Below are 129,744 nucleotides of genomic sequence, written 5' to 3'. Positions count from 1 at the left end.
CGCGGAAGGAACTTCGCCGTTGCGTTTGCTTTCTCTCCGCGCCAGGAATCTCCTCCCCTGGCTCGGACCGCTATTAAATATTAATCAGCCAGTTCGATTACGCGGTTCCTTTTCCCGGTGAATTTAAATCCCGCCTGATATTACCGAGCGATACCCTGTTTGTTCACCACTATCGTGCAGGCGCTGCTAAATCAGAGAGCAAACAATATGAAAGTTACCGCGAAACGATCGCAGCCGCGTACCTATCTTTGATGGTAAACGTTCCCTGTAAGTTCATTTGCTTTAACGCGCGAGCGAATAGAATCTGGCTTACGAACGACGGGAAATGAGGAAGGGGAAGGTAACAGGGTGCATTCAGATTTCGATGCTTTGATGGACACAGATTTCCGAGGCGTCATGTATCGAGGAAACTGGTGGATCAGTTAGTCCTGATTACTGTAAAGGTATGCCGAAGCCAGAGCCGAAGTCTCGGACTTGCAACACCGACCCTTGCCCTGCGAAGTAAGTGTAACTATCATGCGAGAGTACCTATCATAGTTTTATAGAATCGCTGTGCAGGATAAGTAACAGTTTCAAAGTTAGTGGTGCTTTTGCTTCTCTGACATCACACGGGCATTTAAAATATTAGGTGGCGAGTGAGTCAGTGGAGCAAATGCAGCGCCTGCGACAACAACAAGGGATCGAGGCACCGCAAGGTGCAGTGCGTTAGGCCTGCAGCGCGCTTCGGCGAAGACGACGTCCAAGCGAACTTGGACGCGTGCAAAGGTCGCGTGCCAAGGCAGAAGGAAGATTGCATCGGTACGAATACTATTAGCACGCAATGCATTCAGTCGAATCTGGCACATTATTTCTCATCTTCTGTCAGCTACCACATTCCGTGCGAAAGCTGGCCAGCGGTGCTGTGATCAATCGTATCGCGATCATTCCCGGCTCGCTATTCCTCTAAATCTCCAGCTATTTATTTCATAACATTATTTCTACTATCGGACAATGGTTAACGATATTTTTAACACAGCCTCGAGATGGGAAATTTTACTTACAATTAACCTTTTGCCGGTTCTCCGTCATTCTCTTGCCTCCTCCCAACAGGCAAGAGACCGTGCAAGAAGACCTGCCCAAAAAAGGCGCGAAACGTGAACGCGGAGCTCGAGGCCGAAAAGGAAAAGCAGTGGACGTCGGTGGAGGACCAGGCCAAGATGATCGACAGGTTCGTGGATCTGAACCTGGCGCGTTACCTGGAGAAGGCTCACGGGATGTCGCGGGAGGATGACGAGCTGGCAAGTGCGAGCGGCGCGGCGGACTTTCGGCAGCTTCTTCGCGACTGGTCGACCATCGAGGATAAGAAGAAGCGCAGAGACTGCATCCCCGTGAATCTCACCCTGCCGAAGCCAGGCTCGATCGCCGTAGATTCGGTCCCCATCGAGAGTGTCGTCGTGGTGGAAGCTCCCATCATGAACGAAGGTCTCCAGATGAATATTTCGGACAGGGCGTATCAGGAAACCGGGGATGTCGTCCGCGGCGGCCTCGACACCACCCGCGAGAAGGTATATAGGGGTGAGGCTGCTGTCCAAAAGCTGGACGAGATACGCATCAAGAATAAATATACTAACGCGACCTACGTGCCACCTTCCAAAGAAGAGAATTACTCGTACGATCGCCTGAGCAACATCGTGGATGCCGTGGACCAGTGAACATGCACTATTAATTAAGGGGTAGGTCGTCGATTCGTAGATACTTGTAATATGTGCGATAGTTTATAGTTTCTGATTTCTGACAAGATCTCGGGGAGAACTAAAGCGTTGCGTTGTGAACTTTTGTAGGTAGCGTTGAGAAATACAGAGAACTTTGAAGTTGTAGCTCCTTTTATTGGATTTATGTATAGACGAATGTATATTGTTCACGTTGAAGGTATTTACGTATGTATTTAGATCGGGGAGATAAGAAATGAAATCGGCAGCGTACGTAGGCCACATTCGAGTTTGTCTCTTTGCACACTTGGCCGATATTTATCGAGAGATTATCGCGTCTTTAATTGACGTGTCCGTACTCGGATAGTATTTTATTGCGAAATTATGTTACGCCTGTTTGAACAGTGTTGCATAGTTCGCGAGTGCGAATTGCAAGAGCGTGGCGAATCTCGGCGTTCCCGAGCGTGGCATGCGTGCAACAAAAATTTCCTGCCGCCAAGTTCTCTATCTAAAAATTTCAGCAATGCTGTAGCGAATAAGTTCGCTATCGAATAATCGAACCAAGTATTCGACCGAGTATAATGAGTCCAGAGAACGCGCGATTGCAGCTTTCGCAGGAATTCTTATCTATCCTCCACTTTCCACAGTTTCTGATTGTCCGATGTGATAAGTATTTATAATTACTGCATTATATTTCTAGCATCGACACTCGGGCGAAGTTACGAAGTAACTTTGGTTTTGTATTAAAGGAATCGATGTTTGGACGCGATTCCACTATTTTCTTGTATTTTCTGTATGTATCTGACCGCGTCCATTCCGACCAGAGTAAATTTCGTGCTGTTCGCGGGAGGTTGAGGCTGGAAATCTTTCGGGAAGATGAACGCGCCGGTTTCCTCGTTGCGTTCCAAGATAATCGTAAGCGTGAGCTTCTTAACATCTGCCGTGTCAACCACAACTTCACTCTTCTTTATACCGTGGGCTTCCGTTGCCTCCTGGTCGTGTTCCATCAGATCCTCCGACCTCTTTCTGTGGGCGCATCGATCGTCTGTTCCGAATAATCTCTGCACCTCTACGTGGAATCAGAACAGAGTCATTTGACCGTGGAAAGAAGAGAACGTATAGAGATGCGCGTGCTACAGAGTGCATCGGAACAGATAAGTCCAGGATGGTTGATACTTTTGTTGTTCGACTGGCGTGCCAGGACGTCGTCTCGTCTCCTGCGTCCGGTACAGGACTCCCGTTCCGTTGGCTTCGGTCCTTGACAGTAGTTGTCAGCGATAATATCTACATCCTGCTCGGCGTGGCCAACGGGACGTACGCATTTGACCGCTCGTCTCTTCTCGCAGCCAGGTACGCAGGGCGTGCAGCCTTGCCAGTCACCGATCATCCATCTACGATCACCGTTCATCGGTAAATTAAATGATACCTACTCATCGGCGAGCTATCTTAAAGAGTTTCCAGCATTGGAGAGTGTCGCGAAGCATTATGAACGCATCTACGTGTTTGAATAACACGACGTTCGTTGATTTTGCCCGGTGACTCGTGGCACCGTGTCACTGTCGTAATTAAATTTTTTTTTTTAACTATTCACCGTGTCTTATTCACCGCGTTTTCCTCTTAATTAAAAATATCTCTGTAATGAAGATCTCCCGCTGACCTCGGTAGGCAGGGCGCCTGATGACACGGTCTCGCTTCATCCTCAGGTTTGGGGATGTTTCTGCAAAACGTCTCATCCACTAGTCCGGCGACTCTTTCCAGGCAGCGAGGCTTGGAAATCTGTTCACCGGGTCCGCAATTTGCGCTGCACTTTTCCCAGCCGACGTGGCCCCACGAGAATTCCGGCTTACGAGGGCTCTTTTCTTTCAACCCCAACGAATACTTCACCGTCACGTTCTCTTTCGGTAGGACCTGGTGAATGAAATAACTCATTCGGCCAACGGGATTCTGCCGGGCTGGCGGCAGCAGAATTACTTTTCTAAGCTCCGCGTCTGACAATTATGTGTTCGCTGAAAGGGGGATCTGTTCTGGCCAAGAATTTCGCACTTTTGTACTTTGGCCATCGTTAAGAAATCTCCGCGCAAGTTTCCCAGAGGCAGCGCGTTCCCAGGGACTCGATCGAACGTCCCCGAAGCACCATAAATTATCCGGAGCGTTATGTTATGAGGCATACAGCGGTGGAACGGTTCGATGAAACGCGCAGAGAGACCTCCTTAATTAGATTTCAGTAACATTCCCCGAGGCACAGGAGATACCGAGACGTTGCCTAGCGCTGGTTCTAATGAACGGGCGGAAAGTTTTACGACGGCTGTCGCGTAGGTGCGACCAGCCATAATAACAGCTGCCATACGTTTATATCGTAGAGCAATTAGACGACCCGCACGGTTCAGCGAAGAAAGCCCTCTTCATTCCGCTATCCCGACCAAGGTGTCGCACGGGGTAGATAAGAACTGTCCAAGCCTTAGACACCTTGTTTGAGATACCTTATCGATCTGCCAGGCCAGCTAATTAGCGGACTGTGTTCGTTATGTTTACCAATATAAGCAAGTCCCCTGTGACGGGTCCAGGTATGTTGAGAGCCTCCTGACTCGGTCTTATCGTTCCTAGCCACGCCTTCGTGCCCGCCGCGTCGAACATTCCTAAACGATCCCTGAAATAATCGTAGATAATAGCCTCAATCTCTTATTCAGGCTTCTCCTTTGTTCGTGGTATATGGAAATTCTGGCTGATATACGCAAAGGTCTCGCGGTGACATTCGTTACGTGGCTTTTGGTCGGTGCATCACTCTTAGCGACTGATCCATAAATCCTTTTGCAAGTTATACGATTATTAATCATTGATTAAGATACTAGGAACCGTATTTAGAAAGGGAAGAGGGGCGTTTTCCCATTGATCGTTTTAGTTTAATCGACTCAGGCAGGTATTAACGAAATACTGTACCGGGCGCCACGTTTGACAGTGAAAATGCTTAACGTATCACGGAAAGATTAATTTACCCGTCGATTAACGGTTTCCCGTTCCGATTTCGCACCATTATCCTCGACTTCGTGGGCTCGGTTTCTTCCACACGGATGTTCGTGGATCCCATTGGAACGTCTACTATTTTCTGGGGTTCTGTCATTGAAAGTTTTTCCCTCTTAGATTATTAGAACTTTCGCACTGACCGGGACGCGGGGTATCGATACGAGGGATCGCGAATAAGAGATTTATAAGTTGATAGGAAATATCGTCGGGGTTGCAGGGCCAAGAGGACGCTCGAGATTCTTCGGAAACTACCCCGGAAAGTTCTCACACTTTCGAGGGATCTAGTGCTTTTATCCACGTGGAATTTCAAGCTCCCTGGTTTTATTTATCTCGATCGGACCCTAAGCCCTCCGTCGATTTTTTATTGAATCAAACTCCTGGCGTTCTACGACTCGCGAATAAACTGCTCCCTCAACTCATTCTTTCCTTCACCCGCTCAATTAGAAAGTTAAAGCAGAATTTTGAAGTCGTACGTGTGAATTCTCGAGTTTCTAAAGTACCTAAGTAGATTGCACTTTCGTGTTGCGAATAGAAACTAGAATATATTTCCCTTCACTTTACTTTTCGCGTTACTTTTGAAACTCGGACGGCACAGAGGCAGAGTTTTGGGCATCATTCGAATAATCTTCGAATAAAAATTAATTCCAATCAAAATTTATTCGGGCAATGCCCAACTCTGTGCAGAGGAGTTAAAGAAATTGCACTCACGGGACGCCGCCTGGATCGTTATCGTGCCCTCCTTGAGTCTGCAGGACGTGCCATTACCCCTACAGACGCCACATACGTCTTGGACGGCGTTCGACTCCATATTCAGATCGCAAGGTATTTCTCGGCAGACCCCTCCTATGCAAATGTCCCGAATGCCTCTGTAGCAGGTGGTGCCATCGATGACTTTCGGTCTGAGGGAAGCCACTAGCCTGGCTTCGCTCAGGCAATAAAGGGCGCAGGGATCTTCGGAGGCCCTCAGATCTGTTCGCGGTCAATTGTGTCGTTTTAGGGGGCCATCGAGGGATGCTGCGTCAGAGCTTCCGGGGTATATCGACAGATCGTTGGATGGGTAGTTACCCTCTGGCAGATTGTAAGCCGTCCATCGGTGAACTTTCCCGTCTTCCGGGAAGATCCAGTTGTCGAACTCGGCGCACTGCACGTCGCGGAACGATGGCGCGTCCACGTTGCAGGGCTGAACGTGGGGCAAACTTTCGCTAACTTAACGCGTTAGCATTTCGACGTTTCTACTTCTGCTATGTCTACCTACTTTTTTCTTTTATCATTGCAAATGGAAGAATGAGAGGGAAGCGTCGTGGAGGGTGAATGAACTTAGCGTACGTTCTACGATGCGAATGATAAGTGCCGATGGAAGTGCCATTTTAGACGAATGTATAATTTACTACGTTAAGGGTCTCCTTTCGTACAAGAAGCCTGCTATTACTATTGCTAGGTAATGGACGTGACTAACGTTTGTGGCGCAGATTTTATGGCGTTTTCTATCACCGCGACAGTACGCCCCGCCGTTGGACGGCGAAGGACTGATGCATCGTCTGACTGAGAAAGCCGCACCGGAACCGCAGCTTCGGGAGCATCGGCTCCAAGGTGACCAGCCACCCCAACCGCCGTCCACGGCCCCTGGCCGCTCGCCGACCATCAGGCATTTCATTCCGTAACACCACTGCAAAGTTAATTACCGATCAATCCGGCCGGTCTCTTACGATGCCTGGAAATTTCAATTATCAGCGACCTCTCTGTCGCTTTCCATCCCAGCAATATCCCGCCGAATCTTCGGTGTCTCGCGGTCGAATTTATATCTGCGTTATAACAAACGTAACGACATTTACGAGAAATCTGGGGGCAGGCATCTAGAGCTCGCAGTCACGTTTCATAGCGAGGGTAATGAAGTAACAACTTCTTCGTTTTTCCTCCGCACGGCGTTAAGAAGAATCGAGAAGCAACGGTCGCGTGACAGAGTCACGTCCCGGACTCATTTTTACCGGAGCCGAAAAATCAATTTATCGCGAGAAGTACCGGTTGCGGTCGTTTGATCACGCTCTAGCTACGTGACGGGGCGAGGACGAAAATATTTCTCGATAATCGACGAACCCTGTGACGTACGAAGAGCCGCAGGAACGTGATCAGGCGTTCGCAAATGGAGGCGCATCCGCTGGACAGAGGTGTCCACCTTTGTGCCCACCATTGTAGCTTCGCCTTCCACGTAAAGAATCGAAGACGTTACTTATTTTCAGGGTGAAAGGAGAGAAGAGGATCCGGTTCTATTTTTTATTTTTTAAACAGCGTTAGGAGCGGATTCCGTGTAACGAGCGACCTTCTTGCCCTCTTTGGGAACGCGAAACCCTTCGGTTTCAGTGCCGCGGGGGTAGTCCTTGTCCTTGTAACGCGACCTAGCGAAAAATTTAACGATCACCTCTCTGTAAGTCGCGCAGCCCTTGTTCCCTCGCTTCATCGAAGTAGCCTTCTTCTAGCGGCCTACTCCACGATCGCCCGTATCTTCCCGTAATTATTTCCAGCCGTGGGAATGGAACAGGCAAGGGCGTGCTCCGGGAAGCTCGGCGGCTGATAAGGAGCGTGTAGACGGTGCGAGTGGCGCGAAAAACAACCGTTCGCATGTCTCGAGCGCGATGTCTTAATCGCGGAGTGCATTGAAATTCAAACGGTGGAGAGATTTTTATCCTGCGGCGGTTTTATCGCCGGATCCCACTAGACCAGTTTCTTGCAAAAGTCGCGCCGCGAAACGTTCCGTGATGCATTTATAGGGGATTATCGCGTATCTAAAGAATATGTATCATTCCGACGGAGGGACGTATAATTCTTGCGCAATCGTCCACGCCAAGGGAAATAAAGCCTACCCTCAACCCCCCGGCGTTTCAGACCGTTAAACCCTTTTATGCTCAGCGTTACCGAGAAAGCTTCTCGTACTTCCAAGATATGTAAATGCTCGCGTTAACGGCGAGCAGCGGAGATCGCTCGATAAATACGAATTTGAAGAAGAAAGGTGATACTTCTCGCGTGCAATCAGGGAGTCGCCGGTGGAGGATGCAGCTTCCGATTGCAGTATAGTTCAGGAAAATTTCGAACATCGAGGAGGGGTTGATAGATTTGCGATGTTTAGACGATCCGAGGCAAGGTTGCCAGGCATTCTGGTACGCGTTCGCGCGGCTCAGTCCGTTTGGAATTTCATTAGCCGAGGGAAATTCCGCAACAGCGTCGAGATCAGCTCGAGGATACTCGCTAATTAGCCTTTGTATTTTTCTAGGCGATAATTTACCCTGTTCTCCCCGCAACGCGTGCCCTCGGCGGGTGGTTTGCTCGCTGACACGCAACCCTTTCCCGGAATGGCGCACCTCAGGTACTCGCAGCTCTGAAAATGAAACGCGATCGTATTAACGGGGGGATAGTAAGGGGGCCGGTTTCGTGCCGATTGCGATATCGCGAAACGATATCCCGGCTACGGGCGTTCCTTATCTGAGCGATACACGATGCAACGTATACGTATTCCTAAAAGGATAAGGCAGACCTCTGGGTGAAGGTAGAAGGTTGGCCTGCCGTGCGGCAGATGGTGCCTGTTTACGGACGGTCTGTGTCTACTTGCCACGTCTACTTGCTCTGATCGGGACCGAGAACGCCCTAAGTTGCTTTGCAAGCACGACGGAAGCTTAGAGTATCTCCAAACTTATGCCAGATTAGCAGTTGCATCTGAACTTTCAGAATGCGTACAAGGGAACATATCGAACCCACACACGTCGACAAGGGCGGATCCAGAGGAGGGCGATAGGGGCGATCGCCCCCCCCCCCAAGAGTAATAAAATAGAAAAATATTATGACACTGTATATTATTCGGTATAAATAATTAATGTGAATTTAATTATTTAGGTTATAATATCAAATAGAAATATTAAAATATAAATTACAAGCAAATTTTAAATATTGTAAAAGAAGGTTCAAAAATGTACTTAGGTACTTTTACATATTTCGCCCCCTCCAAGAAGGGCTCCTGAATCCGCCACTGCACGTCGATTTTTACGAGACTCTGCGGATTTGCAGAATAGTGAAGAATATTATGACACGTGCTTTTTGTTATCGGCGATCATACATGTTGAAGGGGTGAAAAGAACCCTTAAAGTCGGGGGTCGAAAACATATTTTCTGAATTTTTTTTAAAAACTCAGCAGGGGTTGGATTCGTATTTAAAAAATACACACACTTAAGAAACCAATTTGTCCCACGCCTAATAGTTCCCGAGATATTCCAGAAATTTGTTTTCAACTGCTACTTTAGGAGATGTTTTTACCTCTCACGATGCTACAAATCTGCAGAGTCTTATCAAAACCGGCGATTGGAATAGTTTGGGATCCTTGAAAGAGGCTTTCTTCCTACCGAGCTTAACATCTATTTTCAGATGGAACGCTCGCAAATTTCACACCCTGTAAATTCCTTCCGTTCTCCCCAAGCTGCGTAAACATTTAACAGTAAAAAGAGGGAAGAATAAGTTTGCGTTCGCGCGTGCTACATAATAGCACGTTAAAAGGGAAAGGAGGCACATAATGTTCCTCTCTCGCATCTCAAGCAATTTCACGGTGACGCGTAGTAAAAATGTCGACACACGGCCGTGGAAGTAATTTTTTTACCCGTCAACGTAAACACTGGGACAAATTTAACTAATTCCGTATGCACGGGGGTGCTTAATTAACGCGGCGAAGTCGTCGGACAAAGCTGAAAGTGTTTGCAGCTGCCGCTTTACAGCGGTGGGGCGGGGCGGCGACTCTTACAAATATGAATAACTTAATGGACAAATGGAATGCATTAACGAAACCGCGCCATTCGCTGCGATTACGGGGGAACTTTGTCCCGCGACGGAAAAAAGCGACTCTTTGTTCCGTTCGCGTGCAAATATCGTCGGAAACAATAACGGCCCCTGACTGAACCGTTTATTATGTCCTACGGAAAACAATGGCGCTCGATAAATAAACAAGCCGTCCCTCGAATTTTCATTAAGTTCATTAGCGCCGCGCCCCGGCAGCCTACGTTATCCAGTTTAACTATAAAATTACAGCAGCATGTTTGTCCGCCATCAACGATTACGGGTGACAAAATAACGAGGATGTTCGAGCGGGCCAACAACGATTCGGCTCGCGATGCCGAAGCCGCCCTCTCGTTAAATCTACCAACTGCTGGGCATAGACTCGTCAGCTGTTATAAAACTCGTGAAAATGGTAATTCCGACCCTGCAAGACGGAGATTAACAGGTTGCGGGGGGAGGGGACGCGGCGTAATTCGTTCCCGCAGCTATGTTTATCGGAACGGCGAAATTGTTCGCCCCCCGCGAACGTTTTAATTTTCACCTCTAGCAGGTCCCCGCGAGGGCGCATATTTTCTTCGTCGCTGCGAAATATGACGGAAACATAAAGGATATGGAGCTGCACGTCGGTTGCATGATATTGCGGAGAAAATAAGGCCGAGGATGAGACGCCTGGTGTAATATTCCGGCGAAAATTGCAATAGGATATAAACCAGAGTGTCGCTAGAAAAGTGGTTAGCGCTCAATGCTCAGCTTGCTTACGATTCCCAGCTCGCATTGCCGCGCATCCTGATTGTAATGAAGTCGGCACTGATCATCCCCGTCGTACATCACCCCTGGAAGCAGGTCCGCGGTAGGGATGTCGAAATTTTGGGGTTCGTCTTGCAAGCAGGACCCCAGACCTGCCCTGCAACAAGAACGCATAAGAGGGCCATAAATGGAAGTCGAACGGTTCGAAGGGAAGCGATTAAATTGGACCAGCATTCGTTCCTTTAAAACGAATGAAAGCGAAGGCAATCTAAAGCGGACCTATGGCTATGGATTGCGGTTCCTTACTCGATGTACGATTGCAGAGACTTCCTCGAGCACTTGGACCACCTTTTCGTGACGTAGACGCATCCAGGCTGCATGACTGTGGTCTCGATGTACCCTTTTCCATGGTGAATAATGCCTGGGCAACCGTTTTCCTCCTCGATGTCATGCGACATGCCCAATCTGTGAATGGGGATCGAAGCAGGGCGTTTCAACGCTATTCCGAGGACTTGTAAAACATAAATTCTAGAGAAGGCGTTGTTCGATGTAAACGAGAGAATAATCAAGGTATTACGTGTGCCCGATGTGATGAGCTATGTGGTATCCTGTCTCTAAACCGACGTCCCTGACAACTGCAGCGCCTTTCAGAGGATCGCAAGTGCCAGCGATCGTGGACGTGCCAGTGAAACCACAGAGGCTTGGTGATTCGCAGATATTAGTCCTGACGATTCGATTGATCGTTAAGAATCGTTCGAGGCTCTCTGGGATTCGCGTGATATTGATTCGAGTACAACGTACTTTGCCATCAAAATAGCACAGTCATGGTGGTTGGGGTGGGAATCGTCGCCTGGATTGATCATTCGTTGCCATTCTTGGAAGCGTCTTAGCGTTCTCTCCGCGTCCCCGTTTGTTGCTAGGTCCATCTATCCGATTCAACATTAAGAATATCACTATCAACGAGCAGTCACATAGGAACTATAGAAGCCCATGCTATTCTGAGGCTGGATGTGTCAAGTACTTTTCCCAAATGTGACTTACACTTGGAAATTAACAATTTGATCCTTAACCGGTGACGTGGAGTCTGGAAGAATCCTGCAGAATTATTTCCCCAATAATTTCCTTCTTTTCATTCGCCCTTGTTTTAGAATATGTCGCGCCATGAAGACAACTCTCACAAGGAGAGTATTTTAGGTGTCCGCCTCCGATCATTTTGACTTTTGGATATGTTACACAGGACCGAAAAATAAGAAATACGTGTTTTTTTATTTTTCCCCGTTTTCATATTTGGGGGGTGAAAACTGCGTTCAAAGTTAGGGTTGAAAAATCATTTTTGTGGATTTTTGAAAATCTGGTGAGTCAGTCATATTTCGCCTTCAAAGACACAAAATTCGTCCATTGACACTATTTCCCTATCTCTAATAGTTCTCGAGATATTCCACAAAAATGATTTTTCAACCCTAACTTCGAACGCAGTTTTCACCCCCCAAATATGAAAACGGGGGAAAATAAAAAAACACGTATTTCTTATTTTTCGGTCCTCTATAACATATCTAAAAATCAAAATGATCGGAGGCGGACACCTAAAATACTCTCCTTGTCAGTGGTTTTGAACAGAATATGCAAAAGTGTATTTTCAAATATGGAATAAAGTCGGTAAAAACTCCAGTAGGTATATGTTAAAAATAAATTTAGGTTTGACAATGTGAGATTATAATTAAAGAGGAGTCTGCGAGACACCACGTTATCGTTTATGCCACAAAGTGGGGCGTCACCGGTTGGGGGTTAAAAGAAATTATGAGAAGTCGTGGAAAATACCTCGTCCTCTTGGATTTGCAGTCTTATAACCCTAACAACGCTCAATTCCATCAGCACTCCTAAGCTGACATCGCGCAGCAGACCTGCAGCCTGAAAGAAGATTTACCCCTGTGTCGGGCGTTCAATAATATGAGCGCGGATAAATTGCCTGTCAAGCCTTTGTCTCGAGCAGGAAGCAATGGAAAATGCAGATCGAAGAAAGTGACTACCATATTGAGCAGCGTGAGCGCATAATTCTCCAGGTCGAAGTCGCTGTGACAATCGAGAACGGCTCTGTCGACTACCAGCAGCAGCTCCAGAGCGTAGGAGTTGGCGGGCTGCTCCTTAGGCGACTGCCTTTTCTGCAAACTGAAAGCGCGCTTGGCAATGGTTTCGACCATATTGCCGGTGACATTACAGAGAATCTCGGCGTTCGTTCCGGATTCGTCCGGCCTCTTTTTGTAGACGACGTGCGGGTGCTCCGCTTCTTTGGTGAAGTCGTGACCCGCCAACGGCTCGATCGTGTACCACGATCGTTTCGTTCTAATGTATCCGGCCTGGAGATGAGAACACCGAGATTCCTCTCAGTCAGATTTATCTTACGGTTCGGAGCTGCACGTGATATTTGTTCGGGTCGTTTGAAAGCCTTATCCGGGAGACTGGCTCCCGTAATCGATTTAAAATGTTGCTCCCTTGTTTCCATTTCCGGCGAGGCCTTTCGGGACGCTCCCTCTGGTCTCTCTGTTCGCCCGTCTACCACCATTCCCTACTTGACGGCTCTCGATCGTCGCATTATAGAGTAAAACCGCGAGGAATTTCGAACGTGACGCGTTCGAGCGCTTCGGCGGTCAGAATGCAGTAGCAACGGGACGTTCCTCGGGGTTTCAAACGACTAACCGACGGAAAACGAGAGTGACTTTGTACTAACAAGGCCGTAGCAAGTGGACAGGGCGCTTTTCTCTGACTGACCGCGAACCTGGCCCTGGTAGTGGCACTGGCTATCGCGCATTCGTCGCAATTTTAAATTGTCCAAGAAATCATTGTTTCGCCCACTTCTGCGAGTCACTGGTCCCTCGTGGTCTTCTATAACCGCGCCTGAACAAAGTGCACGCAATTTTCATTAGCTAATCGCTCCGTAGCCTTCTGAAGAATAGTATCAATAGACTGCAGCTTGCGAGAGCAAATTCTTTTACATCCGATTCGTTTGTTTGCCGAAATCTGGGCACCAGGGTATTCGAAGGAGATTCATTACTCGCCTGGAGCAAGGAGTCGACGATTCGGTCGGAGCTCGAGGTGGTGTTCCTCGTGCCCGATTTGCAAACGGTAGTGAACAGCGTCGTCAGGAATTGTATCCGCCTTCGTTCGACCCCCGTAGAAGGAACGCTTGAAGTGATGAGGTATTTGATGCGACACGAACTTTCCATCCGACCCGACTTTCCTCGGCACCACGATTTCGTATCCGCCGGAGAACTCAGCGTCGCGGGTGTAACGCCCTTGAAAAATGAATCGTCGTTATCGGCTCGAGCCCCCAGCCTCTAGTCTCCCAGGGAACGTCTCCAATCGAAGTCGGATTCAATCAATTATTCCAAGAGGAAAGCAATTGTCACCGGAGACAGAATTAAGAAAATCTCGCGTTCCTTTAAGAAAACAACGCTTCTACATTTCTCGGCCCTCGAAGCTTTTCATTCGAGTTGATCGATTCCTTAAGCTCGCCGAGGATCGTTCAAGGTTCGTTCGAAATAAAGGATTTGCTTGAAATTGCTTTGCCGCGTTTCAGGCGACGATGATCGAATGATGCGATAAGTACTTTAAATACGATCAGTTCTTTAGGGGAAAATGATATGCAAATTCAATGCGAGACTGTCGATGACTCTTCGTACGAATTTGCGAAATATGTATTCCGTCGGATTGAAATGAAGCCACGGTCGGAAACTTAACGAGTTTCCTCTGCGTTCCACTTACAGCCGCGCGTTAAAAAATGTTTAATATGCAGTCATTTCTGAACGAGGATCGACTGTGCCTTTTCATTTGGCGAACCACACGAGCCCTACATAACTAGAAGATATTCCTCCTCGCGATACGCGATTTACGCGCCGTTCGCTCGATATATTCCGTCTCCCCGTAATTCCGAAAGAACCCGACCTAGTTTCGCCACCGTGTAACGAAAAATCTTGCACCCCGCTCCGCTAATGAATCCGATTAAGCGCGAAAAGTGCTCTCAGTGGCTTAATTTTCCGATTCCCGGCCACCGCTGGCGACTGGAATTTCGCGATTGCCGTCTCGATATCCTTCGTTCATCAAGAGCGACGCAATATCGAAACAACTCGTTCAGAGTTATTGTTGCGCGACCGCGGGTTTCGCGAGTTCAACGTATAAGGTAAAATATCAATGCGAGCAATCAGCGACATTCGCCACGGAAAGCGTCGAAGAATGCATTCGTATCGCGGCCAAGCAGCAACCTTTTCTTCGCGGACTAACTTCGGAAGCTCGAGTAGCACCGAGTCGCCTTCTTTCGAGAAGTTGCTCGAGGAGGTTCGCGGTGGGAGTCGAACTAGCACAGAGTGTCGAACGAACCCAGAGAACGATGACATTATTGCGGAGCGAGCAGCGCCTTTGACGCGGCAACAAATTCAGCAGCACATTTACGCTTCACGTTGGCTTTTAGAAAAACGGTGCGGACGCCGAGGCGAGGTCTCGGTATCGAGTTAATGCAACTGTTTAGCGGATCACGGTGGCACGCCTCGTTGAAACGCTAATGAGCAGTCGAATCGCGAAATCATTCTTCCCTGGCATCCAGGGCGGGCGTGCTCGTTGCGTATGCAACGCTGGTCGCGTACGCGCAATGTTTCATCGATTATTTAAAAGTCTCCGTTATGCATGCGCGCCGAACGTTTCGCTTTGATGAATCGCAATTAAAACTATCGGGGCGCGCTCGGCCCGTCGTCAATCGACGCGCGACTGTATGCACGACATAACCAAAATTGCGTTGATCGGACTTATGAAATTTCACGTTTCGAGTTCGACGAGGAGCCGTTACCTCTGCACGCGCTGCTGAAGCCTCCGCAATTGAATGAAACTAACAAAGCGAAAAAAATGGAGGAGCGCCCGGTCATCGTTCCTTTTCCTCGGGAATTTCACCGTCAGGGTGAAATAGCTAACCGCCGCCGAAGTAGTTAAAATCGGAAGAAAAGAGGGACAACCGTGTTGGTGGGAAGCTCGCAGCGTATCGATCTCGAAACAAGATAATTCGACCGGATGTTATTTAAATTCTCAACCGCGTTACTTCACGAGGGATCGACTTCCACTACCAGTAGGGGAGGGTGGGGTAAAACGGAACGCTTAACTTTGGAGGGTGATAACTTAAAATCGGGAGGAGAAAAAGACACGAGACTTCAACAGGAGTCTTCAGTGGACCTTAGACTATAAGAAAATCAAAGCCATTGTTAAGGGAGATCTTTGGGAACGACGGAAAATGAAATTTACCGGAGGTATTGACATCTTCGCCTCGCTCAAATGGTGGGGTAAAACGGAACACCCACTTGAAGCCCATGCAAACGTACAAAATCTTCATTTTTACGATTTAAAATGTATTCGTTTATGTTAAAGACTGTAAATATATGTTTTAGGTATAACTGTTACAAATAAAATATAACAAAAATATATGTTATACATATTGGAAAAAATATTTTACTAGATAACATGAAAATTACGGAAAATAATCAAATATGAATATAATATCGTAAAAGAAGGATAGATTGATACAGTTTGTTTATTATTTTATGAACAAAAATCACGTAAAAATGTATCATCTTCCTTTTCAGCACTGATGCAGGCCTCATGGGCCCACCCTTTACATGCAGTCATTTAGTAAACATTTAATATTTACACTTCAGCGCGAGGTAAAGAACTTTTTATATACGTCAAAATGTAGCGTAAGGACTATAGAATCCAACGATGTACTTGCCGTTTTTAATTTTCCAAATCCAAGTACCGAAAAGTGGTCGAAAGTCCAACGCAATATTGAAACGTCGATACCGGAAATTTTTCCAACTCTCTTAATGGAAAAATAACGCGTGCAGGGGTCTACGATCTATCACAAAATTCTATGAGGACCCTTTGGTTCCATGTCACGCGATACCAACTCATTCGCAGCTCTTATCTAACAGAAACATTGGTGTTCCGTTTTACCCCACTTTCCCCTACCTACCGAAATAGAAAACCGATCAGCAAGCTCGCGACCTTTTAATTTTAAATATTCATATTTGTTTGTCCAGCTGGTTTTTAAATACCGCTCTGGGAACGCAAAGAAATCTCAGCTGCACCAGGCTCTTCGTGGGTTCGGGAGAAGGTAATCGCGGTCGAGCGGAACGAAAATTGGACATCGTGCGGTAGAGGCGGAAAGAAAAGCGGAACTCGGTACAATGGTCGCGGGGAATTCTGTTTCTCCTTCTTGCCCGTCGATATTTAATTCCATTTTCAACGTACGACCGTACACGCGGAAGGAAAAAGTTGCTCCTTCGAGCGGCTACAGTGAAAGCCACTCTCCCGGCCTCCGAGGTGACTTACAATGGCCGTTTGATGCAATCTCCTTATCGTAAAGTTCAGATTAAAGCGGTAAAAACTTTTATACCCCCGGCCAGAAACTTCAGATGCTCGCAGCAATTCTTCTCCCGCTTCTTCGTCCACTGTTGCCCCCTTTTTTTTTTCGTCGGCCGGTGCCCTTTGTTTTCACGCTGCCACTGCCGTAAATCCCCGACAATCTGTCAGAGATCTCCTCGAGGTGGGACATAATTACGCACGATACGGACGATTAATTGGGGAAACACCTGGCCGTGCCGCTGCTGCATCGTCGCCCGCGTTATTGCGCTTTTATGCTTGCCGCATCTCGAATTCCAGCTTTTTAGATTTACAGCGACGATACTAGGACGACCCGGCCTTTATTTCCGCGAGATGCTCTCGAACCGAGAGTCGCTCTGCTAACAAATGGAATTCCGCGGGAAAACGCGAGATAAGGCAGCCTTTGTCGAGCGCGCCAGAACTCTGCCGACAGAGTTACGCATTCCGAATTACTCTCCGCGTTTTCAACGCTAAGTATTTTTATCCTGTGATCTCTGAGCACTTGAAAAAATGCAGCGCAGCGTATCCTTTAGTACCTACTTCCCTCTCATTCGCATACAAATGGAGTTTCAATATGTCCGCGCAGACCCCGGGTGGGGATCACGGCACAGAAAACAGTCGACGACAGGAAGTTCGGAGCGGTTTATTCGTTCAGATGTGCTTCGGAGAGCCCGAGGGTGTTCCGCAGAAATAACACCATCCGTCAGAGGACGGGCAAAATATTTGCAATGCCTCGCGATAGAAGAAAAACAGTATAAACGGTGAAGCGCAGGGATGGATCGTTCTGAGGGGCTCGTGTCATTCTCTCGGTCGAAGCCGTGGATGTGTCCGACCGAAAATTCGGGCGGCGAATGGAGAGGGCTCCGTATAGACCGCGCGCGATTGTGTTTTAATTAAAAACAGAGGCTCGGTTTCTAAAAATATTTCTTCACGAGCCATTGCAGGCAGCCGCAGGAGCGAAAGGGAGACTCCGCTGGGCGAGATAAAATTGTCAAACGACGCGGAGGAGAAGTTAATGCGCGCCGTTGCAGCGGCATTGTATCTAGTGCGCGTACGAACTCTTTGTTTTCGCCAGTCGGGTCATTCGTTTGTCCGTAACGGGAGTGTAGCACTCCAGCGGACTGCTGTAGACGATGCACCAATGAAAGTAACGTCGCCTATGCTGCAGATCCAAATCGCTCCTTAACTTTCTCCGGTGCTGCTGCTCCCTCGTCCGTTCCTCTCTTCGTTCCTGCGAACGGACGAAGGAATCACGCGAATCTCAAACGTGTTAGGGTAGGTACTCGTTTCTAATTCACCTGAACAGCGATGCTTTCTTCTCGCAATTCTGTTTTACGCGTGCAATTGCGAAGGAGCAGCTGTAAATACCTGCGGCAATTATCGTGATCATTTCTCTGGAAACGAGAGCTCGATTAATCAGCGCCTGTATTTTTTGGCATAACCACGGACACCCTGGCTCGCCAATCAATCAACACGATTGTCCGCGGTAAAGAGGGAAATTTAATTAACAGGTGGGCATATTTTTCAACGATCGTGTAGCTTCGCGGGCGCGCAAATATGTAGCGTGCTTTCGTTGATAAAAGACCTTAATTAAACGGCGGGAAATGTGCCAAACAAATATCGACGGTATATCGTATTTATTTAAACAACGCACACCAATCTCTTAAAGAATATTCATATTTTTTTTTTGTTTTTTCATTGCTCGTACGAGCGTGTTGCCTGCAGTGGATGTTTGGTTGCTTCTGAATTGTTATTCTTCCCGATATAAATTCCGCTATGAATTAATATGGGTCAGACTGTACGTTTATTCTATTACACAAGGAACGCTGAAAATAATAACGATAGGGACTCGTGCCTAATTACCTCGGGCACATCAAAGGAAGAAGATAGTCGATGGAAGATTCAGAACTTGCACAGACTGCCCCCATAATTGCGGAAGACAGCTGCACTCCGCTGTAGGCTGACATTTCTATCACTGAAAGCTACTCGAACACCCCCTATTCCCCCTAGCATAAATAGAAGTCTGAACAGAGCAGAGTCAGACGTAATCCGCCATAGCGAGCCATTTTAGATGGAAGCTCGGCTCTGCCATCAATTATTCTAAACGAATGAGTCACGCGGACGCGAGAGAAACTTGCGAATTCTTACTTCCTCCCAAAGTACACCCCTTCCTTCCTCCCCCCTCGAACCTTCCACCCCCTGGGGGCGAAGCTTATGACGAGCTTCTTAAGACGGAAAGTATTCGTGAAATGAATCGCGACTGGTGTGGTCGTTCATTCTGTCGAATGGAAGATGCTGGGGCGGAAAAGCGGGCACCCCCGAGTGACAGGGATGGCTAGATCATATGGAAATCCGGGAAGAGCGGAAACGGAACGCCGACAGCCGGAATCACCAGCCGTATCAACCGCCGACTTATTATATTCGGAATAATAATGGGGCCGACGGTTGCATTCGGCCACTGCGTCGGTGCTTTTAGCAATTCAAACTATCGTCTGGTCTTCTTGTTTTCTTCCTGCAGAAGGAAAGCAGAACCAGGGCAGCCAGGCATTTCTACAGGATGTTCGATAAACGTCGTGTCTCCTCTACACGAGAAGACTCTTAGGACCAGCGCCGGGTCGTGGCTAGGGATGGCTTTGTTGCGCAGACTTTAAACGACGATCAGATTTTTATTATTATTAATGTACCTAGCTATACTGTATCAATTTTGTATAGAATTTGAAAGATGTAGGTACGGCAATAATATTACGTTAAACAGTGCACGCTGAAAGTCGAACACCTAAACTTTCATAGGCACCTTATATAAAAAAAATCTTTTTAAATTTTTTTATACAATATAAGGGTAGCTTAATAAATTTCAAAAATATTTATTTCATTACACGTTGTATTTACTTGAGAGAAAAATCTATGAATACAGCTTAATTTTTTCGGCCGATCAAAGTGGAATGACGTCTTAAGTTTCGGCTTGCCGAAGAATTTTGAGCCACTCCGTATTTCAGATAGGAAGGTTCCTCTTCACCGAGAAGAAAGAAACGGGAGAAAATTAGGTCGGGGCTCGGTGTATCCAGCATCCATCTCCGGGTTCCAAGGGTGCTTTATATTTAAAAGATATTCAAGCCAGACTGTTCCGTGAGGAGGTCTCGCAGGATGTCACCGAAAGGAGCAAGCAGGGACGAGAGACACCGGTTGGGAAACAGACGCGTTTCGAGGAGCCCCGCGACCACTCCATTTCCTTCCTTTATTCCTCCTTCCGCGCCCGACTGCCGTTTCCCTGATGAGTCCAACCGACCGGAACTCCACTCGTCGTTGTACTTCCAGAGGAATCTTCGGCTGAAGTTCGAATTCACTTCCGCGTCGAGCAGCGAACCGCCCTCCACCTCCACTCGCCTTTCGCAAACATTATTCCTGTACTCTTTCATTGCAACATGCTCGCATATTTGCCAGACAGGCGCTTGTCTCGCGGACTTAACTCCTGAGGGAGTTCAGTTATTATTCTTCCAAGAAACTACTGGATGCAAAACAATTTCCAGGATAATAGCGCAAAAATCGACGATTCTTATGGAATAGACACTACTTGCTGTCCTGATTTCAGGAGCCAGTGTTTGCCTTCCGCAATTTTCGTCGCACGTTTTGCATTCCGCAATTTACTCGGACCGGCGGGAGCCCGCGAAGATTAGCTCCGTCCGCTAGGGCAACGCTCGAAAGCGTCGTAAAAATCTTGCCACTCGGTGCGAGGGAGGTACAGCGACAGATATCAGGCAAATGAGAATTTACTTTCCTTACGACACCGCGCGACAATGCATAACGCATTTTCGGTGCCAGTTTCGCCGAACCACAAAACGGAGGATTTCATTCAGAATTTCGATTTACAGAGAACCGGAGGGTCTCGACTTCCGGGGAGGGAATGTATTTCTCAGGGGGAGGGAAAAAATTGAGAATCTGCAATGTCAGTGGGACCCGGATGGCGGGACGTCGATGTGGCCGACATTATCATAAACTGCGGATTCAGGACGGCAGGTTTATGAAGATTGAATTAAATTGTAGCTCCTTCGAGGAAATGCCAGTGGGAGAAAGAGGGCGCGCGAAGGAAGAAGGACGGGGTGGCGAAAAGAGACGGAAGGGCAGAGGGTGGGCGAAGAGGAATAGCAATGGGAAGGATGAACTCTCAAGTCCCAGCGATAGTTCTATGAAAATGTTGCAGATATCGGCGACTTATAATTTTCAATATTTCCGAGGGTGCATCACAAGTAGCACTCTGTAGTCCTGTAAATAACATTCACCCTATTACTGCGCCACTCGTGGCGAGCAGTTCTTGGCCGTTGCAGTGATCATGCTTCACCCAAACATTAATATTCAATTGAAATTTGCGTTATTGAGCTTGCATCGGGCGAAACACTCGAGACGGCAATTGAATCGCTGCCGTCACTTACGCTGGCGGAGAAGGTGGTAACACCGAAGCAAGGGAAGCTTCGTTCCGTCCGAGGGAACGCATCCAAAATTGCGGCCTCGTAAATCGGCGTTAGTCTCCGTCGCGTTTAGACGATTCTCTGCACCCACCTAGCCATTATCTCGGCCGTTTCGTGGCGTTAGGTTAAACGAAACCGCTCGATAAGTTCTCCAGGATTTAGCGACGGTGGCAAGTCTCTGCTGGTCTCGTCCTCGGTTCGATCGATTCTCCACGCTCGCGAGTGATTTTCCTGATTATTGGCAATCCGGTGCCTCTTTACGTGGCGTACGTTTCGCTAGCCACCAGTTGGCAGTCGATACAATTCATTTGCAACTTGTTACATCGATAATGGTAATAAATTTGCACCACTTGGAACTTACCCCCGCGGAATATGAAGCAACAGTGATTGTTACCAAGGGGTAATGACACTTTACAGGCCCGAAAGGCAGCCTGATTTTGAGATTTTTTTATGCAAGTATAGGGAATGGGATACAAAATCTGTTTGAAGGGCTTTATTGTGCATACCTTGAAGTATGATTACAATTTTTTACAAATATTTTTAATACAAAATGGCGGCGCCACAGCTCAACAAAAGAAGCTTCTTCTGAAGAACAGTGTTTCGCGACCGGAAAGATTTCTCCTTCAATTTTTTACCTAGAACAAAAAACCGATTTTTTTTTAATCCTATATAAGATTGTCTCGGAAAGTATACGCGGAAATGAAAAAATACTGATTTTTGTAAGAATGGTGCGTGATTGAACAAATCACGGAACTGCCACAACCTCGAAATTATTGAAACATTTTCTTCAATCACGCACCATTCGTACAAAAAACAATATTTTTTAATTGCCTCGTGTCCTTCCCGAGATAATCTTATATAGAACTTAAAAATTGTTGGTTCTTTGTTCTAGGTCAAAAATTGAAGGAATAATCTTTCCGGCCGCGGAACACTGTTTTGCAGCAGAAGTTTCTTTTGTTGAGATGTGGCGCCGCTATTTTGTATTAAAATAATTAAAGAAAAAAAATAAAGCCCTTCAAATAGATTTTGTATATCATTCACTATATACTAGCATAACAAATTCTCAAAATCAGGTTGCTTTTCCGGGCTCTACAGTGTCATTACCCCTTAATGTAGTACATTCTCGCAGCTGCTAAATAATTTGTGTCGCTCGAGTTGCGAGTAAAGTCAAAGTTCGGAATTAATATTCAATCACCTCTCTCTTTTCGATTAACAAACCCTCGGAACGTTGAAAAGCTTCCCTTCCACTCGAACACAATAGAGATCCTCGATCGCTTTAATGGTATTCGCGTTCCTCGACGCTGAAACACCCATCGAAGAATCGAAAAGCAATGCGCATACAGAGCGATCCATGAATGCAAACGTGGATCGTTGCCTGTACGAAAGTGGTTTTAATTACCGGGCCAGCTGTCGCGAGGAAGCGTTCGAGTTGTCCCCCCGCCTGGTCGAGACGAGACCGATCGCGTTGGAAAAAGGGAAAAATTTATTGTACGGATAAACATTCGGTATAGGCGACAAATGTAAATTTCACCGTCAGCTGCAGCTGCGATCGGCGCGAAATAGATCGGTTCCGGCGTCGTTATCGCGGCAAACTCCGCCGACATGGCCGAACGATATCATTTAATATCGGATATCACGCGGCATCGTATCGCGAGTGGCGCGCGTTTACGCGCCCCGCGTTGCGCGCTCCACCGCGCCAAACTTTCCCGAGTGTATCGGTGTCCAGTGTCGTCGTTCCAGCCCCCCGCCGCTGAAAATTAATTTCACGCTCCGAGTGAGAAAAAGAGGATTGATCGGCGCACCGATCGTCGCGGAAGATTAATGACCCGTGCAATCGTACCGACGGTAAATACGTATTTAAGAGAATCAACGATCCATTAAACCGGCAAAAATTCCGCGCAGCTACGCGTGCTCTTCCGATTCCCTTCCTGCGGTCAGCCTTCGATCGAGCATTTCGCATAAAGCCTCCGCCGTATTTCGTCGCGCCACGATGCGAAATTTTATACGATTTACTCGACTTAACAATTGAAATTAACGATTTTCAAAGAACCTCCCCGGCTGCCCGAAGCGCGAGACTAAACGCGTTTACCCGGCTCACGAGCGCCTTTGAAAAGCCTGCGTTTCATTGGCATCGGCACCGAGGAACCTGTAATATCGTAGCGTAACGATTTATTCCCTCGCTCCGCTGGTAATGCGACACGAAAAGCAGGTCGGCATTTTAAACGAACCGCTTTGTACGCGCCGATTAATATTCGATACCGCGCTCGATCGAGTTTCCTTGATTCGCGAAAATCGCGCTTAATATCGCATAAATTTTCCGGGCCCTCAAACGGTTTAAACTTCTCTGCCTACGAAATCCCGCGATGTCGAAATCGATTATAATACGTATCATTAAAGTTTGCAATTTCACCAAAGAGGGGGCAACGCTTTTCTAGATTACCTACATATACCGTAAACTGGGGGAACATTGGCAGGTTTTTCAAACATTTTGTTATATAATTTAAAAGTTAACATGTTTTCATTTGCTTCAAGAATCCTATCATAACATTGCATCTTTTTTGATTGTACTAAAAGTGTCAGAATGCATAAAAATTTTGTCCTTTTCCTTCTTTAATACATGTTAAAAACGTTAGTGTAGCGGGGTAACATTGGCACATCAAATGTAATGCTCGGCGATATACATGGTTACATTATGCGTCACAATAACTTTCTAGTTTCTTAATGTTAGTCAGTTTTTAGTCATTTAGTTAGTTATTTAGTTATGGTTAGGCTTCTAACAGTATTGTACTGCAGTCTCGCCATTTACTTCGCTTGTCTTTATGTATTATTTTCTTCTCTGGATGTGTTAAGTAATAAAGACAAATAATAATAATAATAATAATAATATAGATAGCATTAACGGTTTAAGTTTTACTAATCTGAAGGCAGTAGGATACATTGGCACTTAAATTTATTTATTTTATTTTTTACACCTTAATAGCATTAATAGCATTGCGTATAAATAGCATTAACAGGTTAAGTTTTACTAATCTGACGTAAAACAATATAATTCCGGGGTATGCCAATGTTGCCCCGTGCTGCCAATGTTCCCCCAGTTTACGGTATAACATAAAAACTGGAAATCGATCAGAAAGGCAAAGTGTAATTGGTGTAGCAACTGGGGCGCGTTCTAACCCATTCTGTTTCAAAAGTTTATTTAGATCGAGGGCGATACAAAATGTAAGCGCCGAACCACAAACTGGGGCCTCGAACTGCCGGTCGGCTAACAGGGACCAAATTTTTAATGATTCTCCCGTACCTGTCTCAGTTTATGGCCGTTGTTTCTTGAGCTTTCTACGGCGGTACCTATCCATCGCGGTACAGAATAAAAATATCCTGTCGAACCGCGCCTGCCAGGTAATTCGAATTTTCGCTAACGCGTTCGTTCAGCATTCAGCAGCCCACGGATTCGATAAATAACGCTTCGCGCGGAGCGCGATACGCTCGATGAAATTGCTTTATGCGACGATTCAGCTTCGATCGTTCGCCAACCGCGCGCTTCACGGGACTTTCAATAGCTCGCGCTTTCGCGTGAAACGCGTCTCGTTATAGCGATATATTTACATCATACGAACATTAAAAAAAAAAAGTGAAATATAACGTACCTGCATTTCAGATGAAATGTTACGAAACGTTACGTTTAATTTGCTGCGATTAACAGCCAGCCATTAGTTAGAGATTAAAACGTCCCTTCTGCATGCACGAGATCGTCCATTAATCAGATCGGACTTGATCTATTGTTTCTTCCTTTTCCGCAGCGAACGGATTCGCGGGGGATTGTATGTGGATGAGAAAGTATTGCGAGAAAAGCGACGACGCCGTAGCACAATTGGAGCTGCCAAGCGAGGAAGGCAAGTGACACCACGAACCGCGGAAACTAGTCTCATTTCACTGAAATTTGTACCCCCATTAAAGTTCCCTGGCCCGGCCGTAAGAACTTCGCCCAGGGATTTGCCCGCTTTTTTCCATTCGTTTGCAGTTGTTCGAAAATCGATCTGGCCACTCCATTACGGTGGCCCTTCGGTCAATACGGCCAACCAATTTCAACTTTGACGGATTAAGAGTGTTCCAGAGTAAATCGAAGATCATGGTGAAAGCTTGGGCAAAGCGGCGAAAGAGGGAACCCGGTTAATGGAAGGAAGCACTGTAAAATAGATGGCAAATTGGCTCCGCTTTACAGCCAAACAACGAACCCTCGCAATAGCGATAATCCCTGGTATAATTCAATTCACCGCGGCGATAAAGTTTTCGCCGCTGAGCCAATCGTTTACACGAAACTGCGGCTTCTCGGTTCTCCATTCACCCATCGATCGATGACATTACACGTACGCCTCGAATTAACGCGGCTACGTCGTCCTGCTGCGACGAGCGCCCCGGCGATCTTCGTGAGATCGCGGACTCGTGGAATCGCGAATTTTGGAAGAACGGAAAGATGAAAACGTCCGCGTTAAAAAGCTGCAATTCCAGTTTTATCAAGCTCGCCGGGCTGCCGCTGCGTTTAATGTCCCTCTTTATCGTCGCAATGACGGTCAATTAATTCTGCTTGCCGGCAAATTAATAGTTCCCCGCGCTAATTGAGTTTACAAATGGAGCTGGATTCGCTTTCACGGCGACAATGGCTCGCTAGCGAAAAAATTCATTTTCGTTCCCTGAAATTTTCGCCGTAACGATGATATATCTGCTACTGGCGACGCTGTGAAGTTGATGAATCACGTTCGGTGAGCGTGGATCGTGTGAAACATTTGGACCGTTTGAATTAAAAATGAGATAACTGCCTGTCGTTCGTGGTCACATCGCTCTCGCGATGCATTCTCGCTTTTACAACGCGTTTGAGAGTTCGAAAAAGTCAGTCCATAGACTGTCGTGCAGGGAGTTCGGTGACATTCAAGCGGAACACCCTGCGAATATAATGGTAACACCTTACGGACGTTCTCGCCGAAAATTGGCCCTTGTTGATCGCTGCGTTCACTCGCGTAGCCCCCTTTGTTAGGGCGTCGACGAGACACGACGGTCGCGGTGTCCTCGACGATTCCATCGGATGCGTTCGAGCTGGTCGACTCGCACCCTCGGAAAAAAGAGACGCTCTTTGACGTTCGGGGTTGGTCGACACGCGCGGGACTCTTCAGGTTCGTGCGTACCTTCGGATTTTTCCCAACGCGACGTAGGAAGCTCTGTATTCGCGTGGTTGTTGGCCGTACCTCAGGTTTCCGTATCGGGAGGCGAAGTGATTGATGCTGAAGGTGTTTTGCAGCGCGAACCGGGTACCAGGTATTGTGGATAATTACCCTAGCTAGTAAACGTTGTGTAAACACCAGAAGCAGTACGGTTCCCCAACGCTCCTGGCTGCTACCTCTAGCTCTCCCTTTTACGGTCCACTCAGCTTCCGTTCGACTGCTTATTCGCGGTCACGCCGACATCCGATAATCTGCATTTCCTTTATCTTAACCGTGCATAACGCCACGATATACACTAGGTATAAAAAGTTTGCGTACACTAAGGTATGCAGAAGTGTCTGTTTATGAAATTATAGAAATATCCTTGAATTCAGGTTAAAATGTATTTGTAACATGTACATGGTATGTTTACAATTCTAGTAATGTCAAAGTAACAAATTCAAAATGACCAAAGCTTAAATACAAACAATAAAACGAAAAATGTCTCTGCTGTTGTCTTCTTTATTTCTTTGTTCTTTTATACTAATATTTCATCATTACATTTTATTTATTCACATTGCATTGGTGTGTTTGGTTGTTCATTTTGTGAAACGCCGACGATCCTACATATATGTACGCGACAGGAAAGGAGGGAGTCAAGCGTGTCGAAGAAAATCGCCCCAGATCACCTGTCTATTCACCTTCGTACCCTTCTCCTTCCCTGTCGCCTTTTCCTCGCCGCGAACAGTAACTTTGCTCTCTTCAGCTGACGCCCGCGTCGAGTCTACGTATCTGGTCACGTAGGCTCAGGCCCGGCGTCGGCGTCGCGACGCTCCGACGAGTCCTTTTGCGGGACTCGAGACGCTTCACTAATTCCCCGACATCACGTACAGCCGAGTGCTTCTCTCGATTATGTGTCAACGCTACCCTAGCCCTGCGAGCGCGCGCGTCCAATTAGCACGCTTCAGGGGGATTAAGCGTCCTTTGGGTCGCGCTGGCAAAGGATGACCACCCATCTTGAGCTGATATCGATTACACGAGATTGCGAAACACTAGAGCACTGTCCTGACTATTGCTCGCCTCGCGTCCAACGAGATCCAGGGCGGAAATGTTAATAATCGACAGGATGGAGGGTGGTTCGATCGTTGCGAATAAACAAATCAACATAGCTGCCTGATGAGAGGGACGCGGGCGCAGAAATGGTCGCTTCTAACAGCCCGTTTCCAGATGTGATCGCTTATAAACACATCCCGGCCCTATTAATCACGTATTTCAACGGTTGAGTGAGCGCGTTAATTGAATGAATCGATACATCCATTTGCGCGAATTAATCCGGCTGGTACTTCGATAATATGGAATAACGAAGGCATTTTGGATCGCGTCGCGACGGTTCGCTGCATTAAGGATTAACTGCGCGTTATCACAGCTGGCTTGATGATTGTTGGCAGTGTGTCTACCCTAGAATACTATTACCGTCGGTGGTAGGGGAGACCGGGGCAAAGTGACGCGAAAAAAGTTTGAAGTCCAATCAAATTTTTCCCTTTCAATAAAAATGTGTGTAAATAGATTTATAATATAATTTGAACATTACTATTGATAGATGACGAATAGCAATACTTAAAATAAGCTTAAAGTATATTAAAATTCAACTTGAAAAGAAAATGCCAAAACGACCACTTTACCCCATATATGGGGTAAAGTCAGCTACTATCTGGGGTAAAGTGAGCTGAAATAAAATACGAGTTTTAATTAAGGATATAGGTAATTATTAACCCCTTGCGCTGGGATGACCTGTGTAGCACGTCAGTTTCTGTTTTTTTTTTTAACCGTGGTTGTCAAAAACTGTGGCAGATTTTACATTTTTTTGAGAGTAGATTCTGTTCCAGCACGCCGCGTGGTTCCCAGCTAGCTCACAGGCTAGGTTATTGCGCACATCACTCGCGCATCTTTTCTTTGCAGCTCAGTTTACCCCGGTCACTTCGCCCCGAATGTGTACTCGGTGGTAAATTAATTATTTAATAATGTTAGGATTAATGTTTTCTCAAACGCGTGTACATGCCTGTTTATAAGCTTGTTATAAACACGCAGACAAAATTTGGAGTTAAAATAACACATTTAAGACTGATTTGCCCAAAAAGCTAAATTGAAAAGAAAACCAATTGGAAGTCTCTAAAACTTCATTTTTAATTTTTAAAATAAATTTCCATGTTTCGATATCTGAATGTGCACAATTATCATTGTGGTATTTCACCAAAATTTCTAAATATATTCTATTGTTAAAGAATAAATTAAGAAAGCTCATTTTACCCCGAGGTTCACTTCGCCCCGGTCTCCCCTATTGTAGGAATAGATTGCGTAATTCGGGAGGCACGGAGAAAACGCGGACCTCTGGCGATGGGACTCGAACTGCTTCTTTCTATGTAGAATCTTTGCAAAAGTCTAGATCTGCTAAGATTGATCTTCAACTGTCCGCAATATCGTGCTCAGGAGATGAACACTCAAGCAACTCTTTTCACAGTTTCATACGTAGCCGTTTTATAGAGAAACTGCCTCGTCCGCCGACTAATTTCCCAGTATTTTATCGCGCAACCTCTTACAATACTCTGGCATGTTCGCTGCGCTCGTTAAAAGCGGCTATTATTAACATAACGATCAGCACGCAATAACGCCCTCCGATGGTCGCGAATCACCGACGTTAAACGAAGCTTGTTCGGTTATCTAGCACTGGCGGGGTACACGTAAACGGCGGCAAGCTTTCCACGAAGGCAGCGCGGCGCTCCACCCGCGGGGTATGGGAATGTTCCGAGATTCAAGAATTAATGGCCGCTTAGAAGAGCGCCGCGCCGGAGGCACGCAAGGATGCGTGCGCGAAAGCATTTCACACCTGCTTGCGTAAACACAAGAAGCCGGTAGATTCGATTTAATTTGCTGCCGCGTACCTAACGCTAACACGAGATACGTCGCTTCGGCGTGGTGTGCAATAAAATCTGCACCCATTAATAACCCAGGGAAACGAGCTTCGCCCCGCTAAACCCCTACGCGACCCCTTTTTTCTCCGACTTTCTCCTCCGCGGCTACGTCGAACGTATGTAGCGCGGGAAATTTTGCTAACGTGCCGACCAAACGGACGACCGCGGTTTTCCCCCTTAAACCGCCTTCTTTATTTGCCCATGAACTACCAAACGGTTATCGTGAGGATCGTGAACAACGGAAGCGTGTTGGATACGTCTCCTTCCCCTCGCGCACCCTTGTTTTCCTCGCGTATTGCGATTTTTTTTGTCTTTCTCTCGACACCGTTTTTACGTTTCCTCCCTCGCCCAATGGCTCTTACTAAGTAGCACCGTAAACTTCTTGGCGCATACCCTCTGCTACCGATGTTATTTTCAAAACTCCAAGCGCATCGTATTGTGTTCTGTGCTTTGTCAGTTCGCACGTGGCAAACACTTGGTCTGTCAGTCGGGATCTAACACTTTGGGACTAAGAATTTGCAACCGGCGTAGTGGAATAGGGGCTCTTAGACCGAGTCGAGATGACGCTTCTCCAGACTTTACCAACAATAAACAGACGGCAGGACGTCGCTCTGATCGGTTCGGTTTCGCCGAAATCACACTTTCCCTTTCCAGTTATTTTTCGTCGTACAAGCTACGTCAGTTTAAAAAAAATGGGCAATAGTTTAAACCACCTCCTAGTTAAGTCACACCCCCGCAAGGGTTTCGTGGTCTTCGTAGCGCCAGAGAGAACACTTTGTGAAACAGATCAAACAAAACCTCCTTACTGTCAGCATCGACAGAACAGCATACAGCTTTATGAGACATTATGTTAGCAATATTGAAGCACCACCTTGTAAAAGGGGCTGCAAGGTTGAGCTTAAGCAGATGCGGCCAGCGTGACGCCATAAACACCATAAATTGGCATCGGGGTCCTTAGGAGTTTCCCAAAAGGACAAGAGGGGACTTTCCACGGGACGGAAAGTCAGTCGATCACAAACCGGGATTCGAGAAAGACCTTCTCGACTCTACTGATCTTTAACATCGGAATGAATATAAATATATAACGAATAATTTAGAAAGCGAGTTAATACCCTCAATTTTAGGACTCTCTTGCAATTACAATCGCGTAGTATTACAATTATAACTCAACCTTGTCCTTTACTTATTTCAATCAGTAGTGGTTAAAATATATCGTTAATGTTAATTGTTACGCGCTGCAGTGTTTGTGTTTGATTTCATTAAACCTATCACACTGCAATCACCATCATCCAGTGAACTCGTGTGGCGTAAAAAACCGCACGGAGTATGACACTGTGTCGTCGGAGACTTACACCCTCGAAGTATAAAGGCGATATTTTGGCCACAACAACCGATGTTCCCTCTGACCTCGCGGAGATACTTTCTCGAACCGTGGCAGAACGCGCAAACGACAAGAAAAATGATTCCTATCGAAACTCCGTGGTGATTGTTATTGGTGATTTCAATTAGTGTTACGTATCATCTCCTGGTCCAAGCTCCACTCCTGCGACTGGCAAATTCAACAGGGACCCCAATTGCAGAATTCATGAAAAACGAGGAAAGACCCTGTTGCACCTATATTGATTTACACAGCCGTCCAAGTTCCCTTCGTGACTGCCAGCACGGAGTGTTGACGTCGTAAAGCAAGAAATCATGACGGGGCGTAAAGCAGCGCGTATAAAACAGCGAGTCGATCGCGATCGAAGGCACTTGGAAACAGAATTATTGCGCCCCGCGGTTTTCATCGGACTTTGAAACGAGAATCGTTCCGCTGCGTCGAAGTTTCGAGTACGAGTACATAGCGGACTTTTATACCCGTGAAATGCTCGCTTCATTCCTCCTCGTTTATTTATCGTACGTCCTTCTCCCACGCGCGGAACACTAGCCGACTATTGGCGATATTTTCCTCACGCAGCGCCGTCGCGAGTCCCCGCCACCTCGCGTCTCTCGAATTTCGTATTTTAACTTCGAATTGTCTTTCTTCCGAAATGAGATCCGTTGGGAAAAGTGTTGCAAAGAATCCTGATGGGCCAAGTCTCCCGAGAGAGGAGAGACGCGCGACTTTTGCAACGTATAAACAGGATAACGTTTAAAAAAGGAAACCTGTATCCATCTACCGTATTGCCTAAACCTCTCGGTCCGCGAAGCACTAATGAGGGTCAGGAGAGGATGCAGGAACGACTTAGGGGACGCAGGGGGCGCGGAGGAGGACGTCGCGTTGAGAAAACAGAGCAGTTGATCTTGTTGCTGTAGACTGGCACTCGCAGACGACTTCTCCTATCGGCGCGAACCGGCAATTTCCTTTGGAATCTAAAATGCAAGTAACACGGTATGTTTGCCGAAATTACCATCTATCTACATAGAGCCCGACGGAACAACGGGAGAGCAGAGGCAATCGTAGGTGGTGGTACGGCGTGGCATCAACGAGCCGGCCGATCCGAGTTTCGTGTTCCATTACGCCGCGCCGGCAGACCGAACCGTCTATCGGACCCAAAGCTCCGAGGATTTAGATGCGCCTTTGTATATCGGCCGGGAATACGTCGTTATGTCGGAGCGAGTTTACAGTGGGACCGGCTACGTGAGCTGGGTGAAATCAGCCCCTGGCGCGAGTCGATGTCGGCGGAATTTCAGATTCAGTACGGTGGCCGTTCGAACCGAGTCGAGTCGCGTTTTCCTGCGCCACCACCGATACCCATCCCTTCGCAGCCGCCCCTGTGTTATACCGGCCCAGTGTAACAACCGTCGCGCCGCGGAAGGATACGCTTAAACGCATTATAAATACTTGTCGCCTGCCGCTAACCTGATTCATAGATCGCACCTCGGTTACTCAACACCCACGGATATCCGCGCGAGGGAGTTTCTGCTCGGGGGTAAAGCGCGTCGCGCCTTCGGTGGGGCTAAATTTCTGCTTGCCACGGGGAGGTCTCTTAACATTAGAAGCCGAATTCACTGGCTGACGGATCTACGCGTCGCAGATGGAATTAATGCGCGGCAATTCCGCGGAATGTCTGGAATACGCTGGGAATTGCTGCGTCTCAACTTTTCGTTAATACAGACGCTCGCGGTGACGGAGGTAACGCGGTAGTTGCGCCTGTTACACCTTCGAATGCGATATTCAACCTTTACGCGAGAATCCTGCCGATGAAAAAACTTTTACCGCGGCGGCGAGTACCTAATGCCTCTTTAAACTTACCCGCGGAGCAGCCAATTCTGTGATATTCGAACGAAGCTCGATCCCGATGGCGAGCTCGGTAGCCAATAGCGTCAGATTCGCCGTGCAACGGCGACCGTAAAAGATACCGACCTTTGACTTTTCCACCCAGATACATATTCCCAGCGGCTGGCTAAACCCCGGAAAAATTCCACTGTTCCGGATCGATTTGAAATTCAGAAGCGATTGGAGACTGACGTCGGATTGGCCATCCGACCCGGATGCCTTCCGTTATTCGACGGGGAGTTAAAAACACGCCCTTCGTGGACGAGTTGATTAGGTTTTTTTTTCCTCTGCCAGGACGAAGTGCATCACTGCGAGGAGGAATCATCGACGTGGCGTTGCTCCGCGATCTTGATGGCGCAATTGGGATGGGGAGAGTACACCGGTCTCCGGGGACGAACGTGAAATTTTCTTCTTCTCTGTTAAATTGACGTCGACGTTGTTCCTCGAAGCAATGATCCTCGCCTTTCTCTAAAATTGCATCGCCTTTTCCAGATACCCACCAGGAAGATTCGCGTAGCTTGGCGGCGCGCTGTTGGGCGTTTCGTGGACGCGAAATAGCGAAGATTGCTGCGGTCAACGGTGCCAGAAATTATATAGAGCAAGGATCTAGCAGACGGATTACCTCGGCTTATGAAATTGCAATAGATACCTTCTAAAATGTAGGTCTGCGTCAGCTGGCAAGATGTCTCGGCTCCGTGTCTATCACACGCGTATCTCCACGTGGTTGGATATCCTCTGGATTCGTTGCGGTTTAAGAGTCCTGACACTTCGGGGACTCGCCGTCCTGAAATTTACGGAGTGAAGCGTGCGACCGACGTGTTCCCGCAGATGGTAAGATATCGTGACTGAAAATCGATAGCTACGTATCGGTGGAAATGTCAGCCGGCGGAACGCAACGTTAAACGTCGATAGGCTATCTCTACGTTCCGACAAAAATTGCGAATTCGGCAAAGGAATCTGGTCGGCCGTTGATCCCAGCTTTCCAACTTCGCCGCAGCCTCGACTAGAAAGCTCCGTCTATCTATAGCGCGCAAGGCGACAGCGGATCACGTTCGCAGGGACAGTGGCGGAAAAGTGAATCCCAAACATTGAATAGAATACGCACCTAAGACGCGTAGACCAAGGAAATTGAACAAGATCGCTGATAAAGTCTCCTCGAAGAGCCGACTGTTAGCGCAAGGAGACTCTTCCTCTACCGGACAGCCAATATTCAAAGGAGCAATCATCCTTAACTGTTCTCAAACTACCAGCCTTTCGGTTTATCGACTAACCATCGGATTACACGATTCTCTCCGAACATGATAAATGACGGAAGTGGAAAGTTTCCGTCAGTTCCGGCGGCTTTGAAAATTATTCAATACGTGGGGCAAAGGGAGAGAGGCAACGAGGACAAGGGAATGGGATTTAGTTAGTTAAATGGAGAGAAGTGAACTTCATCGTTTATTCCGACAGCAATTACTATAGGGAGCTTCTTTTCTACCGCGAAACAAGGCATTATCAACTACTTCGTTATGTGGCTCATGAAAGACGTGGTTGGAAAGAAAATACAGAGTGCTGCCGTCTCTATAATATCGTAACTCACGCTTAGTTCTACTATTTACTGCAGCGTTATTTATAAAATACCCGGGAAGCTTCTTGTAACTACCGGCGGTGAAGAACAGCTTGAGAACTTTACGTGTATCTTGGCTGACGTAACGTTGTATAAACCGTTATGGGCCGGGGTAAAGGTAAACGAAACTTCCCCATAAATCCTTAATTACCGACGTTTCTTACATTCCGGCGAAATTACTGTAATAAGATGCGAGGGAAATGTAGCTTTCAGAATAACCGCAAGTAAGGAAGATGATAAAGGATGGGAAAGCCGCGGCAGGGCCAGATAAACTTCGCCTCTCCTCGTTTAGTTGTAATCCGTTTAGCAGTGCAAAGATATAAAACCAGCTGCCGAGCGTCTTATGCCCAACCGCATTACCGCCCGCGGTGTACACGAATGCACGAACTCAGATGGAAATTGCAACGGTAGGTATTTAACCGATTATAATACAACGATACTGTATCACACGAATCAGACATCTCTCGACGTGGCTGCTCGCAGAGTTAGCTCCAAACGCATTTGGTATCCGGAACAAAGACCGCAGCAGCGAGGTTTTTCCTTTGCCGAGAGGGGCTTTGGTGACAAAATACGTGGGGGTGTCGTTTGAAGTCGATACATTTGATACAGTTGACGCGCGTACACTCGCGAACATATAGGGTCACGCGCCTCTTCGGATGGCTGGCAGTCGCATCATGAAATATTCAGGATACAAATAGCACGGCGAATCCGATCACGGACGCTCCAGTTAATAAGACACTTCTAAAACTCTGATGCATTTAAATTGGCTCGCCTCTGGACTTAAGCGTTCGATTAAGCACACTTTGCGCGCTCGGGATCGCAATTTTATGAATATCCTTGCATCCGTCGCGAATCGATTGATAGATCGATGTACAAGACTATCGGCCACAATATCGGCAAATATCGTAGTTCCTAGGAATTGAAGCAGAGTTTGCTGAAGTTGACATTTCCTTTCGATACGCTTGTCAGAGTACTTGATAAAATGAAACGGTTATTACTTTCCAAGGTACTCGCGAAGGGTTCAAATATTATATATCTTGTGGGGGTTTAGATACCACTAGCGATATTGCAGGCCGCCACTCTGTACAGGAGAATCTCCGATACGTTTACAGAGACTCAATATTGACGAAATGATACAGGAAACGTTACAGTATAACTTAAATAGGTCATTTTACGAGGGGAGAAAGCAGTCGGTGCAATATTAGTATTTCCGGCGGCTGTATTTCCGCGCTTTCAAACGCATGCTGAGCACTTTTAATTTAACAAGTTCTGCCAGTGTGCACCTTCGTTCTACTGCGGGGGCTTCTGTGCCAGGATTTCCCTGTAAATCTTTGCCATTTCAGGTGCATGGTCGCTTTACGAGACACAAATCGTTGCACCGTAAACCTTCGTCGCTTTTCAACCCATGCTTAATGAAGACGCACCACTGCCACCAAGAAAGAACCTGCTTTAATCCACAAATGATTGCCTCCTCGATACAGAGTGACGCTGATGGCCGGGATTAGGTAGTATCGAGCCCCGACATTTCATTTTCGACCGCTGCTTCTCCTTTTCAAGAGCCGCGCGAAGAGACGAATCTCGTAGCCCTCTTTCGCAACTGCAGCTACCACGTATCGTAGGATTTACCGCGAGGTGATTGAAAGCAAGGTACATTCCTACCATCTTCAGTACCGAAATGAACGCTCGTAGAAATGTCTGCCTTTTATTTCACGCAGAAAGATAGAGGGTGGAGTGAAAGATGGTAGACGAGTAGGGGAGAGCCTGCGCGAAGGGGTAGTCGTTACCTCCTGAAAAAGGAAGCCGGGAATGGGAAAGGGATAAAGCCCTGTCACAATTATGTTCCATCAACAACATAGCTGATAGGGGTTCGAGCAAGTCGGCGTGAAATTGAAATAGGGCCTGCTAACATTCGGCGGGGTCTAGATGCGTCTGTGCTCTGTACACTGGCGCGCGTGTACGTAATAGGTTTAGAAACGAAGCGACTCTTATCTACTAGGCGAGCACATACTGCAGCAAGATAACGGTCTTTCGACTCGGAACGATGTGCATCTACGCTATAACCGAGCTCTACTTAAATACAGAACGTGCTTCGCAGGATTTAATAGGTACGCGAGGCTAACAGATTCCTTGGAGTAAAATAACCCAGTAATAAAAGGCTACGCGGGCCATTAGGGTGGTCCATTTTTCCACACCGTTGCTTTTGTTCCAAACATGCTAACTAACGACGTTGAGCCTAATCCGACAATATTTGGAGGTCGCTAGGATTAATCGTTTTTAGGGAAAGAGTTTCTGTCTGTTTTTCAATTAACCCTTAAACGCCCAGATCCTTGAACCGTTATTTCAAAATTGTGAGACTAATATAATGTTGTATCTTGTTATGTTGAAATGGAAAATATCGATTTTTCTATTTCTTTTTATGATATTCCAGAATAAAATTTTTAAGAGAATGTTTGATTTTCTAACCCGAAAACATTGAAGTCTACCTTACCACCACAAAAACTACGGTTGCTAACAAAAGTTAAATATAAACAGGCGATAGAATTTTACGCGCATTTAAAATGAGCGTTGCACCGGTGCCACACAGGGTTAACAACTCTCCAGCTGACGTCCTTGTAGATTTGGGGGTACTAATTGAAGCCATTTCTATACCTGACATAGAAGCAATATTTGTTACGCTATTAAGGAATAATATACACTTAATTGTGTAAAATAATTACAAACATTAAAATTTTGATTTTCATTAATGCCAGTAGTAGGACAAGATGTTCAACTAATAATATGTATCCTGGGAGCAAATTTTCATTGCAAAATTTAGACACGTTGCCAATTTTGCGTAAGGTGCGGCAACTGTCCCACAATTACCCTAAGGAGAGCACCAAAGAATACAAATAAAAATTTCCATGAGTCCGTGAACCACCCTAGCGAGCCATGCTCGGCCACCGTGGTGTCACATCGTTCTAAATACGAACCCTATGAAACACGCTTTCTCCGATTATTTGCTAATGTTCGTGGATCACCTGCAGTTACTCCACGCAATCCACCTGTTCGTCTCTCAAGCGCATCGTACGTCGGATGTACATAGTGCTTGCATGTGCCGGAGCCTATGAAACGACTTAAGCAATTAGCTCGCTTTCAGATAATCTCGTTTAACGAACAGCACTTATCGCGATCCGCCTGCCCTACGATGATTCGATTCGGAACACGTTCACCCTTTGATCGGTCGCAGCCCTTACTTCGCACGCGTCTGTTTCCCATTCACCTTCTGCATTCGCTTTCCATTTCCCACTTCCACCTACTGTTTCCACAAATTCATCTCCCCTCTTATCTCTCGTCTTCCCTTCCCGCCTATCATACTCTTCAAGCACGGAACGAAAATCCTCGCCCATTCTCACTCTGGCAATACCTCGCCGATGGATCCTCATTGATTTAAGCGCCAGAACTGTTTCCCTGTAAGTGCATTTTCACCTGGCTGCGCTTAGTTTATGTTAGGTAAAAAAGAGAGATCGATTTGAAAGCCTTAGCCCATTTCCTTGTTCTTACTGGTCTCTCCATTTCCGTTCTCCCTCGCGAGACTATTTTCGGTCTCCTCAGCTACCGTCTCTGTTTACCTTTATCTCTCCTCTGTTTATCCCATTTTCTTTCCGCCGTTCTTCGTCTCCCCTTTTCTTCTGCAGGCCCAATCCTCTCCTGTTCCGTCTCAATTTCCGCTACCTCTATTTTCTCTAATTAATTCCCATCTAACCTGTTACCTTCGTCCTTCTATTTACTCTATTCGCCGCTTTCCCACGGGACGGCGTATTTTTCCTCTTCTTTTTTCCTCAACGGCCTGCCGGTATTTTTGTTCAGCCCGGAATGTTTATCGCACTAGCGGGCCCGCGAAATCTATCTCTCTATACTCTACCCAGTTAACTAGCCCTGGCACTTTTCCATTTCAACATTTTTCCAGCTCACGCGCCGTCATCCCGGATTTCGAACTGCTTCCTCGTTTATGATTCCCTTGCACACGGGTCTGTTGTACGAGGCGCGCGAGCTGGCAAACATAAACGAAGAAATCGAGCCTGTTTGAGTTCGGGGTAATAGATACGACACATTTACCTAATGGAAAAGTTTGCGTCGGTTTAGTTCGTGGCGGCATGTGACTTTAAGGCGATGGTTGACGATACTTTGCGAAGCGACGCTGCGCGTTTAAATACTCCTCCCGGGCCGATAAGAGGCGGCTGTCGTTGACTTTGATTGCACTATTATTCTAGCGTCGTAAATGGTCAGCCCGGTGCGAGGGAAAATGGTAATGAGCCGGCCTATAATCGCTCTTATCTTGGGAACGTGTATGCACGCGCGCGTGCGCTCACGCCTGACAGATAGCCCGGCAAGAAGAATCGCCACCTGAAAGAAATTATATTACAGGGTGGGCGGATAAGATGTGGCGACTGTTAAAAATGGCCTCCGCATTATGCCTTTCTGCACTTTTCCTGCAAAAATTCTGACAGCCACGATCACGATCTTACGTCGAGATTTCACCCGTGTCGGGGTATTTATTTGCTAAAAAGAGGCGGTGCAGCGATAAATGTTAAGTAAAGCAGGTTGCGTTTTAACCGAGAGATCGTTTATCAAGAAAGAAACTTCTTGCGGTAAAACTTGAGTTATGAATGTATAAAATATCTCCTCCGTAATATCACTGTATTTTTGTGGAAATGGTCTCGAGGAAACGATGCAAGTATTTGTCTGGGGTTTCACGAGGCAAACGTAGGGGAGACAGGGGCTAGTTGACTAATTCCCTTTAATTGTTGTATTATGTTATAATAATTTATGCTGCGATTCGCGATATTCAAGCATATGAATGACCAGCTTACCATTTAATGTGTCACCGTGGCAAAAACTTGGGTGTTCTATCAGTGAGAATGAAAAATCTAAAAAGGTCGGCGGGAAGTAAATATTTTTCTTTCGACTATTTATGAATTTATACATATTCTTACGCTACGCGCCTACAAGCACGCACCTACGCTACTGCAGTTATCTTCACTGATTCTACTCTCAGCAACGGGACAGGTCGACGCTCGGCTAGTTGCTCGCAGATAGGCGCTAAAAACGGCTCCTTGTGCAGCCCTGATTTAGGGTATTCTATTTTATCCGGTGCGTGGAGGTTTTGTACGTACGACCCTTAACATGTTGACAATGTCGGACAGGGTTACTTGACTAAGCATGGGAATACCACTAAAAATTGCACTTTTTATCATCAAGATGTAGTCGATGCAAAGAGTTTAGCTTTACCTGCTCAAATCCACTTCCCCACCAGAAATCCTTCCAAACTCACCCCTACCAGTTTTACACCCCATCCTCCCTTCAAACTCTCAGGCCTTCCAAATAGACCATAACAAACAAGTAGAAAATAATTACAGTGTCTAACATCGTGATACTTAATAAAAAAAATAACAGTGTGAAGAAGTGAAATTTTTTTTTAAAATTTGTTGGTCGTAGAAATATATATATTTGTGCCTTTCGTATACTATATTGATAGAATTGGCTGCGTATATATACGCCTTTCGCAGGCAAAGGGTTAAAACTGAAAAGTAAATGTCAAGTCAACTAACCCCATAGCCGGGGTTTGTTGACTTATTCGTCTCACTATTCTAAATATAATAAAAACTACGACCTAGAATCAATTAAAGCAATTTTAAAAATTAAGCCTGTATACCGAATGAAATTTGTAAACTTTTGGTGTGCAACGTGTCAAAAAAAAACCAATGGTCTATTTATAAAAATTAGAAATGTTACAAATTAGTCAACTAGCCCCGGTCTCCCCTACTTGGCGTGGAATAATTAAACACTGTGGTTGTAATTGTTTTATTGGTGTCGATTCAGTTGCGTAACATTTTTAACGCTTTTCTCTTTTATATTTAACTTGAATATGCGAGAAACATGGATTCCATGCGGTAAAAGTTAATGTAAATTATACAGAGGCGGTGGGTCTTTGAGCTGAAACGGATCAAAGGTAGCCAAAAGGCAGCGCACGTCCGCCTTTTCACCAGAGTGAAATATCTGCGAGGCATACGAAATATATTTTCCTTCTCTGCGAATAATCTTCCTCTCCCTTTTTTGGTAATCCGGCAAAGAGCAAAGCTAGAGATATTGCCGGCGAAAATATTTAAATAATTATTTTATGTGCCCTCTGCTCAAACATTTCATTCGCTATCTTACGAGGCGCTTTCCTATATTTCAAAGGCGACAGAAACAACATCGAAATTATTAATTCCGGTACACGAAGAGTATCATTTTAAATTCATGGCGAACCACCTAACTAAGTAGTCTATGATTGCTAAAATGTAAAACCGATAACTCGATTTCTATTTCCAACAGCGTTCCGCCCATTCGAGGCTAACGATATCAATTTTCAAGCCTGAAGCGAATAATTTGACAAATAGTGGAAGCGTTGGGAATCAGATCTCTTTCCGTACGTCCACCACTTAACGAGATTATGATATCAGTTTCAGCTTGGATCAGAATACCGTAGAAACTATTCGTTTCATCATTCATTCCCCTTAATCCATGGAGCACTGCTGAAGAAGAAGAAGCTCGCCCCACGCTCCTTTCTTAGGCCCGGTGCAGACGAGCGGTTTGCGACAGTTTGCCGCCGCGAGACGCGCGTGAAATTTTTCTAGCAGTTCACATGAGCGGTTTTGCAACGCCACGATTCGCGTTCTGCGTTTTCTTCTCAGAGGAGCATTTAGTTCTATGTTTATGGATTTGAGAGAGACATTTTCCTGCGTTAAATAAACGCAAAGCGCTCGCGTGAATTGCTTGTTTATAAAACAATGCACTGCTTCACCGCTTCGCGGCAGCGTTCATTCGCGGTGGAGCGGTACGTGCGTTCGTCAAAACGAACGCAAACATGCCGCCTGGTAGCCGCTCAAACGTGCGTCCCGTGTGAACTGCTTCATATAAATCTATGTTCTGCCAAAACGCGGCGGTAAATTGCCCCAAGCCGCGTGTCTGCACCGGGCCTAAAACTGCCTCTGTTTCTGCTGCAAAAATACGCCTGTTCGCTCGTCTTTCTCCCACACATTTAAGAATTCGTCGGTGCTTTTGTTCTCGGACTGCTTGTTCACACCTTTTTTCCCCAGAGATTATGAAGCACCGACGAGAAACCTGACCTTCCACCGCGCGTCCAGCTCTCTTTTCTGCAAGGACCCACACTGTCTGTCCTTGCTCGCGTGTAAGACATCGCGCCTCTTTTTTCTGCAACCGGTTGTTTAAGTTTTTTGCCCATGAGAGAAAAAAAAGCGAACGCCATAACCCTATCCTCGAATCGCTTTTCCTTCCACGCGTGAGTAACTGCCTTGCTCCTTTTCCCACTCACGTATGATTTCGCTCCTCTTTTTTCCAAAGCTAGTTGTTCACACCTTTTTGCCCTCTGCCCCTCGGGCACCGATAAAAGAAGCTCGCTCGAAGCGGTCTCGAAGCTCGCCTCACGCCTGTTTTTCACTCCGCGCACAACTTCCTCGGCCTTTTTCACACGCACCTCAGGTTTCGCTCGTTTTTTTTCTACAACTGCTCGTTCACACTTTTGCGCCTTCGCTCTACGAGGCGCCGACACGAAGCATACACGCCGAGGCTTCCCCTGTTTCTCCTGCGCGCTGGCAACCGTGTCCGTTTCTAACGCGAGTCTCGAGCGAGGATTTTTCTTCTCCTTTAAGACGTGTTACCTAGCACCGACATGCAGGAAATAGGATTTGTGCATTGTGAAAGATAACGGAAGCAGGCGGCGGTTAATGCGATTAGCTGAAATCGCGCCGACGAAATTTTCACTCGGACCGGCCGCGTAAAGGTTTCCAATAAACTCGAAAGGGTAATTGCATTATTTTAATTGGTCGGTTGATCGAAAGTAGATGGTGGAGCGTGTCGATGGTCGGTGGAAAAAGCGGGAAGCTTGCGCGACAAGCGGAACGGAGCGGGGCGCGATCGATCAGAGCGCGAGGCTAATTAAGGGAGCAGGTGAAAAATCGCCGCGTGCATAATGCGCGGGCAACTGCGGCCTCGACAGTTTTCCGGACGTTTTAATAGAGAGCGCTAATTAGAAACCGGATCGCGTTACTTCAAATTACAGCGGAGGCACGCCGAGGATGTTCCGCGAGTGCGGTGGTCAAGCCAATTAACCGTGTCTCTCGATAATTACGATCCACCGGCCGATCAGTCGTTTCATTTGAGCCCGTCCCACGATCAATCAGGCCTCCTCTCTGCTTCCAAGAATCCAAGGACTTTTCTAATTACACGCGTATCCCCGTTTCAAGCCAGCGGTACTTTGTGTCTCGCGTTTCGTAATTCCAAAATTACTCCGCTACCTCCGTCCTTGTTCCGCCGGGCGTCCCAAGTCGTCTAATTTCCAGCGTAACTTTCATTAACGCCCCGCGGGACATCAGCCTGGTCCCCTAATAAATGTTAAATAACTAGAGGATACGTATCGCGGGGCGTTGGGCGACCGTGGCGAAAACAAGCTGAGCACGCTTCGCCCCGTGAAAGCCAACGCGAAAATGTTTGCACGTCGACGACAGCAGAGCGAGCGCAGCTGCTTTCGAAACTTGCGCTCGTAAATGGTCAGCCGAACGACTGCAGCCAGTTCAGCAATAATTGCGCGAGACGGGGAAACGCGTCCTCGACGACAGACGGGGGAGCGTTAATTTCGAATTCTTTTCCTCGACTTTCGCGTCGCGATCGTGACATCAAACATCCGCCAAGTACCGCCTGCTGCCACTCTCCCTTACAATCTTCCATTGTCGGAGCAGACATTTAGGAAGCCTGGGGTGGCAAAAGTGTCACGTCTAACGCGGAGGACCAGGTAAATCAAATATCGCCGAGAGACGTACGCGGGACGTCTACCAGAAGGGGATGGACACCGCGCCCCCGGCGGAGAGGAGAAATTCCAGCGGAGCTGCTGCACGAGCCGGAGGGTACTGGCGCAAAGGGTCTCGCGGCGCTGAAATTACGGGGCTTGTTAATGAAATTTCGCCGTTTCTTCCGGCGTAATGCGGCGCGCGGAAAGAAAATTCCGTAGGAGCTCGTAATGGGTTCTAACGACGATTTTAATCAGTGCAGAAACGAGTAGCTGCGAGGATGGGCCGCGTTTACTCCGCGTACTACGTAAAACGATGGCTGTTAAATGTCCACGCCAAGTTTTATGGTTGACTTGGCGCTAATGCGCCACACTTTGTCGCGGTGTATGCCAGGCGTTAATGGAACCACGGATTAAAGGGGCCATAAATGTTTGTCAGAACCAGCTGCTGCCATTGATAAGTGGTCGAAAGAATTAATCGTTCGGATAAGCAGCTACTGGACAACCCCTTCGCGAGGGCAAATAATTTTTGGCAAGCCTCGTAGAGATTAGGGGAAAGATGGGATAGTTGATCAGCGGGGATACATGATCGCATCAGCTTTTTAATTAATATATTGGTAACTCGTGCCAGCTGTCACGATATCGTGGTGATGTTTGCATTATCGCAACACTTCACGTTGCTGTTTTCTTTTGGGAGCATAGAATAGGGTGGATGCACCACTTGCGGCCAATTTAAGATATTGTACCAGTTTTGGCCACTTCGTAAAAAATATAATATTTTTCCGTTCACCTTTTTCAAACCGAATTCATTGAGGGATACTTGAACAGTGCGTGAGGTGGGATACTTGAACAGCTGAAAATGCCCCAAAAAGAACCATAGAACAGCTAATGAAACAGAAAAATACGGCAAAGAAAATGAGAAGGAAAATCTTTTCTTCGTCATCATCATCTTAATCAGATGATATTTAAGTGAAATGTCTTTTAAGAATTCATTTACGTTGTTTTATGGCATAGATTCTTTCAAGTTTGTTATTCCATAGTTTGCTTTCTTTTTACGATATTCCCTTTATTTCATGTTATCAACGAAGAGAATAAATATCTTTTCGGAATTTAATGTGCTATTTACTCTTATAATTCACTGATCAAGTCTCCCCTTCAGTAGGGGATACTTGTGCATAACATCACTGCCAGAAAACGTTGAAGTTCAGTTAATAAAGTTAGTTTTCAGTTCTCAAATTTGTACAAGTATATTGAGAATACTCTAAGAATCACACCTTACATAATTAAATAAAAACAAAGCAAACCATTATCATTATTTTAATAAAAAAGCAAAACTGTGATCAACTATCCCAATTTTTACCCCTATAGAGATTATACACGATTTGATACTGTATATGAGGCATTGGCAGCAAAAATGGTCTAACCCACGTAGAAAAAAAATTAATTCGACCTTTTTTATACGATAAGTACAGCCTATTGAAATACATTATTGCTGCTAACTCAATTTCGCAGACAAAGTGGGAGTTAGTCCGTGTTTGCTCTCACTGCCTCATATGTAGATCTATATTTGCAATGTTATCCAGTTTTTAATTCCGCTTTTCCGTTCAAACGTTTGATTGCATCCGGCGAAAGGCAAACGTGAAGCATGGATCGTACCAAATCGGGCCGTAGCGTGAAATATTAAACGAGCACGTTCATGTATAAAATAGGTGGATTGAAAAATTTTATCATCCTGGTTACACATTCCCCGCTGCGTTGTTCGTGCATGCTTTAATTTCTACGTAAAACCGAGATCGACTATTTACCAGCGCCCTGATTCGACCCGATGGAAGTTTAATAAAATCGGGGGGATTGCTAGGGGCTGCTAGCTGAGTATTAGAAAGCGCACGGATGGAATGCCTAAAGTCTTTGAAACAGAGCTGGCGGTGAAATGATTAAAGTCGCTTGTTAAATCGCATGTACGTCTGCAGCGTATTACGACGCACGTTGATATGTTATGCGAGTTGCATGAACGAAAACCGCGTTTGCAAACTCTGTGGAACTTGATACCGCTTCCATATCATGTTGCATGCAATTTTCACGTATACCGCGCGATATTCGGAGAGCCCTGGATTTGCAGCCCCTTTCTTGTCCAGAACACAGCGCCAAGCAAATTTATAGGAAATTTTAAAGCCCTCTCGGAAACGAGATACGTCGGCTGGCCACGGAGACCGGGAGAATTACACTGCAAACGATTGCAAGTATTCGGCAGAAGTTCGGGGCGGGGGCCTCGACAAAAAGTGGAAGATCAATTAAATCCAGATAGCAGCGGGAGCAGTGGTTCGAAAAGTATTCGGGGGAACTATCGCAACGGTACAGAGCTAAAATTTCATAGGTCCTCTGGTATTCCGGGAACGGGGAAACTCAGTTTCGCCCACAAACACGATTAACCACGTTGGAAAGGAGCTTTAATGAAAGTTGGCCTCGGTCGATCCTGCTACCCCGATACTTACACGAATTTAATCTACGGAGAGGGCGCTGAATGGGGTTTCAGCGAAGGCTTACCGATACGGTTAAACCAAGGTGGCCTGGGATGATATATCGAATGAGAAACGGTCCCAGCTTGTCCAGGGGACGCATGGACGAAAAGTATACCGACCTCGAAGGGTGAAAAGGACCGAGGGCGGGTCGTTGTACCTCGAGGGAATGGCTGGACCGTTCAACGAGAGGGAAACTTACATCTTATCCCAATAAATCCATCGCCCCTTACATTCGTTTAATCTCGGGAAAAGGTGCAGGTACACGGGCTCGTTTCTAGAGACATTGATTTCTCGATCGAACAGCGCGAATACAATCGTCTTACAACGAACTGGCACGCATTTACCTTCCAGTAACAGTCCGATCTGTTCATGCACATAGTACTTACCCCCAAATTCGAAGCTTCTTTTTTATATATCGCAACTCCTATCAGTCCTTCAAACACGTAACTTGGCAACATATCCTCCAACACTTTCCTTAGTTCAGCTCTACCTTGTTATGGCTTTCCTTCCTGTTCTAGTCAATGTTGTGTCGTGATCAATTTTTATCGGGTTTATTTCAACGGTGTGTTGGCTACTGTTGCTCTTTTCATTTCATTTTATTTTTAGTAATTTTAGTTAACTCTTAGTTTCATATTCTTAAGATTAGGCTTATTAACAGTTTTTACTATCTCTATATGTATTGTATAATCACTTCGTCGGCAGGAGAATTGAATATTACCTTGGGAAACTAATGAAGCTGTAATTGATATGTTTGGCGTGGCTGCAGCTAATGCGATTCCGCGTGGCGTTTTGCAAATACACGACAAATGTAAAAATAGCGGCCCAGAGGGCGGTGGATTTTTATGCGGCGCGTTGCCTACCGTTCATAATCCGTTTGAAGTAACGTCCCAAGCGGCACTACCATAACGCTAATGAATATTCGAATTAAATTTTTTCCTAATTCAGTTTCTCTCGCCCAGCCTACGCGACGTCCGCGTGAGTGCGCGCACTCGCGGTTTTATTATTAATCCCGGTCCGCGCGCACTTGCCTGAATTTCATTATAGACAATACTAAAACCCGCCACGCCTTTTTACATTTTTAATTAACCGCTGCATTTTTCACCGAGCGGCTAACCGCGTGCGTCACTCGATTATAACCTCCTCCTTTTTCCTTCCCCCGTCTTTTTTTCCACGCCGGCCTTTTTCGTTTCGGGAAAAGCCGAGCCCGTGCTATCGGGCGAAACGAGCGAGTTAACGAAACGTTTACGAGAGAGGGGAAAATACGGGGTCCACGAGACGCATCGACTGCGACGAAGAAACTCTCCAGCGATGCTGGTCGTATGCTCCGGACCTCCGGAGCTAATACTTTAAGCTCAAAGTCTTTCTGCAACCGTAGGGACGACGGGCGTGGGATCGAAGTAAAAACTAATGGAGTTTATTGTATGTTATTTATTTACTTGTCCAACTGTTGGCATAACTTTCGATCACGCCTCAAGCACGTCGACACTTTGAAACTTCAATTTCTGAAGATTGCTTCGTGGAATTATTTTCAACATGCCTGTAAGAGTACGTAAGTTAACCAAGGGTGACCACGGAGCATCGGCGGTTCGGTTTATTATCGTCCCAGTGGTAATCGGTAGCAAGAGCCATTTCCGTGGCTCTTCGGGAGGAAATTAGCCGACTGCTTTCGTGTCCCCATGGCTACCCTCTGGAAACGGGTCGCTCTCGTTTTCCGAGTACCGAAAATCGTGCAAGAACGTAATGACGTCTTTTCGAAGGACCAACAACGACCTCGAATTACTCTCGCGGGTGTCGTTGCTGCCACGGAAGGGCCCGGTTCATTCCTTTATTCGCCGAAATGGACGATTACCGGGAATGCTTTGCACGCGAGGTTTGCTGACGGCGCGGCGTGGTAATTAAGCGCCTCTTCGGCCTCCGCTGCCTCCGCCTCGTTATTGTCTTTTATTTCCCTCGGATCGCAGGCTTCTTGGAATATCTCGGGGAGGAGTCAAGGGGGCGGAAGGAGCGTCGCGAGCACAGGCGCAATTATAACTCTCCAGCGAGCAACACTCGTTCGGATAGAACGGATAGGTCTGAGTTTCACGGTTCTGCTTTGACTAATTAGTTGCTATTGGCGATTCGAGGGCCTCCCGAAGAGCTCTGCTCGCAGCCTTCGCGACACCGTAACAATTACCGTGATACGCGTCTATAGAAAAAAGTTAGACACGGGTAGAAATTACGCGAAACTGCGGGCCATTTATTTAGCCATGCCCAGGCTTTTGCGGAACGCTGGCAGATCTATATTTCTCAACGTTACGAAATGTACCGCGGGGCTTTAAACAGCTTGCCAGGAAATGTATCGAGCTACGGGAAGAAGAATCGCGGCGCGATTACGTATTAATCGCGCGAAAACTCGCCACGTCGGCCAGCGCTTTTTATCCCGTTCTTGGATGGCTCGCGGTGGAAGCTAAATAACGCGGCAGTGACTTCCCCGGGCGGAAACGAGGCTGAGAGGCGTATAAAATTAAACGTCTTAACGAACGGCGCGGCCAGCTCTCTTGTTTCTCGCCACGGTGTATTTTCGCAGGGAATCTTACGAGGCCCGTGATAAATGTGAATCGTAAAACAAAGCGAGCGGATCCGGGAGACGTAATTAAGAAGCGAGTAGCATTTCGAGCGTAACGGGAGCGCATCGGACCACATAAATCTGCTTCGCGAATTAAATTGAACTTTACAAATCCATTGTAGCGCGCCAGCGAAGGTTACTTCCATTCAGCAAATTTAACCACGGGATCTCCCCATTTCCTCTCCGCTGGAAGCTCCGCAAACCGGGGCGACGGATTTTTCGCTGAAACTTCAAAGCTATTAATTCCGTTCGCGAAAGAATATATCCTACATCCCCTTGCCTTTCCTCCGCGCAGATTTATGATACGCTCTCCGCTTGGACTCCACGCTTCAAACGTTCCTTGATACACCCAAGTCTGCAATCAGGCGGCTGTAACTCTGGATTTACCCTCCGTTTAGGGAACTAACGCTCGCGTAGTGGAAGCAACTGCTTCCTTAGTTCGCTGCAGTTTGACACCGGGCGCGCATACCTAATAACTGGATATTCGAATTAATCTAGCGTTTCGTAAGCATCGGTTACGCGGCAGTGGATTAACGCGAGGGGTGCATTTTCGTTTCGTCAAAGTACCAGACGCGTTTATCGACCGAGAAGTAATTGAATCGACCGCGGCGCGGCGCTTAATTTCCCAGTTAAATGAAATTTTGTCCGGGTGCTTTGTTCTTGCGGCGAGAGACAAAGCGCCGTCACTACCCTCCGCGCGTCCTCGAGGAACGCGGATGGTCGTTAAAGCTGATTCTCTGTTTAAATTTCGCGTAAGCGTGGGGCGAGAATTTTGTGCTGTATGGTTCGTTGGCCATCGCGAGAGCGGGGGGCTTATTGGTTCGCGACCTCTGCTCCATTAACCTACGAATTTGTCAACATTAAATATTGGATTTTCTTCGTCCCGCTGCTTCATCTATGCCAACGACGAACCCCTCCAGGCATTCCTTTTAACTTCGCAGCAAGCCAAGCGCGCCTCTGGAATCAACCTGCAAGGTAAAGGTACCACTAGTTGACCAATATTCAGGAAAACGTGAGAAATAAGGTTTTTAGAAGTGACGCCCTTTTGACAAAAGTGCAGTTGGATGGAATTTTAAAACACTCGGCAGCATTATTCGTGAAATTTTTCGTGCTAGTTGTGGACGATCGCTTATTTATGTATTATATGTGCTTTAGAAGATAAATGGAAAGTTCAAACTGCAGGTAAGTGACGGTAAAATGACACTTTAACAAGTCTTACTCTTCAAATTATCTTACAATAAGGCATCAGTGTTATGTTTGCTTATGAAAAGTGACTAAATTCTTATTTTTCGTGTGCCTGAGACTGCGTTTCTGATTGCGCTGTTTGAGAAATTTTGATGGTTAGTACTGGAAACAATGTTTCCTTACGTCTCAGACATCTAACGAACATGAAACGATTGATTATGCACAAAATAAAAATAATCTAAAATAATCTAAAATAATCTAAAATAATCTATAATGATCTAAAATAATCTAAAATAATCTAAAATAATCTAAAATAATCTAAAATGATCTAAAATGATCTAAAATGATCTAAAATGATCTAAAATGATCTAAAATGATCTAAAATAATCTAAAATAATCTAAAATAATCTATAATGATCTAAAATGATCTAAAATGATCTAAAATGATCTAAAATGATCTAAAATGATCTAAAATGATCTAAAATAATGTAAAATAATGTAAAATAATGTAAAATAATGTAAAATAATGTAAAATAATGTAAAATAATGTAAAATAATGTAAAATAATGTAAAATAATGTAAAATAATGTAAAATAATGTAAAATAATGTAAAATAATGTAAAATAATGTAAAATAATGTAAAATAATGTAAAATAATGTAAAATAATGTAAAATAATGTAAAATAATGTAAAATAATGTAAAATAATGTAAAATAATATAAAGAAAGTAGCTGATGGCCATATCATGGGCTAGCGAGAACTGTCACGCAGTAAGCAGAGCTATCACGGAGTAACCACAGTATGTCATGACAACTGAATTTTGTATATTTTCAATTAAATACACTTAGTAAATTTCTGATAGCCTGTTATTTGTTTCTCCGATGTCTAACCTATCAATATATCCTAGACTCACTTTCAGAATATGTAAATATTAGCAGTTAAAAGACAAATTCTAAAACCATCACGGACTTACCCGAGTTTACCCTAGTTACTCTTAACTGGCCAACTACTGGTACCTTTACCTTACCTTGCGCGATATTAAAACCGTATCAAAACCGATTCCACGCCCGCAACGGTGTGCTCCGGCATATCACCGGCAGACTACCATTCAAATTCACTTGCAAGGACTACCCCGTTGAAAAAGGAAACGTTAACGTCACGTTTGAATTGACTGTGAGCATCGTCGATGTGGATTCGGCGGTTTAGCAGCTAATTGGGGCGATAGAATTTCAACGAGGGCCGCGGCGCGCGGTTGGTAATGATCAGACGCGTCCACTCGCGAGGGATACTTCTGATACAATGGATACGCTGGTGCGCTGGAACGCTGGGATGCGATGTGTCCATTGAACGGGAACGTGCGTCGGGCCGTACGCGGGCGTACAAATAGCCGCAGACGTCTGCATGCGTCCACTGATTGACCCATTGTATTAACCCTGCGCTAACTGGTGGAATCGACGACGATGTTCGATATGGCCTCCATTGTCACTTGATTCTAATCTTAAAACGTTGGCGAAGTTGCGGATGGCATTGCGGGGGATGAGAGCTGTCTGAAAGCAGCGTCCAATTGCGATCACTCTTTCGTTCGTTAATATCATTTCACAAAGCAGCGCTCGGACGATTCGCCGCCGAAGGGGAATCGCCGCGACGAAACTACAAATTCGAAGTTAATTGACGTTTCAAAGCTGTGAGATAATTAATGCGTCGTCGAACGGGGGCAGCGGGGAGTTGTTATCGCGAAAATAAAAGAATCCCGGAAAATAATTGCGTGGAACACAATCCGCGGGCCTTCCAATTAGAACTTCTTTTGCCACGGCTCTATTTGTTGCCGCCGGAAGTTCCTCTAACTTTTTAATTAAATTTTATTCATTAACGCGAGTGCATAACGGGAATGGGAACTCTGAGCCGGTCGCTGGATAGAACGTAAGATGTCTCCGCAGAAATGCCCGCTTCTATTAAATGCGACTGTGCGCCGGGAATTGGACGTGGCTGGTGGCGATTAATTTTTCAAAATCTCGTCCCGTTTCCACCGTGAAAAGAAGCTTTCATCGAATAATTTAACAGACCCTCTTCCGGCGATGACATTTAAAATATATTTGCCGGGGTAAAATCGCAATCGTTGTCAGCAGCTTTAATCGACGATCGCTTGCATTAGGGTTGCCAGTAAGTTATAATCGGAGAGGAAAGCGGAAATGATTTTATCTCATTAGCGACTTCCACACAACAGCTATATAAAGAAGTTGCAGCATTAACAAATCCGTTCGCACTGTCACCTTTTCCTTTATCCACCCAAGCCTCGCACAGGGCGCGAGATCGTAATCCTCAGAAGAATTTCAGTGGAAATCCTCTCGCTATCCTGCGAGCATTCTGACTCGAGCGTTCCGTAGCCGTGCAATTTTTTTTTTTTTGCAAAAAATGCCAAGACTTTACAAAGGGGGAACAGTCTTTTTTCAATTCTTGCGCGTTTTAATTGAACCATTTAAAAGTTTCCGTACATTACACTCTCCGTCCACGAATGTGCCGGAACGTTCTTGAACTGTTAGCAAGCAAAAAGATCCTGAAACTTTTTAGGCAACTTGTTCGATAAGCTACAAGACAGGTGGCTTTATTTCGCGAGCTTAATGCTGCTGCAGCGTACGTGTAGAAATAAACTCGCTGCTCGGTTGCCCGTTGGTTCAGTGACTTCTTCCCAGCTGCGGCGCTAATTAAAGGATCAGAATATTAAGGAGCCGTCGAATTTCAGCGGCGCCGGCCGGTCGAGTCTATTTTCTCGTATCATTAAGCCGCGAACAAAAAGTGTACACTCGGCTGGGGGGAATGAAAACCGAAAAATGGCGCGGGCGAGGTCGAAAGGGAGCGTCCGAGTGCGCGCCTAGGGCAGGTGAAATCTAACGGAAGATTGAAAAGGGTGACCGGTTCATATTACAAAGCGGAGAACGCGCGAAAAAAAAGTCCCGGCAGCAAAGAGGGGTAATTAGCGTCAGTCGACTCGCGGATTAATTAAAACGTGCTCCTTCAAAATGCAACGTCTACGGGGTAACTTAAAGAGTGGAAAGAAAAGGACGCGGGATGAAAGGGCTGTCTGACTGCCGCGCTTCGCCGCGCCGCGGTTTCCACGAGGAACGTCGCCCAAATGTAATTGAACGGTTCCTGGCGAAAATAGGAGCAGGCACTGGGGTAGCTCAGCTACTTCACAAATTCCTTCGATTAAAAAAAAATACAGCATTTCGTCGAAGGATTTAGAACTCAATTACTCGCTTACGCTCCTAAGGCTGCGTTCTTTTCGCGAAAGAAAAAATGCTCCTTAATGGAGAAACTTTCTCCGTGAGAGTTGAAATTGACAATTTTATTTTAGTAAGGGAATAAAACAATCGAGCTTTCTCGAGGCACTTTTGTGGGGGAGAAATTTTTACTTCATTCGTAGATTGCTTTAGAACAAAATCACTTAGACGTGTTTCCTGAAAGGAAACCGAGGAAAAGGGCCGATTCTTTGAGAAACTTTAAACCCACTGCTACCTCCCGCAGTTAGATATTACCGCGAAACGCTTCGATCAATATTTAATGTCGTTCAGACTTCATTGTCAGGGGAACTTAATGAAAGTGCCAACGACTTAACGAAAGCATGGGGAGGAAAGTGATCAAGGAACCTTATATGGAATTTTCTCTGTTTGTATTCTACAACATGTTCACTGATAAGCATAGAAATTTCGTCGTAAAGATACTTTATTCCTCGCGAGTGATTAAGAAAGGTAACCCTTCGCGTTCGACAGTTCGATTTCGATTCGAGCTTAGACACGGCGAATTGTTATATTTTTTAATTACCCTTGAGATTAACATTGGACAGGGTGGAGTTTCTCTACAACGAGGACACGAGAGTTGTCGCTATAAAGTTTGAATTTCTTAGCTATTTACATTCGTAAAAAAATTCCTTATACGATGTAAACGTGGTGATTAATCATTCTTGTCACTCTCGACATCAACTAACAAGGATAGATAACCGCGAATCGTTTTCTCCTTAGTGGCTACAAGACATCTCACACGTCATTCTTCAGGTTCTATAAAAAATGCTTACAATTAACAGTATTGTATACAGGTGAGTAACATGGATTACAATGAAGTTCTTGTGGCTACGATGATTTGGGTGAAAGACTCGCGTTACGTCCAACATTTGCATTTTGTATTTCACGCGTTTGCTGTCAACAAATCCGACAGGACATCACAAGTGGCGTCTTAGATTCTTATTTAGAAGCTCGATCGGTTTGCTGGCGGCGCTTTAACTTAAGTTTGCTCTTATTATAGACAAAATAAAGGTGGCGATAGTAAGGTGGACAGACGTTTCAGCGTAAATGTAAGTCAGTATCGAATTTCTTGACAACCAATGCATTCTTTTCCACCTGTTACCAATATGTCCCGTTTACATCGAACACTTGCCATTTCCCACACAATATTTGTTGATCAAGATAGTTGCACCATCTGCCTTCGTCTAACCTTTGTGGTCCCTTGGATATAACGAAAACGCGACTGCTACGTGTTTTGCAATGATAACGATAGTTACAGCAACATGTGTAATGAAATGGCTACGCTCCCGCCTCGGCGAACGAAGCGTGTTTCGAAAGCAGCGATACAAAGGTACGGAAAGATTCTCATAAAGAAACTTTATGCCTTTGGTTCACTGTATTGTTAACCTTATTAAGTTTCATAACGAGTTCTTTAAAATTTTGAAGATATTACTGTGCGAAAATCAGAGCGAAGATACTCCTGCAATGTCAGCTATTTTTCATTTAATTCTGAAGCTTTCCAAGCAATTTAATTCTTAAATTATTTAATGAAAACTCAAAAGCATGTGACACAGCGAAATCGCCGTTCTCGTTGAAAGGAAACTGGGAAAAGAAAGTAATTACAGTTCACCGTAATCACGATGGTTTAAAGAGTCCGGCAAAAGGAGGAAAATTAAGTAGTAATCAGTACGAATAGCCCGACACAGGTTTCGAGCGAACCATCTCTCCGTTTCTTTCCTTAATGCTCAGCAACAGCCTTCTCCCTTAACTCGCGGTCATGTTTTTAAGGATTGGTCGTACAGCACACATTTTTACTTCAAGAAGAAAACTCGTTCCGTGGACTTTCGGCGCAGTTGCTCTGCAAACTCTGTCGCGATACCATGATTCTCCCTAGTTTTTAACAGCGCGTTGCACAGAAGCCACCTTTGTACCGCGTGTGTAAATTCCATTGAAACGAGCACGGGCCAATAAATTTCAGCCTACGTGAGCGAAAAGAATTGCGTAAGACCAGATGTTACGTTTTTACGTGACGCTTCTCTTTCTCCAACTTGGACCGTCTGAACTTTGTCGAACAAACCTCGTTAGCACGTGAATGCGTAGCAGAAAATCTTGCGACCTCCACGTATACTTACAGCTGCAATCTCCTTCCACTCAAGCTTTTTCTTCCGAAGTACGAAATCTTTTCCCATTTCCCTGCAATCATGTGTCAGTTCGTGCCTCGAAACTTTCGCGAAATGCTCCGTCTGATATGTGCAGACCGTTGTCGCAAGGCGAAACACTTAGAGCTCCTGATTGTTGCAAATGCTGATTCCTCGGAAGGCGAAATAATTGTTTCCCACCTGTCTCGGTGGATTCTTTGCTCTTTTCTTATAAATTGATTACACGCCGGGAACACGGCAGGCAAGAAGTTGCCTCGGAAGGCGTTGATTCCATTTCCCGCCGATAGAAACAGAATGTAACAAGTTCGCCGCGACACCGAGTCACCTCGGCACTTATTCTCTTCAAGGTTGGACGTATCGAAGCGCCCCGGAACAATGTGAAAGTTTCGACGACGCGGGAAGAAGCAAGTTTATTATTAGAGCCGCCTCGACGACGTTTCTTCGTCCCTGCTCCGTACGTGTTTTTATTTAATTAAGTCTCGATTCGATAGCAGGCGTCCCGCCGTGTAACTCGATTACCGATCCGATCACGGGATTTACGTCGGCTGCGTGCTTCCAATTGCTGTAAAAATAGTCGTTGAAAATAGCTACCCGATCCGCGGGGATGTTTCCGACAATCGACTATGAAACTCCGTTGGCTCGATCGCAGCGATTGTCGCGCTTCTCAACTATTAGTCCCTAGAAAAGGAAACATTTCCACCAACCTACTCGATGGCCTACTCTCGTCAGATTTACAGTGAAACGAACAATCTTACGCTTGCTATGCCGCACGTGTTGTTCAACGCTTAACTGATGACTGAATGGTACACGGCTTGAGGGATTCTAATATGTACGCACAGTGGGGTATTACGTAACATTAAGCAGCTAAAACACAAAGTGTCGATTGCGGAGCGCATGGAAACGATACAGCGAAGAAGTCGTCGAAACGTGCGTTCCGTTGTCCCGAAAAGTGCTCGCGTCACCAGTTAAGTATTTACAACGGTATCGAGAATCGACTCGATTTCTTAAAACTTAAAAAAGAGTCGAACCGATCGATTTCAGGTCGTAGCACTCGAAGAGTTTGTACTTGTGCACGGCTCACGCTCCAACGCTCATTACCGGCTAAATGCTCATCAGGAGAAGCAGAACTAGCGTGAGCAACGTCGAGGACAGTCTGTGCCCGCCACCGTGGTGCATCGCCGCTGGATGTTCTGCAACAAATGTATATTCACGACAATATAAAACATCGTTCCCCTCTGAGATTTCTGTGGTTATTTTTATGATTTTTTGTGAGCGGTTCCGGGTATAAAATTAGATGGGAAAAAAATTGTGGATGTGTCGCTAAATATATAATTGTTAGCCTATTCAAATTGTTGATGAGATTTCGCTGCCCCTTGTTTATTGCTCTTCAAACTACTCGGGAGGAATTGGTGGTGTTTTTCTTTTTGGAAAGGGTGAATCCCTCCGTGATTGATGCGCAGACAACGCGTCAACGTTCCCACTTAGTTCGTGTAATTACGTAAAATTACGCGCGAGCATCGTCCCCTAATACGTCGGGGTATGTAGCGGGTAAATGAAATTTCGGAAACTCCTGAAACTGCTCGGCAAGCCGCGTTGCACCGCACTGCAAACTCTTCCGTGAAGTTTCACGCTTCCTTCGGGGTTGTCGTGCAAAACGGGCCAACTTGCACGCGACCGAAGATTCTATTTCGATTATGCGATTTGCGAGACTCGTTTGCCACGGCATTTGTATGTAGGTCGCCAAGCGACAACGACCCCACTCGAGATTACACGCGCGAAGCATCTTTCGCTGTACCTTCTGCTGATAAATAGAAACCATTACTTTTACATCGAACGGTGGGTCCGTTTCTAGTTACACCGTGGCCCAGTTGCCAGAGTAATCAGGAATAGTTGAAAGTTTCCGTATGAAACGCGATCGCGAGGGATTCAACCGTGGTACCTTTCGCTTCAAAGGAACGAAGGAAGAAAGGGAGGAAGTAGGAGGAGGCGTGGTGGAGAAGTGGAGCAATTGACTGTACTCGTCGGTACATGGAAGGGGTGGTAGCGGTTACTCGGTGAAAAACGGTGGCGCGGCGGGCGAAAATAGGTTGACGAGCGGTCTTGTGTTTTCGTTTACCGTTAACAATGTGAACCCGCACGCTGTTCGAATAAGTGTTGCTCGGCGAGCACGTGTAAAGGCCGGAGTCCCTCTCGATCGCTTTCTGAATGAGCAAGCGGCTTGAAGTGACGGGCCCCTTCTCCGTGACCAGGCTGATGCCACCCCTCGGCGAGTCAAAGTTAATCGCCTGCGGACGAAAGAAGACAGACAGACAGGAGGGCAGAGGGGGCACGGAATGTCGCGTTACACGGCCGTGACGTGACTGGCTGCGAATAAAGGTACTTTGCGGCCAAGTCGAGGGGACCAGTGGTGACGGCAAGTGTCTCTCCTGAACGAGCAAATGCATCGCGGGACAAATCCCTCTAAAACACGTTCCTAGGCTGCGGCCCGTCCGAAGGGAACCCACGGAACTCCCTTGAAAGCTACTTTCCGACTTTCCACCCCCTCGTTTTTACTGAAACGGACACCGAGTGCGCCCGATAGATCCCAGACGCGCTAATATTCTCCTCCCTTCCGTGCTGCGGAAAGACACTTAATCCTTCAACGTGGACGGATCATCCGAAGGGAGTACCGGCAGAGTGGAAAGAAAATAGAAGCTGACTTCCCACGCATTTCCAAATTGCCAGCCGCATTTGCGGTGAGAAACTTCTGTCCACGATAAATCTCGGACACGTCTGGAAGTGCCTCGACCCCCGTTGTCCATCCACGAAGAAGCTCTTCGAGTCTGCTTACCTCGTGATTATGACTCCAAACCATAGCGGACGGTGGCTCGGGAGCATATTTCACCAGGCACGTCAGGTTTATCGTGCTGTCCTTGTTGATGAAGAGATCCGGTCCTCCGGCGATCTCAGTGACCGGCTCTGCGCTCAAAAACAGCCTTTTTGTTAGTCGCGTGTCAAGTAGAGGGCGCAGAATTTGCCCTCGAGTCAGCTTTGATTTATAAAGATCACCCAAGCTTTCGCACAGAGTGTCCATTCTATTAAAGTCGAAGCGAGTGGAGTGGCATTAGCGGAAAGGCTTGCGGTGTCGGTGCTCCGTCCAAGTGAAAGGAGGGAACCGTTGGTTACACAGGAATGCTTGTTTTTGCTCGATCGTGCTCAAATTCAATCTTATTGTTGGGCAGAGCGAGAGGGTTGGCCCGGCGAATAAAATCCAATAACGGCGAACGGGGATCTTTCGATACGATACATCTGATACAGTTCCTTGAAAGCAAGACTTGACCGAGGGAATACCGATCGGATCAATTCTACATGGCTTGGAATTTCCTTCGGAAGAATTCGCGTCGCGTACAATCAACGAAAGGCCGCGCTGCTACGGAACGCGTCCACTTGCTCGGAACTCATGCCGCTCGAAAGGGCGTATCGTTTATTGAACCGTTCTGATGGGGCGTCTCGTGTTTTGCAAGCGTTACGATACGATCCGTACCGAATAGATTCCCCAGCATCGAGCGGTGGAGGTTTCCTCTTAAGCAAACCTTCCGATTAAATATACCAGCGTAGTTGTAGGTACTTACTATTCACCGCTACTCTCCTTTCCCCGGTTTAGCGAAAGACTTTCTGACTTACTATCGTCGAACAGAAATTGGTTGCGCCGCGACGGCAGAAATTCCTGAACGTTCCGAGTGGAGTCCGCATTATCTGACAGCCTGTTTCAGGATTTCCTCAGTTTGCTGACCAACTTGAGGAGTGCCCCTGACAACTCGGAGACCTTCATTTCCTCCCTAGGAATACGGACCCGGGCGGCCGAGAGCACTACAACGTCCACGATGCGACTGCGATCACGCATCGCTGCAGCTCCGCAAAACAGTCGCGTCTTAACTCAATATTGTACCAGCCGCAACCCTGCGCTAGATTACTGTCGCGCGATAACGTAATCTTTCTTTCGTTGAGTCTGCTCGAGACACTTGCAGCCCAGCCGGCAAACCGTTACGCTACTAAAACAAAGCAGAGCGAACAAATTGTGTTTGCGTGAAAAAGAGAAGGATCACTTTGCTCGGGGAGCATCAATTTTGCCGCATGTGCGGCCGCAAGGGTCGGCAACGTAAACGTTTATCGTTGTCCAGCCGGGTACGAGGCAAACATTGACGTTGGTAATAATCTCGCTAGTCCGGTCTTGTTATTCCCGTGACGTTTTGTAGCAAGGAATAACAGGTTTATCCGCGCGACCGTTTACCCGACGTGAGAAAGGAGAAGCGGGACCGCGGGGATTCCTCGAGTTTCTCGAATTCTCTTTGGTCAGTCATGATTTGCTGACCGACCCTGTTCCACCTCCGCTCTATTTTCGCTGGAACTGGCTTAAGGGGGTCCTACATTCTTCGACAAACACGGGGTTCGTTGGCTTTACGACGGTAACATGAATTAATCGTTGTTTTGCGCGGGTTCCATTTCACGGCGCGGTATTCTAAACTAGGAAGCAGCTTTGCGGCTACCTCAGAGACCGAGTAACCCACCTTCTCGTTTTCAATATATTGCTTGGGATTAACGTCTCTTACGATCGCAGAATCTAAGGGTAGGAAAGTTCAGTCTGAAATCGTCAGCTTTTGATCGCGCAAACATCCTCCGTTGATTAAAATGGAAATCGTTCGATTTGTCGCGCAGAACGCTGCAATCGCCGCGTCCAAGTTCTCCGGGTATTCTTTAAGCTTCTCTGGATCAGCTGACGGGCTTCTGCATCTTCCAGTGAACGTAGTGAACGTCGCCCGTTGTCCATTCGAACGGTACTCGACAGCAGCAAGAGATCTTCATTTCCTCTGGAGAAACTCGTCCCTAAGCGGCATCGCGCCCCTTCAACGCCATATTGCTTCTCCTTCGGGAACTTTCAGCGGATCAGAGGGTAAAGGGGATGCTGGATATCGGTATAGTAGACGTTTTACGAGGCACTAGCGGCACCTCGAGAATTCACTCCTCAAGGAATAATCCATCCGTTCCTTAGTAGATGCCTCGAAGGAGATTCGACAGCGTCTGCAGGGGAAACCGATCGATTACACCCAAAGTTCAACGGGACAAATTGACCCAGTGAACTTGCAACGGATTGATCCATCGATCACCGGTCCCTGCTTATCGCGCTGCTATTTCGTGGGCAATCCGATGGAAGTGCGAATTTCGACGGATGTTTGCCTCCTCCGAGTGATTTTCCAGAATAGTCGACCTAATTCTTGCGACAAATAGCAGCTCCAGTAACCGTACGAGCGGCGGCCTAGTAAAGGAAATAACGCATCGAGCAATCTGTAAAAATGGCACCAAAAATGTTTTAAGCCTGTACTGATGATAGGTAATTGTTGCGCTTGGTTTCCTTATCGACGACACTTAATCCCGATAGCCTGGTAGCACTGTCTAACCGAAATCCACAAGGTCCGACTGATTCGGCGAATTAATATCTAACCAAACCATCGATCTCCGTCCCTAATTGATCTCTGCTCGACCTCCTAGCCGCGCCAGGAAATAAATCGAGGACGCACCGGATACGTAACTCGACCGCGACTTGGGCCACAATTGAATCACCGCTGCTCTCCGCTGGAAGCAAAAAAGGCCAACAAGTGGGAGGATAGTAAATCGACGCTTCACGAGGAATAGAATTCCCTTCGACGTTGATACACCGGAATCCTCAGATCTAATCAAGTTGATTCTGCCGCTTTAAAAAGAACGATTCTTGCCTCCCATTCAGACTTCGAGCAAAGTGATTTTCTGCAGCCCCAGTTGCCTTCAAGTTTGTATTACTCTATTTCTATATGGTGAAAAGTCGCTCGAACCGAAGCGAAGGTAATGCACCAGCAATGCCACCACGGAGGCTGTTCAAGTAACAACTTGCATAGCCATTAGAAGAAACAGTTTTTCATTGGAATTCATCGTTACCCCTGGACGTATCATACCGAAGACGCGCCGGGCTGCTCGTATCGAGCGATAAACCGTAATTTGTCAGCGAAGCTTTGGGTACTCGTCCCCCGCCAGAAATTTCCCATGGCGCGCGGCAGGAAATCGTTCAATTTGCCGTGGCGTTTCATCCCGAAACACTTGGACCATCAGTTTCGACGTGACCAGTGGCAACAACACCTCCCGAGCGGAGAGATAAATTATTCCGGAACGTGAAAAGAGGCTGGGATCAATAATGAAGGTTGCCTGTGCAGCACGGGTTAGCGGGGGGACGGTGGAGCGTCGCAAAGCGATTTCCATTGCGGCTGAAAATCGTGACCGGCGTTCGAAAGGACAATAATGCCGGTTGGACTCGCCGGTGTCCTTTCGTCGTGATCGAGGACGTTCACCCGACGGATATACAGGCAGCCGACGGTATTGAGTGTGGCTTAACGTGGGACGAGCTAGGGACAAGCGTGCAACCGGGGCATGCATTATTACCGGCGCGGCCGCCCGAAACCGTTCGAGCTCGTCCCAGACGAGCTCGTCGACGGGGGCCTCGACGCGATGCTTCCAGGAGCTACGGGATCCCATACGTTACGCGCCATATCGTCGGTCAGCTGGTCGTCCCTCTGTCACAGGAGCTGAGCATTCCTCTCACCGATAATAATCTTCGGCGATCCGTCCGCGCCATTAACGATAGAAATTGATTGCGCTCGGATGCGCCCACCTACAGCCATGTGCTTTCGCTCCGGTCTCAGGGCTGACCAAATTTCCGATCCACGCTGGATTTGTCTTCTTTCTTTTCGGCGGAGGACGGTGCTAGACCTCTGCCGAAGATGGGTTCGCGGCATGGACGTCTGGAATATTGCCATTTCTGTGAAACATCTGGACGAATTTTGGCTGAAACAGGACCCGCGGCGCGTGGAGACAGAATTGAGAATGAGTTTCAGTGCTCCGACTATCGGCCTTGTTGCGCGGGGAAAATTTTAATAACCTAGCTGCGGAAATTTCATCGATAATTTATTAGGTTCTGGACAATGCTTTACGGACACTTGTTTCGTAATTTTGCAAGAATGTCTCCTTCGCTGCAATATCGTGGATGTAGTTGCACGGCGAAAAGGATTTTAATAACTGGCAGTTAAGATTTTCATTAGCGATCGCGCTTTGGATAAAGGAACGCTGTACGAATACCTATCTTTGACCAATTTTCGCAAGGATGAACCGGGGCCGTAATTGAATTCTTCGTTAAATTACTTTCAACGACGGACGCGAATAAGCTTCGCGGAGGAAAGAACCCTGCCCTTAACACGTAAGCGGAAAAATTCTCCGCAACGATTGTATTTCATCGCGTCTAATTGAGGGGACTCGTTTTGGGCGAGGTCCGGGATGGCGATAACTTTACGGGGGGATTTGTAGAATTGGCACGTCCTCCTGGCACAGAAGTAATCGCGGGAAAGTTTTTAGAAGCTCCCGACTAAGCAAGAGGAGGGAACTCAGCTCGCGAATCGCGAGTTTTTACTTTCCGACGTTTGAAAATGATTACCTCCTAAGAACAGCGAAGCTCCTTTAAACGCCTGCAAAAGTAAGTAGCAAATTCAGTATTCAACGACAAAGGCGCTCCTTTGATCGCAGCAGAATGGGGAAGTGCTTGAGAAGTGGCAACAACTAATCCAGCAAGTCGTTTCATCCATAAAGAATATCGTTTCCTACGGCAGAATCCATCCTTCCTTTTTCTTTTTCTTCCAAGAGATACCTATGAATATTTCACTGGCTAATATCTTATTAACGGCGCGATAAGACGATGGTTCGTGTTCAACGGATACACGCGATCAGAATGTGTTCTCAAGCATGAACCTGGATGACCGGCCAATGTTCCACGTTACGATGCACTCCGCGGCAAGCGATTCTGCAGTGGCCATAAGGGAACTCCGTCTCAACTGTTCAACAAGAGCCATTCAGACAAAAGAGCACGATAATGGTAAGATGCCCGGTCCAAACACTCGCCTAAGTTTTAGTCTACCGTGAAAGGCTAGGGAAACGTCCACATTCTAATAAGACGCGATCGCTGCGAGCTATTTGGCGTGTGTTACGTGCGCTTACCGAATTCGCTGGGTCCCGGTTCACTGGGAATACTCGCTGGAACATTATCGTTCTGAGATTGCAGGGAGTTTTCTTGCGCACGATTTGAACCGTAATCGAGAAGAAAACTTGGAGGGATGTCAAATGCGAAAGGAAAGACGGCAATCAAATGTGGAGGATATTCGACGACGTACCATCTGCGGGGTAGAAGATGCTGGTCCAAGATTTTACAAGATCCTGCGGGACATGTGAAGATTTCCCCGAGTTGGCATGTTAACGGGCAATCATTTTTCACGCGCGGTTTATTCGCTTGTCACCGTGAATTTTCCGGCCGGGGTATAAAGTTGTGAGGTGATTGCGAACTTTGTGCAGTAAACGGCCCCATACGCGTTGAGATCTGTAGGTATCGATGCGTGTTGCAAGTACCTATCGGTATGGCGCTACAAATCCCAACGGGTGTTTAACTGTCTCGGTATCGACGCATCGATATCAGCCGGTATCGTCGCCTGTATCGATGTCCTGAGGCGTCGATACTTTGAGCATCCGACTGATACGAACATTTACAATTATTGCTTGTTTCTTTGATAATATTTATACGTCTCACGTCGAAGGTTTATTAATTGCGTACGATTGAAAAGTTTGGACATTACGTTTTATTAAATATTTAGTGTGCCAAAGAACAGAAGCCAGAGAACCGATCATACGTGCAGGTATCGATGCAGATCTCGACGCGAATAGAGCCCTTAGGCTCGTTACGCATCGACGCAATATCCACGCTGACAATTTTCACGGTTACTCCCGGCACTTTGGATCCGGCGATCGATTAATTGGAAATATCCGTTTTGTTGGAATGCAGTCGGACAGGCGTTTGTCGGCGGTTTGCCGGAGCAAGCCGTAATATGTTTTCGCGACGGATTAATCACAGCCGATACGATAAATTTCCACGAGACACCGTTCGTTCGACCGCGAGTACAATCCTAATGGAAGGGCCGGTAAAAGCCCGCGGTTATTTTCGACCGCGATCGACTAACAACCCCTCCGGATCGTTATTCCCGACCGCGATGACGGAGCAGTTTTATCGTCCGCGATAATCCCGCAAAATAACGTTCCCCAGGCAGCCCGGGGAGCGGCCTGGGCCAGCCAGTCTCCCAGGAACATCGGTGTGCTTACAATAGCAACCCGCCACCATCCTCGGGACATTACTTTCGGCGAATTCTCAATATCACATCCTTTATTTCAGTTAAACCGTCCGGAAAGAGCTTGGCACCCGGCCAGGATTGGAAATCATTCGTCGCCGTATTGAACTAACGAAACTTTATATCATACCCGTATCATCCGCGCCCTCGTTAATCCCTTCTCTGCCCCCCCCCCCGTTCCCCCTCGATTTTATAACGGAGCTGTCCATCCCGGTCAGCACCCTCCTTCTCTCCTTCCAGTCGAATCTCCACCTGGCCGAATCCACCGGCGACGATGAGAGGATTATCGAAACCGGATTAACCGATGCTACCCCAGGAATTGCTTGCCCGCTAGACGTGTAACGATAATCGTCACTCCTCCGCACACACAGCTCCCATCCCTCAACCCGCGCCCTAACCCTTTCAACCTGCGCCCGTTTCCTGTCACGTCCGACGCTATTCGCCCCCTTTCCGCATTGTCCATTTGATCAATCGAACGTCCATGCGACTGGCGGCATAACTTCTGTCTGCTGGAATCAATTTTCGCGCTCGCTCTCTCTCGATCGTGGCCGAACATCGATAACGCGTGCCGTCTGGACCTAGTTTCGCCACCCGGTATGCCTCACGGTTGTTGTTCCACAATTATTCCCGGGTATTCAAAAGGATTGTCCAAGTTCCAGAGTGGGCCGCATCAGCGGCAAATTAGAAAGCGCCGTTACACAGGGTAATTTATTTAAATCCCGTCTTTGATTCCACCGCGTACTTTTGACATCGCTTTAATCCCAGCTGGTTTAGTCGGAGTTGCTTGGCCGAATGTAGCGCCGGCGATGAGAGGATTATCGAAACAGGATTAAGCGATGCTTCCGTAGAAATCATTCCCGCCGCTTGCAGGTATATACATACCTGTTACGGCACCAGATATGCTCGACTACTCCTCAGTCGTTAAAAGCTTTTCCCGTTGCCACCGCGCGCTGCCCGACCCTTTTCAGAGCGCGTGCACGAGCGTCATGGAAATTTACAAACTCCACCGCCGGGACCACTTTAATCCCCGAAGTCGAAAATCTCTAAACTGGCCGGGACCATTGATGCCAGAAACCCGCTCTGTTGCACCGATCGCACCGATTAATATCGCTCTCGATAGTACCGTAGTACGTTTCACAAAAGGGGCATTGTTCCTGCACCACCTACGTGGCTACCTACTCTGTGTTCGGTGCTCAAGTGGAGGAGCCCATAAAGAAGTTGTTCAACGCATGCCACGCAACGCGCAGCAAGTATGTACTATGCCGATCACATGGAATTAATACCGGAGACCCAGCCGGGCGACTGAGAACTGGTGGCGAAAAGAGGTTCGCACGTCGTAGCAATATTGCAAGGGTAATTATTCAGCTAATGGAGCCTCCTCGGGAAAAAGGAGAAGCAGGAAGCCTGCCTGTAGGGAGATCGGTGTATCGTAAGTCGAGCGTGAGCCCCCGCATTTTCGCGAAAATAGCACGTTGCAGCCAAAGCACGAGAGGTAATTACAATAGCACGTTGTAACGCCGAGGTTCGAGTATTGTTATCACGATGATCCGGTCTCCCGTTCTACCTTGTAATTATTCAGCCAGCGTGCTGCACGCCGGCCTATAGTCATTGAAATTAAAGCTTTTTGCATTTTCAACGGCGCCTCGTTAATCCGTCACGATGACGGCTTTTGCGGCGCGTATTAGCAATAAATTGCGCCGAGGCGCGATTTCATCGGGAGCCAAGATTCCCCGGGGGCGAACCCACCCTTTAGAGTCCGACTCGAAACGATTCTCCTCGAATTAATCGCTTTCTACGTTTACACGGACCCTACCTGAACGACGGTCGCTTTGTGGCATTCCAGGGACCATGGAAACCTCTTTGCGTGTGTAGTTTTCGGCTTGTGTGTTTTTTTGGTAACAATCAGAAAATCACCTCGGCTCTATCACGCACCAAAAGACACCCCGTACATTTCTTCCCTTGTTACACGCCGCGCACGAGTAGTCTGAGAAACCGTAGAAGCACTAGGACCTCTGGAGTTAAACGTAATGGTAATAAATCAGACCGAAAACGACTATCGGTCGAGTTCACCGGCGACCCATTCTCGTTACGTTCGAGGGGGGCTTGTAAGCTCTCGGAGAACGAGACCTTCTTTGATAATGGCACGAGCTTTTAACGACTCAGAAGTAACTATCGAGATTTCCGTAATCGTATATTTAACTCTTCTCCTCGTTTCCAAGGAACGCGATGTACTGCTGAAACGTCGGTCTGCTTCGTGAATCTCTTTTCGCGCTATTAATACCAAGAAACCTGATGCCTAAATTACGTGGGAGAGAAATTCTGGAGAGTTTAATTTCGTAATGTGCCTCGACAACGCCTTCCATCAATCTGTCAAATTATTTCCGACCAGACGCGAGCAACCCAGATGGATGACATTTCACCTGTTACGTTTTTCTTTCATCTTAATATATTCAACGAGACGCTCGTGCACTTTCTATTACAGCATCCCTAGGAGCGGATAACCCACGTAGTATGTCGCTTGATAAACCAGTTATCCGATTTGCAGAGGAATCTTTAGCCTGTATTCCCGAAGGGTCTCCAGCACCGCGAGTTCTGTGAGGTGCGAACTAAATGCACGAAAACATTAACAACTCGAGCACGCTGCGTTATTTAGTTTGCCTTGTTCCGCGGCCACGCGCTGGTATATTAATTTATAGCAGGCAGAGATACCGACGCAATTTCCGGGGAAAGACAATTTTACACCAGTTTACGAAGTTTTCCCCACAATTATCGCTCCACTGATTACTTACTGTGGTTCAAGCGCAGCTTGCGCGGTGGGTAACATTCGTTAGAAGATGAATGCATAGACGTCGAACAGGGTTTAGAGGCAAGTATCCTTTGCATCAGTTTTCTTAGAGGATGAAGGACAACTTGACCCAGTATGCGATGGTTGCAAAATTGATTCACAGGGAAAGCACGAAATTGGTTTCGCGTTGGGAACATTGAAAGCCAAAGGTGCCCACAGAGACGTCAAATTTGAATTTACCGCAGAGTTGGACGTCAACCGGTCGATTGCTAGCGTTGATAACTCGTACGATGCAGGCAATGAAAATCCTTTCGACAAATTACATACATACAGTGACTCGCATTAATATTCGCACAGTTTTAAGGACGCAGAATAAGGTCGAGAATCGCTGATTTCGGAAATTTTCGCGATTCTCGACCTTATTCTGCGATCTTTAAACGTTTGTAGCTCGGAGCAACGTTAACCGATTTTGATGAAATTTCAGGCACGTATACAACTTACTGCAATCTAGAAACGGTTTTTTTTTTTTAATTTTCATTACAAGCTCACAAAGAAAAGTATAAAAATCGACCTTTACTATTCTTTTCGCTATTCCAAACAAATACATTTTTTTTTCAAAACAACGAAACGCGTCAATTAGCAAACTAATCCTTCTAGCTTCTCAAAAAAACTCAAGTTGTTTGGACCAATTTTAAAAAAGTTATGCGATTTTAAAAAGTGTGCGAATATTAATGCGAGCCACTGTACGTGGTGTTCGACGTCTCTGCTACACGTGGATAGTTCTATATTGACTCAGAATTTCAACTTGCACAGGCCTAGTTTCGGAAGGCAGTAATCACCTTCAAAGTACCTCACGTTTTGCACACTCGTTCTCTCCACTTCTTCGTAACGCTGATTAATTCGCATGGCAATTCCGATTGACCGAAATGAATACCGAAAAAGTTAGTGGCCAAGAGGATTGACGACGGGCAATAAAGCGAGCCGAAGCTTCGAAAGCAGGGAGAGGGTGAATTACTGGCAGGAAGTAATTCATTTGAGGAAACAGTGTTATCGTGGAAGTGAACGGTGCCGGTAGCGTTTATGGCAAATAATTTCCTGCGGTTGTCTCAAGCTCCGCGCGGTACAGCCGCACCAATTGCGATGCGTACGATAAAAGTAACGCGACGGGCGCTCGTCGAAAGGCTGTAAAAGTAAATGGCGATCGTTTCGGGCAATCGTAGATCCTGCCCCTCGACAAATTTCGCGAAGAGGAAGAGAAACGCAAGTAGTAAGGGAATTTATATAACGAAAAGCGTGTTACGTTCTCCCAGTGTCTAACAGTCTACGGAATTGTTTCATAGGGAACGAAGGGATTACTGCTTCCAGTGAATCTTTTTAACTTGGAAATTAATTTATAAAGCTGGGTAGAAATGTTATTTTCGAATACGGGGGGACCGTGCTCTGGCTTGACAGTCCGGGAATTAACTTTATTCCTGTAATGGAGCTCGGAGGTAAAATGTTTAAATACTCTTTTTTGTTCGCATTAACGGAAAGCGAGTTGGTTTTATGGAATTAAAAGCGGAACGGAGAAGCGAGGGAAGAGTCGAAGTAAATGTCTTGACTCGATTCCGTAAACTGAATTCCAGGGGGGAAGTAGAATGAGCCGCGGGGCTCGAAATCGGACGCCGAGTCACTCGGCAAAATATGTTTACGATCTTCCCGTTGCCCTTTTTCTTTCGCGTAACCTCGTGAACTTACTGTACCGCGGCTGCAAGTCGACGCGACTTCTTGAAGTTCCGATGGTAAACCGAGGCGGAGCAAGTGTTTTCCTCGAGAAACAGGAGGAAGGAAGACTTTAAAGGAGACATCGAAACGAGCCGCCGACGTTTGTTTCTCGCGCGGGCAGGGTGGATTCTAGGGCACAGGAGCAACGGGATACAAGTATTAGGGTCAGAAAGGGACGGTGGAAGGTGGGGGCTCTCGATGTGGTGGTCGTCATGAGAAAGATTCAATTTGTCGCTGCAATTTCACGGGTATCGGGTGCCAAGAATGCCGCTGAAAGCCAGGCAATTGTTTTTCGATTCCCTCTAGTTTGGTTCCTTTATTAGACCGTCGCGTCTTGTCGCGAGAGGAGCCAGTGCCCGGGCGTCCGTCGATTCACCACGAATGAACAATTTCTCGAACGCCTTCTCAGCCTTTCGCGAAGACGGCTGCGACCCTCCGGGCGAACTTGTTGTACCTCCTCGTCTACGTGTACGTGTGTTTGCAGGAAATACGAATCGCCGGTTTTTGTCTTCCAGCGGCGCTGCCTACTTTGCTGTCAACACGGAGCACGTCTTTTCCCTTCTGTTTTCCTTTATCCAGGAGTGCTGCTTTTGTCTCGCCTCTCCAGCCATACAGAGTCTCTCGCAAGATGTGCCAAGTTAACTATGCACTTGCGCTTGGTCTTGACTTTCAGTCTGCACTGGCTTGACAGACGAATCGGAAAGTAATTCTTCATTTAAACGTAACCTTCCTTTAACTCTGAATTTTATTACAAACTTCTTAGTTTTATGGTGTTCTCGTGTTGCACTTAAAATTTGAACTAGGGTATGTTTGTCCACTCCATCAAGCGTTGGCTGCTGGGTTTGATCGATGTTAAGTTCATTTTTTATGCGAGCAGTGTAGTCCGTCATTCGATTCAGCGGCTCAGCCCTACTGATTGATTTGACGGTATACACCAGGGATTTACGTGATCCCAGGCGAAGGTTCCGACGATCTGGCTTAGTGAACTAATTTCTCCGGCGCTCAATAAATCACTCCGGACTAAATCCATCTTCGCTTGAAGTTTATAACTCAAGATGTTTTCATGATAGAAATAAAGTGTAATCTCTTTCCTTTAATATACAGTTACGGCGTGTACATCTTAGATGCTGCTCCCTCCAGTTTCATAAAATCCAAGTTTCTGCAGTTTCGCCCGGTACCAAGTAATCACTTGAAATTCATCGTACCGGAGCATGTACACTTACGATACAATCAGGCTTTCTGGTTTTCAGCACACTACTTGCACGCTGTCCGAAGGATCGGCGAATCCAATTGGATCCAGAGGACCAACGATCGATCAACGTCCACGACCATTACCGGACCCTGGGTAAGCTGGTAACGGTTAAAGCCGCGGGATGGCAGGGAAGAGAAATCAAGTGATTCCTTTGAGTCCTACACAGAACCGGATATCCAGGACTTACGATTAGACTCGTTCCGAGACGAGGAAAAAGGAACGGTCGTCTAGGATTGGCCTCCGAAGGATAACGACGTCAAGGATCGGACAGTGTTTTGCGAAAGCGAGTCACGCACGGAGCCAATTATCACCGAAGCTAATGAAGCTATTGCTCGTGAAAAGAAATGGAAGAAGAGAAATAGCCGGAATCTGCTGCCCCCCGGCCTCCGATATCTCTTCCTGCTCTTCAATCGTTATCTATCAAAGTCCGTTCCCTTTTTACTCCTTCTTTCGACTTCTTCTTCTTCTTCTTCTTCTTCTACTTCGTCTTTTCCTAGCCAGTCTTTAACTATCCAGCGCTTAATTTACCGCGAGGAAAAGAAACATCCAGGGTCTGCCTCTACTTTCGAAGCTCGTTTGAATTCGTCGGTCCACCGGAGCGTACGCGATGCATACGAATTTAAAATTACACTCCCATCAGGAGCAACGTAGCTAGCAAACGGCTTTCCAACCGTATCGAAATCCTGTCAATTTTTCCTCGATTGAACGTTCCCGCGTTGATTTACAATTCCCAAGATCGCCTCGTTTACCCCCGAGGACCGGATCCCTCCAGAAATTTCCGCCTTGCAGAAGCGTATCTCGAACGAGTTGCCATCGTTCGGTCGCTCGAGATGGCTGCTGAAATTGCGTCTACGAATCGAGAACAACCTCGCCATTTACTTCCCAGCCCCTCCATCGATACCCTCGTGCTTTTCCTGATTTACAACTTTTCACCTCGTGCGAACTGCTCGATCGGACTTGAAACTTTAAAGTTGCCGGTCGAGTTCCAGACAAGTCGCGGTAAGAATGATTACAGAGTGACTTTCTTTAAGCGGATTCTACTCCCAGGAAATTGGCTAAACACGATACATCATCGGTCGCGATTTCTGTGCGCTCGGAGCGAAAGCTTTCAGTTTCAATTCGAGCAATCCACTTGCAGCGTAATTTATTGTTCGGGATTTTCGTGAGTTCCAGGAAGAATGTGGCCGCCGCGGTTGGGAAGAAGCTCCGGAAAGCCTGTCCTAACGTATACGCTCGGATATTGGCTGGAAAGTCTCTCGCTCCTCCCTTATTCGACCATACATGTACATCACGGGCGACGCAGCGAAGAAATTGCGCCTCGATTTATAGATTTGTATCTGGTGCACCGCCGCGCCGCTCGGCATATGCAAATGGGAAATTTATACGAACGGTTGCAACCACGACCGTCAGACCGATCATATAATTATCGCGACCAACGTTCTGCAAATATAATAGCCTTACCAGCGAGTCGGAATTTGCAATCGTTAAAGGGTGACTGGGTCTCGTTGTCCCAAGGGGTAGGTTGACTAATTATTAATAACTTTGCACCGATGTTTGCTCTACTGCGGAACGATTTACTGTAGAAAGAAGTCACTTCTACTATGCCATGCATTTATGTCCGACCCCGCGATCTTACGTTTTTTAACAGTTATCAGGGTTTGTCGAAAAATTGACTATGTAAGTAAATATTTTTTCTTAAAGAATTTAATTTGTCACGCTCTATATAGTTACAATAGAATAAATGTTAAGGGACTATTTTAAAGTTTGTTTATTCGACGATCTATTGACATAGTATTTTTCATTATACATAAATAATTGAAGGTTTTATCGATTTTTGAAGTCAAAATGATCGGTCGGGAGTGGTTGACTAATAACGTTAATAAGGTTTAAATTGTTATTTTTTTATTCAGAAAGCGATTTTTATTTTTGGTTTAAATTTTTCTATGTTATAAATACATTATAATTTATGTTTAAGTTGAAAAAAATTCAGTTTATTATTAAAATATGAAAGAAAAGAATTAATATTTTATAATGAAACAACTCTAGTGACATTGTGTTATTTTATTACCACTGAGATAAGTAAGTTACTAATAACATTTTCTTAACTGATTGTACCTATAGTCAACCTACCCCACACTATAAGTCAACCAACCCCGATCATGGGGCTGGTTGACCAGCACGGAAGGTGTTAGAAAAACATTGAAATATCTTAATTGTTGTCACATTGAGTCAACTTTACTAATTTGATCAGACAGCCAAATGTACTAACCGGTTTAATGATATGTCGTCCACGTAATTTATTAAAAATCAAAGACTGAAAAACTGGTCTTCCAGTCCCGGTCTCCCCTACTCGTGCGATACGGCACGATGTTCACTATTCGGGTGACTCTGCAAACCGCTGACCCTCATTTTATCGATTTTTTAAGAACACATTTAAATCCAATGAATCTTTCAAAGTACACGAATGGAGGTAAACCTAGTAAACTTTGGTAGCTTATTCCACCCATTTTCAGGATGAAAGAACGTTTTCTCTGTGTCTGTTGCGCACTTCCCTTTCTTTCTTCTTTTATTTGAAAGTTGAATAGGATCAGCGGGAATTACAGTAATCCCTCTTTATACTAACTTTGGCGTCCGTTCCGTGAAACCTGTATCACATCAGCACAGCGCACGTTAGAGAAACTAATCTGACTCGTAAAAACGGCGCATCGCCTCGTAAAATTCTTCGGTCTAGAATCTAGAACAACGACCGAATAACTGTATCGCCGTCTTCCGAGCAGAATTTCCTCAAAATTAATAGGTCGTTGCGTCAGATACCTTCTACGGTCGAACATTGTTCCCCGTTGATTGCCACCGTGATGTTTATGTCACCGGAAGATTCTATGCCTCCACCCTCGTGCTCTGGCCTTTTCGTCGCTCGATACCCCCCCGGTTACTTGTTCGCGTATAATTGCGCCGGCGGAATAATAACGCGGTTTCCTTTCATGTGGCCGTCGTCGCGTGTGCGATTAAACTGCTGATACCTGCTTCATTGCCGCGATATCTGTTCGGTTATAAACTCTGTCGCGATAACCGCCCCCTAAACTGCGATATCCGCGTAATTTCACTCGCGACACCTCTCGCGAGTCGTTCGTTCGCGTTTTAACGCGAAAGCCCCGGCCCTCCCCTCGGCTTTCCGCCTGTTAGCTCCACTCGCGTCGCAGTGTACACTTTTTTCTCTATGCCCGTAATATCGTGTCGATTCATGAGTCTGCATGTTTCGCTGGGCGAGGTTTTGCTACGATGAAGCCGCGCGCGAGCACGGATTTATCGGCACTCGGTTTGCAAGGGGCCGAAGGAACCGTGTGCATGTACAGCACAATGCTTCCTCGGAGGTACGTAGCGGTGGAAAGTGATGGACGACTTACCAACCACGGTGAGGTACAGGGGATGGCCGACGGGTGGAGTGGTGGATATTTGGCACTCATAGATACCGGAGTCCTTTTTCTGAGGATATCGTATCTTCAGCGTCCATTCCTCCGTGTGCGGTGTGTGCAGCGCCTCGAAACGCTGATCGCTCGTGTACGTGTACCTACCTACGGTCAGCAAGTGGATGTCCCGATGCCTCACCCAGGACACCTAACGACAGACAGATAAATAAAGACTAATTTTGTTTAATAATTGCCTGCTACGCGGACAAACACCGGGAACTGGATTCGTTGACTCTTATATCGTACCGGTGCGACTATCAGCTTCTATATCCAGCGTTATTAAGCACGTCGATATTAGGTCCGGCTATTTTTTAGGGCAAAGATAACGGTTGAGTATGGGTCCGAGCATAAACGTATAAAGTACGGGCGCGACCGCGTCCCTGCCCACTGTTTTCATTTTTAAGGGTTGCTCGGACTAACCTAACCCAACCCTATGCCGGCCACTGTGCACGGGAAAGGTAGGTCAGACCGCACTCTGGGGATTAATCGACCCTCTAAAACACAAAAATGATTAGACGCGGGACGATCCGCGACCCACACATCCACCGTCCGTGTGTTACGCGCTATCCGCTGACCGCAATATCGTAAACATCCTGCTCGTATCGGTAAAAAAACACGCTACGAAAACGCGCGCCGGCCTTTCCCGCCGGCAAAAAAAAGCAGCGCCCTTCTAGCCTTCGCTGGCAATATCACGGGCCGGAAAATCTTTTACAATTAAGCGCCGCTTTTAAATTTCCTTCGGAACACCTCTGCCGTTCAAGACGCTTTACGACCGGGACGATGCCGGCGTGAAAAAGTCGTATCCGAAGATAATGCACAGCCCCAAGCACGCTGCATTATGTTACGCTCGACACCTTCGCCGTTAGCTTATTACCTCTCGTACTCCGTTCTTTACAGCATTGGATCATACAACTTTTACTTCCCTTTTTCTCCCTTTCCCGCCGCCCCTCGCGCCCTTGCGCCATTACTTACCACCCTCGAACCCGTTAAGCTTATACGCCGTTCGCCTTCCGTTGATAGAATCCATTGTTTACAGAATCGTTTTATTTCCTATCAACGCTGACGGCTACATTGTTAACGATCCGTATTCGTTCGTATGACATAATGCTTTCAGGGCACCTGGTTTCGCAGGGGTTTCGGGGGTGAGAAGTCACACTTACAGTCGGGCCGGATTATTTCGCGCACGCGTTAAGCAATTTCGGGGCGTTTTCGCTAAATTTTGAAACGGACTTCTCTGCCCGGGCGACACCAGTACTGTCCAGTTAATTCTTCGTTTCTCGCCTGCAATTAGCGCGCCGCGCGACTGTTGCCCGGTTTCCAGCTTGAGAGACCGTTTTAAAGCGAATCGCAGGAACGTCGCTTTCAGCTCGAGAAACTTAATTCCCGGAATAATCGCGTCACCAACTGTACACACGAGCCTCGCGTGACATCTGAGCAATGCTCTCTGATGGATGCCCCGTTTCGCGAGATTTATTACCTGCTATAGGAGCGCGAGCCTGCTCTCCAAGTACGAAAAATGAAATGGGTACTCAGGATTCTGTACCTAGCGTTGTAATAATAACTAGTTAGCAACTACAACAGCATCGATTTCAAGATGATTTCCTTTCATACGGCGGCTAAGCAAATTGGCAAAGTTCCATGGAAAAGCGTGCAAAGCGGCATGTAGGTGTGTACCTAAGGCAAGTTCGGCCAATACGCCAACTTCTCGAGGCCGTTAATTAGAACGGAATCTAATCGATGATCCAGGGGCCGTCATAACAGTTATAACCCACGCGCTGTCCCGTAACGATCGTCTCGCTGCTTGAACGGCAATTTCAATCGTTTTTATCGGGCGTAATTTAACAGATTACACTCCACCGTTCGATCGGCCGCCAAGCAATCATTGCTATTCGCGTTGCGATTCTGGACAATCCAGGCCACCGTCCATTCATTACGTTCGATTCATTTGTATCTCGCGTAATGGCCGATGCAGAAACGATATCGATATCAGTTCTCCTTGCTTTCGAAGTGCAATTCGATCTTTATCTATCAATTCACACGACCGATTAAATAAATAGCTGCGTGAAATCAGCTACTTAACTATTATTTCGCTGACTGTTTGACAGGGAATAAGGCTACTAGGGTAACTGCGGGAGAGATGCCGCACTGGGAGAGACGCCGCACCTTTGGTATTTCAGGGTTATCGGTAATAAAATACAACACTGTCGATTTTATTTGCTTTAGGCTGTTCGTTTAGGTTAGATTAATAAGCGAGAACGTGTTTCCATTATTACGTTTAAAGATTTTGCTATTTTTTTAGGTAAGCCTACCGCACTTTGCCTCAATAGGTATACGTCGAGTTTAGTTTTGCTATCGTAGTAGTTGAAAATTCATAGTTTTTCGTGATATAACTTTTGTAATACGTTAAATTAACTCTGTGGAATATTTATCGGCCAGAATAGGCCATATTCGACATAGCACTTGAGAATACGAAAATGCGGCGTCTCTTCCGGGCGTATTAATATACAATTACGCTATATGGTATCCAAAAGGATGTCTGGGTTAGGTGTTAAATACTGATTCAATACAATTAAAATTTGGTTTTACTTTACAACGTCCTCCTTTTTCAAACGATTTCAGACTAGATTGTCCTCCTTTTTCATTTTTTGTTCCGGTAACCCTAACTAGAATGAATCGAGGCACTCCCGCCCTCTGGAACCACTGATCGCGAGAGCCAGAGCCTTCTTCCCCTCGGATTAACTTCCGAATTCCCCGGTAAAGTATTTGTGTTCCCTCGCGAAACGTCGCGCATAGAAGCCGTCGATTCTGTAGACGGCAAAGGAAACCAATTCTTAAAGCAAACACAATTCGAGATGCGACGGAAGGTGGGAGCACTGCCAGGTAAACTTTTCTTCGCGGAACGTCGCTTTTCGGCCCTCCTAGCCGCTTTCACCCGCCGCCTCTAGACTTTGTGTAATTTCGCCCCACCTCCGCAGCGTCGCGGAAATCTCAATTTTACTCGCGGCATCGCGACATTATACCCGCGAAACGTACGATATCAACGAAACGTATTAGCCAGTACACACGTAGTTGAACGAGCCACCCGCCTGCGCGCATGCTTTGCATAGAGACGAGTTTTCGGATTAAAAATGTAACACACTGCCTGCTGTCTAAACTGCTGGATCCTCAGACAGCAGCTGCTTCTTTTTCTACTTAATCTTGGCAAGCATTCGTGAGGAATAAATTAAGAAATAAAATTCCCACGTTTCTCTTGAATACCACCAAGTGACTTTCATAGTTATTCAACGCACCGCTCGAATCTCAGAGCATGCCTGATAATTGCATAACTAGAACAATCGCCGATTGCTTTTCAACGCGATTAACCCGTAGGGAACCTTGTCGCCCTTCCACAACTTGCAACAAACGGAAGTGTAAACAGGGGGGCTGTCGAAACGTTTCGTTACCATTGCCACGTCAGTAACTTGCGAATTAATCTACGTCGCGAACACTTCTATTGACGTCCTACCTGCTGCATAGTTGCTGCTGCATTTACGTCCTCCAATTCAGCAGGTTTCGATTGTTATTCTTTGAATTGCTCGCGTGCTACCGACACAAATCAGTTGGCTCGATATGCTCGATGTTTGACATCCGCTCTATTGAACGATTCGGTAATACGTGACGCTTTAGGGACCGATTTCTGCCCCTGAAAGTTACGCGCACTTGGACCGTAGTACACGGAGGCGTACTCCTCCGTGGCGTGTTTTACGCGGATCCCCAGTTTCTTTGAATGGCAAGCGTATTGTGCAGATCCCTGCCTGCTAAAGGCAACTATTTGCCGCGAATTTCTCAAAGTTGTAAGCAGCCGATTACAATGATACTCACCGTTCTGTTTCCAAGGTTTTTCACTTTGCAGACGAGCTGAATGGTTTTCCCCACAAGGCCCGTCACGTTCGATGGAACCGTTGTGTCAAAGTAAGGGCCTTTCTCCGGCGTTTGCCATTCTTGCAAAGCACCCGCCTCGAACAGTCGAGTGCTGTGCACGGCTTCCTCTGGAAACAAGAAGCGAACAATCTGTTTGCATCCGCTGGCAAGAGATTCTTTTATGCGGGAATCCGTTTTAAATACGGCGGTGAATTAGCAACGCGATGCGAGCTTTTGTTGCATGCTTCTTATAGAACATTGGCCGGGGAAAGGTCATTAAAATAGAAGGGCCTTTTAATCTATCGCGTTGCTAAAAGCACCGCTCCGTTCTTTTATTCCGTAAGAAAATCTCATTTCCTTTCTCTTTCTCCCCATTTTATCGCACTCTGCAATTATGCGCAACGCGGTAACTAGTACTGCGTAATCTTTGAGCTTGCAAAGAATAATATTCTCACGGTTCACCTTGTACTTTCGGATGCTGTGCTCGAATAAAGCCGGGTCCAGACCTGAATGCGTATACGCTGAGCAGGTTGAGCGCGCACGAATGACGCATGCGGAGGGTCGAAAGTGCCACTGTGTCTTTCTTCGCCAACTTCTGTGCTTAGCTTAGCCCACTCCGCAGTCGTAAAGATGCTGTGATTAGCTAAATAAACTTACAGCTCAACCCTCGGAGTCATCCTGTTTACCAATACAGGGTGATTCTTCAGCGACGCCTGTCAAAGAGGCGCCACCTGGTACCCCGTGGCGAGGACAACCCCCTGCAGTGCTTCACCGAATTTATGGGTTTCGACCCTCGAAACGGTTGGAATACCATTAAAAAGTCAGAAATGTCCAAGAGTCCCGAATTTTTCACCAGATCTTTGCGAGAACGACGTTAATTGATTCCTTATGGTTCGCCAATGAAACTGACACCAAGAACGACGGAATTCGGACCATAATGAGAAATTTCATGAAAAATTGATTTATATCATTTCAAGTTGAATTCGTTGAAAATAGTCTCGTGTGACTTTTTAACACAACAGCGAGTCGCTGGCTGTATGAATTAAGAACAATGCAGGGTGTAGTGGAGAAAAGAAAGACAAATTATTTAGTAAAATAGAGCTTTAAAGTCTATCGTATGGTAATTGCATTATATTGTTAAAAATGTAATTTTTAGATTTCTGATTAACTGTTTATGACAATATTAGCAATGGATTAAATCCATTCACCTTCAATAATTTAGGTCATTAAAATTAATTTCTGTAGGCGGGTTTCGTAAAAATCGCCGAAAGCAGCTAACTTTGAAGATTTGCATTTTTTAAACAATTTCGAATCTGTAAAAATGAGGACTTAACCGTCCCTAATTTCAAATGGGCTACCATATATGTCAATATCATGAAAATCCAAGACATCGAGGATTTTAGAAAAGTATCACATCTGCTTCTATCTTCCACGCTGAACGCAATGCACTCCAAACTCCCTTTGATGTGCGGAAGAAAACATTCACTGCATTCGCGAGTCGGGTCGCATGCGCCGAGTCACCACGAATGACACGTCCACACTAGCGTATGCGTTCACGCTCACCCTTTCTGACGTAGAAGCATGCGGTCCTGGCTACCGTTTCACCCGTCCACATCAGAATATTCGTGCACGCTCAGCCTGCTCAGCGTATACTCATTCAGGTCTGGACCCGGCTTAACGTTGCCAGCAGGCAGCTTTGTTCCACGAAGATATTCATCGGGGTAGAATCGACGACCCTGTTTATTAAAACAAATGCCTAAATAGATTACAGTATCTACATCGGGACACCTTCGCATCGAACTCGACGCTCATTTCGTCAGCCCCTGATTTGGTTGGTGCGTACGAACGCTCCGAAGCGGCAGGAGGGCAAACAGGATGGACGGAAAAAAAGTCAATTACAAGTGTAATCGCGTATTCGTTTGCTCGGGGCACGGGATCCGCGCAATTTATTCGAGCAATTTCGAATCGGACAACGGAGGCGGGGGTCCAGCGATCACTTCAGAACGCATGAATATCCGAATGGTTCTCGCGGAGCGGAGTGGCTCGAAAGTACAGGGTGGAACGGCTGGTGCATAACTATCCTGTTGCCGGTAGTCCTGCACTGCGGCAAATACAATCTCGTTCGCACGAGTGGCCGTAGCGCGTACGTTTACACTGCTGCAACAACCTGCTCCCCACCCTGCGTGACCCCCTACGTGCCCCACGTATGTACCCCAGGCCTTTCGCATTCATTCTACCTCGACAAGGGCCGCGCAAGATACTCGAAGCACTTACGGTGAAAAGGAGCCGTGTTCGGCCGTGCGCGAGCGATATTTTCCATAGCCGTTGAAAACAGAGCCCGCGCCATGCGGACAAGTAGAGTCATGTCAAGAACTGCCGCCTATTGATCTCCCCCTGGCGATCACCCTTTGAAACGTTCAACCTTCCTCGCGAGAGCACGCGATAAAGAAAGAATTCCCGTTACGTGTTGCTGCAAAAAATTTACTCTACCCAAAGCCAGGTCATACGTGCTCCAATGCAACATGTTCGCCGGGAACGTCACACAGCGGAACCAGATCATCCGTTAATGAAGTCGGATACTCGCGAAATACTGAAATTATTCGAGACAGCGGCACGCAAACAGTCGTTAAAACACAGAACTGCGAGACAGATTTTTAAATACACCTTTCCCACTGTTTACCTCCCCGCCAGGGTTCAATTCGCTCCAGCTAGGGTAGATGCACCATTTGTGGCCACTTTAAGGCGAGGTTCCGGTCTAGTGCCCCCCAAAATAGGTGATCTTTAGGAATTAATTCAAGGAAAACTACTATATATAATTTAATGAGACTTTTTGCACTGTATTAAGGATGTCGTAAGTTATAGAAATATATTTTTTGTTTTATAATTAATCATTACAGACGGCACTGGGGAGTCGTTAAAGTCAAGGCGTCAAAAAGTTGATCCAAATCTGTGGGACCTGCATCTCCAAAAGTTATTATCCGATTCGAATGAAACTTGTTTTATTTTGAAGTATATACTTCTTGCTAGGGGGGAAACCAGAAAAAAATGCAAAAATGATATTGTTTTAGAAAACAAACACACTTGAAGTTTGAAATCACATTTTCCCTATATTTTTCGTCCTTTCAACGCCTTGGAAAAATATAAATTTTCAATTTTTTGTTTTTTTCTGGTTTCCCTCATAGCCAGAAGTATATTCTTCCAAGTAAAAAAAAGGTTTCATTCGAATCGGATAATAACTTTTGGAGATACAGGTCCCACCGTTTTGAGAACACTGTTTCGAGAAAAACGCGTTTAAAGCTTTACGTGAGTGCCGAGTGGCCGGGTGTTACCCATGCATTTGCCGCTACTCAAATGCCTATAAATTCGGGAATTTTACGAATTTCAACAAATCCTTTAAACACGCATTCCTAAAAGGTGAACATTCGAAAAACGAAATAAAAAAAAAATCGACTTTTAGACCGGAACCTCCCCCTAAGGTATTGTACCAGTTTTAGCCACTTCTTAAAAAATATAATATTTTTCCGTGTAAGCAATAAATGTAACCTTATATCTCTGGCGGTATACTAAACAAAATAATTATGATGTGAAATTCTCCACATAATAATGATCTGCAAGCAGTTTAAAAGTAAGATAATTATACACATGGCCAAAAACAGTGCAATGGCCACAAACGGTACATCTACCCCAGGTTGTTGCACGAAACCGCTCGGTCGGAACTAACGCGAAATATTTCCAAGCTCCGTGCTCGCGACAGCTTCGGAGATTAGCCGCTTTTCAAACGCCTATAAAGTATCCCTCGCTTCTGACCACGCTGTCGCGATGCACGTCGCCATTCAGGGGAGGAAATATCACTCTCCAGAGAAATTAATGAATCACGAGCTAGCAGAAATCAGCACCGGCCGAAACGCGTTGCAAACCGTACGACGCGCCACATCGTTCACGATTTCTAACCGTTTTGGAAAATTTGTTGAACGATACGAAGCTAGGGGTTCTATTAGTTTCATAATTTCCTCGTATAATAAACCCCTAAGGAAAACCGCGTTACGTATGGGCCGCCCGAATAATTAACGCGCTTAGGCACCGCGATACGTTTCATCCGGGCTCAAAGCGGCAGTTTCGTGAATCAGCATTTGTAGTCGCTAGAGAAATTCCCCCGCCCATAAAGATAGCAAAAGTGAAACGCGTTAATGATAACGCTTTAATCGCCGGGGGGATAGGCGTCTCGTTTCATACGCTACGCGCGTCCCCGTCCCATCAAAGTGTTAATTAACTGTCAGTCCTCCCGAACGCGTCAACTTCCTTTCACGGCATTCATCTTTTCATCGCGTTTCAACATATCCCCCGGTAGGTATTCACTTAATCTACTGTCCTTCAGACGTCAGCGACGATCATTCTTCCAGGGAACGGTAGTGAAGCCCAGAGCTTCCTATGCAAAGAGTCCTTCGATGCCACGCTACGACTTTGTCTACGCAAACTACTCTGCAACTTCTCAAGTTTATCACTTCTCGCAACAAGCGCAGCATCTTCCCGTAAACGCTTAATATGCGTTCGTATGCATCGCGTTTTTCTACACGGGCAAAAAAAGAAAAAAAAGGATGTTTGACTCCCACCTGCGAACGCTTCCACGAAGATAGTCGAAAAGTTACGGACGGATCTGAGGAACGCTCGGAATTTTCCCGCGAGAAAGCATTTCACTGTTTCTACCCGCTCGACTCGTACAGCAGCACGGGAACAAGCGTATTAGGGCAAATTGTCTCTACGAGATACTTGAAATATGTATTTCGGTGGCACTAAGGCGACTGAATATTTCATGAAGAAAAAAAAAAGAAACGAGCGGCGAATGTGACAGCTCGGCGGAGTTAATAGACACCGATGTAAAATATTACGCCGCGTTTGTCTTATCGCGGTTAATCGCGGAATCGGATGAAAAAGTAAATTACCAGGCAGCAGGATTATTCGAGGCAGGCGTATTTATTTTCGAAATTACATCGGGACGTCAGAACCCTCCGCTGATCTCGTCGGTACACATTTATCAGGCTGAAAGGGCTAGGGGGCGAATAAGAGGAAGATATAATGTAGGATCCTCAAAGACATTTACCGTGATAAGCTTGCCAAGGCCTACAGTGGATCGAACAAAGACTCGCAAATTAACCCCTTCAGTTTCCCGGCCGATTCCGCGCTTTTACGACCGCTTGAATTATTTGCGCTGCTTCCGCCCCTTTGAGCTACCGACCAAGTGTCTTAAGTGTTTTCGGCTGTGTTCGCTTATCCCGCGAGCAACTGCTGTCCGCGCGAGCGCAAGGATCCGTGGATCTTCTCTGCCGTACTATCGTTGGAACGCGATGAAAGAGAACCGAGGATTTTCCTTTCGCAGGGAAAAATGTCTGGCTACTTTCGTCCCTACTAAGGGCTCGAAAGAACCCTCTTGATCGCCTTGATCTAGGTTGGCATGTCTCTGCGACGCACAGCTTGACCCATGCGCCGAGAGTATGCTTGGAATGTCGACTATCGGAATTGCCATTAAACGAGCTCCTGATTATTCGAGTAGCAGTCGAATTGTGCCGAATGATCGATCACCCCTATCTCTCGTCCGAATTGACCAATCCAGTTGACCTCCTTCCTTTGTTCCTTAACCGAGCCTGTCGTATCGATAAAGCTGCACAAGTCTGCCACGTACTCTTCGCAACGTCACGCTCGTGTGCGTCGAGCACCGCTCCTTTGTATTTTCGTGAAAAAATGAAAAGTGGCAAGTATTTCGGTGTAATTCGAGGGACTTAACTAGAAATGCCCGGCGTTAAAATTCCCGGGTAACCGAGGGTACGTCGTTCCCTCTGAATTAAGTAGAATGGAATAGCCGGCGAGCATCGTTATTAATGACATATCTCATTTAACAGTTTCAACCGCAAGTAATCCTACGTAAATGAGATGGCCCATAGAAGTTTGAAGGTTTGGTAAGACGGTGCATGGCACTTGGAGGTGTTACCAGGGTGGTCTCTAGAAGTACGTAAGTTGGAAGTGTTAGCGACGGTGGTCCCCAGGACTTGTAACGGCTGCTCGCCTAGCCCGGGGAATTTATAAGGCGGAGAGAACTGCCGGTTTAAATTTTTAAACGGCCAACTTCTTTAGAAGAGAAACTTATGTTTGTTGCAACGTTTATAGACACGGAACGAGTATCTTTCCTAAACCTTATCGAAGATTGCCCACCAGCGATGTAGATTGTAATAGACGGGTAGTAAGACCGCGAAGCGCAATGGATTTAGAACGAACTTAAACCTAGGCGGAGATTCGTCTAGAACCGAATTGCAATTGGATTGGAACTGGACCGGTACTCTAATAAACTAGATACTTAATTGGAAACTAGAGTTGGAATTAAACCGACAGGAAGGATCTCGATCGCCCCCTGCCAAGAGTAACAAAGTAGAAAAATATTATGGCATTGTGTATTATTCTGTATAAATAATTAATGCGAATTTAATTATTTAGGCTCTAGTATCAGATATTAAAATATAAATTGCAAGCGAATTTTAAATCTTGTAAAAGAGGGTTCAAAAATGTACTTATGTACTTTTACATATTTCGCCCCCTCCAAGAGAGGCTCCTGAATCCGCCACTGATGGTTTCACGGATTCAAGCGGAGTATCGAGATACATTTTCACCGTTTCATTTATCAAAGAACAGAGCGCAAGGATCTCGTTGATATGACAATCCGATCAACAAATACAATCTCGAGAGCTTACGCGGCAAATTTCGGGCAAGAAATCCGTGCCGCGTCGCAGTGTACCGTATCGGTGGCCTGCAGGGGCGGAACAAGTGGAAGACGGAACAACAGGCGCGTGATAAATTATTAGCGCGATGGCGGTGCGAAAATCCTTCGCCGTAATAAAAGCGAAATGGTCCACGGAGGGGAAAGAACCGGAAGGGTCCAGTCGGAGCAAACGCGTTTCCCGGCGCAGCCTCCGCGTCGTGAAAAATCGTAGGAGGGAAGCGAGAGCTAAGTGTAATCGAGGGAATAATACCCGGCTGGCCGTTCAAACGACTAGAACTCGCCGGCCGAAGGACGAGCGATGGAAAAAGGAAGTGTCGAATGATGAAAAGTCGAGGCTTTCAGCTGGAACAACCTCGCAAGCAAGATAAACTCCTCGCACTCCCGCCTTCCCGTCGTCAGATCTTCGATGCACGAGCAATTTGACGAAGACACGATATTATTCGCGTTTCATGCTCGCAGGGGCCAACCAGCGCGTTTGGGGATCTCGATACTTTGGATGCAGTTTACGAGGGTCGGTCCTTCCGAAACGACTGACCTAGAAACGAGAGGATGGGCCCCCTTATCGTATGTCCAAGGCTGGACCAACCCGTGATCTACGATCGCGGAAGAAGTCTCGACAGAGCTGCGCGTAAAAATAACCGGGGTATATCGCGTTTTATAGTCGGCGACTTGAAAGTTTCAAGCGAGAGGACGGGAAGCTGCTCGGCCGAGACCCATAAAATTCTAAATCGACTGTCCTTATCGAAAGCTCGACTTATTAAATTCTTCAACAGGTTTTCCGGTATTCCAGTTAATCCATATTGACGGCTACGGAGTCGATTGAAATCAACTGAATTTCAAAGCGATAGCTGCACAGATCTATCTCACTCACCAGTGAATAGAGCCTCGATTTCGACGATAGATATTTTCATGTCCTACGATAAAAGCGTGCCGACGTGTTCCCACAAACCGTTCTTGGCGATATGCAATTTTTAGCAGCTCATCCCTAAGCACTCCCCTCCACGACTGCGGGCACAGAGAACGGAGGCGACGAACATTCGATAATGCATGTATAATCGAGATAACTCGAGCAGATATTGCGAGGAAATTGACAATGTTCGAGTTAGGAGACGAGACGATAGTCGGTGGACGAAATTGGATCGCGAGAGTGTTCGCTTAGCTTGCCGCGCAACTTTTTCATCGTAAAGCTGCACCGTGTATCGCCGTTGTAACCAGGAAATATGGGAAAATGCGCGGCTGGGAAGATGTCTCGGCTTTTAGCGCGTGAACAATATCGCGCGGCGCGACGTTGTAACCGTCCAACCATCCGCTTCGTCCCGAACTTTTATCATTTTTCCTTATTTCGTAAAACTTTCCAGCGCGGAACCGTCTCGCTGGGCGCCAGAAGCCTGTTGCCTCGTTTATTATCATCGCGACGATACCTACGCTTGATGCTGTCGCCTATCAGCGATTCCGCTTGTCGTTCGCGCACACAATTTTCGTTCTCGAAGCAACAGCGACGCGAAGTGTCTAACATCAGACTTCGCTCTTTCCATTGGATGCTTATAAAAATACTGTCGCCCACTGCGCTGCCTTTGTACAAGTCTGAAACGCAGCTGCGAAACATCTAGAATTCAATCCACCCTTCCTTTCAGAAACCCAACGAAAAGCTTTCATTAAACCGCACTCGCCCGCTCCGGCAACCGGCAGTTCCTCAGTTTAATAATGAATTTCAAGGTATGCCGAGTACCAGCTTGCCACCTTAGCTACGACATGACTAATGACTCGTGCGATACCAGGCGTGCATTGATATGTCGCGGGGAGTTAAGAAACTTTAATGAAATTTCATTCGCTGTAGGACAGCGGCGGCCCTCTGAATTATTTCCGTCCTCATTAATCTGTCGCTGTCGTGTGTGGCTGCGAGTAAAACCTCGTGCCAACTAGATGAGTAGACCCCAATTTCGGACCAATTAATGAATGGTACTTCGAGAGGGATAGAATATTCAAATCCAAACAAGTCTCGGAACTAAAGCTAGTTGTGCGCGTTGCATTTTGAGGTTTTGAAAATTTTTGGTATATTTACGTGTCAAACCAACGGATAAAGGCGAGTGGAAATCGAGATGGTTTTAAAAAGGGAAGCATTTAAATAAATACTTGCGTAAACTGGTAGCCACAGAGATAGGAGAGACCGGGGCTAGTACAGACGAATTATCTCGACACCGTGTACATGTAGCTCCATTTGAGCGAGATATGTGAAGATTGTTGTTCAATTCTTTCCTACGATCCAGCGTACGTGTGTATACATTGACGTTAACAATCGTTTTTTAACTGTTTTCGTTTATATAGAGAAAATGTAAATAATTTTGATACATCCAAATTGATCGTCCAAATAACATTTTTTCATTCATTTTTATATATATTTTCGCAAGCTTTCGCTTACTACATATTAAAGAGGAAGGACCAAAGTATATTTTGGCATATTTGTAATTCAGGAATTAAATAAGATAAAAAATGAAAATATTTGAAAACATAATATCGTATCAACTAGCTCCGCAGTGGGGTAAATTGATACATTTTGCCTTCGTCCAAATAGCATTTTTTCATTCATTTTGTATGTACTTTCTCAACTATTCATTTACAGTATATTAAAGAGGAAGGACCAAAGTATAGGTATTTTAGCATATTTAATAATAATAATAATAATAAATCGTCTTTATTCCACACAAGATACAGAAGCAATAACAATTAGTATAGCACATAATTAACGGAATGGGCGAGGCTCAGGAATAGGAAAAAGAAAAGAACAAGAATGAGCGGGAGTAGAGTATAAAAATAAGACATTATAGGGACTCACTGGTAGATCACGTCCGTCCGGTTAGTCCTAGGTTGTGTGTAGATGACTGAGAATAAATAATTTGTTGGCATTTTTGAAAGAGCGAAGAGTGGGAAGTGAACAGATAGCATCGGGAAGACTATTATATAAATGAGATGCAACATAGGAAAATGAACCGGAGAATTTAGCGAAATGGGAAATACGAGTGGAAAGACGGTGGTCACTTCTCATATGGCTAGAGTCGGAGGAATGGAATTCGGCGTTGCAAGCGATTAGGTCGCGGAGGTAGAGAGGATATTTGTTATCTAATAATTAATTCAAGCAAAAGTGGAAAACATTGAAAACTGAAAAACGTATCAACTAGCCCCGGTCTCCCCTACGTGACGTGTAATTAGAAAACTAGTAGAATCGAAAGTGTCTCGCACGAGTGATCCGCGAATGTTCTCATAACGCGCCAGATGCTTGGAGATCCTCGATATGAAAGTGTCATCGGCAGTCCCAGGAGCCGTAAGTGGCATTTCTCCTTGGATGCACTTTTTGTGCATCGGTGCCACGAAAAGGTCTAGAGAGGAACGCACTCGCCGCATGTGTCGGCTTCGATCGTCAACGTCATCCGTCGCACCACGTAGGCGTCTATTTCCGGGGAATTTCAGTCGTATTTCCGCCTGCAGGATTTTCCAGGCTCCGCCGTCGATTGCGTTCATCTGAACTTTCGTATTCCGAATCACACTTCCGACGTCTGTCGTTCATCCTTTCGGTTCGCCTTTTTTTTCCAAGTTGCCCGCTCTTGACGGACCAATTCATTCCTGGCCACTCGATTTTCCGAGACGTCTCGCGAGAACCCATTAATACATACCTCTGCCCGCTATCAGAGCGCGCTAAGCATTCGCTAGCCTTCGGCGTTATTTTTTGTAAACGTGCCGCAAAAAAAATATGGGGAAACGTGGAGACAGTCGTATGCAGATCCGTGGCGGCTTCAAAGGCAACGGTGGAAATTCAGTTGTATCTTCAGTCGCACGATCTCCCAAGCGTATCTCGGTCACACGTTGATTTCACTTCTTCCGTGCGACTCCGAGTTCATCGTTTTTAATGTTTGCACAACGGCGCGAATATTATTCTCATGCTGGCGCCGACTTGTTACGCGAGTCCCTTCAAAGCATGCACTTTCTTCCAACGGGAGCTTTGCACAAAGGCGGCGCAAAATCGACCCACGCGAAAAAAGCGTTCGTACACGTCGATGTCTTCGACGCTTACATTCAACGTTTGAAGTTTAAATCGAACTCGCAGGTGGAAAAAAAAGGAACCTTTGGCATCTATAGTTTTCGGTGGAATTCGTGAATTTTAACGTGCTCGTTATATATGTAACTGTATCCTCTTTACAAGCGTACCATTGGGAATGTTTCGATATTCAGAGACACGACTTTTCAATTGAAACAACGTTGAAACATACATGTGAATCTATTTTTAAACGATTTTATTCAACTTCGATCCTCTGTTTGTTTGTATGTTTGTATGTTTATGAATGTATGTTTGTATGTTTGTATGTTTGTATGTTTATGTTTGTATGTTTGTATGTTTGTATGTATGGTTCAAATTTGGTAACTCAGTTTAACCCACTTCCATCTATTCAATTGTCTTGAAACTTTGCAGGCGTGCGTAGTTGGGATGACAATACAATATTTAAAAAAAAAAATTAACCGGTGGGAATGAAAAAATTACGAAAACGATAAAAAGCCGCTGCGTTCGAGACGCTAGTGGAATCGCGATTTCCGTAAATACACAATTTAATTATCGAGAAATGATCCGTCACGTATGTACGAATAGTTAAACTAAAACTTTGCAGGCATCGCGAGATACAGGGAGTACCCCGTCTTACCCCACCTTCCCCTATACGAGCTGACTCGAAGAGACATTCTGGATTCATAACGAACTATAAAGACTCGACTGCGGGTCAAGTCAATCATTCTCGCCTAAGTACCTATGTATTTCCTATTTTATTAAACGAAGTTGGAGGGAATAGCTTGCGCGTCCAAAGAAAGCTGTGGCCGACGTACTTTTTGCAGGTCAGCCTGTAACGCTGCCGCGAAAGTGATTGCACGCTACTGAAGTGTCGTATTTATGCAGAATAGTTTGATACCGGAATTGATTTATTTCTTGCCTCTTTTCTGGGCGCGAACCACTAAATGACTCGAATGCGCAGCAAACGACATGCCTCACCGTTTTCGCCTCGAAACTGCAATTTGCACGCGTATTTCTGGATCGCGATACAGCAAACAGCTTCTCGTGTCTTAGCGGTTCGGGAGATGGCTCTGAAACACCTTTTTCAAACAAATATTTTCAACGCGAATACGATCAAAGCGCCGCGGAGGTATCTAACGACGCAGTCGCCAGGCACTTTTCCTGTTTTATGGAAACACACCGAACTCATTTGGATTTAACCCAGTTTCATTGCGACCTGACGCCGTGCCGGAGATCGCAGGGGAATGCACTCGTAAACGAAGGAGGTACTTCTACTAAAGAGCAAGAACGAGAAGAGAGGAGCTAGGATGAAATAACTTCATTCTTCGTACTGGTTACGATATTTCTTCCCGACCTCTCCTCGATCAGCCGAGAGGAAGTCGTTGGGAAGTATATACAGATATATAGAGCCTCGATAGAATCTCATAATCATTGTATCGAAAAGTTCTACAGAGTTCTACCTAAGTCGTTAACGTCCGAAGGTAGCTTAAAATGTGGTGCGTGACTCTCGTTGTTGCAGAAACTTGCCGATTCCACTTGGCAATTCTATGTCTGGTCGTTTCTTATAGATCTCTTTCAGATTCCCCGAAAAATGCCTCCCCTGCGGTGGCTCTAGTTGATCACAGGTTTGAAATCTCATGCGACGCTACCGAAAGGGTCGCTCCTTAATGTATCGTCATTAACGCACTATCTCATCGCGGATAATAACCGGGTCGAGTCGGTCTATTGGCGCAATGCCACAGCCGCGGCGCGCGCTAACAAAAAGTGCATGACGGATGAAGTGCACGCTTCCCCTAATACTGCAAAATTCATTTCATCGCTGCGGCTGCGAGCAACATCGCGCCCAGCCCGTACTCGCCAAGACCCGCCGCGGTGTAAAACATTATTCCGCATTACACTTCACGAGCTGGAGAACACTGGATGAATTATTTCGCCGGTTTCTTCTCGCCAGGTCGAACCGCGTACACGCGGCCATGCCGCTCGCGAATGCTTAAACGGCCCAGGGAAAAACAACTGCCTAAAAGAAGCCAGTCCTTAATAGCGTTCCCCTTCCTGCGAAAGCGGAAATTTATGACCATTTCAACGAAGTATAATTGCGCAGCTACAAACGTGCAGATTTTATTCCAGAGACAATGCCGACCAATTGTTATCCGTTGCGTCGTACCGAGCCGATAAACTCGATCGAACGGTCCGCGGCGAAATTAGGACAGAGTGTTGGTTGAACGATTACTCACTTGACTCGGGAGTGTTTCACGCGCCCGAAGCTTCTTTGCGCGACATAAAGCATCGGTGTGCAATTTAGGAAAGGGGTTCCGGGTTGATTGAATGAAAGCAACGGGGTCGTCGCGAGTGACGAGAAAACCTGCAAGACCGAGGGGTTGATATTAATATGAAATTGCTGTTGGCCCTTCTGCTGCCCTGAGACTGCCTTGTGTGCAAAATTGCCTGGAGTTACGGCGGTAATCAGGCATTTGCCAACCGTCCTCCTGGCGAAAGGGAAGGAAATTTCCTTGAGCCAGCCTTCCCCCTATGGCGAGACGAGTTTCACGGATTTGCCATAAATAACCACTTGCTTAACCCTCCTTAAATCTAAACGCTCCTGCGAAGTAAGTTTACACCGTGAATCCCAGAATCCCCTTTCGAGTACCAGCGAGTACCGCCGAGTGCCGTCGCTGCCCCGCCGACGAACCTTATTAACCGGCGGCGTTGAGATTTTAATGAAACTCCACAATCCCCCTCTCGATAGAAATTAAAACTTTTCGACTGCCATTACCAGCGTCCTTTGATCTTGATCGATCACTGGAAAACAACCTGCACCCCGAGGCGACAGGGGTGCATTACCGTTTATTGGACTTGCAGCGACAACAAGTAACGCTGATGGACCAATGGGAACTTTACGGCTAGTCTGTTACGCGGTGGCTATGAATTTACGAAGCTTTCAGAGTTCTATCTTGATTGGTTCTCCTGCTGGTGTTCTACCCCCGCCTTTAGCATTACTTCTGATTATTTTAAGTGGTTGTAGAAGGAACTTTCCTTCGCTCGATGCAGAACAGACAAAACTATGGGATTTAATATTCATTATTTTACGTAATGGCACAGTTCTACTTCTCTCAGCTCTAAATGATTAGCGAAGTAAAATTTTAAAGGCGCCGGTGCGCCCGTTAATCGAATAATTCTCGCGAAGCGTGGGATTAGATTCTACGAAACACGATTGGGAATCCGCGAAATCTGCTAAACGCGAATATCAAACGCACGGCGAATGCCTGAAAATGCAATTTTCGCGTGACGCGTCACGCTTATCTCATTCCGTTACATTGGAATTGACTTATTTCGCCGAGTGTGAGTAGCTTAATGAGAATTTTACCCAGTCACGAATATGCGTGATACAATTTGCTCTAACGGGGAACGCATAATTCACCGTGATAATTACATTCGTCGTGCCAAAGATAAACCATTGTGAACGTTAACTACAGTGTACACGGTGTGCAACAGTCGAATTAATTCCACCTAAATCATTTTAGACGGCATCGAATTTGTACATCGACCCCTGCAGACCGTTCGTGCCGTTGTTTGACGACGATGATCACGATAGTATGCTCGGTATGCTGATATCTTGAAACAGATCACTAATTTTACATAATAGACCCCGACTGAGCATCCTCTTTACCCTGTTGCGTATTTAGTAGTATTTGAAAGCAGACAAGACTCGAGCCGAATGTTCTAATCAGTAGAGAGCACCTGTAGAGAGGAAATTCAATAATTTAGAAGAAGAAAACGAAGCTGTCCAGATTGAGAGCCAAAGATGATCGAAGTAATGTGCTACGGCAGTAATTATAGAAACTAATTATAGAAAGTTTTTTGGCTGGGAAAAAAAGGGGTGAAGCGTGGTGCACGGGCCGGTCGATTTGTTTATGCAGATCAAGAATTAGACTCCGGGCGCAGAGATAATTGGAAACGCATTACTTTCTCATCTCGTCCCCGTGCGCCGGTAATTAAGCTGTCGTTTGCACTCTCACAGTTTTTCATCGATCGTTTTTATACCCCGATTCGCATCAAAGGATCCCGCCCCCTTCATTTCCTCAGACAAATCAAATGATTCCAGTTTTCGTGGCAAGTAAAGCGTGCCGTGCCTCGTTAAGGACTTCCATCCTTTCATCGCCAAACAAACGCGAAACGTCGCGATAATTTCCCCTTTAACCTTCGAACGTCAACCGAACGCCTTTTCTCCTGCGGCATCGATTCGCAGATTAGTATTTCATTAATGGGTGCACAACTGCTTCTTCGTTACTCTCTCCTTTTATACTCCGCAAAGAGAACGACGAGCAGATATTTCATGGTATTTAACCTTTATCGGGTTCAATTTATGGATTTTTAGACAGGAGAAGTGAAACATTCAAGTAAGACGTCAGAGGCTAGTGATTTTCTTTTGCGTCTGTACACTTATCCATTTCTAGCTATTAGAATCTCACAGTCTACTCGTTATACTTTAGAAATTTCTTAACCATTCCACGCCACGCTGTCCTTTTCTCACCTCACGGTCGTGTATTCTTAATTCGGGCAGGGTCGAGGACGGGAATCGCGGGCGTTTCTTCCATTCCGTAAACCACTCTGCCAGGAATATACGTTTTCCATCGTAAGGTGCATATGAGATAAGAGAGTAACATTTTTGCGTCCCTCCAACCCAGAGACGGTGCCGTTGCAGCTCTAGGGGGTGGAGAGACACGTTTCCCTTACCATTTCTTTCATCTCACCGAGGAGAATTTAATTCTCCCTCCGTCGGTTTCGCGGCCAACGATCTTATTATAAATGACATTTTCTGAAATCGAAAGAGAGCTCTCTGTTACTCGATTAAACGCTACCTCTGCTCGATACCTGCCTCTTTTATTCCTTCACTTTCTCAACGCTACACCATCGACGCCCTTAAACGACGCCTACACCTTCGCAGTATAATGTTACAAAAATCCGTAAGGGTAGTGTGCTCGAGTTACAGAGGGAAAGAAGAAAAAAAAGAACTTGTCGAATAGCTGGCGAAGACTGACTTACACGAAAGTGCAATAGGGTGATTCTGCAGACGCATCTGAATGCAGAGCATCGAAATCAGTCTGCTTCGACGATCGGACAGGAAATGGTGAATCGAATTTATCTGATGGAAAGTTGCTCGGCAGAATGGACTTCGGGTTTTCGTTGTTTAACTTTACCTTTCATTAACGACGGTGGCAGCGAGCAATGGTGTTTTGTGAAGAGCTGCCAACGTATTGATTGAACGGATTCCCTTAATGGAAGCATTAGAGCATCCCTTTCCAGGGGAACTCGGTTACCGCCAAGTTTTACGCTACCCGCAACAATGCACAAACATGCACACGTCCCGCAAAGAATTCATCAACGCCAGAGCTCTTCATAAAGGTGAAAAGGGAATTACAGGCCATGGCGACTGTCTCTCCTCCTATAATCCCGCAGGATTGTTTCCGTTCCCATTGTAAGGCAGTCACGACGCTATTTACGATATTAACCTCGCGGGTAACCATCCAGTGAAACCGACGACAGCTTTAGAGACGTCTCCCTACACCGCGGACAAGAGCTTTAAGCTTTCGTCTCGTGATACTAACGAGATTTTAAGAAATCATGGTAATCGTGATCTAAATTATATTTTGGAAGCTATGGAGGCAGGGATTGAAACGGTTCCGAAAATAGCTGTTCAAAACTGTTATATAAAGGTTCTGATTAAAACGGTTATGGAGAAACTTTATTCCAAATAACTGTTATGAAGAACCGAAATTTCCAACTATTATCTGTTTCGGTTACGGTTCCTATTTCCCTCCTCATATCGGTTCCATAACCGTTATTTCTTTGGTTCCGAAACGGTTTCAGAATCAATTCTTGTATCGACTTTTCCCCATTCATTATTGTATCCTTATTGGAATCCTTATAGAAACAGGAGAAACTGTTAACTTCCTACTATTAATAATATAGTGTGTGTGAATGTAAAAAATATGTGGCTGATTTATTTATTTCAACGCTTTATTAGAAATCAATGATGTGTATAAATGTTTCTCCTTTTTCTATAATTAATGACATCAATTAGGGAAAAGTCGATACACGAATTGATTCTAGGTCCGTTTCGAAACCGATATAGAACCGAAAAAGTAACGGTTATGGAACCGATATGAGGAAGGAAATAGGAACCGTAACCGAAACAGATAATAGTTGGAAATTTCGGTTGTTCATAACAGTTATTAAGAATGGAGGTTCTTCATAACCGTTTAGAGAACCGAAATCGATATTATAACAGTTTTCAAGCGCTGTATGGAGGTAGTTATGGTGTCTGGAATAACAGTGAATGCGACGATGAGAAACTCGGAATAAATTCTACACCAGTCCATGTACCAGTCCCATCATTCATTCAGTTAAGCTGGGCTTACACCTGACGAGTGACTCGGCCGAGTCATCGGTCTGCTACTCGGCCGAATGAAAATCTTCCCCGCCGGATTACTCGGCCGAGTACTAGAATATGCGTTCAGACTTGGCGAGTGCTCGTCAAGTGTCAACTAAGCATTAGATGCAAAATGTGAATTGCACTTCTTTCGAACGTTGAAGATATTTGCTTTTCAGCGAAGCAAACACGATGAGAAGTATTAGCATAGTTCCCAAACCCTTTACGCAGATTCTCCTGTAATCGTAAATCTTTTTTTCACACCGAGTTGCATTCATTTCTTTATGACAAACATTCCTCTGGAGGAGAAACTCGTAACATAGTTGCTTTGATTGTTCAGCTACCGTAGAGTCGAACGGGCAGGTAGAATTGAGAGAAATGGAAGAGGATGCAACCGGCTTTCCATTTAGTTGAAGGAATCGAGGCTCCCTTTTAATAAGGAACAAGAAAATGAAAGGCTTTCATCGAAGAATAGGGTTGTCGGTGGATTCTCTAGCAAAGCGTGAAACGAGGATGCTTTTTCATGGCAACGGGCACTTCAACTAACCCGTCTATTATGGCAGCGATTTCACTATAGACTGAACTTTCCGACTCCGACTGCTCCGCGCAAATATTTGTCTTCTTCCGTTAAGAACTGCTCGCGAGAAAGTTCGTCGAACCTTAAAAACGCTCGCAACTCTCCGGCCGGTGTTTCTACCGCCCGTGATAATACACCTTCAACTTCGATGTATTCACCGATTTCGAGCTCCTGTATTTTTAAGTACGTCCCATTCTTCAACTTTGCAAACACTGTTGCGAGTATCCAGTGTTTTTTCAAAGCATTTCAATAAGTAAGCTCTACCAAGTAATCATATAAAATAGAAAGAATTATTTTTATTTCAATGCGGGTTAGCCCGTTCTTTCTCTCAATGCCTCAATTTATCTCGAGCCCTTTGATCGAGCCGCGTCCTGTCTCGCTTAAAATCTATACTATTATATAACGAGAGAGCCGTTTTTTATGTTCGCGCAAAACTCAAGTCCTATTGAACCGATCTGCCTCAAATTTTAACAGGTTATTTCTGCATACTCTAGGATGGACATAGGCTGTGTAGCATGTCTCAGAAATGCGTTATTAACATGTAATTTATGTGTAAACATTTCATGTGTATGGCTGTTTTGCAGACCACGTGACCCGTGTATACGACAGTCTACTTCGCGCGCGCATGCGCATACTCCTCGCTCGCAGTAGTACCGTGATGTCATCACCAGATGGCAAAACTTTTCGCGCGCTTTCTCGCTAGAGAAGTGGATTACGGCGGACATAGTCGTTAGAATGGTCGCATGGTTACAAATTGCTGTCACAGATTTATGTGTATTCCGTGTGGATGTTACTTAGTATGCCCCGGGTATGATAAAATTTGCCAAGATCATTCACTCCTGCTCGACGACGTATGCAATACGAGCTTTGCTACTCAGCTTCACCCGAAATTTAGATTCTGATTTTATAAAATTTTTTTTATTTTTATTTATTTATCTTTTTTGTGAAAATAGCCACGTTTATCTGGATTAGGTAAGTATAAAGAGCTGGGACAAATTTCGTGACACCCCCAGGAGTTTACCGTTCGAATGCTTTAGGCAATAGACAGACACACAAACACTTTCTGCTTTATATATTAAGATACACTGGTAAATCCTGGACTTACAAGAAAGAATTTTACCGGAAGGTTTGCTTTGAAGAATTATGATCAGGAATTAACTAGGTATGTTAACTTAGGAGAAGTTCAAATAGGAGCAATGGATAAAAATATTTGCCATCATTGCTCCGGCAGGTGATGCGTAACAACAATTCATCCTAATGTCAGAAAATCATTATACCAAGAATGTTATCTTCTCCGAAATATTACAAAGATATCAAGCTTTTTTTCAAAATACTTAATATCCTTAAAAGATATTAATTCTACTAAACATGAATTAGTCTCGCTAATATCTCGGGCGAAGCCGAGATGGGGGACGCTATTACAGAATACAGGGCTCCAGATATTCGCACGCCAAAGTGTACCTTTCTTAATTGCCTTCGACATCGATCCCCAAAACCTTAGCTAGAGCAACGAAAAGAGCGATTCGCCCGAGAGAAGAAGGATCGTCTCGCCCGTTGCAGTCTCCACCGATGAATTGTATTTTTTCTCTTTCCTCGAGGAGGCACGCTAAATAATCGCCCACTGTTCGCCGCCGTTTCGTTTCGTTATCGTGCTCGAAACGATAAACGAAAGGACGCTGCCGGGGCTGGGGGTGGAAAAATACTGTGGTCGGTGCGCTTATTCGAAGAAACGGCGCGTTACATAACGGAGCGGCAAATGAGTCGAGATAGGACTGGGAACGCCATGCTTAAGACCCTCAAAGGAGCTCCGATTTAATTAGACGAAATAGCGTCAGCGAACGTTCAAGGAGCCACTGTTCTTGAAGCTCCGAGGACCAAGTGCTCCTTTCGCAACGCGCAAAAACTTATATTCGCGTTTCTCTTTCAGTCCACCCAATTTCCTTCACCTGGCAAAGTGCTGACTGCGATTGCTCTACGTCCGGATCGCTATCACGGCGACCTCACCTTCGCGTTACGTTTCCTTTCATACATTCTGCCGCGGACACTTCTCGCTCCTGCGTCGGTTTTTGCGTGGCACGCGTAAAATCTCACACGATCGATTGGTGCGATAAAACGACAGCCCGGTTGATTTAACAAACGAATCTGTTCTGTTGAAATCCTGTTGCCGTAGAACCCGCTGGATGTATTTGGAAAGTTCCACAAAGAGCTTTTGCGAGACAAAGGCCCTTTCACCGTCATCGACGTTTGTTTCACATAGAAGTGCGTATTTCAAGACGGATTATTAAGGGGATGCCTGGCGGCAACTTTAATTAAACGCTTATTAACTCGAATAATTAGACTGAACTTCTTTTGCGAATCCTTCGTTACGAGGGCATAGTCTCCCCATTGTCCTTACTTCATAGACGTATTTTACAAAGAATTAATTAAAAGTTGCGCAACGGGGCTTCTTTTGCACAATTCCCGAGCTAATTTAATTTCCGCGGCTTTACGTTCATAATATGGACGCTTCCATTCAATTTTACAGTTAACTCTATGGAAACTGAATACTTCAGTGCGCTAAATACATTGCAATAGTAGAGGGATAAGAAAACGATATGCGCGCAAAAATAATTCCCGCCAAAATCCAGGCAATCTGAATTTCGCGAAATCCGTTTCGAACGTATCCGGATCCATCCCATTATGAACGACGTTGTTTTCACTGCGAGAAGCTCCATACGTTTTTACGTTACGCGCGTACGATATTAAAAACGTCAGTTCAGTAAAGGGAATTCTGTATTTCTATGAATAAGACGCGCAGATCTTTTATCGTCCTACGAAATTCTTGTACAAACCGCTCCGCTTGGCCAAATGGTTGCCTCGACATGCCACTGTCTTTCTAAGAGGATCTCCAGCCGATTAGCGCCCCTTAATAAATTTGCAAGACAAAGGGGTTGTTTTCTTGCCAGGTAGAAGCACCGCGGATGCTTTCGCATCATTATTCCCTGCGAGCATCGCGATATAAATATTAATTAACACCGAAATATCGCAATGTTCGAGTCCGATTGTTCCCACAGATCGTCGAGCTTTAATTCCCCACAATGAGCTTAGATTCACGCTGGAGAGCGACGCATTGTCGTCACTCAGGAGCCTTCCGCGTTCGTGCGACCGCAGATCTCGGAAGAAATAGCTTTGTCCGAAGGCCTTTGCGGTCGCTCCCCGGTTGAATATTCTCCTGATAAAAAGTACGGGCGTCTTTTCGCGTGGAACGAATAAATCATCGCTTCGACGAGCCATTAAAAAAGTCGAAAAAAGTTCTTATTACTCGGGGACGAAGAGGACGGCGCGGAAATGGAAGACTCTCCTGCGGAAAATTGCTGACAACTGCAGACGTGTCTTAACGATAAGACCCTGGCAATCTAAGCACATAAGCTTCTTAAGAGCTTTGCCGTTTAATTAAGGAGAAGATACAGAAACGTAAAGAGCTTCTTTTCTGGTTACTTTATATACCTACAGGATGATTCTCCTGTCTTGGACCGACTCGAGCTTCTTACCCGATCAAATTTTCTTCTGCTTTCATCCGTTGGTCCAGCAACTTAATTTTTAATTGCCTGAAAATTTACTCTGTCGAATAATCCAGGAGAGCCGTATTCTTTTTATCGCGATTAAGTATTTGAATACCTGATTGGAAAGAGAAGCATGCAAGTGTCATTGCATTCGTCAAGGAATGTCGTAGACAGTTGAAACTTAACGAATCTTAGAGCCTGTTCAAAGGAAACTGTAGATCGTCCCGGTTGCGGGAATCACCCTGCATATTCTTCTCACGGGACTTCAGCAGTAGGGATTGCAATACCGGTAAATCGCGAGAAATACCCTCAAATTCTTGCCGGTAATTCGCCAAATTTTTACGGGTAATTCGATAAATCACGTACAGCAATATAGCGCATATATGCGTTCATTAATTCCGTCGACATCTACTGCGTTATCAGTGAAAAAATACTTCAATTACTAATAAAGATGATAACCGAAGTATCTCATGAAGAACCAATTCCGATCCAAAAAGAAAACTAAAAATCTGAATCAAGTCATTAAAGAAATGCACGTATTTTCAAGTAGAAAAAGTAAGGAGAAAGTATATGTATACAAATGGCATATGATTTCTTAAAGACTACCCAAGTGACTGGATTATTTTGTAAGAAAATTAGGTCGCGTTCAGGAGACGAAAATTTAGACAAATTATATTTTTCGCGCTTATTTGTTAAAAAGAATTGTCAAATAAAAAAATATTTAATTATGTAAGTTAAGATTCTTTTCACTGTTTTCGTGATGAAGGGCCACATTAATAAGTATTGCTATTTGTTATACAAATATGTCTATTTTGTGTTATATCATTTTATGTTTTATGTTCAGAATAGTTTCATTTGCGTGTAATTTTTATAATGCTCGATTAGAGTTAAAAAAAAGTTTTTTGTAATGTTTACTCTTATATTTTCAATACCGGTAAATTACCGATAAACCGATTTCGATTGGAGATTTTACCGAATTACCGGTAATTGAATTAAATCGGTAAATTTGCAATCCCCATTCAGCAGCTTCGGTATTAAGTTTGTACAAGGTTTACCGTGTTAATCAATCTTTATTACCCCGCCGCTTCTTACTTTGAGGCCACGGCATTTATTAAGCTTTATTAATCGTGGAATTATAAGAAAAGGAAGTTCTCGAAAGAAAAAACCCCTCGTAACGTGCGGGCGACTTTCACGAAGTTTACACACAAAATCTTTCCTTCCCACCTCTTCGTTTCTCCCTCTCTGCTCTCCTCCTTTTTCGCGGCCTTCTTCAACTTCTCATTCTAAAGCAATTTGTATTGTTTGCGGAGTTCCAACCGTGATCCCGGATTTAACAGAATGCACATTCATGGCGTAGATTAAGCAAGCAACGTGTAAGCAAAGCGGGGCGATGCAAAGTGAAATTTACGTTTATAAAATAGTCGCTCGTCGCTGTTTCATTGGAAGTGCCTGGTTTGAAACATTTAACCTGTCTTCTGTTTTCATAATGTTGCAAGTTCCCGGTCCCGCTAGTAAATAATTAAAGCAACTTCCCCGAAGTTACGCACGTTGAATTATCATTCGCCCCTCTTGCCCCTCCACCCCCCTTCTTCCCGTTGCAAATCATAAAATTACAAGCAAACTGCGCAATTCGCTCAGGAGAAGACAGAAACGCAATTATCCCGCGTTTAGCGAATTCAAATTCGATGCCAAGGGAACAATCACTGCTTAAAGTTTAAACTACTCTAGGGAAGATTAACGTTTTCAGAGTGCGTCGACTTTTTCGATAAATCTGAATTTCGAAGGGTCGCGTTGTAACATATACGCGTAAAACATTTGTTCCGCGTATCGATCGCCGTGAAAACTCACGGACTGCAAAGTACGAAAATTCTTTTTACAAGGAAGCCCCGAGAAATGACGTTTATCCGTCACTGTCGATTGCAAAAGGCACTACGATACAGTGCAGGGCGTTTGTCGTCGAAGGCTCAATGGCTGCCGCACTGGCGTTTGCTGGATCGAGATTTTGACACTGATGAATCCAAGTGATAAATGTACCGTGAATTTATGGCGAAGTTGCACGGCTACGCTGTCGGTGTTAACACATAATTTCGGAAGAAAGAACGTCACCGTTTCGACGTAACGTTCGATTCAAGGATCCAGGAAATTTATGGACACTCGTGTCTCGCGTTCGTCGAGCTTGTCTCGGACGGAATAAATATATTTGCATAGTAGTCGGTGAATGAGAGAACTTTAACATTGAAGAGATTTACATCGGTGGATGTTACTAAATATTATTCGCAGCGTTATCGTAAATTCCCCGTGAAATCCATCGGGCGCAGCGCGTGTACATTATATATCACGAAAGAACGTTTATTTGCTTGACAAATTATTGTCGATGTAAATCAAAATTTCCCGCTTTTGGCGGGCAAATTGTCTGTCCGACCGCCGACTCATCGATAGCTATCGATACCCATCGAACAAGCGCCGCGAACCGTCAATGCCCGTCGCAGCGTCGCAATTATCATGCTCGATGAATCGTCTGCGCTCGTTGTATACTTTTAATCTCGATATCGATTGTTTATAACTCGCCGGTTTTCGCCTGCTCGTTTCCATGCAAATGGGAATTGCATCTCCCTTCCGCGAAGCTTGATAGAATATTATATAGCGTATCAAAGCATTCGAACAGGCATCGTCTGGCGGCATGCTAACGATACCTTGCATGATACATATCAGCATTACGATCCACAAACGATACGGTTATTAAAAACCGAAAATAACGTCCGACCACCGCTGCGGAATAGTCCAATTCTTCATGTTTCATACCTAGGGACAGTTATACTAAATCGATATGCTGGGAATGCTCGCGTGTTAACGCGAATTATACAACTCGCTATACCCGGAAAGTAAACTGATAATCTGGCTGACGGGCAGCGTCGTAGAACCTGTGCGAGGCTTTTCTTAGCCGACGTATCCTTCTTTTATATCTAAATATGGAAATTCCCTCAGCTATTTGACTGTTGCCGTTTCGCGCGCACCTACGCCAGTCTCAGTTGCATCTCGTTCATTCTCATTCTCATTCCACGTCCGACCGATATGCAGTTCAGACATATCTTGAAAGTCTCGCCTGAACGCCTAGCGCGAAACGATACCGCCTAAGTATTAAGGATCCGAACGCCCCCTTAAGGGGACTAGGCTTTTTTTATTCCGATTCCCCGTTTATTATTTATAAAGAAGAAAGGTGGCCTTCTCTCTTAGAAAAATGTAACTCTACCTTTGATTTCTCACGATTTCTTTATTTTTCAAAATTTTCGAAATCGGCCCCGTTGGAGGGTAGCTATTGGCATACTTTATAAGAAGATTTTATTGTTTTTGATTTCACACACGACATGCAGCTGTTTTCAGGCCCACCGTTTAGCCGTCTAAAATCGAGAGACTTTCGGACATGTATGCATAACTTCCGGAAAACAATAGTTTTTTAACTGAAACTTTTTTTTTAAGTAGTTCATGATACAGTGTAAAGATAGTAAAAAAACGGAAAATCTTCATCAAGCCGTTGACTTGTAAAAAAATCCACAATATGCACAGATTTTTCCGAGGGTTCAAACGGGTATACCCCCGTTAATCGCAGAGCGGGGCGGCGGCACATTCCCTTTCGCGCCTTGGAAACACTCGAGCTTCATGGATGGCGGCACGTAAATTTTCCGCCGCGAATTTTTCGCGACGAGACGATCAATTTCGCGAAATTGAAAATCGTCAAGCGCGGAGCAAAGGGTGGAAGCGCGAACACAAGGGCGTACGTATCGCGTTTTACCTTGGCAGCGCCCCAAAGGGGTTGACGCAACTTTCCACATTCGAATTTCAGACGGTCGATATGCATGCAAAGCGAGTCCTCTGGCCCGTTGTTGCTTCCTCGCGGAAGAACAAAGTGTTTTAATACAGATCGATTGAACCGTGATTGAAGACGCGATTGAGACGCAACACGACGATGTCGTTTCGCGTGTAGCTCACCTAGGCCAGGTCAAATGGAATTCGCAGTATATACCATTTCCATTCGCATTCTTTCCGTCGCCGGAGGAAGCCAAGGAAACGCGAGTTGTTCTGGAAATGGGTTACGGGAACGTATCGCTGCATAAGGAACTTTCCTCAGGTTCGATCGAAGAATGCTTTCGCGAAATGTTTAGTACAGGGTCACTGAAACCTTTTCTGTCACATGAAAAGCATTCCCCTTAGAAATTTCATGAAGATACCTTCTTGAATAGAGGACCTTATAGCGCCCAAATTATACAAGATTTCCATTAAAATGATCGTCATCTCGAGGGAAGGTGCTCGCGAGACACGGAGCTGCGCTTATCTCGGTTGTCACAGAGAAATTCGGGGCTTAAAGCGAACCCGTGCACATTTCCGAATAAACAACGCAGGGGCCCGTCTGCGAAAGCGGTCGGCGTCGTGTCTTATTCCCAAAATCCAAAGGCAGAGGTACTTTCGAGTAGCATTACCCAGAGGGGAATGTCATCGACTTAAGCGGCTGATCCAGTTATATATATCAGATTTGTTACGCGATTGCTCCCTATTTCGTCGGCCCGCGGGAAGGGTGAAAAGGCTGCCTCGCATTGGTGACGTAACAACATCGTAAATTGCGAATTGATGTATCGCTCGGCTTGGATATTGCGGGGCGCGGCGTTATTCGTCCTCTTGATCTATGCGTGCCTTCGAGCCGGCCCATAACAAAAAAATATGTCACGATCCTGTCCGCCGATGGATATTTATATCCTGCAAATATTCGATTAAAGTCCAGGCGGAAATTAACCACGCTTGTTTTCGTTTCGACGCGCGCCGTTATTAGGATCCGCTACTGACGTCCGACACGTGCAAGTGTTGAACTACTTATACTCTGCTTACTTCTATACAGAAACGTGCAAGAGATACGAAGCATAAAGGGTAGAAACACGAAGTTCTCCAACGGGCGATCCATTACGATTCATTATCCCCTAACAAACTTCCTCCCCTAAATCAGTTGCTGAACGTACGTTTTACCGCCTTGGCGATCGGTTAACTCGAGAACGAGGGGGTTCGGGAGCATTATCGGGTGACCAGCGAGGAGCAATCAGCTGGAAATTTATAGATAACCTCGAGTGGTATAATCGAGACCTGGGAATGTCTCTCGTTTCCGGTGAAACGAACTATCGAGCACAAAAATAGGCGGCGAAGGAGTTGGCCAACGACTTGCCGTTATCGCGACGTAAAGCTGTCCTCTCACGGCTGCTATCGGGATCGAGGCGAGAGTGCTGTTTAATCGAGCCCCGAAGACTCGGAAGTGCTCGAACCATTTAGAATTTACTGGCGTCGCCATTCTATTTCAATTGCGCGATCTAATTATCCCGCGGCTGGAGCAGCCAGGCTATACCTGGAATGATTGATCTCGCCCCGACGAGAGTTCTCGTCGCGATTCTACGGGGAAATGTTCGCAAGTGGGTCATTTGCCCGCTGGGAGCAACGCGCTGCAACTAACTTAGTATATTAAATTAGCGCGTGGCTCCGATTAATTAGTCACCTTAAAGGATAATCCGTCTTCGTGCGCGTCCAATCAGTCGGCCGGGGCTTGGCTTTCCCTATATTCAATTGCTTATTTCTTTCGGTTACAGGCAGAGTACCTACGCGTAGCGGGAACGGACCCACGAGAATAAAACTAGTTAAAAAGCTTGGAGAAATTAAGAATAAATCGATATCTCTAGGATTTTCGTGGCGGAGACCGCAGTGACGCTCGGAGGGGACCTCGAAGTAAAAGAAACTTCGTAACTAACCGTTCTGTGGAACTTGTTACACGCGAGGCGCGAAATTCACTCGAAATACTGACACGTCTGCCGAAACGAGTCCATGAAAAAGTGTTTAAAAGCTGCGTCGACAACAATCGATAATCCAGCACTATGGGCGCATGACAAAACAGCTTATCCGATCACACGAAAGGGATATAACATTGTTGCTGCATTTTAGTGTTACAAGGCTGAATAAGGAATTAAAATCGATCGAGGACGGGGCTGGTAGAAGTATGTTAGTGGTGCAAGAATGTGGAAGGGTTCCAATAATGCACCGAAAGTTTAGGATGTGGCTAGCAACGTTCGTTGCCGAGAGAAATATTTGGTTAGCGAGGATGGGAACATTACAGCTGCTGAAAATTTCAAGCGAACCATCGACGCCCGCGTGGCCGTTCGCTTCGGGCAACAGTGGTCGAATAAAAGTTAGTAAGTTGGAACAATGCAGGCCACCTGGAGGCGAGAAAGTTCGCTTTCTCATCGCGAATCGCTCCTTTTGGACGCCACCCTCCGTGCTTCCTCCGCGAAGCACTTTTTCGTAAGGGACTTAGCGAGCGCGTTGCTCCAGAATGAACTTCCGATCCGATAAAGATTCCACGGAAGAGGGGAAAAAAGGTGCCGGCTGGCTATGGACCGAACGAATCACCTCCGAGGATTTAGTCTTTTTACGATCCCGGAGAATGGCCACCGATAATCCGTTAAAGTAATGATTCTTTTCCTCTCGTGTGGCCGAAGCATCGATGATGGATCGATTTTCAGGACTCCGGGTTAACGTGGCCCGGCCGATACCGGCGTTACCACGGATTAATTCCAGCATTTTCTATTAAGCTGGGGGCTTAAAGGCGGGAACATACGGAACGAGAGAGTGGAAGCAACAAGCCAGTCCTGACGGGGATGGCCCGCCATTGTTGACATTTTCGTTTAAGTCGATACCACCCTGATGCACCGTGCCCAGAACCGACGGCTCGAGATAACAAGAGAAAAATAGTAGGGGAGACCGGCGCTAGTTGTTACACTTTTCAGTTTATTTTTTATTTTTTTTTGCATTCCATTTTCGATACTATCAATGACTCTGACTTAAAGTACGTTCTTTCCTCTACCGATGAACGTTATCGCATGTAATTAAACGAAAACCATGACTTTGAAACAAGCCATTTTGAAAGTCGAGACATGTTGTGACAACGTGCCCCGAGTAGGGGCTAGTTTTTACACAATAAGGGGCAAGTTGTTACAGAATTAAATTTTACGAAACGAGGCTTATTATGAGTAATATAATTATATTTTCTTGAACAGAAGTAAGTTTATTAATATTAAGAATCTGTTACAATAAATATACAATAAGAAATCTATTTGAAAAATAATAAAAACTACTGAAATCAGTTGCACTAATTATCGTCATCCGTTTCATACGGGGACTCGCAATTAATGCACACATAAAAGTGATTCTTCGGTTTTGCACATTTCTCATGTGCCCGCTTTTTGCATTCTATGCACTGAATCCACTTTGTGGAGCCTCTCTTTGAATTTGAAAAAGGAGAGAGACAGTGCAAGCAAACGCATTCTTCATCCTCGGAGGAAGAGTGTCTATTATTTGTGGTGGATTTATTTTTCATCTGCCTTTTCCTTACTGTATGTTAGCGGCGTTCTGTTCCAAAAAAATCATTTAGCGGGAAACCACTATAGTGACTCGTGGTAACTGAAGGATTAAATTAATAAATTAGTTACTAAATACAATGTAACAATATACCCCTTTCCCTCTGTAACAACGTGCCCCTTTTCGTATCAAACAACATGCCCCTTGTCTTGTGTAACAACTTGCCTCGGTTGACACCATTGTGTATAAAAAGCTATAAGTTCACACCAGTTGGGTGTATTCTTATGTTCTTGGTGCCAATCTGTAGCTAAAGGAACACTGATTCAAACGTGGTAATATTAATTTACATAGATTTATCTGTCTGTTCGGTAGAAAAGATTGAAGTAGAAAGAGAAAAGTTACTATTAGTACCGAAAACACAAAAAACTGTAATAAAGTGACAACGCGTGAACCAACTACAAACAAACTACATACACAACTGTGTATAGTTGAAACACATCAGCCACTTCATCGTCGAAGTGATAGTCCAAGCAAAAAAAAATTTAAACGGCTTTGTAACAACCTGCCCCTGTAACAACTAGCCCCGGTCTCCCTACAAATTGTACGAAACGAGATAACGTATTGGAAAGCCAGAATTACGTAGGTACTCCCTTCGAATGCGCGTACTTGGTTGTTTAAAGAAGCTGGAATCGAACGAGAATCGTAATCGATTGGTAACGGGATTCTACGAGATTCCAAGCGTCTTTTACACGCAGTACGTGTATCTTCGTAAGCGGGTCTATCCAGATATTTGCACAGCAAGGTTCAGTCGGTATTTGCGGCTGTTGCAGCGCACGTCAAAGAGAAATTGAAACGCCAAGCGTAAACTGCATTAGTCGTGTATGACTCATCAGCGTGGGAGAGCCTGTAATACCGCTTTCGCCTTGTTAAATAAACTTAATTCTGGCCATCAAATATTGAAAACTACCGGCGTGCTTCTACGACTCGATGCCTCCCTGCTACGCAAATTCTTTGAATTAAAAACGATCGTGGGGAAGAGGAAGCGCTATTGACTCTACTCGAACGCGTTTCCATTATTTGTGTTATTTCCACGTTCCGCTGGTTACTCCCGCCGTCGTTCCCGCCATGAGAACGTTCGCGAAAAACCGCGAATATTTGCGCCCGTTCTAGATCGGGAAAGCACGCGCGCGTTGCGTTCAATTCCCTTCTGCGAGAGTTACCTTTGGAGCGTTGCTAGTGCAGGTATTTTATCAAGCACTTTCAAGTTATTATGCAGTCAAATTCTACTTCAAGTATCCGGCCTCATTTTTCCTCCTTAAGGGTTTACCTACGGTCAGGAGGTAGAAAAAGAATCGATTCTTTGGGAATTTATTTCAGAAAGTATATGCATACTTTTGGTATATGTTTAGATTAGGGGAGGATTCCCCGATTTCAATAAGCTTGACATGTCGTCAAGGTCATCGTTCTGAACAACATTTTCCTTTATACTTCTCGGCGCTCGGCTTTGGTTTACGAGATATTTGCAAAAAACTTGGAATAATTGTACATTGAAATCTACCTGTACGGTCGGCTGTTTCACAGCCGACAGTATTAGTATTGTTTGTAAATTAATGTCTCTAACCGTTGATTATATGATAAATATTTATAAAATACGTGAATAAATATTCTAACCCCAAAAATGGTAAACCTGTCGAAAAACTACCTCACCGATTTCAATGATCTTGACATAATTCGACACGCGTTACGAAAAGTAGCACGTTTCAATTTTCTTACGAAAAGTAGCACGTTTGGGAATTTACGGCGAAAACTAACATATTATCCGGTTTGGCCACGAAGAATAGCACATTTTGGATTGTATTGCAGGCTGCAGAAACTATCACGTTTTAGCGCGTGGTCAGTTTAAAAGAATTCAACTGTTGAAAATATTGTTTAATAAATAATAATTCCATCTAATCTCCTCTCACTGTACTTTCTGAAAGAAATTCCCAAAGAATCGATTCTTTTTCTACCCCCTGAGGTAGGTAACCCCTTAAATACTCGTGTCATTATTCTTCTCAAATCCTCAAGCGTTGTACAAACATCGGAAACTGCAGCACAAAAGTACACGCGTCTTTTACCGTTGCCTTAGATCGCGCTGTTGCTGCGGAGCGTTCGAACGAGGCGCTTTGTTCCCGCCCAGTAACGCTGGAATTCAACGATACTGCGGGATACACACGCGCGTATATCTCATTGGAATTCCAATTAACGTATTCGCGCGAGCCACGTTCTGAAAGGCGTAACGTGTGAGCTTTAATACAGTGGAAGGCGCAGGAAAAGTGCAAGGAATAGCCGAAGCTTCGCAACGCGACGGAAACTTCCTGAAAACGAACTCCACGACAGCACACGGTTAGAAATAACGTTCGCTTCCTGGCATGCTTTCCAAAAGCTGGACGAACTCGGCGGAAAGTCAGACGGAACGGTCGAGTAAACAATGGGGGTGGCGTGCAACAGTCGCCCCTCTCAAAGTTTGACAAGCGGCCCGCCATAAATTTGGAATATGGTCCTCTATAATTGCATTTGATGTTTATTCATAAGCATCTGCATGCATTTCGGAGCGTGGCGTCGGCGTCGTTTAATGCGGCGCGGTGCCTCGCTCTCGCGTGCACAGGGTGTGGAAAAAGTCGAGCCCGCAGCTTCCGCAAGTGAAGATCAAGATCCTCTTTAATTTTAGGCACACTATTAAGCAGGGGGATAAAACGTTGAAGAGAAACGGTTCGTGTCAAATAGGGTAATTGCGGGAGAGATGCCGCACTGGGAGAGGCGCAGCACTTTTGGTATTTCAGGGTTATCGGTAAAAAAAAATACAACGCTGTCGATTTTATTTGCTTTAGGCTGTTCGTTTAGGTTAGATTAACTCGGCGGGATGCGCACCCCAATATGCAACACACGTTGTTGCTACCGGGTCAAAAATACCCAAAATTGAAAAGCACGGTTTCAGAATATTTTTTTTTAACTTTGCTATTTTTATGTTGAAGTAAAGTGTTTTAAGAAGCAAACAAAATTTAAGAAATATCTCAAAATCTTTATTAAAGTTCTTTAAAAAATTGTAACAAAAACTCAAACAGCTTTCTTAATTCTTACTTGGTTATAAAATCGAAGAAGAAAAATTAGTCTTCTTTCTTTAGTAACAATATCAAATTGAGATCGATATCAAAGATATCAAGAGTTTAGACAGCAAACAAAAATTGCGCTATAATCGGGAGGAAATTCCCTACATATTCACAAAGTTTCAGAATTTTTTGAATTTCCGGGTTCGGGATGTTCCCTTGTAAGTCGACTAAACGATGCTTTTAATGTTAAAAATGCAAAAAGAGTGTCTCAAAATAGATACCGTGATATCTCAAAGCAAATTATTTATTTTTTAATGACAAATCTGATAATCCAAACATATTTGTGGACTCTTTACTCTTTTTCACATTTTATTTTTATTTTATGAGTAATGAATGTGTAAGAAAGAAGAAAAGACAATTAAATTTAGAAAAGCAGAAATAATATCTGTACCCACTTATTTTTCCAATTTTATTGTATTTTACAACTGTATAAATTAAAAAGATGTTTCATTTTACTTTGGGTTTACTATTTTTTTTTAAATAAAAAGTTAAAATTAACATGTTTAAATGGAAAGTTAAACACTTTTCGAAATGCGGCACCACTCCCGCACGTACGGCGTCTCTCCTAAAAAAAATGGATGTTTTTAGTTTCAATTTTTTAAGGATGACGAATATTAAAATTTTGATTTTCTTTAATGCCAGTAGTGGGACAAGATGTTCAACTAATAATACGTATCCTTGGAACAAATTTTCATTGCAAAATTTATACACGGTGACAGTTTTGCGTAAGGTGCGGCAACTGTCCCGCAATTACCCTAGCTGCACAAATTCATCCACGAACACCGTCACGCTTGCTCGTTTTACACCACCCTCTGGATAGAAAGTTCCTCACAGCGTTATCGCGCGCGTTCGATGCTCTCGTCCTCCGCGTTGATGATTTTTCGGGAACAGGGCCCGAAAACGTACCACTGGCAACAAAGCCCGAAGTTGTGAAAGGAAAACATTGCAAGTTATTAATGACCGAGCGTGCAGAGGGTTCGTCCCGCGAAGCGGAAATTCCCCATTTTCCAGCTGCTGTGACGAAGCCTAGTAAAATTAAATGGCCTGGGGGGGCTGCAGACTACGGTTCCATTTGCGCCTCCGAATGCTCCACGCTAATGCTGTTACGAACGTCGCATCATCGTGTCATTAGGTCGTATGCAGCCGGCTCGCGCAGAGACGCTGCGCTCCCGCGGCAGATAGCAGCTGAATATTGCTATCTCGATACGCGATATTCGATAGGCCGTATGATACGCGATACGAGACAGGTGATCCACGGATGCACGTTAATCGGGTCCAACTTTCGGATAAACGCGTTTATAGCCGAGTGGGCGAGTTTGCTTTGGAAACGCGACCTTTCACGCACCGCGGTTTACACAGGTAAGTTCGTTTCCCCTGTCCGTACGAATTATCCTGGCTTGTCACTTTTATCACCCGAGAGGCTTCGGTTACTTGTTTAATAGTTGCGAGGGAAATCGATGAGCTGCGAGTGCGGCCAAACTTCAGATGTGAAAAGTGTAGCCAGGCGCGGTTACAAAGCCGACGGAAACTGTAAAGCAGAAATGTTCCCGGGAACCGCTGACGCATAAATTTGCTTCACGCGGCGTTACGTTTTAACTCAATTCTTTCACGGTTCCGCGTGGTTCGGGGAATAAAACTTGATACGGGAAAGCTCGATCGCATTTCAGGAACATTTATTAAACCGAAAGCCGGATCGCGGCTATTGCCGTTTACAGCCGAGGAAGAATCGGGATTCCAGCAGCGCGAAAAACCCTCGGCAGCGGTTCCACGAGCTCGCTGTAGAATAAAACGTGGGTACATACGTTTGCGTACGTAGGTAGGTACATGGGCGTGCTTTTTAAAACGGCGTACACGCTGTCAGCTGACCGCAACAACATTTGCAAAGTCGTTCGGGGATTATTGTTTCCTCGGACGGATTTTTATCTCCGCGCGCAGTCCCGCTACTTTCCACTTTCTGATTCCTCCTCGTGCTTTTCGCCGCGTTTTCAACGATTCCCATCATCCTCTACACTCGCCGGCGAGCTTTCGCGAAAATTCCGTGACGCGCGAATCACTGGTCCGCGGACAAAGTGTTTCGTGCACGGCACCACTCCGGGCTACTCGAAAAAAGAACTGGTCCCGGATTCTCCTAATTGCGTTTACGCCGGGGTTTTTCTGGATAGCAACGATTTCCCCGGGAACATACCACTCCCAGAATTATGGGATCGTTCTCGGATTACGAAAGTCCTCGCCTCATTCTTCACTCCCGTTTCTACTTTCCGATTTCCCAAAAGCTTCATACCAATTTCAGAGAACTTTCAAAGCTTCCGCGATCGGCGGAGCTCCATGGCAACGTGGAGGAGCTGAATTTTTAAATCGAGTGGTCTCGAAAAGTTTTTACACCGATTGCTTGAGGTTTTCGGAAAGAAGTTGATTTTGTATTTTAGTGAGTTATATTTTATATGAATTATGGAATTGATCTCATTTCTGCTGGGTACGCGGAAATCCGCGGCGAGCGTGCCAATTAACTGATTGATATCCAGACAATTAACTTTGCAAGAATTAACGCGATAATAAAGACTCGGCGTAATGAGAGCAGATGGCCAATAGTTGGACCGATAGTTGGCCGAACGAAACAGAGATTCTAATTAACGAGGATCGAGTGCGAGCGTTTTACGCCTCCAATAAATCGTGTACGCGGACAGCTCCAATAAACAAGCCTCTGTACGAGGAAGAATCAATGACGAAAAAGTAATTGAACCCCGTGCACACGTACCGAACCAGCGGGTTTGATTTTTCGCGTCCAAGAGTAAATTAAACCGCATACTAATTTTTTACTAGTAAAGTGCTTTCCCAATTCTCCGATACTTTACTGATAACAGTCCTCAGGCTACTTATTTATATTCAATGCTAAATCATTACCATTGAAATACTTCGATGGAATGACACAAAAATAATAGAAGGAAGACTCGGAAACCGAAATATATCTGCAGCTATCGAAATTATCCGATCCGTTTTTAACCTACCTATTTTTATTCTATTTTCGCTGTAGAAGCGACCACGGTCGGTTTGTCTCGGTCAGAGCTATTCAAAGGCATATACTATATACCAATCGTGTCACACCCTTTGATCAAAACCCCTTATTGCAATAACGTTTTCCTTCATTCATGTAGGGGAGACCGGGGCTAGTTTACTGATTTTTAGTATTTCTAATTTTTATAAATAGACCATTGGTATTTTGTTGACTTGTTCCACACCAAAAGTATAGAAATTTCATTAGGTATACAGTAGGGCGGAGCGATACTATATAGGCGAAAATTTAAATTTGAATTTTCAGCTGCCCCGGGCGCGGGATATGTGTGTTTTGATTGACCAAACACAACTGTAAACAAATTTTGGAAAAATATTTTTAGGAGAAAAAGGAACCTGCAGACATGAATATTTTTCCACAATTTTGTTACAGTTGTGTTTGGTTTATCAAAAGACAACTATCCCGCACCCAGGCCAACTGAAAATTCAAATTTAAATATCCGCCTATATAGTATGATGATGTAATCATTTTTAGGAGAAAAGGGAACCTGCAGACATGAATATTTTTCCACAATTTTGTTACAGTTGTGTTTGGTTTATCAAAAGACAACTATTCTGCACCCAGGCCAACTGAAAATTCAAATTTAAATTTTCCGCTCCCCCCTAGTATACAGTTTTAATTTTTAAAATCGTTTTAACTGAGTCAAGGTCTTAGTTTTTATTATATTTAGAATAGTGAGAGTTTTCAGATTTTTCGTTCCCACTGATAGAACACGCAAGTTTTTGTCACGGTGACACATTAAATGGCAAGGTGGTCATCCATATGCTTCAATATCGCGAATCGCAGCATAATTTATAACATAATACAAGAATTAAAGGGAATTAGTCAACTAACCTCGTTAGACAACTAGCCCCGGTCTCCCCTATGCGATACCACTCTGTTTCTTATTGGTTTTCTTGTAAACAAAATTTGCATTCCCATGTGTTGAATATACTCATCCGATCCGGTAGCACGTCGCTCGCGGATAACGTTATCGACGTTCACATTAAGGCTAATACGAGCCGAAAAAGCTTCCGCCGATCGCGAAGGAACGAAAATGAAGAAGTGACGAATTTTAAGCCTGCACCTACATAATCTAAAGTATCGATCGGATCGGTCTCCAGTTAGTAAGCTAAATTTACTCGCATTGGCGCGAAGGTGGCTTCTGTTTGGCAACGAGCTCACTGAAGGAGAAGGAACCGCTTCCTTATCAGCCCACGCGTTAGCGGCCCGAAGTGCATACGTATAAATTGTGTATCGGCTTACCGTGCAGCAGTATGGAGAGAAAGAAAATGCAGATCATCTTGGCCGGCGTGCACCAGCCGCTGCCACTGCCCCCGTACCGTAAATCCATTCGCAGCGCCTTCACGGTCCATCGTTTCCGGTACATTTCGCGATACCACTTTCCAAGTGGTGTAAGCTCCAGCGAACCGATCCCTCCTTTCTGTCGACAATAAACAGAAGCTCACTTCGCACCTTCAGCTAATCTCGATACACTCGACACTTTTGTCCGCCTCTGTCCGCCTTTGTCCGCCTTCTCGCGTGGCTATCGGACTAACCATTCCCACGTCCATGGGAATTTATCCCCTTTTCTCTCCACTGATAAGTGCCACTAACACGCGGTACCTTAATTACCATTCACGTGTTGCGAGTGCTCGAAACATTTTTTAAACTCCTCGAGGGGAATACAGGATTCCTCCAAACGCACCATACGTTCGCCGATTAATTAAATTCGCCCGAGGTTAATTCAAAGTGAACACGCATAAATCGAGGCTCATCTGATTATAGCAATATGTACTATAATAACATTTGTGATGCAATTTCAAAGTACTGCGCGCTCGATTGTGCACAATAGGTACGCTAGCTGTCCCGTGATGTTTGATGTCCATTATCTATTCGGGGACTTATTGCTGGTCGATTATTAAGCGTGTAATAACCAGCTTGTATAAACGAGAGGAGTGCTGCTACGAAGTTCGATCGCGTGCACGCAAATGGAAATCAATCCGAGCTGCAGCGTTATAACTCGATCGTCTGTCGGCTAATCACTTAAAAGCTGGCGGTTTTAAACGCACGCGTAAAACTGTTTAGCCTTGTTTTTCGCCTTTTAAATGCGTCGCGCATTCAGCGTTCCCCGGCATCGAAAATTTATCCTTCGCGATAGGGGAATCGGCGAACGTAGGACCATCGGCAAAAACAAACGGGAGTCACGCTTTTACCCGGAAATTCGCGCGCGAGCCTTCCGATAAAAATGTTTGATCGAAAATTCGATTTTCATCGAAATCACGCACCAGCGCGCTGGCTCGCGGTTATTACACAAGGTGTTCGGTAAAGCCCCGGTATAGCCGGTGAGTGGTTGATATCTCGCGAGAAAGCAAGTGGGAAGTAGTAAACAAATTTTGCTGGTTGGTTGCGTGATTTTCGAGCAAAAATGATGGATTAAAGGAGCAGCCCGCTGCGCCTAAAGCGAGGTAAAAAAAATCACCTTAAAGTTTTACTTGCAAGTAACGGATGCGCCTCGCGGAGCAGAATTTTTGTACTCTGTACGTGTACGAACGAGTAATCGGTCTTGGAAATTTATTGAAAATTATGTAAACGCGAATGCAAATGTGATACGTGTTCAGCAACGTTCTCGCCGGGGGATCAACGATGGGATTAACCGTGTGAAAAAGTAGCTGCTGCGTCGCAAAATAACGCACCGTTGTCACAGGTTGGAGGCGTCGTTGTCGATTCAAATGTCACAGATAAAGCGCGTCTATTGCGTCCACGTCGAGGTCGCGTGTTCTTCCCTCCTTCGGCACATTCCTCCGGATTCTTCTCGCATCCCCACGGAACTCGCGGAATTCCACTCGAAAGTATCCATCCTCGCGCGAATTCTGCGAACGCTCACTGTTTCGAGGCAACCACGTTTCACTTCCAGACCTCAGTTACCATTATGCTTATCCAACTTTATTCTGTCCTCACTTTTCAATGGAACACTTCGCGAAGGGGTCCAGCCCGACATTTAGCAGGACGACGCGTCTCCGGGGAAGCGCCTGCAGTGGTACAGGTCAACGAATAGGTGATCGCGAAGTTTCTCGTCCAGAACCAGACGACGATTTCATTAAACGCAGATTAGAAATACGAGCGCGCCGTAGTAGTGACGTAACATTGTTGGAGTATCGTGAACTAGCTCGACCGAGCAACGATTGAAGTTTTAAAACAAAATTTGTATGACGTTTGCAGAGGGATTAAGTAGAACGAGAGGACGGCGTTGTGTAAATTGCAGAGAGATGTTAATTATAATTTAATATTACGATTAAAAGTCAAAGAAGTATTTGCCCGCCTACGAGGCTGTGGATACGCGCGCGTAAAAATTTTGAAACGAATCCATTCGTTGGAGCGGAGAACTTTTTCAACGAGTCACAACACGAGCCAGCCATGAATCACCGATCACAGAGTAGGAAAGTTTCAAGCAGAATCAACTTGCGAAGTCACAGAAATGGGGATTCACGGGTGCGCGGGGCGGTTTAACCGTTTTGGACCGCTTTAGATCGCGGCTGGAAGGGATACAGTAAGATTTGGAAAGCAGCAGGGGATGAAGAGCCAAGGAACGCCTCGGCGTCTCGCGTGTACTTTTCTCATATTTGCACGTGCTGCTGAAAAGCAGCTTACTGTCGCACCAGTTTTCTTAACCTCGGAGTTTCTAGCGGAGCGCCGCCTTTACCCCCTAACTGCATTCACAACTTCACTGTACACCTTTCACTCGTTATACCTCACTGTCCCCCTTCCACTGACGTTTCCAACCACCTATTCGTTAAATCGTCCCACGGGCAGGTGCCGGGAATCGAATCACAGCGAAGGAACGGTCCATAACGTGCGGGATTTCCACGTGACAGGCCGGTGCATCTAGCGCACCGTTGCATCGTTGCACCGTTGCACCGTCTCACCGTCGGATGCATCCGGCTCGCTGGGACTCGCAACGACTCGCGCAGGCCACGAGCTCAGGCTGCTTCCGTTTTCCTTTAAGTGCCACTCATTCGTCACTCGGCACGCACACTCCGTCGCGGGTACGTACGCATGGCCGATAACCACCCACGAGACCGAGGCCGCAGGAGAGACTGAAACGGAAGGAGCGCGCCGCCGAAACGGGCCAGAGCGAGACAGATGGTGGGGAGTGAAAGAGGGAAAGGGTAGAGGTAGGCGAGCGAGAGAGCTGGCGGTTGGTAAGATGGATAGGCAGATAAGTAGACGGCCGAAAGGCGACTGTGCCTGAGGGTGTGGGGGTGTGGGCCGTGGGGTGCTCCAAAGGAGACACGAGGAAAATAAGAGTGAGGAGGAGAGAGAGAGAGAGGAGTAAAAGGAGAGAGCTGCGTGAGAGGCCGGTGAGGGAAATGCTACCGTGGTGGAGACCGCGATCCAACTGCGCCCGCGCTTAGCCAGATATCAGCCCCCGACCACCGACGGCGTCAACTCTTACCACCTCCGCCCTCGCGACTCGCTCCACTCCGCTCCACACCGCTCCGCGCCGCTCCACATCGCTTCACAACGCTTCACAACGCCTACATGCCGCCCTTGCTAGCTGCTCCGCTAGAATGCCAACAGTGCCGCTAACGGCAGTCGATACCGCTTGTATTATTATTGCGATGATCGACGGCTCGACCACTATACACGACGTCGTATCCGTTGCCTGTTAAATTCGATAGCGCGATTGCTTGTTACGATGACGCGTACCCGTGCCAGCACTCGATACCCGACGATTACATTGCCAACGATCACCCTATGCAAACTGTTACGATAACCTTCGCCCCCGCTATTTACAACGCGCGCTGCGCTATCGAAATTCTTCCCACGGACACGCCTGCGTGTCATCCACTAATGTGAAACGAACCGTGGAATTGTTTCAGATTCCGCGGGTGATGGTCACGATCGAACGATTCCGATTTACTTCTCCGTATAATATCATTCCAACACCGCGTGGTCAGATCCTTCCACCTGGGCGACCCAGAAATTTTCATAACAAGCTTCAATAACGGTATCGAAGCTGTACGTGTCGCTGGGCTAGGGTAGCTGCCATGCGGTTCGTCACAACCCTCTTATCAGAACCAGAACCTTTAGAAACAGCAACCTTGTTTCAGACAATGTAACCTCGGATGCATTCATGTTGCTCTGTAATGGTATCGGTGTAATCGGAGTATGATACCGTTGCCCTCATATTCGGGTGGATTTATACCTGACCTTGTTTCCGGAGGTGAAATCGAGAATTGAATTTCACATGGGACAAACATGAGCTAACTTTAACCGATATTACATTTCGTGTAATTCCTCTTTAAATATGTACCGCAAAGTGTGGAATTTAAAATTTAATTGCGCTGATTGAAAATGAAAAGAGTCTTCGTGACGAGTTGAGGCTCGAGTGCTCACCATGACTAAGTAAAGTGGGTACACCGTATCGCAATTGACTACACTTTGCTCTCATCAGGCTAAATGCTTTAGTGAATACGCAGTGTTCTCAGGTTGAACTGTAGCACGGCCAGGCTGTTTGTACGTAGGTACTTCGTATTTACTCGCATTATCATTTTCTTAATTCGAGGGGTACCAATTAAGGCCGATTCTAATATGACACGGTTAACGCTCGCGGGCAATGGAGGGGACTTCACTGTACGCTGCATCCAGGAACGCTGGGAATGAAAATTTCACTTTGCGTTGGAGGATCATCGCTGAAGGTTACGAGAAAACTTTTCCTTTAGCGAAATGAATTAGAGGGCTTTGTAGGGGAAAAAAATTTACTGCGCGCCTGGATTTCCGCGGGCAGGGTTAAAAATGACAACGCAACGCTTACAGGAAGCGTATAAAGGCTTTGAGACATTGCGCGTACTCTATGGACTAGATAAGACAGTAAATTGATTGGATAAAAGTATTCCTTGTACTAGTGGAAAGTTTAATACAGTTAAGGCCAGCCTTTTGCAGTTAATATCGCCCGCTAGCTAGTAGCGCCACATTATTAGCGCAGCTCGCGGTGTTCCTGTATTTATAATAGCACGGTTTCGCGGTAGCTGAATGTCATAATAATTCTTCGCGCGTTCCGTTGTACGTGCACGAAAAGTAGGCTATCTCTTTAATAATTCCTTAAAACGGTGCTCATTACTTTGAGATGACCTCGTTTAACCGTAAAGGATATTTCATGGTTCTCCTCCTCGGGCTCTTGTTCGCATACATTTTCAGACAGCGTAGCTCTCTGGAACCGCGTATATCTACCTACAAACTTCACCCCGGCCAACTTTTCCCTCCCGCGTTATTAACAATTTTTTTGCGATCGCTTAATTTCTGGTTCGAACAAGAACTTTATCCACTCCTTTGCGTTCTAAACTCCGTCCTATAAAGCACGCGGTCAACCGAGACGTCGCTGAAATTCGCCAACCCCTATTTTTGAAGATACCTATTTTGAAGATTCCGGAAGAAGAGTGATGGGCATCGGTAAACAGACTGGGACACTTTGCTTTCCATCTGGAAAGGAAACCACCCGAGGTACTGTCTTTCACAATTTCTCAAAGTACCTGTCGAGACGTTTGGTTAAGGTAGCTGGCAAATAGCACGTGACAATAATTAAGCGCATTAGCACTTAGGGGGTAGGGAACGGGCAGGGAGAAAGTTTCGCGGTCGCTGACGAGGGATTAGCGGGCAGTCTTCGCGAGACTAACTACTGCTGGCTTACGTGGGCCTGCAACTCGCCAAGATCGAGGATCACAACTCGCCAGCCTGTTAACACTCTTATCTAAGGAAGGGATACTCGGCGCACCGTGTCCGTGACTCGACTGTCCGAAAGTTTAATATAAGCTGCGCTTCTGAAAAACTGCTTCAACGTTTTTCACGTCGGCAGTACGTAGCCACTGAACCATCCGAGACTGAATAAATTCAGGTCGAAGGGTTTTTTCAAAGCGCACTATCGCGGCCCTCGAATGTTCTAAACGGGAGCAAGAAGAATGTTTTCCATTTGGAAATTGGTAAAAATTGCACGTCGAAAGCGACTCAGTTATTAGTACCGCTTTCAAGTTTCTGTCAACAGAAGTGATTTTGAACGAGTGATTTCGATTCTGTTTTAAGGGGGGACTGCGGTCTGACCCACTGAACTCGGACCCTCGAAATGACCTGGCTGTTCGATAGAGTAAGGCTCGAAACACTGTGCTGCGCGAATTCCACGATTCTCGTGCTCCTGAAGAATTTCAATTAATTAGGATCCATCGTTGAATCTGCAGCCAATCTCCAACACGAATAACTCGTGCTGCTGATGCAAATAGAGGCAATTTGAAAACGTTCACCCAGAAACGTGCCATCCTCCAGGAATTCATTAATCTCCTCGAACAGCTTGCGCAACAAACGAATTCGTTATTGTTTATGACGAGCCATTTATTCGGTTGAATCGTTTATCCCGATGAAGCGTATCCCAACTATAAATTACGCTCGCACGAATTCCCGTCGCAAACTGGGAACACTGTCCCGCATGTCGGTCGAGGCATACCAGCAGAACGATGGGGACAAAGTTGAAGGCTGGTTAAGTGTTCGATTCTGATGGACCGATGATACAAGCGCAACGTAATAAGCTTAACGTTGTTATGCAAATGTTACGTTACACGAGTTCCCAAACAATTTAGTATATCGCGCAACACGTGAATGGCTGCATCTCTGCGTACTTACGCCTCGCGTTATATCGTAATAAGGTTAACATAGTTCAAATAGAAAGTTTCGGTAGCCCCAAATGCCGTCCTTTGAAGTCCAGCTACGAACTTTTAGATGCCGCAACTAATTCCACCCACGCTGCGTTTAAGCGAGGAAAGAATTTTCGTTCGCCCTACCTCCCACTTTTTACCTTTCTATCTTCCCCACAGCGTTCTTAATTGCGCGGTGTATTCTTGCATTTTAATTACTTGACATGCTACCCAGACTGCAGCGAAAGCTCCGGATGGCTGTGTTTCGGAAATGTATCGATTGAAATTATGATTGCCCCTGAGCATTTGAACGGCGTATCACAGCACTCGCTGGCCATCAGAATTTATAATTACACGCTTGTAAATTACAGCGGCACTGAATCGTAATGACGAGTGTTATTTGAAAACGTTCCGCAGTAATTTTACCTCTGCCGCGTGGAATAATTCAACAGACTTTAATTGAGCGTTTCGTTCGCTTCATTAAGTAAATAATCACGATCCATATGATAAACGAACGCAATTACTCGCAGAACCGGAGCGAGAAAAACGATCGAGCTTAATTCGATAAACGGTTCGCTTAACGGGCTCGGCACGGGTGCGCTTTTCCGCCGGGTTTTAACGCGACGAATCGGAATACGAAGTTTCGCAGACGGATTCTATATAATATTTCGAGAATAAAAGGGAGGACTCGGGCTTCTCGGTGGCGGAGGAAGTCGCGTTGCAAGTTTTAAATAAGTTGCAGCTGCTCGGGCTCCCTCGGTGGGAGGGGAGAGAATTGTGTGCCTTCTGGACGGTTGTCTGGCAGTTTCCGATTTTATTAACTTCTCCTTAATTTTCCTGTCCCGAGAGGGACCGATTATTAGCCCGAAAGAATCTCGCGAAACTTGATTTTCGTTTGACGTTCATTAAGTAATTACCAATTTGCGTGTGCAGCGCCAGCGAGAAAGGAAATATAACAAATTTCTGGTTGCATTGAAAACGAGTCTGTAATCTGCAATGAAGGTGTTACAACGATTCCACGATACATAGTACACTACTCGAGCCAACCACCGCAACCGTCAGTGGTTACGGTTACGGACGTCTGTACAGTGGAAACAGCCAGTAATGGACAGGCGCGTAAATGGAGTCTTGTGCGGGGAACAGCCTGTGCTCGACAAGTTTCCCCACCAACTTTCCACCTCGCGGGGATCGAACAATGATGAGAGAATTAGGGGAACGCAGTCATAGATACTTAAGTAGGAGTAGGTTGCAGGAGGGAACCGGTACCAACGACAATCTGTTTTGAGGGAAAGCTGTAACTTCTCGCGCACCACGAAGCACGGAGCAGGGAGCTCGAGCCACGAGGCAAGAGGCGAGAGGTACGCTGCAAGCCTGGCGACAGACGGCGTTTCACCAAGAATGCTCGGATTTCCACCAGCCGTGATATAATCGGCCGACTCGACGAGGTCAGGCCGCAAATACAAAGCAGCTGCATTTACACGCTTAAGTTGCAAGCAGACGCGACGCGGCAATGCGGATGGCGTTGCAGTAACTCGTGGCATCGGGCGCTCCACTCCGAGCCCAACCTCCAACGCGAGACTCACCCGTAGCTTTCCGCTTTTCACGGGGGTCCCGTTGAATCGAATAACCCGACCCGCGATGGGTAATGCGGAACAATGAAAAAAATACTTGGCGTTCCGAGGCTTTATGAAGTCGTCTGAAACTCGATAGGCCGGGGTAGCGGCGCAACGAGAGTGCTTTTCAAATATCGGTTTACCCTAAGCCCCGAAGCGACGTCGCCGTAACGGTATACGTACTAATTTTTAAGTGCAGCAATACTATACAAAGGGGATTACGAGAAACACTCGCGGTGTACGATGAACGACTTCCTTCGAGTGGCGTTAAATTTTTTCGACCGGACTCGGGAAGCAGCAGCGTGCGCGGCATTGCATACGGTGCCGTTAATGTTGCAGCACCTAAATACAGCCGCGACGAAAGGTGATTAATTACAAAGGGAAAGGTTAATCGCAAAGAGGTGCGTGTAGGTCTCCTCGCGACGCGATCGTTAAGAATAGCCCAGGTAGGTGCACGGGGTGAATAAGAAGTAAATGTCGAGCGTGTTGGGGGTTCCTGTGGCAACGCTGCTGCTCGCCTATTTTATTTTCTCGTTACGCCTTTGCAACGTGCCGCATAAGAATGAAAACGAAAATGAAAATGAAAAGGAGAATGAAAATGAAAGATGCAAGGCAAACGTCGGATCCGTTATATCGCGCGGCAAGAGTAATGGCGGTGCACGGGTGCACGGGAAAGAGGAGGGCGGAAAGGACAGGAAAGTAGCTCGTTTTCTTTGTAAATGGATTAGGTCACTATTGTCCAGGTGCTCGGAGATAATCCTATGCATACCGTGTCGTGATCCAGCAGTCACAGCCGGAGAATAAATCCCTCGCCACTCTAAATGCTAATGAGCATCGCGTGAGCGATACTTTTACATCGTTTTCGGGTAAATCGATGAAACGGATAGTAACCGCAACCCATTACACCCCTCTGTGTACGCTTTTTACCCGCTCACTTCAGCCGTGCTTCCCGGTCAATCTGATTTGTCCATTAAATCCTTCCCCGCTGCTTGGAAGCATTCCTTTGTCTATCCTATTCCGAAGTCGGCTAATGCCACCACCCTCGACTCTCTTTGTCCTATTTCCCTTACGCCCTACCTGTCCAAAGTTCTTGAAAACCTTTGCTTTGCACAGCTGATCAGGTACTTTGACTCCTGCAGCGCTATTCCGCCTTTCCAATCGGGCTTTCGTAGAGGTCACTGTACAAGCACTGCCTTGCTTCATATCTCGGACACTGTACTTACTTCGTGCGTTTGACTCGCGTCGCTTAACATGTATCGCGTCTCTGCACTTCTCAAAAGCTTTCGATACAATTGATCGCAACTTGCTGTGCGCTAAGTTAGATCATCTTGGACTGTCCGCCTAGTGCCTTGTCATTTTTCAAATCTTATCTTTCTCGTGGACCTTTCCTGGAGTTCCGCAAGGCTCTGACCTAGGTCCGTTTCTGTTTAATACCTATGTGTGCGATTTGCCTGCAGTGTGTAATCATTGCCAGGCTTATGTGTACGCTGATGACACCCAGCTTATCAAGGTTTTTGACCCTAGCTGCGCTGATTTAGCCGATACAGAAATTGAAGCTGATCTACGTCAACTTGTACGTTGGTGTGACTCTCACGGTCTCCAGTTAAATCCTGCTAAAACTACTGCTCTAGTTGCTGGATCTCCTGTTCTCTTCAGTAACCTGTCCTCATATCCTTTCGCTCATCTGCCCTTGGTGTGCAACCTATGCTAAACAACTTAGGTGTGACCTTTGATCCCCACTGGTGTTTTGACCGTCATGTTGCTGTGTTGTGTTGTTCTGCCTTCTCTCGCTTGCGCTCCCTGTACCCTTCGCGTCGTATATTTTCAACTATCAGGTCGTCAAGGATGAAATTTGTAGACAAACAGGCAAAGTTGGTTGATAACTTACAAATAAAAGGAATTATTTTATTCATCAAGGTATGCACCCATATTGCATATACCCTTTTGCCATTTAAGCGGCAGGTTGTGCAGGCCGGTGGTATAAAACCCTGGCGGACGAGAGTCAATGAATTCCTGGAAGGCCAGTTTTACAGCAATGTCGAAATTAAATTGTTTTCCTATTAAAAAGTTGTCCAAATTGCCGAAGAAGTTGTTTCGATTTGTCTGTGCCTCGCCATCACTCTTGTAAATTCACTGCGTCCTTCTCCTGCTCAGCCTCCTATTATTATACCTCCATTCCATCTAGTATACGTCCTCTGTCGTTTTATGCCTCCTTTAAACTTAATGCTCGTTCTATCATTCTCTCACGGTTTCCTCTGTAGTCGTTACATCGTTACTTTCTTTCTTTTCCTATCTCCCAGTGGCTCTTTAGGTTAGCTTGTAGAGCAGCAGTTAATGCTGAACTTCACCTGCTCGCCATTGTAAATTTAATTTTAATTTTGAATTTTAATTGTAACCGTGCAATAAAGTCATTTAATAATAATAATAATAATAATAAATCGGTTGAACTGCAACGTTCGTTCGTCTCCGACAGAGAAAGGAAAGCGCGTATCTAGTAGAATTATCATTTTCGGCCTCCCGCTTTTCCATTCCCATTCCGCGCACCGTCTACCTCGCCAAACTATGCGATCGCGTGTCCCGATTGAAAGGGAATGGCAAAAGCGCAAGGGAATCGAAGAAAACCAAAGTACTGGTCCCGCTGGATGATACGGACAAAGTGTAAAAGCAACACGGTCGGATCATTTCCGGTTGTTCCGAATGTTTCGCAATGAATACGGGCACGGTATGCCGTACGTAGGAATCTTTCCAACGATATGCCGCTGCATCCGCACGTACACAGGCGCTGGCGCGCACATTCCGCACTTGGGGCCGGGCATTGTTCGATCGATCGCTCGTGTCTTCGCGTCCTTTTACGATATTTTCGAAAGCAATCCCATTTACGTGCGCCGATACCGAGGTGCGTGTCACGCGTGCAACCGTGCAACCCTGCAACCGACAAACAAACAACCCCCGCAATGTTGGTACGTTGCGCGGAGCCGACGATCGAGGACACACGAAAAGTAAAACGACGAATGGAATTTTTTTTTTGTAGGTTCCAGGGAAGAAAAACGAGGACACAGAATATGGATGCCATAGGCAACAAAAAAGGCGGGGCGGTTGAAATACAAGCCTATATTTGGTTGGCAGAATGGCCGTGGATTTTACCGCGGTCCCCGATGCTTTCTCGCTTCTCCCCCCGCTTCCTCGCTTTCTCATTGAAATATGTACCGCAAGAAAGCTCGATTGATTTCCATTCCGTTCCATCGGCAGATATCGCGCGTCAAGCAAGTCTTCGCCGAAGTGAAGAATAGAAGCCACCGTCGCTTGTAAAAGCTGCCCTCCTCGAACGGCTGCGATCGCCACGAGACGCTGCAACGGATCTCGCGCACCGAGGACAATTTTATTCGAATCGCCTGATCGATCAACGCCTCCTTTGACCGGTCAAGCACGATAGACCGAGGGAAAAAGCAAATATTCTCCTCTGCAGCTGTTTGACGTTGTATCCTTCAACTCTCGCGCGTCCATCAAGTTTGCATGATTCCACAGCCTCGTATCTCAACGATTCAGTTTGAGATGCGCGCTTTCGAAGTAACAAATTTCCATCGTTTGCTTTTCTTCATTCCCGGGACATTTGCCGTTTACAGATTTTGCACGCGAGAGCGGATAGAGAGTTGTGTGTTGGGGCTGGTGAACAAGGAAAATCGGCTCTATTATGTCGATATCCCCGCGCTAGAAATTTGCCGCCGTGGATGAAAGTAAATTTCGTTGATCGGGCCGAAGTAATCGAAGAGGGCTTAGAAAATTGCTTCCGCGGAGGAAGCTCTGATACGCCATCACGCAGCGCTCTAACTACTTCCTGCTGCTCCGAGTGCATCGTCGGCCGCATCGAGTTAGAAAATCGGGGGAAGCCGGGCCCCTTTAATCCACGACGTGAAACGGGAAGAAGAAAAACGACCTGGCCGTATAACGAGCAGGAATTATCCCCGGAAGATGCTAGAAGCGAAACATAATGGATTACCCTTTGTTCGCCGCTTTGGATAACTATTTGCGCGTAATTGGAGCGGTTGTGGAGAAATTTCTCGCTGGTTGCTTTTCGCGGGAATTAGCGTCAAGGAACACGGAATGATTTAAAGTTACCCGCACGCCTTGCCGCGGGCCAGTTAACGACTTTAAAAACAAAAAAGGGTATTAATAAGCATGAATTTGCAAGGGGGAGGCGGTTCGAGAAGAATGGAGACGGCTGAAACGCTTTTCCGTTGCTGAAAAAGAACCACGCTCGGTTCCTCAGAGAAATGGAATAAAGTGTACAGATAAGTTTCAGGTTTCTTTTCGAAAAGTTGCCAGCCAACATGGTTAGAAGAAGAATGTCTTCCCCTTGGAAATCTCTCTCGACGGATCTCGTCCCGGTACAATTATCTGCACGCTCCCACCGCTTGGCCGAACAAAGGCCAGAGTTTACTCAAGGCTATCGCTTTCGTTTGGAAATCGCGGGAGGGTGACGCAACCCGGCAAATGGCAGACCAGAATCATAGCTGATCCCTTGTCGGTGGCCTTCGGGTAACTAAAGTGGCGGAAAAAAGTATCGATATCTAGGAGCAGGAGGGGCTGCGAAGAAAGCAGCAGAAGTGCCGCGAGAAGACGTGGAGAGGAAAGCTTTCCCTGGCATCGGGTCTTCATTTCTCAGCCGAGAACTAGAAATCAAGAGGGAACCGGCTAAGTGCGAGCGAGAGGATGAAAAAGCGAGGGAGAAGGGAAAAGTAGGAAAGAGGGATAGGGACCATTGTACAGCATTGATGCAATTTGAAAGACTCATAACTGACGTTCAAAAGAGCAGCAAACGTCTGTGTGATACCGCTTGGCCATCGTCCAGCAGCCAGCCCGGTTAAACGAAGCGAATTGTCCGTGGCTGGAGCCACCAGAAGATGGTTTTCTCTCCTCCCATCCCTCCTGCAAACCCTCTTTCTATCTTCAAGCCTCGCTAGACCAAATACGACTCGCTTGCTTCTCTCTCTCTCGTTTCACCTCGCCGCGCAGCTACGCTTGTCCTACGGAGAAACGTGGACACTCTATTGGCCGAAAACCGGCCGAAAGCAAATTCTTCGACAACCCTGGCAAAGGTTGCACCGTCCCTTCCTTTCTCTGCCACTTTACCCGCGCCACTTTCTTCTTTCAGCTACGTCCTCCCATTCGATTGTTTTCGCGAAAGTCGTTTAGCTCGTTGCTGCTTTCCACGGGGTTGCTCCGCGCGCGCGCGCTTCACAAACAAGTTTACTCGTTCTTCTGTTACTTCTTCTGCCTCGAGTAATATGTTTGTTTCCTTGATCGAATCGAATTCGACGAAATAATATGTAGGATCGGGATATACGGTTAAGATAATAAAAATATGTATTTACGTAAAGTAGACTACAACAGAGAGAAGTAGATACAAAAGAACAATCGTCGGCGTCGTTTGTCTTTCCGCGTGTCGCGCTTCGTTCTCCCAGGGGGTCGTCCTTAAATTACGTAAAGCCTTTTGGGGCAGGGGCGCGTGAATTTCTTACGTTTTCTTACAAAGAGGGAGTCAGGTAGCGTTTTATGTAATATTTTTTCACTTAATTTTCAATATGAGTAACTCAAACAACAATGTTTCATCGCACGCCCGAAACCGAGTTAAATGAATTATATAAACCTTTAAAAGAGTTTTAATAACTGAAAAAATACAATATAAAAAATATTACGTAAGAATCGGGTGGGGTTGAATATAAAATCTTACGAATTCTTATACTAGGGTAGGGAGGGGGTAAGAAATCCCCAAAATTACCCTTACGTAATTTAAGGACGGCCCCCGGCGTCACGCTCATACGCTCGTTTCACCCAACTGACGGTTTTCGCCGCTACAATTAAATAGGTACTGCTCAAAGGGCACTGCTTGCCTCAGCGTTTCACTAGTTGAGGTAACTTCTAGTTTAACACGCGCTTCGCATGTGTTACGTAATATAATGATTGTGTTTAATTGAAGTTACCTCAACGCGTTCTTCCTTTCTTTGTCCGAGAAGAACGCGAGAGGGAGGGAAGCTCTGTATCGCCGGTACAGTAAGCGGGCAGAATTTCTGACGGCATCGGAAAAGGACGCCGCGATAGGAGTTCCGTGCCCGTTCTATCGGGGCTTCCCGTCCGCCGCCATTATAGATAAAAGTAGTTGCTGGTAAATTGTTGTTTCGATTGGCCCGTGAGCACCTTCCTTTCCATTATTTTCCATGCCCGTTCCCATCCACCCACTTTATCTCGAATTTTTCTATTCCGCCCGCCGCCACCGTTTCCTTCGTCCTCGCATAAAAAGACAATGGCCTTGTTGCCTGTGTGCCAAGAATCCTCGTGAAAATCGTTGCGCCCTCGCGTTTCTTTCGGGATCTCGTTTTCACGCGCTAGCCTCTCCGGGAGTCCGTTTCCTTGAGCTTTGTTTTTCAGGGCTAGGGTAATAGGACGCTGGCTCCGCCGATCCTCCGTTAAGCAGCTTTGTTAATTTCGTAGAAAGCGGAAGATTAATTAATGCCGTTGCCCTCGATTCTGAAGAATTCGCTTGAACCGAACGAATCCACCGCAACGACAAAAACCAGCAACGATTTAGCCGGACATTGTTTGCTCCGCTCGTGACAAATCAGCAGCAACGATCATCCTGCGCGATTTTTCTCGGGGAAGGGAAGGAGAGCTGTCGCGTTTTCATATTAGAGCGGGGATGAAATCGATGCGCGGTCGTTAGCGGGATTTATAGAATCGCGAGTGTTCTTCTCGTCCCGTGGCTCTTTCTTCTACAACTCTGGCTGCCGGCTCGCGACTCTTGGTAGTCGTATACCGCGTTATTCAGAGCAACCTCGTTCTTTTCCGGGCCAGTGAAAAATTAAAGGTCCTGGCTTCGTTTTTTTCCTTCGAGCATTTATCAAGCCCACGGAACCGGGGAAACTGCATGGCCTGCAAAACGTAATCTTGAGCAATTCAAAGACTACCGACGACTCCGTCGCCCCGTTCCTGCAATTTCACCGTTTTCGGCACGCCCTCGCTTCGCCACGCCTCGCACCCCCTCGCCCCTCTCTCCGCCCCTTATCCATCCCTTATGATATCTTTAAATGCTCTCGCCAGATCTAATTCCTAATACCCAATATTATCGCCTGGCAATTTCGTTAACGTCCGCCGTCTCGCGGTATAGTGTCTCCTCCTTATTTCCATCACTTTTGCACCACGCGTGTATTTAACGTGCCGATCGATGATACGCGAAGAACGAAGAACGGACTTGTATTAATCGGTCGGTGGTGTTTCATCGGCGCGTGTTAATTCTCCGGGCACTGAAGTGGGTTGCATTTTAATTAAACAATTTTATTCGCGCTGCGCGGGAGGAGCGGGCGGGCGGGCGCGAGCGAGGAAACGAGCAACAGAATTTAGTGGGCTCCATAAACATCACCAGCTCTCCTTAACATAATTCAACGAGCAGAAGCTATAATACCAAAACGTTTCGCCTGCTTCCGCGGTTGCACTCTAATAAGCATTGTTTTGCATCACGCTGGGGAGTTTGCCCGGGAATTTTCGCCCTTACGCCAGTCAGATATGTGGAAATTAAAAAGAAGGAAACGGGCACAAGTGTTTCTCCTCTCTTAAGGGGTCACGCCACCCTGAAAGTTTTGAAAACAAGATTTTTTTTTCTTTGCATTTTCTTATTACGTGAAGTTTTAAGAATAATTTAAGTCATTGTAGACGCAAAAATTCCCCAAAATAGCCAAGTTATAGGCTTTCAACGAGGCGCGGATGTCGATATTCCGCAGCAAGTAGCGACCATTCTACTTTTCTTCTTTTGCGTTTTCCTCGAAACTACATTTTCAAAGATGACCTATTAAATATCTCCAAAACTTGGCACGCATATTCTTAATGGTATTATCTACGATGTAGCATATCAGTTTTTCCATCCTATACCCCATTCGTATATAATTAATGGTTTAAATTCGTTTTTTCACGTGTAAAACGTATAATTTTTTTCACTTTGCTCTCATTTGTGCAATAAATTTTTTTTCTCAAATCCCTATGCTACATCGTAGGTATTTTATTAAGGAACACGAAAATCATCGGGTTTTTAATTTCAAACGAACAGGTTCGTTTTAATTTGTTAGGTTAGTCACGCGTGTAACGGCGGACGAGCTTCGCGGGAGAACAAATAACTCGGTCATTTTTCAATATTTTTGTACAGTATTTATACAATACATGCACTAATACATGCTCTACCCATAAGAAGAAAATAAATAATTTTCAACCCCGTAGTATCAGTAAAAAAAATTCGTCTAGTTTAGTGCTGTTTCGAGCGCCTCGGGGTGGCGTAACCCCTTAAAGGAATAAAACGAAACGCCTGTCCCTTTGTCGATTCCTCGGAACGT

At 45.9% G+C, this 129,744-nt stretch overlaps 3 protein-coding genes across 7 annotated transcripts in view; 1 reads left to right on the top strand and 2 right to left on the bottom strand.

The window, feature by feature from the left end:
* LOC143367285 (A disintegrin and metalloproteinase with thrombospondin motifs 6-like) overlaps nt 1–1,691 on the top strand; it is a 9,054-nt gene extending 7,363 nt beyond the window's left edge. Inside the window, exons 16-18 of the mRNA XM_076808922.1 lie at nt 383–501; nt 629–798; nt 1,090–1,691. Coding sequence (XP_076665037.1) covers nt 383–501; nt 629–798; nt 1,090–1,691 — 891 coding nt within the window. The remainder of the gene's footprint in view (nt 1–382; nt 502–628; nt 799–1,089) is intronic.
* A 6,262-nt stretch (nt 1,692–7,953) lies between these two features.
* On the bottom strand, nt 7,954–12,825 carry LOC143367284 (A disintegrin and metalloproteinase with thrombospondin motifs 12). Its single transcript, XM_076808921.1, has 8 exons — nt 12,820–12,825; nt 12,293–12,619; nt 12,084–12,173; nt 11,067–11,191; nt 10,843–10,989; nt 10,572–10,730; nt 10,278–10,422; nt 7,954–8,079 (listed from the first exon to the last, which is right to left on the bottom strand). The coding sequence occupies exons 1-8, from the start codon at nt 12,823–12,825 to the stop codon at nt 7,954–7,956; spliced, it is 1,125 nt and encodes a 374-aa protein (XP_076665036.1).
* Nucleotides 12,826–53,003: 40,178 nt separating this feature from the next.
* Nucleotides 53,004–116,732, bottom strand: LOC143366694 (zwei Ig domain protein zig-8). Of its 5 annotated transcripts, none has more exons than XM_076807959.1 (8): nt 115,849–116,714; nt 114,771–115,106; nt 113,341–113,518; nt 77,089–77,255; nt 73,168–73,375; nt 57,566–57,732; nt 56,852–57,020; nt 53,004–55,925 (listed from the first exon to the last, which is right to left on the bottom strand). In XM_076807959.1, exons 3-8 carry the CDS (start codon nt 113,462–113,464, stop codon nt 55,837–55,839), a joined length of 924 nt encoding a protein of 307 aa, XP_076664074.1. In that variant the 5' UTR covers nt 113,465–113,518; nt 114,771–115,106; nt 115,849–116,714; the 3' UTR covers nt 53,004–55,836. The 5 variants fall into 5 exon arrangements, with proteins under 5 accessions (XP_076664074.1, XP_076664077.1, XP_076664078.1 ...); XM_076807962.1 differs by having other exon boundaries at nt 115,861–116,714; XM_076807963.1 differs by lacking the exon at nt 114,771–115,106 and having other exon boundaries at nt 115,849–116,718.
* Between the last annotated feature and the right edge of the window lie 13,012 nt (nt 116,733–129,744).

The sequence above is a fragment of the Andrena cerasifolii genome, chromosome 3, assembly GCF_050908995.1.
Source record: "Andrena cerasifolii isolate SP2316 chromosome 3, iyAndCera1_principal, whole genome shotgun sequence".
NCBI classification, from domain to species: Eukaryota; Metazoa; Arthropoda; class Insecta; order Hymenoptera; family Andrenidae; genus Andrena; species Andrena cerasifolii.
The sequence above is the reverse complement of the archived record's forward strand: the minus strand, read 5'-3'. Positions and strand labels throughout refer to the sequence as shown.

What these genes read in the sequence shown, in the direction of transcription:
- LOC143366694 (XM_076807963.1), bottom strand. Translation starts at nt 113,464, where the DNA reads ATGTACCGGAAACGATGGACCGTGAAGGCGCTGCGAATGGATTTACGG. An exon ending in TCCCCTGTACCTCACCGTGG is followed by an intron (nt 57,733 to 73,167) that starts TTGGTAAGTCGT and finishes TGCGCCCTCTAC; the next exon opens with TTGACACGCGACTAACAAAA. An exon ending in GCGGGTTCACATTGTTAACG is followed by an intron (nt 55,926 to 56,851) that starts GTAAACGAAAAC and finishes CATTTGTTGCAG; the next exon opens with AACATCCAGCGGCGATGCAC.
- LOC143367284 (XM_076808921.1), bottom strand. An exon ending in TGCAAATCCAAGAGGACGAG is followed by an intron (nt 11,192 to 12,083) that starts GTATTTTCCACG and finishes TGAATCGGATAG; the next exon opens with ATGGACCTAGCAACAAACGG. An exon ending in GGCAATGCGAGCTGGGAATC is followed by an intron (nt 8,080 to 10,277) that starts GTAAGCAAGCTG and finishes TTTCATTTTCAG; the next exon opens with AGCTGCGAGTACCTGAGGTG.